This window comes from Aphelocoma coerulescens, chromosome 19 (genome assembly GCF_041296385.1).
Source record: "Aphelocoma coerulescens isolate FSJ_1873_10779 chromosome 19, UR_Acoe_1.0, whole genome shotgun sequence".
NCBI lineage: Eukaryota > Metazoa > Chordata > Aves > Passeriformes > Corvidae > Aphelocoma > Aphelocoma coerulescens.
Genome location: NC_091032.1, coordinates 740,663 through 879,517, shown reverse-complemented (window position 1 = coordinate 879,517; position 138,855 = coordinate 740,663). Strand labels below are relative to the sequence as shown.

General features: G+C 55.7%; 4 protein-coding genes across 9 annotated transcripts in view; 2 read left to right on the top strand and 2 right to left on the bottom strand.

The window, feature by feature from the left end:
* Positions 1 to 25,059: 25,059 nt before the first annotated feature.
* Positions 25,060 to 112,860, bottom strand: TYW1B (tRNA-yW synthesizing protein 1 homolog B). 5 transcript variants are annotated; one of them, XM_069033103.1, is made up of 17 exons: positions 112,813 to 112,860; positions 111,414 to 111,540; positions 111,118 to 111,284; positions 110,366 to 110,506; positions 109,732 to 109,833; positions 108,676 to 108,870; positions 107,043 to 107,324; positions 106,060 to 106,167; positions 94,786 to 94,891; positions 81,958 to 82,010; positions 78,761 to 78,879; positions 70,295 to 70,404; positions 64,533 to 64,710; positions 60,182 to 60,317; positions 41,180 to 41,290; positions 33,920 to 34,087; positions 25,060 to 26,193 (listed from the first exon to the last, which is right to left on the bottom strand). In XM_069033103.1, exons 3-17 carry the CDS (start codon positions 111,250 to 111,252, stop codon positions 25,972 to 25,974), a joined length of 2,166 nt encoding a protein of 721 aa, XP_068889204.1. In that variant the 5' UTR covers positions 111,253 to 111,284; positions 111,414 to 111,540; positions 112,813 to 112,860; the 3' UTR covers positions 25,060 to 25,971. The 5 variants fall into 5 exon arrangements, with proteins under 5 accessions (XP_068889204.1, XP_068889205.1, XP_068889207.1 ...); XM_069033104.1 differs by having other exon boundaries at positions 111,414 to 111,497; positions 112,813 to 112,856; XM_069033106.1 differs by lacking the exon at positions 33,920 to 34,087.
* Positions 112,861 to 112,884: 24 nt separating this feature from the next.
* Positions 112,885 to 117,416, top strand: SBDS (SBDS ribosome maturation factor). The gene is made up of 5 exons (XM_069033109.1): positions 112,885 to 113,056; positions 113,744 to 113,873; positions 115,090 to 115,290; positions 115,852 to 116,016; positions 116,648 to 117,416. The coding sequence occupies exons 1-5, from the start codon at positions 112,929 to 112,931 to the stop codon at positions 116,774 to 116,776; spliced, it is 753 nt and encodes a 250-aa protein (XP_068889210.1). The 5' UTR covers positions 112,885 to 112,928; the 3' UTR covers positions 116,777 to 117,416.
* A 2,077-nt stretch (positions 117,417 to 119,493) lies between these two features.
* LOC138120772 (coiled-coil domain-containing protein 183-like) lies at positions 119,494 to 124,734 on the top strand. Its single transcript, XM_069033745.1, has 14 exons — positions 119,494 to 119,578; positions 119,659 to 119,780; positions 119,910 to 119,981; positions 120,694 to 120,861; positions 120,990 to 121,094; positions 121,262 to 121,369; positions 121,985 to 122,113; positions 122,316 to 122,373; positions 122,456 to 122,556; positions 122,808 to 122,968; positions 123,287 to 123,461; positions 123,566 to 123,685; positions 123,888 to 123,984; positions 124,622 to 124,734. Exons 1-14 carry the CDS (start codon positions 119,494 to 119,496, stop codon positions 124,732 to 124,734), a joined length of 1,614 nt encoding a protein of 537 aa, XP_068889846.1.
* A 4,171-nt stretch (positions 124,735 to 128,905) lies between these two features.
* The window catches only part of SEPTIN4 (septin 4), a 12,678-nt gene continuing 2,728 nt past the window's right edge, over positions 128,906 to 138,855 (bottom strand). The window contains exons 2-12 of one of the 2 annotated variants that reach the window (XM_069033149.1): positions 136,403 to 136,702; positions 136,086 to 136,179; positions 135,885 to 135,971; positions 134,947 to 135,070; positions 134,601 to 134,735; positions 134,405 to 134,522; positions 133,983 to 134,102; positions 133,512 to 133,608; positions 133,228 to 133,390; positions 130,975 to 131,074; positions 128,906 to 130,698 (exon numbers count right to left, since the gene is read on the bottom strand). In XM_069033149.1, coding sequence (XP_068889250.1) covers positions 130,639 to 130,698; positions 130,975 to 131,074; positions 133,228 to 133,390; positions 133,512 to 133,608; positions 133,983 to 134,102; positions 134,405 to 134,522; positions 134,601 to 134,735; positions 134,947 to 135,070; positions 135,885 to 135,971; positions 136,086 to 136,179; positions 136,403 to 136,702 — 1,398 coding nt within the window. In that variant the 3' untranslated portion in view covers positions 128,906 to 130,638. The remainder of the gene's footprint in view (positions 130,699 to 130,974; positions 131,075 to 133,227; positions 133,391 to 133,511; positions 133,609 to 133,982; positions 134,103 to 134,404; positions 134,523 to 134,600; positions 134,736 to 134,946; positions 135,071 to 135,884; positions 135,972 to 136,085; positions 136,180 to 136,402; positions 136,703 to 138,855) is intronic. The other variant, XM_069033150.1, reaches the window with a different exon arrangement.

Sequence of the window (138,855 nt, the reverse complement as noted above, 5' to 3'; positions counted from 1 at the left end):
CCAGCCACCCCCAGCACTGCCAAGGCCACCACTGACCATGTCCCCAGGTGCCACAGCCACGTGGATTTCAAACCCTTCTGGGCATGGGGACTCGCCACTGCCCTGGGCAGCTGTGCCAGGGCTGGACAGCCCTTTCCTTGAGGAAATGTTCTCAGTGTCCAACCTGAGCCTCCCCTGGCACAGGTCAAGGCCGTTTCCTGGACAGCCTCTGCCAGGGCTGCACAACCCTTTCCCCAAGGAAAGTTTTCCTGCCAGGCTGGTGGGGGGTGAGGGAAGGAGCTGGGAGCGCTGGGTGAGGATCTGAAGGCCATAACTCCATGGAAAGCAGCTCCATGATCTGTAGGCTCTGCTGCTCACGGAGCTCTTTGAGTGTTTTTTTCTTGCCTTCAACTGAGTCAGACACAGCTGGAAAATTCCAAAGTGCCTCAAATCCGGGAAACATCCAACTGAAACCCCCCAAGGTTTTGTCCCTGCAGTCTGCTGTGCCCCTGACATGCCCTCCCCGCCCCACACCTGCAGGCCTGGCTGCATTGCAGGGCTCCTCCATCCCAGCAATTCCCACCTGCCAGCCCTGGCCCTTCATCCCTCGAACCAGGCAGGAGGGGAAGGAAGGAGAGCCTCAGCAAAGAGCCCACCCTGCCCTGTTCCCTGTTCCTGAGGGATCCCTGATGCATTTTTCAGGCTCCTGGGGTCACTTTGTTCTGTTTTGCCCTTTCAGGAGGACACAGAGCCCACTATTTAGGATGGAGCGAGCCAGACTTTATTACAAAGCTCAGCAGCCACATCCCCTCGGGTGTGGTTTTAACGCATGGCATCACCAGTTCTCCATCCAGTGTGGCCAGACCAGTCCATGCCCAGCTCCAGGAGCCCTATCCTGGGGCCACCAGTCCTGCTGGGTGGCCCTGGCAGTGCGGGACAGACCCAGCTCTGAGCTGGACCATGGGAACCCTCAGCACGATGGAAGCTCAGTCCCTGAGCCAGGCACTGCCCTCTCCATCTGAGATAAATCACACACCAAGAAGATGTTGCCTTATTTTCTTGGCATGTCCAGGCTTTGCAGCCCACCAAGAGCCAAGGAAAGGGGCTGGTGCCGGGCTCAGGTGTTTGCCCGGGAATGGGATCCTCCCCCAGCACAGGGACCCGGCCCCAGCGCCCCGCCCTGGCTGGGCGAGTGTCCCCAGAGGGGAGGAGAGAGTTTTGCTCCCAGATCATAAGGGAAGGAAAACAGCGATCCGTGGGCACCGGAAACAGCCCAGAAACCCCAAATCCTGGGCTGATCCCAGCGTGGGCAGCAGGAAAGGGACTGGGATTGTGTCCCTATGCCCCTGTGCTCAGGTGAGACCCCACCTGCAGAGCTGCCCCAGCCCTGGCCCAGCACAGGGAGGAGCTGGAGCTGCTGGAGGAGCCCAGAGGAGGCTCCAGGGTGATCCGAGGGATGGAGCAGCTCTGCTGGGAGGAAAGGCTGGGAGAGCTGGGATTGTTCACCTGGAGAGGAGAAGCTTTGGGGTGACCTCAGTGTGGCCTTCCAGGACCTGAAGGAGCCAAAATGGAGATGGAAAGAGACTTTGGAAAGGGCTGGAGGGACAGAACAGGGGGCAGTGATTTCCCAGTGCCAGAGGGCAGGGCTGGATGGGATATTGGGCAGGAATTGTTCCCTGGGAGGGTGGGCAGGCCCTGGCACAGGGTGTCCAGAGCAGCTGTGGCTGCCCCTGGATCCCTGGCAGTGCCCAAGGCCAGGCTGGACACTGGGGCTTGGAGCAGCCTGGGATGGTGGAAGGTGTCCCTGCCATGGCAGGGCTGGCACTGGATGGGCTTTAAGGTCTCTTCCAACCCAAACCATCCATGATTCTGTGATTCCGTAACATCCTGACAAACAGGGTGGGTTTCAATCACATTCCAGCCCCTCCATGCTTCCCTCTGCTGTGATTTTGGGTGGATTTTGGAGTGCTGGGGCCGTGGCAGAGGATGCTGTGCCCTCGGGCTCCTTCCTGCCCCACAAACCCTCGCTGGTGGCGTTTCCAGAGCCGCAGCCCGGCGTGGGTTGGGAGCAGCTCCCGCTCCGCTCCGGTGCCCGCGGCCCCGAGGGCTCGGCGCAGGCACTGAAGCGCTCTTTGAAGCGCGGCTCCCTCGCTCCCCGCAGCGCAAAGCTCCGTTCCGAGCTGCCCGCTGGTGTCCCTGCCCGGGGGCACCCACGGGCCCTGCCCGCCCCTCCGAGCGCAGCTGCGAGGCAGCACTTGAAATGAGAACACCTGCGATGGCCTCCGGTGTTGGCAGCTGGGAATGTCTGTCCTTCTGTCCCCCTGTCCCTCCGTCCCTTTGTCCCTCCGTCCCCTCTGTCCCTCCGTCCCCCCTGTCCCTTCTGTCCCCTCTGTCTCTCTGTCCCTCCATCCCCCGTCCCCTCTGTCCCCTCTGTTCCCCCGTCCCCTCTGTCCCCCTGTCCCTCTGTCCCCCTGTCCCCAGCAGACGCTGCGGGATCGGGTTCCTGCTCCCGGAACGCGCCAGGAGCAGCCCTGGCTCCTTCCCTCGGCTTCCCGTCTCCATGGCGATGCTCTGCGTCATCCTGCGAGCGCAGCGGCGGCAGCCCGGGCCAAAGCGGGCCCGCTTCGGGCTCCCGGGCAGCGGGGCAGGGCCAGGAGCTCTCCCGGCTCTGTGCTGGGGAACGGGATGGGGTGGGGTGGGGTGGGGTGGGATGGGATGGGATGGGATGGGATGGGATGGGATGCGATGGGATGCGATGGGATGCGATGGGATGCGATGGGATGCGATGGGATGCGATGGGAGGGGATGGGATGCGATGGGAGGGGATGGGATGGGGATGGGATGCGATGGGATGCGATGCGATGGGATGCGATGGGAGGGGATGGGATGCGATGGGATGCGATGGGATGCGATGGGAGGGGATGGGATGGGGATGGGATGGGGATGCGATGGGATGCGATGGGATGCGATGGGATGCGATGGGATGCGATGGGGATGGGATGGGGATGGGATGGCCGGGAATGGAGCTGAGCTGCCTGTCTGTGTCCAACCCTCCCTCGGGGAAAGGCTGGGGCGATGGGCAGACCGCACTGCTCCAGGTGCCCTGCAGAGCCCTGTGGAGGGGTTGCAAAGTCACCTCCAGCATCCCCTCCCTGCTCCCCACCCCGGCACAGGGTGAGCCATGCCGAGGAGGGATTTTGTCACCCCTGTCCCCTGCACAGACACCCCATGGGCACAGCTCACCAGAAGTACCAGCTGCAACTGGGGTTTGCTCTTCTACGTGCAAAGAAACCCTCAAATCAAAGGCAACCCCCCCCTCGTGCCCACCTGGAACCCTGAGGAGTGCCCTGAGGTTGGGCTGTGCCCTAAATCCCTCGGGGTGTTTGTGCTGCCCCTTCCCCAGGGCTCTGCCCAGGGCAGGGCTGGGTTCCTCCTGCTCCAGCACCTCCCAGGATGAGCAGAGGCGCATCTCGGCATGGAATGGGATGGGATGATGGTTCCTCACCTTGCCCCTGGCCCGCAGGCAGAGGTGGTGTCCACACCCATCAGCCTTAACGCAGCCCCCAGGGGAGAGGAAATGTCCTGAGGGTCTGCCCAGGAAAAAAAATATTTAAAAATCTGCTAAACCCCCAAATTTGGGAGGAAGAGCTTATCAAGGGGTCTTGGAAGGGAGAGGGGAAAGAAGAGAGATGTGTTGGGTTTATTCAAAGCTGACACTGTGCCCACTGTGGCTGCCCCAGGCTGCTCCGTGCCTTTATCCCTCCCTAAATCACCTCCCCTCAATCACCAGAGGGAATTGTTTGAAGGAATTTTAGATTAAAATTAAAGAATAAGAACTTGTCCCTCCTAAAACCTCATCTTGGGTTAATCCTGTATTTATCCTAATTGAGAATGAATCAAATAATTGAAGGACAAGGACATGAGAGCAACGAATGTCATCATGGAGGGCTTCCCATTAGCCTGTGTGGGATTACATCCATTCAATTCCGTGCCGGAGGACGTGGATTAACCCTTCCTGTGGCCCTCAGCACATCCTGGGAATCCTCTCTGCTGCTGCCCCTCGCTGGCCGTGCCCCTCGCTGGAGGGGCAGCAGGGGGAGAGCAGCCCATGGACCATCCCGTTGGGATGAGAAGGGAACAGCACAGTCCTGGCAGGTCCTGAGGGGAGCAGGGGAGGTGGCAGGACTGGCATAAATGGGAGAGAGAGATGGGAATAAAATGGGACAGGCAGGTGACAGTGTCCCAGTGCCGCCCTTGGCTCGGCCACCGAGCTGCTGGTTGGTCACCCTGCAGCCAGGCAGGATCTCCTCGGGGGTGGAGGGGCAAGACCCTGGAGGAGAAATGCCTTTGGGCACACCTGGAATCCTGGGAAACGCTTTTGGACCCACCTGGACTCGTGGTTTGGGAAGCTGCTGGTCAGAGAGGATCCTCCATGCCAGGTCCACCTGCAGAGCTCCCTGGGAACTCCTGCTCGAGCTGCTGGAGGAGCCCAGAGGAGGCTCCAGGGTGATCCGAGGGATGGAGCAGCTCTGCTGGGAGGAAAGGCTGGGAGAGCTGGGATTGTTCACCTGGAGAGGAGAAGCTTTGGGGTGACTTCACTGTGGCCTTGCAGGACCTGAAGGAGCTGACAGAAAACAAGAAGAGAGAGAGTCCCTGTGAGCCAGGAGGGTGAGCTGGGCAGAGGAGCGCCGAGGAGGGACCCTCCCCATGAAGTCCCTCCAGCCTGGTCCCGGACTTCCAGAGGGATCATCCTTAGCTGGGAGTGCGACCCTGAAAGACCTGGAAGGAGTCCCAGGGCAAAAAGGGTTCTGGAGGGGAGCAGGGTGAGAGGGCTCAGGATCAGCAGGAGCTGGGAAATCCCTGGGATGGGCTTGTTCCTGTGGCCACCCCAGCTGCTCCTTCCCAGCCCCTTCCCAAAGCTCAGCCTGAGCCCAAACCCCCAGCCGGGCTCTCCTGAGCCGCAGCCCCGGGGCTGTGCAGGAGCTTGGGACGCTTTTCCAGAAGGATTCAGAGGCCCCAGCAGCAGCATCCCCAGGGCATGAGCGTGTCTGTCCCTGCAGGAAATCCTCCAGCCGGGAGAGTGCTCAGGAATAATCCCCTGGCCGGCCCCAGCAGCAGAGAGGGGAATTCCTGCTCCACTCCCCTTCCAAAGGATTATCCAGGGAGACATCAGCAGGGCAACCCTCACAAACACCTCCTCCCCAGGAGTGCTTTCCCTCCTGTGGTTGTTCAGTGAGGGACAAAAGGCCGCAGGATTTTGCCACAAATGATAAAAACCAGGAGCAGGAGCAGGTTCCAGCTCCATCACTCCTTTGTAATTCCTGGCAGTTCCAGAGGCAGCCTGGAATTGTGCAGAGCAGGACTGGGGCTGCTGGGAACACAAAGCTGCTCCTGCAGGGTTTATTCGGACTGAAGGAATCCTCAAGTTCAAGGCGAAAGAGTCAGCACCTGCAGCCTGCCCTGGGCCATCCCAGCAGCACAATCCCATCTGGCACCAACCTGCCAGGACCCCCTTCACCCACAGAAAACACATCTCCCAGCTGGAGCTGAGAGTGGGAACTCCTGGGCACTTGTCCTGTTCCAGTTTCCGTCTGTTCTCACTCCAGTCGTGATCACCCCTCTGCTCTGCCCCACCTCCCCTGGGAGTCATGCCCAGAAAGGTGGAGGGCACCAGTTTCTCCAGTTTAGGGGGAAAGAAATGAACTGGTGGCAGCATCACACGTGAGCTCAGCTGTTAAAGAAAAGAAGAACGGACAAAACAAACCTAAAGAAGAAAACTTTGGAAGAAATGAAAGGGAAACAGATCCCGAAGCTGGGGCTGTTCCTGTGAGGGGCACCTGAGAAAAGAGCAGGCACCAAATGAAAATGGATTGAGGGCAACGAGTGCAGAGAAGGACAGTCCCAGCCATGGAATCACAGAACAGCGTGGGTCGGAAGGGACCCCCAGGGATCACCCAGCCCAGCCCCTGGCCCTGCACAGACACCCCAACAACCCCACCCTGGGCATCCCTGGCAGCGCTGTCCAAATGCTCCTGGAGCTCTGGCAGCCTCGGGGCCGTGCCCATTCCCTGGGGAGCCTGGGCAATGCCCAGCACCCTCTGGGGGAAGAGCCTTTCCCTGATCTCCAGCCTGAGCCTGCCCTGGCCCAGCCCCAGCCCTCCCCTTGGTCCCTGTCACAGAGCGGAGCTCAGCACTGGCCAGGCGGCACTCGGGGCCCACGGCAGCCCCAGCCCAGCACCGTCCCAGCAGCTCCAGGGGATGTGGTGCCACAGTTGGAGCAGGAATGCTTCTGCCCAAAAAATGCCTCCTTTTGCTGGAGGCAGCAGCTTCGGTGGGTGAGAGATGGGACAGAAGGGCAGAGGGGGGGAAGGACCTCACAGGCCTGGAGGGGTCTGGCTACCCCAGCCCAGGGCGGCACAGCCTCGGGAGCCGGGGTGGGAGATGGCAGCGAGGAGCTGCTGGCATTGAGCGCTGGCTCTCCATGAGCTGGGCACTGGCACCAGGCCAGGCCCGGGCAATGTCCTGGCTGTGGGACGAGGCCTGGGCTCACACCCCGAGCATGGCCGGCCAGGGATGGAGCCCTGCCACTGCCCCTGGCACGTGCCATCGTGCCCTGCCACTGCCCCTGGCACGTGCCATCGTGCCCTGCCACTGCCCCTGGCATGTGCCATCGTGCAGTGCCCTCTGCTGCATGCTCTGGCCGGGCAGGGGCTCCTCCCTCCCAACCTCCCCCCGCAAACACCATTTCCAAGCCAATTCAACCCTCACTTCAGTTAAATTGAAAAAAAACCCAAACTAATCCAAAGGAATCTTTTTGCACGACCTCAATCCATTTAAGGCGGGATCTTTTCCAGAATGATGGAAGCCATTTATCATTAAAAGAGTATCTGTGTCAGATTACTGCTCCTGTGACTGATGGCATTCCAGGCGCTGATGGAGCATTAGATGTGACATCCCAGATTTCTGTTATTTAAAGGGACAAAGTCAAGTTAAATTTGCCAGTCAGGGGGATGAGACAGGAGCGAATCCGCTTCATTAGAACTGCTCCTGACTCCTGTCAGAGTGTTGTGATTTGTTCAAACACTCGTAATTTCCTTCCCCATTCTGTTAGGACTGGAGAGAGAGACACGGTGTCAAAATCCAGATGGAAATGATGGAGCGCTGCCAGAGACAGCCAGGGTTTCTCAGCCGGGGCTGTCGATCCCTCCAGGAGCAGAGGAATTGGGAGGATTTGTGTCCTGCTGCTCCCCAGGCTCTGCCCCAGCACCCCCAAACCTCCTCAGCACCCACACCTGGCTGAAAAACCTGTCCTGGAAAAGCCTCAGGGGAGCAGGGAAAAACCCACAGTGTTTTCTGCCTCGGCTCCAGAAGCATTCCCTGATTCCCGGAGTCCCAGCACGGAGCTCCCGGGGTGCTGGGGCCTGGCCCAGGCTGCAGCTGGAGTCGGGATATAAAGTGCAATGAGCCAAAGGGAGCAGGAATATTTGATGGGATGGAGGTGGGAAGGAGAGGGAGGGACCAGGCTGCTCAGGGACTGCAGCACTTGATGCTGGGAGGGAAATAATGAACACCTCAGGTGAGAGGGGACCAGAGCCTGGAAAGAAAATGTGCCATGGAGGGTCCAGGGAAACAGCAATAAAGGTGCAAGCAAAGACATTTCCAGGAGGGGTTTAGGAAGCTTCAATTCCCTTTTACGCAGGACTTTAATTTCCATGGGCTGCCAGCGAGCTCTGAGCTACACAGAAGCTGACCTCAGGATATTTAAATACTTCAAACACAGTTCGGGCTCCGAGGATGGGAGGTTTGCTCTCTGAAGTCCCTCAGCATGACCAGCATGTCCCAAAGCCTCTGGCCAGGCTCCTGCAGATCCATCCCAGGAACCTGAGCCACTGCAGGAGTGGGACTGGAGGCAGACTGCAAGCTTTGCCCAAAATGCCATTTCTGCAAGTGGACATGGCTGGGTTGGGCTGCAGAGGCAGCCGGACCAGGAGCCAGGGGCTGCGAGCCCCTGAGCACAGCCCAGCACCGGGCAGGGGCTGCCCTGGGAGGCTGGAAGGGAGGGCAGGAGCTGGGATCCAGAGGGGACTCACAGGGAGCAGGCTGCGGACACGGGCTCCTGGAGCACAGAAAAGGAGCAAAAGCAGGGGCAGGGAGCCCGGGCAGGCCCTGCCCCGTGGATCAGGGACACGGAAGCACAAAGGGAGGATGCAGAATCCAGGCTGCCCAGCGCACAGTGACAGCAGGGAAGGGCTTGGGGAGCACAGGAGGGGCAGGGCTGGGGAAAGCCACTCTGGGGCCCTGACCCACAGGATGGGTGTGCAGGGGGGGATCCAGGCACAGCACTTGGCTCCAGGGCCCAGCTGGTTTCTATCCCGTGGTTAATCAGCTCCCAGGAGAGGCTCCCTGGGCCACTGCCTGATTCCCTGAAAGGAGGAACAGCTGAACCCCTCCAGTGATGGGGCTTTTGCTTTTTCATTCCGTTCCTGCAGCTGAGGAAGCTTCTCCTGATCCATTTGATCTCCTCTTATGCCCCAGCCCAGGACACGGGCAGCGCAGCCTCTACATTCCACTCCAGCTTCCATGTCCATCCATGCAGGCATTTTCTCCTCCCAGGGACCCTCTGGCCCATCCCTGGCAAAGGTCCAGGGTACCCAGGGATGCTCTGTCCAGTGCTGTCCAGCAGGGACAGTCCCCATCACTCTTCTCCTCCAAAGCCAGCTCAGCCGAGAGCCAGCACCCCGGGAACTGCACACCAAATTCCTAATGGGAATCTCCTGGCTCCCTCAGCTGTGTTTCCAACCATCCCCCCTCCAGTGGGACACCCTAAGGGGGTTATTAAACCCCTCCAAAATCCCCTGGAGACCCTCCAGCGTTGCCCTGGGTGTGCTGCCCAGAGGGAACACAGCCCTCAGCCCATCCATGGTCCTGGATTTCCTCAGGAGGCTCCATGCCCCAGGAGCAGCAGCTGTGCAGCACCAGGAAGGGCACAGAGGGCAAAACTAAGCACAGAAGAACCACGTGTGCCTCAGTTCAGGGTCTCCAGGACTTTGGCTGGCTCTGGCTCGGAGCTGGCTCTGTGCAGTTTTCCCCTCGCCCTGGTTCCTGCCAAGGCTTTATTCCCTCATCCCAAAAATCCAGAATGAACAGGGACGCCCTGGAGGACTCAGGCACTTGAACACACCACAAATGTGCTGCTTCATAAATCCTGGGGTGGCTGAGGGCTTGGAAGCTGCAGGAAGGGATGGATGGATGGCTTTTTCCATTCAAAAACACTTTCCCAGCAGCCACAGGCTTTGATGCCTCCTTCATCCTGTCTTTGGGACACCGAAGGGAAGGGAAACAACCAGAATATTCCTTCTCCTGCCATTTCCTCAGCTGGACATGGAGCAAATCCCCTCAACTCTGTGCAGGTGGAGCTTGGTCAGGGAATTCCTGCTGCACCCGGGGTGTGGGGGAGGGCTGGCTGGACACAGGACCCTCCTTCCTCTGCCCCTTGGGGACAGAGCCAGGAGTTCCAGGGCTGGGATGGATAAAGCTCCACCCTGAGCTCACCAGCCAGCATGTCAGCCTCCCAAAACTTCCTCTTTTTGTGCCTCCAGGTGAGGATAGAACATCTCCACTCCATCATTTCCAGCAGAGCAGGGAGGACGTGGCTGCAGTCCCAAACTGTTGCTCTGGGAATGGTGTCGGTGACTCAGCCAGCGCTTCTGGTGTGGAACTGGACAAGAACCAACCCCTCCCGTGCCCCTCTGCCACCTGCAAGGGCAGCTCACTGAAGGATTCATTTTGCTCCCAAATTTTTGCTGCTCTCCTGTTTTAAAATTGGAAACTGCCATGGCCAGAGATGGTTGAAAAAATCCCACAGCCTGAAGGCTCTTCTGAGCACAAATCCCAGAATCACAGAGTCACTGTGCTTAAAAAATCCTCTGAGATCTTCCAGGCCAACCACTGCCAGGGACACCACCACTGCCCCACGTCCCCAGGTGCCACATCCACATCTCCAGGGAGGGGGACTCAGCCCTGCCCTGGGCAGCTGTGCCAGGGCTGGGCAGCCCTTTCAGTGAAGAAATTTCCCCAATATCCACCCTGAGCCTCCCCTGGCCCAGCCTGAGGCTGTTCCCTCTCCTCCTGTCCCTGTTCCCTGGCAGCAGAGCCCGACCCCCCCCGGCTGCCCCCTCCTGTCAGGGACTTGTGCAGAGCCACAAGGTCCCCCCTGAGCCTCCTTTGCTCCAGCCTGAGCCCCTTTCCCAGCTCCCTCAGGAGTTCTCCAGCCCCTTCCCAGCTCTCGTTTGTTTCCACCATGGCAATCCAAAGCTCGTTAGTGCTGACTCAGCACCTTCAGTCAGTGACTATCACACTCTGGGGTCCCTGAACAGCCGGCCCTCAATCCCTTGGCATTTCACCTCTAAAAAAGCCTCAGTGAGGACCCTCAGGCTGATGGCACCTGGTGGCCACGGGGCCCTGCTGAGTTGTTTGGGCTGTGATGGGTTTGGGAGTGACAGACATGGAGAGCTCAAAGGAAAATGTCCAAACTCCCCATCAGATCCAGTCCAGCTCTTACTAGAAATGCAAGGAAAGTAGCCAGGCCCATGCAGGTAGCTCAGGATGATTTATTTGATTACCCCTACAATTATTATCAGAGCTCAGAAGCTCCCGAGGCACAGCAGGACCGTCGGAATAAAACACGGAAGCAGCGTGCGGAGAAGGAATAGAACAGGAGTGAGGTGTGCAAACACACCGTGCACAGGGAAACACTGTGATCCAGGATCTCCAGGGCTGGCAAAATGGGAGCCTTCCTTAGGAAAAGCAAGGAGCAGCTGTTTGGAACCAAGGAGTTTAAAGCAGGCAGCACAAAGCAGCTCTGGGTTCGGGGGGATGCCGAGACTGGGGGATCACAGGGAGGAGAGGTCGCCTTTGATCACCCCTGGGGCTCTGCTGGAGATGGAGCCTGGATGGACAGAGCCAGCGTGGGCTCAGCCCCAGGGCCCAGCCAGCAGTGACCCCCAGCTGCCCCTGCAGCCTCCCCCCAGCCCAGGGCTCCCACAGGGGTCCTTTTGGAAGGGGAGATGCCGGGGCGTCCCCGGGTCAGGAGCAGTGGTGAGAACCTCCTGTCCCACCTGCATTCCCTGCCCTTGGTGCTCTCCAGGCTGGGCTCGGCTCTCTGCAGGGGCCGTGAGGATCCTCCCACATTCCCAGATTTGCCTGGTTCTCCATCTGGGATCCTCTCCCATTGACTCCTCTGGAGCAGCAGCTCAGCCCGGGTCCCTGAACTCATTAATCTCATTAATCTCACCAAACCCATCAAACCCATCTCTGTGGCCTGAGCAGATGCAGGCTGGCAGTGCCAGCCTGGGCAGGGGTGACACCCACACAGAGCAAAGGCCACCACAGGTCACCTCGTCCAGCTTTTCACCTCTCCTGGAGCCTGTGGCCTCTGCAGGGCCCTGAGCTGCTCAGGGCCAGGGATGAGGAGAGGAGAGGAGAGGAGAGGAGAGGAGAGGAGAGGAGAGGAGAGGAGAGGAGAGGAGAGGAGAGGAGAGGAGAGGAGAGGAGAGGAGAGGAGAGGAGAGGAGAGGAGAGGAGAGGAGAGGAGAGGAGAGGAGAGGAGAGGAGAGGAGAGGAGAGGAGAGGAGAGGAGAGGAGAGGAGAGGAGAGGAGAGGAGAGGAGAGGAGAGGAGAGGAGAGGAGAGGAGAGGAGAGGAGAGGAGAGGAGAGGAGAGGAGAGGAGAGGAGAGGAGAGGAGATGGAAAACCAAAGGACATCGTTCCTGCAGCAGAAGGCAGGGGTGGCTCCAGCCCTGAGCCTGTAGAGCAAGGGGCTGAAAGGACAGGAAAGGAAGGACTGGCTAAGACCTCTGGGAGCCCCAGCTGGAGAAAGGCCCAATTTTCCTTCACAGTGAAGGTTTCTCTGAAGAATTCCTGCCATTCCCAGAATCCCTGCACTGCTGAGGATGTGGCACTTCAGAGACGGGACAAGAGCTCCTCGTGCATTTCAAGGATCCTGCAGAGCCCTTTCCTGTTCTTCCAAGGGGTTTGATCCTCTCCTCCCGTTCCCAGGCAGCAGCAATCAGGGGCAGTGAGTCAGGGCTGCACTCCCTGGTTTTACAGCTGCCACCAGCTGCAGGTGCTGGGCACCTGTTCCCAAGGGCACCCAGGATGTGGCTGGCACCCCTCTGCCCCTGCCGTCACTGGTGACATCACGGGGACAATGAGCTGCCACCACAGAGCCCCTGTGAGGAGGTGGGAGGTTCTTCATGGTCCGGTTTTGTCCTTCCCAGCTCCTTGCGCCTCTCCAAGGGGGACTGGGAGGGTCTGGTCCTGTTTCAAGCCGTATTTCTCACAGAGCCCTCCAAATGTCACCTCCCTGAGGATCAGCCAGACACTGTGGGACCGGGGAAGGAGGCGGTGGGTTCAGGCCCTGGACCTCAGGAAGAGCAGGGCACTTGGTTATCCTGAATAGCCCTAACCCTGTCTTGGCTCTCCTCTCCTGGTTATCCCACTTGGGTCTCCCTGGGTTTTAGTCACAGCTTTTCCAGTGCAGGCCCAAACCTGCTGAGCTCACCGCAAAACCCCTCATCCTCCCAGCTGAGCTCAGGCTCAACGTGATGCACCTCTTCCAAAGCAGGGAAGACATTTGGTTTTGCAGAAATGTGCCCTGTGCTGTGCACAGGAGGGTGTGCTTGGGAGGACACAAAGCTGACATCGACAATTCCCTAAATCCATGCTCCAAAATGTGTCTGCCCTGGAGCCCCAGCTGCCCAGGGCAAGGTGGTCACAGCAGCTCCTGTGCTGGCTGGGGGTTCCTCCCTTCTCTGCATCTGCCAGCAGGACTCTTTCTATTTTTTAATCCAAGTCTCCACCAGTGTTTGTCCTCTTTTCCTGGGTTTTGTTGGATTTCAGAACTGTGCCAGTGCGAGGTTATCAGCAAAGCTTCCCTCAGCTCGTGGATGTGGTGCTGAGGGCCAGGTCAGGGTGGGGTTATCACTGCAGCCCTTCCACGCTGCCTGATCCAGCGGGAGGCAGAGAGCGCCGCAAGGTTGGCCCCTGGCCCCGGGGCCCTGGGCTGGGCTTTGCTGGGGCTCAGTTGCTGCTGCAGCGAGCACAGCACAGCCAGGCTGGGCTGGATGAAGGGCTCAGCTCCGTTGGGTTCCCGGGGATCAGGTCATTCCTGGAGCAGCTGGATCACCCAGGAAAAGAGGAGGCTGTGCTGGGAAGGGCTGGGGGCATTTGCCCCTCAGTTCAGGGGGGACGAGAATGGGCACAGCTGAGCCGGGGAGGTCTCGACCCCCAGCCAGGCACCGAAATCAGCCTCAGCATCTCCACCCACAGCAGCAGCCTTGGGAAGGAGGCTCCCAGACAGGTGTTCCATGTGCAGAACAGGCACCAGGAGCTTGGGAAACCTGACCTTCCTGGGTCCGAGGGGGTTCTCACACAGAAATGGAGCCGAGGACAAAGCCAGAAAACGGTTCAAGCAAAGACATGGAAAGGGGGGAACTGCCCGGAGCTGCTGGCACCGCTGGACTGCGGTGGGGAGGGTGAAGGGCAGGGACTGAGCACGACCCGCTCCTGCAGGGACCGCCCCGTGCTCTGAGCAGCTGCGGGGCTCGCTGGCTGCTCCCTGCGCCTTCACCGGGAACTCCATCCCGCAGCTCTCCAAGCCCCTGTCGGGGTGAGGAGGGGGAGCACTAAAGGCTTCACATTTTCAGTCGAGGAGCAGAGCTCTCACTGAAGGGAGGCTCGGGCCGAGCTTGAGCTGCCTCTGGAGCTGGGTAGGGAGGGGGGCTCGGTATCTTTTCAGCTTTTTACCGGCTAGCGCTTGTAGTTCAATGCCTTAGAAAGCCTCGAGCAGCCCAGAGAGGCAGCACGGGCGGTCCAGCACTTTAGTAGCTCTAAAATCGGTACCTGTATCAGCTGCCGAGCAAATACCACCAGCAGAAGCAAAGAGGGAGAAATACAGCTCTCTTGGCTCTGCTACCCTTTCTGCAAAGATCTCTTGTCATCTGCTTCTTTTGAAAGCTTCTAACTGTGGGAAATTGAGCGAGCAGAGAGCTATATTTCTCCCTCTTTGCTTCTGCTGGTGGTATTTGCTTTGCAGCTGATACAGGTACCGATTTTAGAGCTACTAAAGTGCTAGACCGCCCGTGCTACCTCTCTGGGCTGCTCGAGGCTTTCTAAGGCATTGAACTACAAGCGCTAGCCGGTAAAAAGCTGAAAAGATGCCTCCTCATTTGGCGCCCAACGTGGGTTTTCCGTGGTTTATTTGTGCGGAGCAGGCTGTGCCTGCTGCTCTGCACGGGGGGGCTGCGGCTCCAGTCAAGCCGAGCCCTGAACTCAGAGAGCCCCCGGCTGCCCAGAGCGCTCCCCGCACAAAGGCACAGCCGCGCTGAGCCGGCGGCCCCCCTGCCTGAGGAACCGATGAATAATTAACGCCGCCACTTAACCCCACTGAACCCCTCTCGTTGATATTTACGGGGCGGGGCTCGGGGCTGTGGAGAGCCCAGGCAGAGCTGGGGATCCTCCCCTGGTGCCACAAACCTGGACACAGAACGGGAATGAAGTGGTGACCAGCAGCCTGGGCAGTGGGTGGGAGTCCTGCAGGGACCCTGGCAGCGGCTGCCTTGCACCACCCGCGGGAGAGGTGCCCTCGGAAAGGGCTTGGAAAAGCCCAGCAGGGTGGTCAGGAGACGGGAGAGGCAGCCCCAGCTCCTGCAGCTGGTTCCTCACTCACTGTGGAAGCACGGGCCCTTCTCCCAAAGCCTGGGTTTGCTGGACAAGGTTTAACAGCAGCGGAACAAATCCATGGCCAGCAGAACTCCTGGGAACGCTGAGGGCACAGGAATGAATCCAGGCCGAGGGTTTAAAGTCTCGTAGCAAGGCTTTGTTTGGATCCATTCCTGAGCTGAAGCACCCCGGGACAGGACCAGAGCACACGAGGGCAGTGGGGTCCAGCAAGCAGAGCTCAGGGAACTTGGACCATCCTCCAGGGGCACCTGGAACCTCTGGAGCTGGGCTGGATCCGCATGGGAAATGTGTGAGACCCCAGATAACCCGGAGCCACAGCAACACCAGGGTTTATGGGGATGTTTATGGGATCTTGCCCTGTGCAAAGGGAGCTGATGAACATCCTGGAGCTGCCTCTCCTTGCAGCGCACAGCAGATTTACAGCCCGGTCTCGCAGCCCTGCAAGGACACAGCTCCATGTGCTCGGGAAGGACAGGCCCTGCCTCTCCCCCCTCTCCTGCTCCAGCAGCTCCTTCCCTGGCTCTGAGGCCCTTTAACCAAGCCCCAGCCCCGGCTCTTCCTTCACCTTCCCCCAGGCTCAGCTTTTGTTAGCCCAGCTCCCCCAGCCCTCTCTGCAGAGCCCCCAAGTTCCAGATCTCCCCCAACTCCAGACCCCCCCAGTTCCAGAGCCCTCCAACTCCAGAGCCCCCCCAGCTCCAGAACCCCCCCAAGTTCCCTAACCCAGCTCCAGAGCCCCCCTAGTTCCAGACACCCCCAGCTCCGGACCCCCCCAATTCCAGAGCCCCCAGCTCCAGAACCCCCCAGTTCCAGAACCCTCCCAGTTCCCTAACCCAGCTCCAGACCCCCCCAGTTCTCTAACCCTAACCCAGCTCCAGAGCCCCCCAGCTCCAGACCCCCCCCGGTTCCAGACCCCCCCCCAGCGGCACCGCTGGCTCTGAGGGACCTGCCCAGGCTCACCCCAGCCCCCGAGGTCGCCCTCCCCTGCCCGGTTCCCGACCCCCGAGGTCGCCCTCCCCTGCCCGGTTCCTGGCCCCGAGGTCGCCCTCCCCTCCCCGGTTCCTGGCCCCGAGGTCGCCGTCCCCTCCCCGGTTCCTGGCCCCGAGGTCGCCCTCCCCTGCCCGCTTCCCGGCCCCCGCGGCAGCTCCTGCCGGCTCTGCCTCCCAGCGCCCCCGTGCTCTGTCCATCCCCACCCTCCTGGCTCCCTGAGGAGCCCGGCCCGGCCCCTGCTCCCGCACACAAATGCGTTCCCGAACTCCCAGAAATTCAGATCGTTAACAGCCATGAGATTGGACATTTTCAATTTAACGATTTCCAAGTGCCCGAGGGCTCTCATTCCCTTTGTTTTCCCTCTCCCTTCCCACTCCTACAGCCCAGAGGAGCCCATATAAAGCAGATCCACCCCTTGCTGGCCTGGCTGGGGGCACCTGGCCCTGCTGGGCTCCTGCAGCTGTCTCTCCCTCTGGAACACGGAAAACAGCTCCCAGTGACACCGTTCACGTCACCTCCCGCCCTCCACGATGCTCCCCGAGGCCCACTGGAATTTCTGCCACAAGGTTTTTGGTTCGGTTGCACGGATTTATTTTGTTTCCCCCTTGCAAACACGAAGCTGCTCCTGCTAAACGCCGTCCCTGCTTGTCTGGCTCTTCCACTCGTCCCTCCCATCCGCTTCCCCATTTCCACCACCCTTCCTTCCCCCTCCCTGCCGTGCCCAGGCTTGGATCTCATGCATCATTCATCCCGGCCTGGCGCCTTCTTTTAGGGCAGCCTCCTGGGAGCTGCAGATCTCCTTGAATTCCTCTTCTCGCCCTGCCTTGCCCTGGTTTGCACTCACACACACTTTCCCCGGAGTTCTTCTGGCAACGTTGCATCCACGGAAGAGCAGGAGGAAGGAGAGAGCCTCCACACACCTTTCCCCACACCTTGGGAGAGCTCCACGCAATTTTAATGTCCAGAGCCTGGCACTGGGCTAGGCTGGGCTAGGCTGGGCTGGCAGCCACCTCTGGCACTAGCACATGGCCAGTAGGAGGGGACAGGGTGACACTGCGGTGTCCAGCGTGGTGAAACACAAGGTGGAATTGTCTGGGAGCTGCCAGGAATGTTTCCCAGGCTTTGGGAATGCTCAGGGAGGAGCTGTGGTGGCTTCCCAGCAATGCTGGTCCCTCTCCCAGCAGCATCTTTGGGAACAGCTGCCGCAGATCCCATCCCTGCACCTGCCAGCTGGAATTTAACTGGGGCTCAAGCACCCACAGGCCGCTGAGGTGTCCCTGGAGCTGCGCCCACAGTGGTGCCCAGCACTGGGGGGAACAATCTTCCCAGCCTGGATGTTCCTATTGCATTGCTCTGTTGTTTGGTGGCTGCCCCGGGATCCCTGGAAACACCTCAGGCCAGGCTGGATGGGGCTCTGGGATGGTGGAAGGTGTCCCTGCCCATGGCAGGGGCTGGGAGAGTTGAACTTTAGGGTCCCTTCCAACCCCAAATACTCTGTGGCTCTACGCTCACCCGTGACAGCTCGACACACCGAGAACTCCCCCAAATCCCCCCAAAGTGCTTTCTTTGGGATACAAAGGGCAGTCCTGGGAGCACAAACTGGAAGGCAAACACAAACATCAGGAAAAGCTCGGGAAGGGCTTTGCAGCCCCTCAGTGGAGCCTCCCGGATTTCCGTCGGTGACAGAGGCCTGTCGGTGTCCCAGCTCTGTTCCCGACCCTCCGAAAGAGGTGAAAGCTGCTGAGGAATTCCCACCTGTGCCCGGGGCTGCCGGGAGAGCTCCAGCTGGGACTGGGGCTCTGGCTGGGAGGACCAAGGAGGCAGAACCATCCCCAGCTCCTTCCATCAGGAGATGCTCTGGGTGCAATTCCCCACAGTGTGGGACGGACCCACGGCCAGAGCTCCTCCTCTGGGCCAGAAACGCACACAGAGGTTTAGAGGCAGAACACAGCAAACTATTGCTGAGGAGACAGAGCCGCTTTTGGGGTGTTTTGGCCTGAACTGGATGGATTCATCCCAGCAGCAGCTCCTCTGCTGGCTGGGAGCTCAGAGAGCTTTTTGCAAGCACATCCATAGCTCTCGTGCCTTGGAGAGTGGAGAAATAGAAATAGAAATAGAAATAGAAATAGAAATAGAAATAGAAATAGAAATAGAAATAGAAATAGATGCAGCAGGTACACACAGCTGTCCCATGATTTCCCACCTGCCTTTGGCTGGTGGGTGTTTGGCCATTGTCCCCCCAGAGCAGCGGCTGGGGAAGGGCTGGAGCAGGGAAAGCCATCGGTGGAGTGGGATCTGGGCATGGGCAGCTCCATCCAAACCACACCTGGAGACCTCCTGGGCCTGCTGGAACTTCTCCAGGGTGGGGTGAGGCACGGGGGAGATGCCTTGAGAGGCAGCTCAGCCATATCCAGTCGCAAATCCCATGGATCAGGGATGTTTGGGCTCATCCCGAGGCTGCTCTGTGAGTTCCACCCAAGGCCGGAATCCCTGGAGCAGGGGGGGCCCATCCAGCTGTGCCAAAGCACATCCCAGGAGAAAAGCAGGGGGATCAGCCAGAAAGAAGGACACCAGGAGTGCTCCAAGGCTCTGCCCAGGGGCTGATCCCACCTGGAGCTCCCAGGCTGGGTGGGCCCGGGCAGGGATCAGCTCCAATCCCTTACTCAGCGTTCGCAAAGCCCCACTCACTTCGGTGGGGATTTCAGATTAAGCTCTTTAAGCAACAAAGCAAGATCTCTCTTTTAAACCTCTCCTTAATCCCATAATCCTGAGGGAAGGCCTCTCCTCCCCCTGCAGGGGCAGGAGAAGAGGTTTTTGCTGAGGAGGCATAATGACTTCATCCCCACATAATCGGGTGATATTTGCTGATCAGACACAGAAAGCCTTGGGGGAAGTTGGATTTGGGGTAACAACTTGAAGATCTTTAAGAAAAAAACAGATACCCCCAAAACCACCCTAAAACACAGGAAGAGCCAATGGGAGAGGGGGGAACAGGGTCCTGTTCTGGTGGCCTCGAGGTGCAGAGAGCAGAGCGGGTTTGCCTTTGCTGCAGGAGGGACTTGGTGATTCCCGCTGTGGGACAGGGAGCAAAACCTCCCAATCCATGGCTGGCTGTGGTGGGAACCAGGAGCTGGACATTTGGGATGGCCCAGGGCAAAGCTCAGCTCTTACATGGAGCAATCCCCGGATATTTTGGGATGGAAGGCACCTCTAGAGGCCTCCAGCCCAACCTCCTCCCTCCTGGTCAGCAGTGGGGTCACACCTGGTCACTCTGGGGCTGGTCCAGGTCATAAAACCCTGCGGGGACTGAGGCAGCACCGGAGCTGCTCCCACCTCCCACCTTTCCCAGGGAATGCTGTGGGCAGGGAGGGAGGAGCTGCCCCTGCTCTGTGCAGGAGGTTTGGGATCTCCAGGGCCTCCAGGCACAGGGAGAACGGAGACCAAGGAGCACAAAGCCAGCCCAGCCTGGGGGCCTCCCCAATGGGCTTTGAAGGCTTTAGATGGGAGAGAAGAAACATCAGAAGCTCCCAGTGTTACCAAAGCACGAGTGAGGCCAGTCTGCAAAGAGCCTAGAAAATACTGAATGCTTTAATGAAAAATAGTATCAGATCTCTAAACAATGTGAACACTCATTTTCGGTCTCACACTGATTTTTCTGCAAATCTGTCTGAGTGTATTCAGCACTACTCGTAGTTAAAGCGATTTCAGCACAAACACGCAAAGGGAGCAGCCGGTGTGAGCTGGAAACCTGCTCTGGGTTGGAGCAGGTGCCTCCTGCCAGCATTCCCACAGAAGTGCCCCTCCCTGGGTTCAAGTTTGGGATCTCAGTCTGCAGGGCTGTTCAGACAGAGGGAAAACCACTGCTGCCACCGGGAGCTGCTTGTGTCACTCAGGGACACCAAGAGCTGGAAACAGCTCTGCCTGCAGGCGTGCCTGGGGTGCTAAATGAGCACCTTGGGCCAGCCCACACCTGGGGAAGGAGCTGCAGGTGTTGGCAGCAGCACAGAGGCACAGAATCACAGAATCACAGTCACACAGAATCACAGAGTCACAGAGTCACAGAATCACAGAGTCACAGAATCACAGAATCACAGAATCTCCTGAGCTGGAGGGACTCACCGGGATCATTGATCCAGCCCCGGCCCTGCACAGACACCCCAACAACCCCCCCCCCCCAGGCATCCCTGGCAGCGCTGTCCAAATGCTCCTGGAGCTCTGGCAGCCTCGAGGCCGTGCCCATTCCCTGGGGAAGACAACTCTGTGCTAAACTCATCACCCCAACGCTGCCAGCAGCCCATGCTGGTGGCTGAGCAGGGGAGAAGAAGCCCTTGGCTCACAGGGTAAGTGGGGGTCAGTCAGAAAGACAAAAGAGGAGTTGAGGTTTTACCTGCCCAGCCTGAGCCTGGGAAAGAAGGAAATAAAACAGAAGCCCAAGCGAAACCTCCAGGCTCAAAAAAGTCCATCGCCAGTGCTCTGCCTTGCAGCCCCAGAATGGTTGGAGCGGTGATGGGAGGAGCTGCCCCAGCCCAGAGGGGCTGAGAGAGGATGGGAGCCCCCAGCTCCCTGAAACCCAGCGGGCACCCAGATGTGCCCTGGAGGGAAGGGGAAGGGGACCTGAATCCATCTGAGGCCAAAGCCCCCCCGGCTGCCCCCTCCTGTCAGGGACTTGTGCAGAGCCACAAGGTCCCCCCTGAGCCTCCTTTGCTCCAGCCTGAGCCCCTTTCCCAGCTCCCTCAGCCTCTCCTGGGGCTCCAGCCCCTTCCCAGCTCCGTTCCCTGCCCTGGGCATGCTCCAGCCCCCCAGGGACATTCCAGAGTTCAGGGTTCCCATGGCCAGGCTGCACCAAACCCATTTCACTGCAGCACTTCCCAGCCAGGCCCCATTTCTGTAATTCTGTGGGACCGACTTTCCAGAGGGGCTTCAGTGCCACCTCCCCCAGTCCCAGCCCGGGCAGGAGTGGCCAGGCTGAGGCTCAGGAGATGGGAATAACTTGACAGGAGGCTCAGCTTTGCCGGGAAAGGCACCGAGGGCTGCTCGTGCAGCAGCTGATTATCGCTGGCTTGATGCTCTCCTGTTCCCCAGCCAACACGTGTTCAGCACTGAGGTGATTTCACAGCTGAGCTGAGCCCGGCCCCTGGCACAGAGAGGGAGTTTAGCAGTGCTCGAGCTCCCAGATGGTGCCCCAGAGGTGAGGATTATGTTGTTATCAGCATCCCTAAAAATCCCGGTGCTGGGAACAGCACGCAGGGACAGGGAGGGGATGGAGGATTTCTCCCATCAGGATTTCACTGCCTTTTTTATGAGTAATTGCTGCCTTCTGAATTTTTTCAAGAGTTTGTTTGGGGTTTTTTTTACTGGAGTAATTGCTCACATACCTTGTCATTGACTTGGGTCTGTCCTGAAGAGATGGGGATGGTTTTGGTTTAAAAATTTGAATTTGGAAGATGTCCCCAGTCACTGAGCACTGGGGGTCTGGTGCCCCATGCCTGGGTGAGGCATCCACTCATCCCAGCAGCTCCTGAGCAGCTTGAGCCTATCCTGAAATGGGATGGGAGAAGGTGGAAACATATCCTGGAGGTAGAACCCATCCACAAGGAATCCCAGAATGGTTTGGATTGGAAAGGACCTCAAAGCCCATCCAGTGCCACCCCTGCCATGGGCAGGGACACCTCCCACTGTCCCAGGCTGCTCCCAGCCCCAATGTCCAGCCTGGCCTTGGGCACTGCCAGGGATCCAGGGGCAGCCACAGCTGCTCTGGGCACCCTGTGCCAGGGCCTGCCCGCCCTCCCAGGGAACAATTCCTTCCCAATCTCCCATCCAGCCCTGCCCTCTGGCACTGGGAAGCCATTCCCGGTGTCCTGTCCCTCCAGGCCTTGTCCCCAGTCCCTCTCCAGCTCTCCTGGAGCCCCTTTAGGCCCTGCAAGGGGCTCTGAGCTCTCCCTGGAGCCTTCTCCTCTCCAGGTGAGCACCCCCAGCTCTCCCAGCCTGGCTCCAGCCCTGGGAGCAGCTCCAGGGCCCCCTCTGGCCATGGGCACCAGGGATGGGGCTCTGGGAGCCATAAAATCCCCTGCACTGCACGGGCTGGAATCACCCCCGCTCCTGTTGGCTCCGTGGTGCTGCTGCTCCCGGGGTTTCAGGGGTGAAGGTGTGGCCTGGCAGGAGCTGGGCCGGTGCCTGGTGTGGGTCCCCTCCTCCCCAGTGTCACTGCTGGACACGGGACCAGCAGCTCCGGCCACCTCCAGTCCCTGCTCCAACCGCTTCGCTGGGGCAGGGAGGAGACCCAGGAGAGGGGAGACCTGCTGAGCCCCCACCTGCGGGAAAGCTCAGCTCCAGAAGGGCCAGGGCTTCCTTAGAAAGGTTTCCCTGGCATTTATTGCCTCCCCTTCCCCACAGGGAAGGAGCAGGAATGTCCTGGCTGAGCTGGGTCCCTCCCTCTGCCAGCTCCTGTCTCAGTTTGCAGGTGACAAAATGAGGACGGTGCCCTTCCTTCAATTAATTCCCATCTCTTCTTCCTTCCCTCTCAGGGCACAGCAGCAGTTCCAAGACCATAAATGATTTAGGAGCAGAGCCAGATGAAGCCAAGGCTGATGGATGACAATGCTCTGCTTGGGGGAATGTTTTCCTGCTGGAGTTTTTTGGAAACAAATATATTTATCCTCTGTCAAAATTGAAACACAGCCCCCATCCCGGGTGAGTCAGCCCCTGAGTCAGGATCCAGCGGGAGCACAGCTGGGAAGAGCCTGTGGAGCAGCCAGGAGGGATCCAGGCTGTGCCAGGGAAGGGGGAACGGGACCGGGCACAGGAGTCCTCAGGGCTCCTCAAATTCTCCCTGGCTTTATGGGGTTAAAATGAATGTTGCCCATTTTGCCCCTTCCCGAGTCTCCAGGCTGGATGTGGAAGCACCAGGTCCCCTCTGCTGGAAGGGGCAGCCAGGACACGCTTTGGGCAAACCCCCAAACCGGAGCGGGGGCTCTTTGGGGTCCTGGGCAGCACTGGGGCAGGAGTGGGGTGGGGAACCCCCTGCAGCCTGGCATGGGCTGTGATCAGATCAAACCTATGGAAAGCGGGCTGGAATTACAGTTATTGAGTCAAACAGAGCATCACAAGAGCCTGGGCTGACCCTGAGTGGTGCCCCGGAGAGGTTTTCCCCAGCTGGGATCTTTCACCGCCCTTTGCAGGACAGGAACCCCTCACCGAACTGGGGTCACTTTTCCCGGAGTGCATCCCATTCCCTGAAAGCTCCCCCGGGCAATCCCACACCTCAGCCCGCGGGAGCCTCCTGGTTTAGCTGCACCAGGAGCAGTTCCAGGTGAGGCAGGAGGTGCTGCTGTTGGAGAGCAGCAAATCCCTGCTCCCGGAGCACAATCCCGGAGCTCCGGCTGTGCCAGCCAGGTCCCCCATCCAGGGAGTCCCCAGCCAGCCAGAGGGGTGTGCTCTGGGGACCTGCGTTCCCTTGTCCCACTGGAAGCTCTGGCTGTGAGCAGATCCCGGGTGCATTTGGGCACTGGAAGATTCACTCTGAGCCCGAGGCAATTCCAGTGGAATTGCAGGAGCAAATCCTGCCCTGGTTGCTCTCGGAGCAGTTCCAGTGGGCACTGCTGCAGGTGGATGCCCTGGTTCCACCCTGCCTGGCACTCGGGGCTGTGCTTTCCCCCAGGGCAGGCAAAAGCCCCGTTTTAGGACAGGGCAGGTGCCAGTTCCCATGGGAACGCCGTGGCACTGACCCCGTGTCACCCGCACTGTCCCCACCCTGTCCCCGCACTGCCCTCCCTGCCCAGCGCCAGCTGAGAGCAGCGGGGAGGAGCAGGAGAAGGATGGGGGGAGTGTGGGGGCACAGGGAGGATCAGGAGATGGATAGAGGGAGCACAGGGAAGATCAAGAAGGATGGAGGAGACACGGGGAACACCAGGGAGAGGAATAGAGGGAGCACAGGGAGGACCAGGGAGAAGGATGGGGGGAGTGTCAGGACACAGGGAGGATCAGGAGAAGATGGAGGGAACACGGGGAGGATCAGGAGAAGGAGGGCGTGTAGGGGCACAGGGAGGATCAGGAGATGGATAGAGGGAGCACAGGGAAGATCAAGAGGGATGGAGGGGACACAGGGAGGATCAAAAGGATGGAGGGAGCGTGGGGAGGATCAGGAGAAGGAGGGAGGGAACACGGGGAGGATCAGGAGAAGGAGGGAGGGAACACGGGGAGGATCAGGAGAAGGAGGGTGTGTGGGGGCACAGGGAGGGTCAGGGTTGGCCTCTCACAGCCCCAGCGAGTCCTTCCAGCCGAGCCCTGGGGGGCTGTGTGACAGGGACAGCAGGGACTGGGTGTCCTAGGGGGGCAGGAGGAGAAATGGCACCAATGCCAAGCAAATCCATTTTTCTTTAGAGCCCCCCTGGATTCCCAAGGGAAGCGCTGTCAGGGGTTTATGGAGTGCACCCAGAGCTGATTCCCAGGGCAGCTGTGAGGGCAGCAGCCCCAGGATCCCCCAGCATTGGGGCCCCTCTCCGAAAACAGCTCCTGCAGCTGCCAGGGCTCACTGGGGCCAGCAGGGAACTGGGATGGACTGGGGGACTCTGTCAGAGGGGTGGGTGCAGCATGGAGGGGATTTAGGAAAGAGGAAGAGGTGCCAAAGGGCCGGAATCCATCGAGGGGAATGTGGTGGGTCCTGGTGGACACCGAACATGCCAGACCCCAAAATTCCAGCTGATGGTCCAGGGTTAACTGGAGTCTCATGTCCAGGGCAGGGAACGGAGCTGGGAAGGGCCTGGAGCCCCAGGAGCAGCTGAGGGAGCTGGGAAAGGGGCTCAGGCTGGAGCAAAGGAGGCTGAGGGGGGACCTTGTGGCTCTGCACAAGTCCCTGACAGGAGGGGGCAGCCGGGGGGGTCGGGCTCTGCTGCCAGGGAACAGGGACAGGAGGAGAGGGAACGGCCTCAGGCTGGGCCAGGGGAGGCTCAGGGTGGATATTGGGAAGGATTTTTTCATGGAAAGGGTGCTCAGGCCTTGGCAGGGGCTGCCCAGGGAGGTTTGGAGTCTCCATCCCTGGCAGTGCCCAAGGCCAGGCTGGACATTGGGGCTGAGAGCAGCCTGGGACAGTGGGAGGTGTCCCTGCCCATGGCAGGGTTGGCACTGGAGGGGCTTTGAGGTCCCTCCCAACCCAACCCATCCCAGGATTCTGTGATTTTCTGAAAATATGCTCAGGAAAGGCCCCCACCATCCATCAGCCCCGGACACACCAATGCTCTCCCTGCCACTCCACACCTGTTAGCAGAGCTCTTACACAACGTTTGTGTTCTCATCTCCTTCCAGTCAATCTCCACCCTCCCTCCAGCCCTGCACGGCAGCCACGCAGCCCAGGCGCTCGAGGCAAAGCTCCTTTATTTCCCTTCTGCTTTAGAAACTTGGTACAGCCTAAGAAAAGAGGCTGCTTTTAAAAAGAAATGGGATCCCCATCCCAGGAATGCTCCATCCACAGCATCGGGACCACCCTGCCGGACACTGGGCACACCCTGCCGGACACTGGGCACAGCCAGCCAGACACTGGGCACGTCCAGCTGGACACTGGGCACAGCCAGCCAGACACTGGGCACACCCTGCAGGACACTGGGCACAGCCAGGTGCAGCCTGACAGGGTCTGAAGCACTGGAGCTGTTGTTCAGGGCTGCTGGGATGGGATAAAACTGCTCCTAGCCCTTGCTCCCGCTGGAAGATCCTTGGAGTGGTACCAGGAGCCGCAGCTGGTGTCCACAGGGCGCTGTTACACCATTCCCAAGTCTTGGCTTCTTGGGGATGGGGTTTTACAGGAAATGGCAACAGTGTTTAAAATACCTAAGCCTGAGCAGAGGCCCTAAGGCGACGCTCCCAGCAGGGATCAGGTTTTAGATCCGGGTCCTCCCACCTGCCCTGATCCAACCCTATGGGGCTGAAATCCCCTGGCATTTTTCCTTAGGGATGTGGAATGTTTTGCTGCCAGGCTCTCCTTGCACAGGAGCCCGAGGAAGCCTCTGTCCCCAAACATCCCACCCCAAACATTCCCCACTGAGGAGACCCCAGCACCGCGCCCCCGATGCTGCTGCTGAACCAGTTCTGATTTATCTTGAGGTAAGAATGTTATCAGTATTTTCATCCAGGAAGCCCTAAAAACAGGAGGGAAGGGTTAAATCCAGGCTTGACCCCCTTCTCAAAGATCAGGATGATCCAGGGGATGGATCCAGAATCGGTGGCAGCCCGAAGTGGAGTCCTGGGAAGCGCAGGGTGCGGCGAGCCCCAGCCCTCAGCACCCTGAGATGTCCCGTGCCTTGTTCTTCCGCTGGAATCTCACATCCAGGGGGTCGAATCCCCGTTCCCTGGCCCCAAAGAGGGCCCAGGGAGGAGTCCTGGCCGTGTACTCGGCTGCTGAGAAGGTCCTGGAGCCGCCGCTCCGCTCGTGCTCCCTGACCAGCTCCTGGAAACGGCCGTAGTCAATCCAGGTCCTCCACTCGCCATCCACCTGGAACTGGAGCAGAGGAAACAGTGAAGGGGCCAGGGAGCACCAAAGCCAGGTTATGGTGGGAGCAGCCGGGTGGGGATGAAGGGGGATCCCAGCTGGGGCTGTGTTAACTGTGCATCACGGGGAGGTGCAGGGTGCAGCCATCCAGGGCTCCTGTACCACACAGCTTTAACAGGGAAACAAAAGGAATCCAGGTGGATAAACACCCAGAGGCAGCAGGGAACTGATTCTCCACCTCTGCTCTGGCCTTGTGAGACCCCTTCCCCCCACAGAACTGCTTCCAGCTCTGGAACTCTCAGCACTGGAACAACCTCATCCTGTTGGAGCGAGCCCAGAGGAGGCCCCGGAGCTGCTCCCAGGGCTGGAGCCCCTCTGGAGCCAGGCTGGGAGAGCTGGGGGTGCTCACCTGGAGAGGAGAAGGCTCCAGGGAGAGCTCAGAGCCCCTTGCAGGGCCTAAAGGGGCTCCAGGAGAGCTGGAGAGGGACTGGGGACAAGGCATGGAGGGACAGGACACAGGGAATGGCTTCCCAGTGCCAGAGGGCAGGGCTGGATGGGAGATTGGGAAGGAATTGTTCCCTGGGAGGGTGGGCAGGGGCTGGGATGGAATTCCCAGAGCAGCTGGGGCTGCCCCTGGATCCCTGGCAGTGCCCAAGGCCAGGCTGGACATTGGGGCTTGGAGCAGCCTGGGACAGTGGGAGGTGTCCCTGCCCCTGGCAGGGGTGGGATGGGATTTAAGGTCCTTCCAAGCCAAACCCATGCCAGGATCCTGGGATGATCTCCATGAGGGCTGTACTGCTTTGCTGGAGCCTTCAAAGTGCCAGATCCTCCCCCACTTCAGCCCCGCTGTCCAGGAGGGAGGCTCCTAAAATGTATCCAGGCCTTCTGCCCTTGACACTTCCATGGGAATCCCTGGCTTTGGGGAGCTGGGAGAGCCCGGGGGGAAGGTGTGGATTTGGGGCCATGCCCAGGTGCCCCTCGAGGAGGGACCTTGCCAAGGTCACCCCAACCCATGGGACTGCAACTCCAGGGCAGCCCAGCCTGGGACACCGGCCCAGGAGCAGCACCAGAGCCACGTGCCAAGGACTGGGATGGATTTGGGAGACTCTGGAAAGGAGAAGGAGGGCTGTGCTTGGGAACGGGGGAGATGAAGAGGTGTAATGACACAAATCCTCTTTCCACGTGAAGAATGGCTCCCTTTGACAAGCTGGAGCTGCGTTTGTCTCCCAGACCTGCTCTGCTCACTCAGCCCCAGCCTTGGCTGAAGCCTCAGTTAGGATTTATCTCAGCTAAGAGCCTATTATGCGTTTCATCCAAAAAAAGAGAGGGAAAACAGACCGGCTCCTTGGTTATTGTGGATTTTTTTTCCCCCCAAACTTGATGGCTGTGCATTTCAAATGGCACTTGACTTTGTGCCCAAGAGCTAAAAGCTTTTTTGGGTGGAAAATCTGCTGACACCCCTGAAATTCTGCAGTGAGCCGTGGCTGAGGCTCCTCCATCCCTGCCGGAGCCGGGCCAGGAGGGGACACTGCAGAGTGGCAGCACCGGGAGCCAGCCCTGCCATAAATCGAGGTGCCCGGGGCTCGTTTGTCCTGTGCCAGGGTGGGCACCAGGAAAGCAGTGGCAGGGGAGACACCGTGCCCCCGTAAAGGAAAAATCCCGATCCCAAAGGGCATCAGAAAGGGTCCTGGAAAAACGACCCGGGTGGCTCCATCCCAAACTCCTCCGTTGCCCTCTGAGGACAGCCCATCCCCGGGACAGAGCAGCAGCTTTTCCACCTTCCCACGGGCTGCCATCAAACCCAGCACACTTCACAGCCTGCCAGCACCAGCTCTCCAAGACAAACAAATCATTCCCAGAATTATCACCCCCGGTTTCTCACCTCATTAAAGCTCACAATTATTTAAGGCTCCCTTTGTTTGACAGGGAAGTGACTGAACTGGAGCCACTCAGCAAAACAAGGAGAAATATTGTGGAGAAATGGCTCTGAACAGGGTCACACGGCTTGGCAAAACCCTACAAACTTCTCCTTTACAATTATTATCCCAAGCTCAGGCTTTAGGAAGGAATTGAGCTGGTTTTAAGTTGCAGGTGAAGCAAGAGATGGGAATAACGGCCTTAAGACGAAGGAGGGCAGGGATAGGTGGGATATTGGGAAGGAATTGTTCCCTGGGAGGGTGGGCAGGCCCTGGCACAGGGTGCCCAGAGCAGCTGGGGCTGCCCCTGGATCCCTGGCAGTGCCCAAGGCAGGCTGGACATTGGGGCTTGGAGCAGCCTGGGACAGTGGGAGGTGTCCCTGTCCATGGCAGGGGTGGCACTGGGTGGGCTTTGAGGTCCCTTCCCACCCAAACCACTCCCTGACTCTGGTCCCACAAGCAGTGGGACACCAGGTGCACACAGCTGAGCCTCTCCACATCCCAATCCATGGGGCTGAAGGAAAACCAGCCCAGGGACACAGCCCTGGGAATAACCGAGCCTTAAATCCCTCAGCAGCTCCACAGACGGGATCTGGGAACAGCTGCCAGCACCAAAATCCCTGTGAGCTTCAGACGGGAACCAGCAGCAGCCCTGCAGCCCCTGCTCGGGGGCAGGCAGAGGTGTCAGGGCAGAGGGAGCAGCTCCAGAGCCAGCGTGGAATGCCTGGGGATGGGATTCACTGCTCTGCACTCCCCAAGAGTGGCACAACCCAAACTGCCCCGAGCTGAGCCGAGCAGTGCCACAGCCCCCGGCCCCCGTGCTGGCCCCGCTGACCCCGGGCAGTTATTCCAAGGGAAGTTCATGATGGCAGATTTGGGGTTTTTAATCCAGCCCCTCTGCCAGTGGAGCCAGGGCTCCATCCCGGCGGCTCCCATTCCCAGGGATGAACAACGCCGGGTTATTCAGCACAACGGAGAGCAGCTTTTAATCACTGACACAGGCAGCCCTGCAGAGCCACCTTCCTGCTGGCACGGGACAAGGGGAAGGGGGAAAACCCTCGGGAATTCCACCATTCCGTGCTCACACCTGCTCGAAGGAGGCTGCTCGGCTACTGAGACACCTCGTCCACACCTGGGGACACCTTGGCCACACCTGGGATCCACTCCATCCCTGCTCTGCTGCAGATCCCAGGATATTCCACCTCTTTGTGACCTTCTGCCCCAAGTTTGGTGCTCCCTGTGATGCTGTCCCTGGATCCGGGATGCTGGATCACAAGGACAGCTCCCACTCTCCGAAGGACTGAGGCAGGAAGGAGCTAAACGTGATGGACTCTTTGTTCCTGATCTAACCCTTGTCAGGGGATGTGCAGCTGGGACTGAAGTGCTTCCTCTTCCTCCCTAAATATAGCCGGGATGCTCAGCATGGAATGCTCAGCATGGAATGCTCAGCACTGAACCATCCAGTGCCTTTCCCCAAAGGACAGCCCCGGAGCCTCCCAGGCCCATGCCAGCCCCATGCCAGCCCCGCAGTGCCAGCACTGGGCAGGGAAAGGCCAAGTCCCTCCTGGCTGGGGCGGTTTCGTGGCTGATGGAGGGGGCTGGGCCCCTCTGGGAGGTGCTGTGGCACCCCCAGCACTGCAGCTACACAGAACCCCAGAGTGGTTTGGGTGGGAAGGGACCTCAAAGCCCACCCAGTGCCACCCCTGCCATGGGCAGGGACACCTCCCACTGTCCCAGGCTGCTCCAAGCCCCAATGTCCAACCCGGCCTTGGGCACTGCCAGGGATCCAGGGGCAGCCACAGCTGCTCTGGGCACCCTGTGCCAGGGCCTCCCACCCTCCCGGGGAGTTTGGGTATGGGAAATGAACTTATGGAAGGGATGTCCCCAAAAGCCTCTCCCTTTGTGGGTGCCAAGGTCACCCTGCCCTGCTGGAGAACACAGCGCTGTCCCAGGCCACACCAGCAGGGAAAGAATCCAGCTGGTGAGGCAAGGGGGGGCTGGAGCACACAGCTGCACCACGAGGGAACGCCTGGATCCAGGGGTGGACACTGCTTGTGCAAGCCTGCTTTAGGCTGGAGGGAGGCAGGTGTTGGGCCCCTCTCCCCGGGAACAGGTGACAGACAAGAGGAAACAGTCCCAGGTTGTGCCAGGGGAGGGTCAGGTTGGATATCAGGGAAAATTTCCTCACTGAAAGGGAGGTCAGGGCCTGGCACAGCTGCCCAGGGCAGGGGGAGTCCCCACGCCTGGAATTGTCCCAAAGATGTGTGGATGTGGCACTTGGGGACACGGTGGTGCTGCTGGGCTGACTTACGTTGGACTTAATGACCTTGGAGAGCTCTTCTAACCAATCCCAGGATTCTAAGTCAGGCCTAACAGATGAACTAAGGCAGAGAGGGCTGATGGCAGCACCGTGCTGAGCCCACCCTGCTCATGTCACCCTGTGAGCGGAGACCTCCAGGGAGAGCAGGCACTGGAATTCCAGAGCATTCCCTGAGCTGCGCATCCCGAGGTGCCACGGAAATCAGCCCCGGGTCACAGGGAGGAGTGAGGGATGCTGAGACACGGAATGCTCTGTTCTGCCCCAGAGCTGCGGGGTGCCGGTGCCTCAGGCCGGCTGAGGGCAGCAGCAGCAGCAGCAGCAGCACACGGCACAGACTGAACTGGCCACAGATCGGTGCTGTAGAGCCCCAGGGAGCTGGAAAACAACCACCTGCTCCCGGGGGGAAAGGGTTAATGAACAAAATGGGCTGGAAGTGCCGGGAAGTGCTTCGGGACAAGGACAGGGTGGAACACACATGGAAAGCAAATGCAGCCCTGTGGGGCCGAGGGGTTTAGTCCAGAAATGACCAAGATCCTGAATTTCCTGCGGAGGAATCCCCTCTGCACGGCAGCTGCAGCTCCTCCCCGTTCCCAGGAGCTTGCTTGGTCCTCCCGAGGGTGCAGTGACTGTCCCAGCCAGGAACAGCAGCAGCCTCAGGCCTTGCTCTGGAAAAGGTCCCTTGGACTAACTGGTACATGAGACAGCTGCTGCTGTGTCGGTATCTCAGCCCATTAGTTCAAAGTGGGGCCACAAATCCCATTTTTGTGACTGTGGTTTATGGGATTCACTCGAAAGCAAAGAGAATTACTCAAGAATTCAGCACTGTTGCTAAAGAATCGAAGAGGATGGAGCCCAAACACACCAGGCAACTCCCAAAGAGAGATGGAAACCATGGGAAAGCTGGAAGGAGGATGCTGGAAGGGCAGGGAAGAGGAGCTCTCCCACCCTTGGGAGCCCAGCTGAGCTCAGGGAAGGCTGCACTCGGCCCTGGCTGTCCCCACCCATCCCTGGCAGTGTCCCAGGCCAGGCTGGATGGGGCTGGGAGCAGCCTGGGACAGTGGAAGGTGTCCCTGCCCATGGCAGGGGTGGTACTGGGTGGGATTTAAGGGCCCTCACCACCCAGACCCTTCTGGGGTTCTGAGGAGTGACACCCATTGCCCCAAAGCCGTGGAAATCCCAGGAACAAATGGATCCTCAGGGCATGGGGAGCAGGGCACAGGGGTTCCTCTCTGGGGTGATCTTCAGGGCTCTCTGAAGGGAACTGGACATCAAACATTTCACTGTGAGGCTCCAGTTTCTCGGGCTGTCTGAGCTCCCCTGGGATCCAAAGCTCTCAGGGGCTGGAGTGAATCCATCATTCCCTGGGTGCTGAGGGCTCCCACGAGCACCTTGCCTGTACTGCAGGCACTCCCAGAGAGCAGCACCCGCTGCTGGCCAGCAGGGAAAGGGATGTGGGTGTGTGGGGGGAGCCTTGGAGGCTGAAGGGAGGATTTGTAAGGCGCTGAAGGCCCCAAATGCCCCAGTTCCCATCTCAGCACCACCCCGTGACCTCCAGAGAGAGAAAGTAACACCAGACACAAAACCTGCAGTTTGCTCCCCTTAAAATCCCTTTTCTCCCTAAATCCCTGCCCTTAAGAGACTTCGGAGCTCAAGTCCTGAGCTGTCACTCAGCACAAGCGGTGCCAGTCAATGAGTGCCACCCATCCCAGGCAGCAGCTGCAGGATCAGCTGTTCCTGACATTCCCAGACTCTTTCCTACAGGCTGGCATTCAATGGCAGCATTGAATTTATCAGGAGCATTGTCTAAACACCTCCAAACTCGGACCTACAGTGAAGTAAATCACATTTCTTAATGATTTTTGTTTCACTCTTCCTGCAACTCCTTAATATTTTGAAGACCCCTTTGGTTTTGCAATTACTCACTGCAGTTTGATCAGTCCCAGAGCACAGCTCTGCAAATAATAGGCACTGACAGATTTTATTCTCCACTAGAGCCTGAAACTCAAAAATTAAACCATAATGGAAATAAATTTATTTTTTATTGGCTATTTTAGCACTGAGGCCAGATTGTTTCCCACAGACACCCTCTGCTAATGGCTGTGGAAGGAGAAGCAGCTGTTGAATTCCTCCTGGGCAGGTACCAATTTATTCTTCTTGCTAATGGTGTTACTTAAATCCTGCCTCAGGAAGGTCTCTGCAATCTGTTTGTTTGCTTTCCTGGCCCTCACAATGCAAAGGGAGATTTTGCTTTCTCAGGAACAGTTGCCAGTGGCAACAGCCAGGAGTGAGACTGTAAATAAAGCCAATTTAAGGTGAGATCAAACACAACCAGTGCCAGGTGTCCTGGTTTTCTCTGCTCCTTCCCAGCTGCTCCCTTTGCAGATTCTGAAGTCGGTTTAGATGGGATATTTGGGAGAAATCCTTCCCTGGGAGGGTGGGCAGGCCCTGGCAGAGTGCCCAGAGCAGCTGGGGCTGCCCCTGGATCCCTGGCAGTGCCCAAGGCCAGGCTGAACATTGGGGCTTGGAGCAGCCTGGGACAGTGGGAGGTGTCCCTGCCAGTGGAATGGGATGGGCTTTGAGGTCCCTTCCCACGCAAACCATTCCAGGGTTCTACAATTCCATCAGCTGGCACATTATTATCTATTTCTGCTGTCTTTCCATTAATCTTTTCTGAAGCTCAGAAAGCAACTACATTCTCGTTACTTTTCATTTCCTGCATCCTTTAAAATGAATTATTTTTCTGGCATTTCACTTGTATTTCATTTAATTTCCCTTCCAGTACTGAAGGGGAGATGGTGACAAACCCTTCCAGCAGGACCTGTTGCAAGGGGTGACGGATTTCAACAGCAGCAGGGTCAATTCACATTGGATATAAGATAATATCTTTTACTATGAGGGTGGTGAGGCCCTGGCAGAGGTTGCCGAGAGAAGCTGCCACAACAACACAGACCCTGAGGGGCTGGAGCGTGTCCAGGGCAGGGAACGGAGCTGGGAAGGGCCTGGAGCCCCAGGAGTGGCTGAGGGAGCTGGAAAGGGGCTCAGGCTGGAGCAAAGGAGGCTCAGGGGGGACCTTGTGGCTCTGCACAAGTCCCTGACAGGAGGGGGCAGCCGGGGGGGTCGGGCTCTGCTGCCAGGGAACAGGGACAGGAGGAGAGGGAACGGCCTCAGGCTGGGCCAGGGGAGGCTCAGGGTGGGCATCAGCAGGAATTTCTTCACTGAAAGGGCTGCCCAGCCCTGGCACAGCTGCCCAGGGCAGGGGTGAGTCCCCGTCCCTAGAGGGGTTTAACAGCCCTGTGGGGGTGGCACCTGGGAACGTGGGGCAGTGGTGATGGCCCTGGCAGTGCTGGGCTGGGCACGATGACCCCAGAGGGCTTTTCCAACCTGAGCGATTCCGCGGTAACTCTGGAGACCAGGTCTGTTAGAACCACACAAGGCAATTGTGCAACACCTCCCCAGAGCAGCCCCGTGCCGTGCCCGGAGTGCCCCTGGGCAGCCTCACCTTGCTGTGGGCCATCAGGACGCAGTTGGAGTGCTCGTGCTCGCAGGCGATGCCGTAGTCCGGGAGCAGCCGCGCCAGCTCCTGCACGAAGCTCACGACCTCCCCGTGCCAGGGCACGTTGGCCATGGTGAGGCTGCTGGCAGAGCTCTCCCCGCAGTAGGTCACGCCCTGGGGACACACAGAGAGAGACCAGGGCGGTGAGCTCAGCCCTCCCGGGCCCGGGCAGTGCCAGCCACAGCGAGCCCTGCAGCTGCCGGCTCCGTGCCCCCTCGCCCCGGATGCCGTGGCGAGGTCACAGGTTTGGAGATGGCATCAGAAGTGGGTCCCTCCTGCAGTGACACATCCCCAAAGCACCGTGCCAGGTGTCCCCAGCCGTGACACGCAGGCTGGGCTTGACCCTGGAGCTCTGCTTTACCAGGAGTCCAAGGGGGGATGCTCCTGAGTGACCAAGGGACCTTGGAGAGGGTCAGTGGGGTGGGAAACGTGATGAGCCTGGGAGAGTCTCATGGACAACCAACGCCATGTCACTGTGACACTCCCAGAGATCCTGGCCATGTGCCACAGGGGAACAAGCTCTGGACCTCTTCCTTCCAAGCCCAGGCTGGGATTTCTACCCTGGCCAATCCTCTCTGCCCCCCTCTCCGCCTGGTTCCATCCTCTCTGCCCCCCTCTCCGCCTGGTTCCAGCCTCTCTGCCCCCCTCTCCGCCTGGTTCCAGCCTCTCTGCCCCGCTCTCTGCCCAGTTCCATCCTCTCTGCCCCCCTCTCCGCCTGGTTCCAGCCTCTCTGCCCCCCTCTCTGCCCAGTTCCATCCTCTCTGCCCCGCTCTCTGCCCAGTTCCATCCTCTCTGCCCCCCTCTCCGCCTGGTTCCAGCCTCTCTGCCCCCTCTCTGCCTGGCTCCAGGCTCTCTCTCTGCCTGGTTCCAGCCTCTCTGCCCTTGGGCTGAGCTCTTTTATTCTAGTCACAAAATACCATCAAGCACCAGCCTTTACAGCACAGTTTTATGGATGGTTGTGTCTGGCATGCCCGTGGGTTTCCCCCTGTGAAGAACCCTTTTACCTCCTTTAAATGGAATTTGCCTCCAGGTTCACGCCTGCTCCCAGGGCCCTGCTCCCAGCTGCCCCACGCTCCCAATCCCTGGTGCATTTCCCTGGACATGGCATGGGCAGCCACACCTCTGCCAGCGCTTTCAACCCCAGCAAGGCACACACAGTGCTGAGCAGGGCTGCAGGAGCTGCTGTGAACTGGGAACTGTACAGGTTTGGGAAGCAGCTACTTTCTCACCCACAGATTTACGAGGGACTCCCCCCATGAAGCTGCCCAGGCACCGTAACTCAGAGCCAGCCTGGAGAAAGACTGCCAGGGCCCCAGGCAGGGAGTGCTCGCCAGGGATGTACACTCAGTTTTATTTAGCCCAGCTCTGTAAGTCTGAACCCAGAGTTGAAACAGGCTCGTTCTGTGCTAGTCAGTGCTGTATCAGAGCAGCCAGCCACGCAAATCAGGGGTTTGGATCCCCAAAGTGCAGCTGAAGACACACAGCAATATTCTCCCCACACTCATTATCCAGATTATGATTGGAGCAGCATGAAAAATGTATGAGTACAGAGGGGGAAAATTCTTCAGAAGCTCCAGCGTGATTCATGCTCTCAGTACACTACAAAGATATCGTTTACAAGCAAAGAAAGTGCAGAGGCAAATGGAATAAGTGAGTGCTTGGCTGGCTGATTAATTCCCAGCACAAATCAATGGGAATCAGCTTCCAGCACACCGAAGGAAAGCAGCTTTCAACTTCCCCAACTTCTTCAAACTGGAGTTAATTAACAGCTGATAGCACTTAAAACCCATGCGGAGCTGATGAGGGCGGTCACGTTCTGCTTTGCAGTAATACATGAAGACAGTTATTAAGACATCAGGAATTAAAAAGGGAAGGATCCCATTGTTCACCCAGAGCTCTCTCCCCAACCTCCCTGCAGCAGGAACAGCAACGATGCTGCCTCTTAATTACCTGCTTAATAAGGGTGCTTGGAGCAGCCTAATCCACAGAGCTCTGGCCAAGTACCTTGAAATGGAAGCCTTTGAACAGCATCCCAGCTCTTCCTGGCTCTGCCAGGATGGATCCACAGCAGCTGTGCTGGGCACACTCTGGATTTCACAGAATCGTGGAATGGGTTGGGTTGGAAGAGACCTTAAAGCCCATCCAGTGCCACCCCTGCCATGGGCAGGGACACCTCCCACTGTCCCAGGCTGCTCCCAGCCCCAAGGTCCAACCTGGCCTTGGGCACTGCCAGGGATCCAGGGGCAGCCACAGCTGCTCTGGGCATCCTGTGCCAGGGCCTGCCCACCCTCCCAGGGAACAATTCCTTCCCAAAATCCCATCCATCCCTGCCCTCTGGCACTGGGAAGTCATTCCCCGTGTTCTGTCCCTCCAGCCCTTGTCCAAAGTCTCTCCATCTTTCCTGTTAGCTCCTGCAAGGCCACAATGAGGTCACCCCAAAGCTTCTCCTCTCCAGGTGAACAATCCCAGCTCTCCCAGCCTTTCCTGCCAGCAGAGCTGCTCCATCCCTCGGATCACCCTGGAGCCTCCTCTGGGCTCCTCCAGCAGCTCCAGCTCCTCCCTGTGCAGGGCCAGGGCTGATTTTCAGCTGTGATGGAGCTGGGTGAGCACAACTGGACTGAGCAGAGCCTTGTGCCAGGGTGGTTGCTGGTGCTGTTGGAAGCCTGGGAAGCACATTTCTGCCCCCAGGACCTGGCTCCTGCCTGGGGATCCAGCCAGCCAGCAAAGCTTCCAATCCCCAGGGCTGTGAAGGGAACAACTGCAGCTGACAGTGCTTTGTTTCTCCACTCACACTCCAGACTTCCCAATTTAATTACTGAACAAAGCAATTCTCTTCACTCCGAGCCCACAAATTATAAATTTAATTGAGGCTCGTGCAAATTAACAGAGAACAAAGTGTGGGCCAAGCTGCTGAGTGACAGAGACACTGTTTAAAATCTGGGGCAGCCGTGACCCCAGACAAACAGAGAAAGCCTCAGTGCCACGTTGATGGATTGCAGCTCTGCAGTGCAAACGCTCCTGAGCTGAGCAGCAGCACCCCCCAAGTTACAGCCACAAGGCCTCACGCACGTCTGCTCCTGCTGCAGTGGATCCAGGCAGCATTCCACTCCTTGGCTGCTTTTAATAATCACTTCCAAGCTGATTTAACAGAGGCCATCAGTCCTTTGTGTCACTCCAAGCTGCAGGGAGGGCTGGAGGTGGTTGGTTGTGCAGCACAGCCCCAGTATTTCCCAGCAGCTCTCCAGACAGCCCACAGCTGTGGCTGAGGGCCCGGCAGTGCTGCACTGCCTGGAAAGCTGCAGTGAGTCCCTGGCAGGAGCAGGAACTCCTCCTGGGGGAGCTCAGCTCCAGCACAGGACACAGCCCTTCACCCCAGCTCTCCCAAGGAGCCGTGTGGGGATCGAGGGAGGAGCAGCCACTGCTGGATCACCCCCTCTGCTCCCAGAGTCACAACCTTGGAATTATCCTGGCTGGAAAAGTCCTCCTGGACCACCACGTCCAACCTGTGACCAGTCAGCCTGGAGCAAAGGAGGCTCAGGGGGGACCTTGTGGCTCTGCACAAGTCCCTGACAGGAGGGGGCAGCCGGGGGGGTCGGGCTCTGCTGCCAGGGAACAGGGACAGGAGGAGAGGGAACGGCCTCAGGCTGGGCCAGGGGAGGCTCAGGGTGGGCATCAGCAGGAATTTCCCCATGGAAAGGGTGCTCAGGCCTTGGCAGGGGCTGCCCAGGGAGGTTTGGAGTGCCCATCCCTGGAGGGGTTTAACATGTGGCACATGGGGACACTGGCAGTGCTGGGGGGTGGTTGGATTCAGTCTGGCAGGTCCACCCCAACCCAAACAATTCTGTGACTCTGCAACAGCAAGTGAGCAATGCTGGTCTCTCTTCAGGTGTGGAGATCAAACATTGTTGGGGTTTATTCATAGCAGGCACCAGAACAGGAGATTCAGCTTCACCTCTTCATCTAAACCCCAGCTGGGATGGCAGCAGGATCCCCAAGGGGATTTTGACAGGTGGGGCAATCGCCTCTTGCTGCATGCAATTAAAAACTCATTAAGGCACAGCTCATTTTCCTCATTATTTTAAGCAATTAAATAATCTTTACTGTTTAACATGACAGGAGTGAGCAGATTGGGACAGACACTTCCCTCTGGCCCATCCCTGCACACATTTACTTGGGCATTTCCATTCTGCAGTCAAACCTCAGGCACCAGAGCAGGAGCTGCAGCCCCAGGGCAGCACCCTGAGCTCAGCTGGACACCCAGATTATCTATCCACACAAACAAAATCAGCAGGAAAATCAGCAGGAAAAGAGCTTCCAAGTGGCTGAAAACTTCCACAAAGGCTGGGGAAGATTCTGTTCCCAAGTCCTGCCCTCAGACACCGTGGCACGGACAGCCCTGGGACAAAGGGCCAGCCTGGCACGTTTGGATTTCTTCCTTAAATTCTGAGGGATAGGGGAAGCAGGAAGGCTCTGCTCAGGCAGGAGCTCACACTGCTGCTGTGAGCTGAGTGATGAAGCCTGGCTCTGCCCAGAGCAGCTGTGGCTGCCCCTGGATCCCTGGCAGTGCCCAAGGCCAGGCTGGACATTGGGGCTTGGAGCAGCCTGGGACAGTGGGAGGTGTCCCTGCCCATGGCAGGGGTGGCGCTGGATGGGCTTTAAGGTCCCTCTCAACCCATCCTGGGATTCTAGAATCCAGCAAGGACAGACCCCTAAGATCAAGTCCAATCACTGACCCAGCAGTGCTGGGGCCACCATAAGCCATGTCCCCAGGTGCCATGTCCAGTCATCTTTCACACTCCCCCTGGGATGGGGGCTCACCCCTGCCCTGGGCAGCTGTGCCAGGGCCTGGCCTCCCTTTCAGTGAAGAAATTTCCCCAATATCCACCCTGAGCCTGCCCTGGCACAGCCTGAGGCCGTTCCCTCTCCTCCTGTCCCTGTTCCCTGGCAGCAGAGCCCGACCCCCCCGGCTGCCCCCTCCTGTCAGGGACTTGTGCAGAGCCACAAGGTCCCCCCTGAGCCTCCTTTGCTCCAGCCTGAGCCCCTTTCCCAGCTCCCTCAGCCGCTCCTGGGGCTCCAGCCCCTTCCCAGCTCCACTGCCTTCCCTGGACACAAAAATGGTGCACATCACATAAAGCTGTGGCTTTCAGAACCCAAAGAGGGCACCATGGCAGGAAAACGAGTTCTGGCACGTTCCAGACCTTAAGTACCACCATCAGCTCTGTACAAGTGTGACAGTGACACGCCAGCATTAGAACAGATTAAGGCAATAAATCAATTTGATGCATTTTTAATGACTGAGTCTCCCTTTACTATTGGCTTAAGTGGGAGAATGGGGTCCCACAGAGTGTGAGGCACTCATGGAAATGAGAACAAGGATTAAGCCCTTGTGAGAATCTAAATCTCTCTCCATCCACCCCGTGAGCCTCTCTGGAGCAGCACTGGATTAGCTCCCTTCAGTTGAAATGGACGTCATTTATCCCACGTCTTCAAGCAGCAAATCCCCAAGCTCAGCCCCATTGTCAGGCAGAGCTTCTGCAGCATCTCGTTATCACTCTCTGTTGGTTGGCTTTGAGCACCACCTGGGCCTTGGCTGCTCACCCAGCACACTGAGGGTCTGCAGAGAGAATGCTGAGCCCTATCCACACCCCAAACATGCTTCGTTCTCAAAGGAACACAAAAAACTTACTTTTAATCAAAAATACCAAGTCTTTGGGGGAAAACTGCCAGGTCCCCAGTGCTGTGTGACCACCACAGTGTGAGGCTGGACCTCAGTGCCACCATCCCACTGCTGGATTCTGGGAACGTCACCCAGCCCCTCCCTGTCCCAGCTCACACAAACAGGGCTCAGAGATCCACGTAAAGCCCTGTCCCAGCTCACACAAACAGGGCTCAGAGATCCACGTAAAGCCCTGTCCCAGCTCACACAAACAGGGCTCAGAGATCCATGTAAAGCCCTGTCCCAGCTGGAAGAGCACCAGGAGTACATCTGGGACCACTCACCCATTTCCTTGGCAGAGCAAGGCAGGATTTTTGCAGGGCAGAGCTCTGGGAAAGCTCTGTGAGGCAGAGGGAAGAGCAGCCGTGCCTTGCAGGAGGCAGATGTTTGCCCGGATTGTTCCCAGGGGAATCCCTGCTGAAACATCCGCTGACACCCTCCTCATCTCACTAATTAACATTAATGCCCCGGGCAGAGCAGCCTCAGCCCCTCTGCTCCATCCCTGCCCTCTCCTCCCTGGCAGGATCCTGCACAGCCAGTGGGACACCCAGGGAGGTGGAAAACCGAGGGGTTTTCCCCAAACCAAACTCCAAACCCGAGCTGGGATAAAGCTCCCAACTCCAGCAGCACAGCTAGAGAGAAAAACTCTCCGTGCTGATGTATCAAACCTTCGCAGCAAAATCCAGGCTTTTTCTCCATAGCAGCAGTTAAAAAAAAGGTTAGGGAAAAAAAAAAAAGGTTAAAAAAAATAAAAGAAAGTTTAAAAAAAATAAAAGAGAGAAGGAAAAGAGAAAAGAAAAAGAAAAGTCCAGGAGTAACAGAGCTGCACAAACACAGAGCTGAGGAAGCTGTGCTGCTCTGCAGGAGCTGCTGGGTGAAAATGCTCAGAGCACTTTGGAAGGTGCCCTTTTTACCAGTTTGTACCTTTTTTTACATTCTCTATTTACTCAATTGATTAAGGCCATGATAAAGCCCTTCCTGCCCTGCTGTACCTCCCATCTCCTGCTGGCAGCCCTTCAAATCCACCCAAATACAACCGCATCACTGAACCTTTCCCTTTCCCCTGGCAAAATTCGAGACCAGGATGGGAAGAATCCTACCCCAAAGCACCAGCTTGACCTGGAATATTTTGTTTCAACTGTTGGTTGATATGAAGAAGGAATGTCTGCTCATCCTTGTTTTCACAGAAATTCACCAAAAGGCCAGAGAGTGACGATTCTGTTGGGCAGAAACGGAGGCTGGCTGGCACAAAGCTGGGCTGGTGGCACAGGGAAACCTGCCCCAAAGGCACACGTAAGACACTGGAAAACACTACCTGAATGTGAATTAATTATCATTCACTAACATTAAAAGCAAGAGAGAAGTTTCTCGTGCATCACTTTAGAAGGATTTTACTTACTCGGAAAGTTTAGACTAAAGGGAGGGGGGAAATGGGGACAAAGCGATGGAGAATACTGCAGGAAAAAGGAAAACAGCTCCATGCAGCTCACCTTGACCTCAATGAAGTCTGGTTTCCCGAGGGTTATCAGGTCAGCATAAGCTTTGAGTTCATCCACATTCCAAGCTTTCACCAGGGTCAGCCTATAAACGGTGCGTTGTTGCTGGAACAAAGGGAAAATCCCATTGACATCCCACTGTGACACAGGAACAAAGGGAAAATCCCATTGACATCCCATTGTGACTCAGGAACAAAGGAAAAATCCCACTGACACCCCATTGTGACCCAGGAACAAAGGGAAAATCCCACTGACACCCCATTGTGACCCAGGGAACGGGTTCCAGCCTTGCACACAGCTTCAAACAGGAAAAAGAAATGAAATCATTCTTTTATTCCAAGAACTCAGAGACTGAACCAGACCAGACCCAAACCTGTTCCTTCAGGAAATCTGCTCCGCAGCCCCTGGGCTGAGCCACCTCGTGCCACACAAATCCTCCCTCTGCCACACCTCCTGTCCCAGGCACTTTGTTTCCATGGGAGTTTAAACCAGTGGCAGAACAAGCAGGGGATGTCTCTCTCTTGGATTTGCTTCCCCAGGCACAAAATGTCTCCGTTAGTTACAGGTGTTTCAGTGCCTCCAGCTGGACCAGCCAGCACTGGGGACTTCCACAGGAACATGGAATTATTTATGCTGGAAAAGCTCTCAAGGCATCAAGTCCAACTCTGACCCAGCACTGCCAGGGCCACCACTGCCCCATGTCCCCAAGTGCCACATCCACAGGGCTGTTAAACCACTTTACCCCAACCCTGGAGTCTGTTCCTGTGTTTGACAATCTTTCCATGAGAAATTTCCCCAAAATCCACCCTGAGCCTCCCCTGGCCCAGCCTGAGGCCGTTCCCTCTCCTCCTGCCCCTATTCCCTGGGAGCAGAGCCTGATCCCCCCGACTGGCCCCTCCTGTCAGGGAGCTGTGAAGAATATTCCCAGGTCCAACTTCCTGCTGGGAAGGTGGCAGACAGCACTCCCAGAACTTCTCTGCTTGGAGTTACTCTGATTTGCCCTCTAAGGCTGCTCTCCAAAGGAGTCACTGGTGACAAAAGGCCTCTCAACACAAGCACTTGGCCATGGAACAAATCCACTCCTCACTCCTCACATCCGCTTGTTTCCATCCTTCTCCTCCCCTTAATCTTATACTGATGCTTTATTTCACTTATTTTTATTTTTATAATTAAAATTCACTTATAATTTATTTTTATTTATAGAGCAATTTTCCAGCGAATCTGCAGTTTGGATTAACTCCTTTGCTGTCCCTGCACACTGTGGACTGTGAAATGTAAATGCTGATCCCAGTGGGGCAGCAGGAAAGGGACTGGGATTGTGTCCCTGTGCCCCTGTGCTCAGGTGAGACCCCACCTGCAGAGCTGCCCCAGCCCTGGCCCAGCACAGGGAGGAGCTGGAGCTGCTGGAGGAGCCCAGAGGAGGCTCCAGGGTGATCCGAGGGATGGAGCAGCTCTGCTGGGAGGAAAGGCTGGGAGAGCTGGGATTGTTCACCTGGAGAGGAGAAGCTTTGGGGTGACCTCAGTGTGGCCTTCCAGGACCTGAAGGAGCCAACAGGAAAGATGGAGAGAGACTTTGGAAAGGGCTGGAGGGACAGGACCAGGAGGAAGAAACTTCTCACTGTGAGGGTGGGCAGGCCCTGGCACAGGGTGCCCAGAGAAGGAACATTTTAGTCCTTCAGAGCCTCTGACTGCCACGTCAGTGAATTCTGCCCTCTGTATAAAAATCAAGGCATCACTCACCTACCAGACATCTTTGTGTGTTCCACAGGGGGCAAAGCCATTTCTACACCAATTTGTTACGGAAACATTCCAGGTTATTTACTAAGAAATAACCAGAGGACAAAGAAACAAACACCCGGAGCATCTTCTCCCACACGTGACAGCACTAAACCGGCTGACCTCTACCCGTGGCATTTAAGCAGATACTTAAAGAACAAGAAATTCTTGTGATTTGAATGGATTGGCAAAAGAAAGGTCAAGAGACAAGCAGGAAATCAACTGTTAATTACTGAAGAGAGAACAAGAGAGGAGAAAAAGAAGCAGCGTTTGCACATAACAGGGGAAGAAGCAAGCGGAGGGGAAAGATCTAAGGAGGAAAATCTGCAGTGCACACACCCCGGCAGTCCTGTGGAATGATCAGACACCAGTTAATGACAGCTGGCTCCCAAAGGGCAGCTCCCAGTGGGGAACAAGTGCAGCAGCCTCAAGGCACCAGTAAATACCAGTCTGTATTTAACGTAACTGGTCCTGCTCCACAGCAGCCCCAGCAAGGGCAGCGCATCCTCGCAGGCAGGGAAGTGGGGCTTTCTCCCATTTAAATCTCATTTTTAGTACTCTCCAATTCACATCCCAGCTCATTTAGAAGTTTAAGGTCAAGGACTTCATAAAACTAAATGTGCTATGAGTGAATTTAAAGGGCCTCTCCCCCCGGGGCAGCACTGACAATGAATAACTGCGGCCTCTGTGTGTCCATCACACCTGAACCATCCCAAAAGCTGCATGAACTCATGGCTGGGCAGGGAAAGCAGGGGAGGAACTGAAACTCTGCCAAAGGCAGACAGCAAACAGGTAGAAAAGTGAGAAATTAATCTGGAGAAGCCTCTTTCCAGAGGGCAACATCTCTGCAGTGTTGTTGAGCAGAGAAACGCGGCTAGAAGGCACAGATCAAAATGAGTAATGGCCCAAAACGTTATCTGGGAGCAATCCTTGCAGACTGCCAGCAGTACAAACAGCCAGCCTGTTTTATTCATGGATTATTTGTATTTGTTGTACAATAGGGCCCCAGGAGATCCTCTCACAAGCACAGCAAAACAAGAAATAAAGAGCTTAAGCCGTGAGAATTTAACGATCTAAAGCATCAGGATATAAAAGCAGCCTGGGATGCTCCCCACTCTGTGTTTCCAGGAAAAGCAGCTGTTACTCCACTCCAGTCACCAGGAGAACATGGAGGAAGAGGAGCTGGTGTGAAACAACCCTCCAGATGGGTGGCAGTGAAGGGTGTGGGTCTGGTTTATCTCCTTGTGCACAGACCCGGCCTGGCAGGGAGCAGCAGCCCCGGGGGTCCCAAAAACGCAGGTCCAGCTCAGCCTCCTGTTCCCAAAACTCCTGAGGGCAAAGGAGGGCAGAACAAGCCTGGGGAACCCCAGTCTTTTCCCTTTGGGCAGCTCCTGCTAAAATCCTTCCCAGCTACCCCAGGAAGCACTGCAGCCCTTCAGTGTCAGGACAGGGCACCAGGGAAACACAGACTGACCAGGCTTGGGGGAGGATGCTGAGGACAAAGAATCCTTTCCCTGGGCGGGTCTGAGATCCTGGTCTCAGCACACCCGGGAATGGTCCCAGCCCCGAGGCTGCCAGAGCTCCAGGAGCGTTGGGACAGCGCTGCCAGGGATGCCCAGGGTGGGGTTGTTGGGGTGTCTGTGCAGGGCCAGGGGCTGGGCTGGGTGATCCCTGGGTCCCTTCCAGCTCAGGACATTCTGTGATTCCATGAAAAAGACCAAACCTGTCTCAGGGTGTCTCATGCCCCAGTCCCACACCAGCAGCGCTCACAGCTCAGAGTCAGGATTAGGGTCACCCAGGCACAGACACGGCTCCTTCCCTCCGAAGGAGTCCCCAGGCTGCTGCAGCCCTGCCCCCTCCAGCAGCTCCAGGCACTGGGAAGCTCCCTGGGCCAGCCTGGAGAGCAATGGGCTAGCCTCCCCCTGAGCCCAGAGCCTGTGCCCACGGCAGGGACATTGTCCCTGCAAACCACCCTCACATCCTCCTAGGCCTGTCACACGTCCCAAGGGACCTGTGCTGGCTTTGCTGCTGGCCCAGCCTCAAAGGCACAGCTCTGGCCCAGGCTCAGCCCAGGACACCCTAACAGAGGACTCGGTGTCACTTTGACAAAGTGCTCCCTTCCCACTCCAATAACCATGAGGGATTGGGGCTGCTTCTTTTTATCATTTCTTTTTAATTCCCTCCTCCTTGACATTCATCTTTTCCCAAATCAAACGTAATTATTCTTCATGAAACAGCCCAGGTCTAACCCCAGGAGGAAGAGGGAAGGAGGAACACATCACCTGCAAAGAGCAGGATGCTGGAGGGACACGGCCTTGGCTGGGGCAGGGGAGCAGCTCCCTTCTCCAGGAGGGGCAGGGGAGCCTCTCCAAGACCCTCACCTTGGATCCTGTCACTTGAACTCGCTCTTTCGTTCAGGCAGAGTGACAATGTCCCCTGTTTGGAAGTAACTAGAATTACACGTGGGTTTTTGTTTCAGCCGCTGGCTCAGGCTCAGATACCCCGAACGCTTACAGGCATTTCCTAGGCACAGCTGAAATTATTTTATTGCCATTTCATCCACAGACTCCTCCACAGAAATCCCGACTTTTGCAGCTAATGAATCTCAACATTCTCAACAGCTGGATGCAAGCAGCACTCTCGGGGGAGGAAATGATGGTGCAAACTCCAAAGAGAACCTGCCCTTTGTTTCACACAACTTCACACCCCTCTGCCAGCGCCGGCTGAGGAGCAGGAACCACTTCAAAGGCACCTCCTTTCATCAGGACTTTCTTCCTCTCTTCAAGGAAAGGCTCCACTTGCAAACTCCCTTCATGACACGTTCTCAGAGCTTCTCAGCTGCCAAGGACCGCTCTGATCGTGCTCCGAACCACCCAAAAACGGGCGCTGAGAGCAGCCCGAGCCCGGCGGGAGCAGCCCCGGAGCTGCCCGGGCTGAGCTCGGTCCCCTGCCCCGCTTATGCAGCGGCTTCTTGAGCGAGCCAGCGCTGAATAAAGATATCAAAGCAGTTTTCACACTTGGAAATGACTTGTCACAGGGATGCGCATCGGGAAAAAAAGCCCCTGCAGCCAAAATCTCTTCCCCGCAGTCGATAAGGAGCTGCTTAATGCAGAAACCTCACCAGGGAGGAAAGATCCAAAACACAGCCTAAGGAAATCTCAGATCCCAACACCCCTCAGATCCCACAGCTTTCCAAAGCCTTCCAGTTCAGCCCAGGGAGGAAGGAGGGCTGGAGACCACCCCTGCCTCTCCCAAATCCAGCTCTGCTGAGCTCCCAGGCTCCCAGATCACAGAATCCCAGAATGGTTTGGGCTGGGGGGATGTTAAAGTGCATCTCATTCCACTCCCTGCCATGGCAGGGACACCTCCCACTGTCCCAGGCTGCTCCCAGCCCCAAGGTCCAGCCTGGCCTTGGGCACTGCCAGGGATCCAGGGGCAGCCCCAGCTGCTCTGGGCACCCTGTGCCAGGGCCTGCCCACCCTCCCAGGGAACAATTCCTTCCCAATATCCCATCCAGCCCTGCCCTCTGGCACTGGGAAGCCATTCCCTGTGTCCTGTCCCTCCATGCCTTGTCCCCAGTCCCTCTCCAGCTCTCCTGGAGCCCCTTTAGGCCCTGCAAGGGGCTCTGAGCTCTCCCTGGAGCCTTCTCCTCTCCAGGTGAGCACCCCCAGCTCTCCCAGCCTGGCTCCAGAGCAGAGGTGCCCCAGCCCTTGGAGCAGCTCCGTGGCCTCCTCTGGACTGTCTGTAGGACCCATCACATTCTAGAGCATCATCAGGGAGGGCTCAGTGTCCTTGAAGGATGCAGATGGATCCATTCTTCTTCAGGAGCCTCCCCTCCCCACGCGAGCTCCTCTCTGCACCGGGCCCATCCATCATCAGAGGTGCCACCCTCCTGTGACAGTCACTGCAGGCCCGGGGAGGGCTCAGCTGAGCACACTGGCACAGCACAGGAGGGATTTTTCCCCTCCCAGCTGAACTCAGCGCAGAGCACAGAAGTTTTCAGCCTCCCTTCTTGAGGCTCATGATCCTTAAACAAGCCCTGAATAGGCTCTGCTGCGTAGGAACCCACTGGAAACACGGAACGTTGTTCCAGCAGCTGCTATTAATACCCGGGTGAGAGCGAGTGCAGCCTTTGTCTCCAGTGCTAAAAAGGTGCTCATTAGCATAGGCTAATTAACGCATTAACTCTGCTGTGAAAGCCCAGTAAAGCTCGGAGCAGGGGTTTCAGTGCTGGAGGAGCAAGTGCTCAACCCCAGGCTCCACCTGAGGCTCAGCTCCAGAGCCCTGGGCTTCACCCAGCATCTCCCAGCTGTCCCCACGTCATCCCCAGGATGGGGACAAAGCCACCATCACCCTCCCGTTGGACCCTGCCCAACATTTAACCCCATATCAAGGATCTTCTTTGCCTCCTGTCTGGGTGTGGGGAAAAGCAAAACCAAATCGCTCATTCTCAAGTACTTGGGGATGTGGATTTTCCACGAGGCTGGAGTTTCTCAAGGTTCAAAACACGGAGATGGATCCCTGGGCCCTGTGTTTTCCTGCCTGCAGTGACCCAAAAGTTACTGTGAACTCTGAGCTTAACTGGAATTGAGGCATTTCTAAGTCTGAGAGTCAGCCTGGAGTTTTCAGTCACACTACACATCCAAAAGTGAGGATTTCTTTGGATTTGGATAAGCCAAGTTTATTACTGTGTAAGACCATCAGAAAATAATTTGTAACTGTTAGGTGGGTATAACAAAAATGTCAAATATGGGTATCTAAAGCAGGGTTCAGAAATGACCCAAGATTTGTGTTTTCAGCTATGCCTAAGCACAAAAATATCTCCTGAAGTGCTCAGTTTTTCTCAGCTGAGATTTAAAAAGTTCCCTCAAAGCTGATGGAGTGGGTGGCACCTCTGCCCCTGGCTGGGAGGTGGAAAGAAATGGTCTTTAAGGTCCTTCCAACCCAACCCATTCCATGATTCCATGATTTGAGTGCTAATGCCAAAAAAACTGGGATGTTCCTAAAAAATAACCCCAAACTTATTAAAAAAACAAACATAAACCCCACACCAAAACACAAACCTGGCACTACTTTTCCATGCAAAAGCCATTCCGGGTCCTTGTGAGGGAATCAGGCAAAAAACTAATTAGGGAATCGAGGAAAATACAGTTACAAGGTGATGTCCACACGATGAGGGGCTGGTCCTGCATCTTGTCTTGAACCTGGAGCCCAAGGCAGTCCCTTTAAAGCAGTTTCTAATTCTTTCAGTTTTCATATAAATGTATAAGAACCAAAATTGTCTCTCTGAAGTATAATTATTGTGAGAAGCCAAGCCTGATCTTCATATGAAATTCCTTGTTCTTCCAAGGCCTTGAAGATAAGATGAAAACTGTCCTGAATAATAATTAGGAAAACAGCAAAGTTGGACTTCTGGTCTGCATCAGGTTTTTTATCACTCAACACCAGTGCCCTGCTGTCCCACCAAACCCTCTGGAGTGCCCAGCTCTGAAATCCTGCCTGGAGAGAACAAGAAAATCCTGCAGTGAGATGAACACATCAGCACTAATTCCCAAGCTGGAATTTCACACCAGAAAAGCCTCTCAGCCTCTGCACAGCCCTGCTGATGTGTGAAGCACAGGAATGAGGGATCAGGCCTGGAAACTAAGGAGAACAAAACACCAAATTTCTCTCCCCTCCACACTCACTCTTCCTGTACTTGCTTGTAATCTGCTTTATTGCTTCACACTTCAGCAGAAATTAATCAGATTATTGAAAAATCTCTAGAAATAAAACAAAGTACAGCAACAGCTTTGTTTTGAGAGCTGAAACTGTTGTTCTTAAGTAAATCCAGAACCGTGGCTGCTCCTTATCCATTTTCCATGGACTCGGTTTTAACACACCCATGGAAATCAGCACCAACAACATTCCCGTGATTATTTCTTTCTTTTCCACATTTCCAGTGCAGTTTCAAGGAATCATGTAAAATTTACACCCAGGGAAAAAGAAGCCCAATGCACAGGGACTTAAAATAGAACAGCACGAAAACAGATCCTATCAAATCAGCAGCAAAACCCACTTCAAGCTCGCCGTTAGCCAGGCTGCTGACGGTTCTTTTCGCGGGCAAGAGAGGATGTTTAACCCCAAACAGGCAGGAGAAGCACCAGCAGGAGCCTGGGGTGCTGCCCCGCAGCCCTGCACCCCAGGGACGGCAGGGCCAGGCTGCAGCCGGGCCGGGGAGCGGAACACAAACCCCTCCCAGCAGCAGGAAAGCTCCAGCGAGCTCCTGCCCAAGTGCCCGTGACCTCCAGGCGACGGAGAGCAGCAGCTGGCAGGGAACGCTGCTGTGAGGCTCCCGGGACGGGCGGCACCGGCACCTCCTCGGCTCGGCCGCCGTCCCTGGGTGGGAGCAGCAGCGGCTGCGGCAGCAGGGACCCGCCGGGCTCATCCCGAGGGACAGGGCCCTGTCCTGCTCCAGCTGCTGCTCTGCCTCCTGGCAGGAGCTCAGCCAGCCCTGGCTCTGGCCCCGGCCCATCCTCCCTTCCCTCGGAGCTGCCGGCTCCGGAGCATCCCGGCTCCTTCCCTCTGACCACGGGAACGGTTCCTCCTCTGCTGCCCCTGGACAGGCCCCGCCTGCAAGGGATGGGGACACGGAGCAGGGGTTAGGGGGAAAAGCCCTCCAAGGCCCAGGGCTCCAGCCCCTTCCCCAGCTCCGTTCCCTTCCCTGGACACGCTCCAGCCCCTTCTTTGGAACTCCCCTCCCTGTCTGTAGTTTATTCTTCAGTATTTTCCTGCTCCTGCCTTCCCTGCACTGCCGGGGTCTGACTGTACCCTGAGGTGACAGGTTTGTCACTGTGAGGTGACAGCTTTGCCATGGTGCCCCTCCAAGACCACCAAGGCCTCCCCCATCGTGGCCAAGCAGCCATGCCTGAGCCATCAGGTCCTGGAGCACCAGGATGTGACTGTGGAGCTGTGTCCGGGACATTTTGGGGAATGTGAGAGGAGAGGAGGCTGTGGGAAGTCCCAGATTTTGCCTTCAGCTCTTCCCCCTCTGAAGCCTCTTCCTTCCCACACCCGACCAGACATGAGCATGAACAGATGTGAGGATGTGGCACCTGGGGACACGGGCAGTGGTGGCCTTGGCACTGCTGAGGGAAGGGCTGGACTCGACCTTGGAGGCTTTTCCAGCCTCAGTGATTCTGTGGCAAGAAGAAGTTGGCCTCGGACAACAACACATCGGTATGTGAACACACAGACTGGGGAATGTCAAGAAAAAGCCAGAGAGTGGCATTTGCATGAGCTGAAAGGAAATGAGGGAGAAAAGCAGCTCGAAAAGAGCAGCTCAAACCCAGCCCCAGCTCAGCCAAAGGCTGAACATCCCCAGAGTCCCTCCGGACCCCGGGCCGGAGCCCAGCCTGCCCCACGGCACCGCCAGCTGCTCTGGAGTTTTCAGCCATCCCAGTTATTCACACACCCAGCCAAAGGCTTGGATGCTTCCTCACAGGTCTCTGTAGCTGGAAATCTCAGCCAGGAAAACAACTTCCCACTGAGATCCCCCGGGGCTCTGAAAGACTGTTCCTCAAAATCCCTGCTTTGCTCAGCAATGGAGGATATAGGAAAGGAGAATAAACTGCATTTTAAACAACCCTGTAATACTGAAGGATTGAGGGAGTAACTGCAGGATGAGCCTGGAGGAGGGAAAGTTTTGGAGTGACCTCCCATCACCTGAAGGATTCCACAGGAAGGATGGAGAGGGACTTTGGACAAGGACCTGGAGTGCCAGGACAGGGGGAAAGGCTTCCCACTGCCAGAGGGCAGGGATGGATGGGACACTGGGAAGGAACTGTTCCTGTGAGGGTGGCACAGACAGGAGCCCAGCCAAGGCCTGGGAAGGGGTGACTGTATTAACGGGAATGAAGTGACACTCGTTATCCTGGGAAATAACAAACCAGCAATGCAACTTCCAGTGATGAAAGCAGAGATTAAGCTGCCATAAAAACATAATTACCTCGTTAGAAAACACTCTTACAGGCTGTGAAGCAAATGATTTATATTTTTCTTCTGGGTTTTGTCCAAATCATCTAAAAATAGATCTGAAAGCCCCACCAGGACTGCTGAAAATCCTGCCCAGTTCACTTCACAAGGAGCAATGTAAACAAGGAGTCTGACATAAATTTCTCTTATTGATTAAGCAATCCTTGCAAGCCCAGTGCTCTTGTAAAGCCTTAATTCAAGAGTTGGGCTCTAAAAGAACAAACATTACAGGCTTTAAAGTGCCCGTTCAGTTAAATACGTGAGCTTGGGCTGCGGCTGTGAGAACTCCTGCAGGTGCTGGAGCAGAGCAGGGGAATGAAAAAAAATCCCAGCCAAGGATTTACTCAATTCCTGAGTGTGTGTGGATTCCCAGTGCAAGGTGTACTCCACCTGAGGAGCCTGCCCAGGGGACACCTGAAATCCCAACACCTCCGATTAAAGCCCTCCTTTAGAGAATGTGTCCATGAAATGCCTCCAGATGCTGCTACTTCCACAGCCAGCTGGACCCAGAGAGCCCAGGCAGACCCAGAGTCCCCAGGATTGCTAAGCAAATCCCAGCCCTGAGCCAGAAGGACATAAAAGCAATGATGCACACACACACTTGTACAGCTCTGTAAGCAGTTGTTTTCTAGTATTTGTATTTACTATGGATCATCAGCTCTGTTCCAGGGCTCATCACCTCCAAACGCTCCAGACCTGCTGGGTTTACACTAAGCTGGCTTTAGCACTAAGCACTTACAGAGATCGTTTGCACTGCATCTCATTTGGTTCTTGCACCAAACAGATTTTGTCCCTCCTGTCCTGTCCCTCTCCCTCCTTTTAAAAGCCCCCTTTAGGCTCTGCAAGGGGCTCTGAGCTCTCCCTGGAGCTTTCTCCTCTCCAGGTGAGCACCCCCAGCTCTCCCAGCCTGGCTCCAGCCCTTGGAGCATCTCCATGGCCTCCCCTGGAGCTGCTCCAACAGGTCCCCATCTTCCCTGGTGAATTCTATGAATTAGCACATTATAATCAGAATTATATGAATTTCTGGGAATTCAATGAAAGGTGCCCCAGCAGCTTTGCAGCTTCAGAGGTGACTGAATTCCTGTGCTGGAGTTCCTGCATTTCTCCCACTGCAAATCCAACAGCAGCTTCATCCAAGGAGAACACACAGGGCTTGGCTGCCAAATGCACAACCTGCAAGTCAACAACCTCCAGAGGGGTCACTGGAGCAGCCATGGAAACCAGGGATGGGCCACGTGGTCTGGGAGGTCACAGCCAGCACTTCCAGCCAGCAGCACGTGGCCAGAGCCACCAACACCCAGCTCCCAGCCCCAGCTCCCCATGGACTGGTGAGGGTGGGCAGGAACAGGGCCAAGGCACCCACAGCCCCATGGAACAAGGGAAGCAGCACTCCTTGGCAAGAGCCTGTTTATTGCCCAAAGTCACCCTGACAGAGGAAGTTTGGGGCCTCTGTGACCCAAAGTAGCTGAACTGGGAGCTGAGGGAGAAGATCAGCAAGGAGCACTGAGGGCACAGCCGGTCCCTGAGCTCTGCTGCACATTCCTGCTGCAGGATCCTGCCCTAAGGGCCCAACCCAGCTATGTCAGGGCCAGTCCCCTTGGAGCCCAGCACATGGGTCTCACCCTGGGGCAGGAGAACCTCCCCAAGCCCACCCCACCCCACCAGAGACATGACACTGAACAGCCCTGGGCACCCCATCCATGTGTCCAAGTGTCCAGGTGTCCCTGTGTCCATATGTCCAGGTGTCCCTGTGTCCCTGTCCATATGTTCAGGTGTCCAGGTGTCCCTGTGTCCATATGTCCAGGTGTCCCTGTGCCAGTGCATGCCAGGACCCAGCATTCCAGCCTTGCCCCCCTGCCCACAGCCCACCATAACCACCCTTCAGGAAAGGATTTCACCCCGCCCCAAAGCAACATCTTCCTGATTTGCCTTTCCCAAAGGCAGGAGTACGTTCCCACCATCCCCGCGTCCCAGAACGTCCCTTTCCCTGCTGGCAGTGCCTGTGTCCCCATCCCACACGAGCAAACACATCCCTCCTGCAGGTGCTGTCTCAGCTCGTCTTTCCTGAAATGTCAAATGCAAGGATCCAGATGAACGGATCTGACGGACCCTGCGAATGCTCCTCACCCGACTCCTCGTGTGAGAGCTGCCAGTAATGGGTCAGTGAGGAGAGAAATCCGGAGTTAATGCACTCAGCAACTGGAATATTGTGCACTGCCCTGCACAGCCCCTTTTGTGCCACTCGGCCCTGTCAGCTCAGCTTTATGGGCTGAAATAAAACCTTGGTTTAAAGCAAAGTGCAGCCCCAGGTTTCCTTTGTTGCCACAAGCAGAATTTTAGGGTTGTTCTTTCCTTCTGGAGAGTTCCCATAAAAGCACACACAGGCTCTGCCTCCTCAGGGTGCCTGTACATGGAAACGGCTCCAGTTCACAACCAGAGACTGACAATGTGACCAAATGTCCCCAAGGCCACGGAGGCTGCTGGGGCAGCTGGGAGTTCTGGCTCGCTGAGCCAGGCCCAGGAAAGGGAACAGCCCTTGGCTGGTGGTCGGGTAACAAATAACCTGGCAGGGGGAACAGAGACTGGTTTGAACCAAGCTCCCTAAAAGCCAGAGCTGGCATCTCTCAGGCAGCTTCTAGAAGAGCTCAAGGCAAAGGAGAGATTCTGTTTAACAGAAGCTAAGAACTGCAAATGCTCCCTGAACGTTCAGCAGCAGCAAAGCCAGGCACGCTGGACAATGCCTGCTGGCTGAGGAGGGAAGGGATGGGTGCAGCTGGGAGGGCAGGAAGAGAAGGGCCCTGTTACTCCCATGTCCCAAGCCATGGGAAGGGGCAGGGGTGCCCTGTCCCAACCCCGAGGTGGCACTGGGCACCCTCTGCAGCCACAGCCAGCAGCAAACAGCCCAAGGCAGGAGTGAGAGCAGGGGCTGCAGCTGGGATCATGGGCTGAGAGAACAGGGATTGCACCCTCTCCCTGTGCCTCGGGCTTGCTGGGTGCCCTCAGACCCTTCCCCTCCCTTTCTGCAGCCTCACTCCCTGCCTTCCCAAGACACACAGGACAGCAGCAGCTGGGATTACACATCCCTCTGCTTGGAGCTGTGCTATGAACATTTCCCCCTTTCCTTGCCTGCAAGCAAAGCAGGAGGGACTGGCACAGACAGAGAAATGAGGTTTCATTCCCTCAGCAGCCAAGCGTCTTGCTGGAGCCTGGTTTGGATTGCTGTGAGGACACTGAAAGGACAGGATGGATTTCAGAGACAATAACTCCATATTAACATCATACCTGTGTCATACTCCTCAGGCTGCATTGCCAAAGGCTTCCACCACGAGTCTCATTAGCAATCCCATTAAAACAAGCACACAGACGGTGAGAGCATTTACTGTGCAGAAGAGTCAAATTCTTCTAAATTTATAGTGGCAAAATTGATTACTGATTCTAACATCTGCTACAGATTTTACATTTAAATTCTCCTTAAAAAATCCCTCAGCTCAGAATCCTCAGGCATGGCTCCCCTCCCCCAGGAGCCACATAAATCATCTCCCTGCAAATCAAATGTGTCTCTTCATAAAAACAATTGTTCCTGTCATATATTACATAATAATCAGCACTAAAACCTGCTGAGGATGTAATTCAATGTATTTATGCTGTTTGTAATCACACAAAGACAAGGGTACCTTGGAAGACAGGGTAATGTTGGGAAAAACAAAGAGACTCAGGTAAATAGCAGCAGATGCAAGGCTGGGAATGTTTAAATATCAAACCGGTCTCTTCATCACCCAGGAATGTAACAGGAACTACCTGTGAGCAGTGTGAAAACACAGAGCTGGAGACAGCAATGGGAGATGTTGCTCTACCCCGTGTCTTCCCCTGGATAAACCATTCCTAGCAGCTGCCAGCAAGGAATATCCAGCCATGGAACCCAGGCACTGCCAGGGTGTGATATCCTAGCACAGGCAGAGGGAACTATTCCCCTTCTGATCTTTTTTTAATAAAGGAAAAAACCCCAGGCATCTGCTCCACCTCTCCCAGCGAGCCCTGACCTCGGTTCTCCAGGAATTCCTAATCCCCTTGAGGCAGAAAAAGAGTGAGGGCAAGGTTAGATCCCAGATCTGCAGCACATGTGGTGTGTGGTGCCCAAAGGCACAGTCTGAGCTCCTGGCAGTGCCAGTGAGCTGCTTCCTTTGCTTTGTGACCCTGCTGCAAGGACAGCAAGGACAAGGTTCTGCTCCATCACCAGTTCCCGCAGTGCCACACCATCCCACCAGCCTGCAGGGCTCATTCCTGCTCTGTGCACGGCTCCAGTCTGTTGGAGGGAACGTTGGCACCTGGCCCCTGCAGGTCCCAGCAGCTCAGCACTGCCAGCCTGGCTGTGGCAGCACAGCAAATCCTGCCAGGCCAGCCCCTGATGGGACAGGAGTCATCATGAGGGAGTCAAGGAGGTACAGACAGAGGAGGTGACACCACGCCAGGGCTGGAAGATGTTCCTCAAAGCCCCAGTGACAGCAGGGACCTTCAGCCCAGAGCTCACCGAGCCCATGGACACCCATGGACCAGCAGCCACTTGCTCAAGAGCTGTTTTACTCTCCCCAGGTAAGAGCATTCCCAGAGGGTCAGGGAGAGATCCTGCCCCTCTGCCCAGCCCCAGAGGCACCTCTGGAGCTGTGTCCAGCTCTGGCTCCTCAGCACAGCAGGGACAGGGAGCTCCTGGAGCAGGGCCAGCGCCGGCTGTGAGGATGAGGAGAGCCTGGAGCATCTCCGTGCCCAGGACAGGCTGAGGGAGCTGGGGCTGCTCAGGCTCGAGAGGAGCCCCAGCTGAGAGGGGCCCTCAGCCCTGGGTGTCCCTGGCTGCAGGGAGGGCTCAGGGCAGGGCCCAGGCTCTGCTCCGGGGCCCGGCAGTGGCACCAGAGCCACGGGCAGGGCCTGAGCCCAGCAATTGCCCTGCACAGGAGGCAGAACTGCTGCCCTGGGCAGGGCCCAGCCCTGAACAGGCTGCCCAGGGAGGGGCTGGAGTCTCCCTCAGCGGGGATTTTGCAGAGCCCTCTGGGCACAATCCTGTGCCCTGTGCTCTGGGATGGCCCTGCCTGAGCAGGGAGGTGGCACCAGGGACCCTCTGGGGTCCCCTCCAGCCTGGCCCAGCCTGGGATTCTGTGAAGGCAAAAAGCCCCCTCAGAGCTGCAGCCAAGGGATGTGAACCATGAATAGGACACGAGCTGCTCCGTCCCATCACCATCTTTTCTCCAGCTGTTCCCAGAGTTTGGGTAGAAATCCACAAGCACTTTGTCACCTGGGTCACTGCATCCCCATCCATTTCTCAGCAGCTCAGCAGGAGATTCCCATTTGCCCCAGCCAATATTCCTATTGCTTGGGAAAACACTTGGTGATTTATGAACAATGACCAGGACAAGTTTCCAGAGTTCCTCAGCCTGCAGAACATGGTCCAGTCACCCTGAGGGAACAGAGCCCAAACCAAACACCAGCGGATCCCACATCTGACTGGGGGGGAATGACAGCTCACAGATCATGGGTTGTTTTCCTGCTCAGCACATCTGGTTAAAGGTATTTTGGAAAAAAAGCATCAACTTGATTCTAAAACCTCCAGGGATGGAAAATCTCCCCCTTCCCTCCTGAGCTGGACCCTCATCACTAGTTTGGAACCCATTCCTCATTCAGATATGGATTAGGAAGCAGCAATGGCTGGAAGAAACATCTTTCAGCAGAGATTTCTCATCCTGATGATGAGATAAGGATTCACACCCTCAGTGCCTGCTCCAAGCACTTGTCTATCAAGCCAAGTCACCTCTCAATCACTCTCACAAACTCAAGGCTGTCAGAGGATGAGGCTCCAAAACTCAAACGTGGTGTTTGGGAAGGGAACAGTCTGAATTTCACGTGTTGATGTTTTTCTTTTCCCTCTCCATTTAATTTCAGGGGTAGAGGACTCAGGACAAGAACAAAGGGAGCCTTTGGAGTCCACCTGCTGTTTAATATAAGCTCCTCTCTCAAGAAGTGCTTCTCAGCACAGAAAATTTAACATGAAGATGATTTCAATGAGAACAGCTCTAGGAAGGATCAAACTTGCTCCAAGTAGCAGTGGACAAAGGGGGGGGGTCATGTTGTTTGCTGCAGAGAGAAATAGCACAAAAGCTTTTTATCTTTTATTCCTGGGCTTCCTTTGAAAATGGATGTAGCAACTAATCCCCAACATGCTGGATGAGGCTGTCAGATCATCCTGGGAAAAATTTGTTTTAAATTCACCCCTTTACTGAGGCTCAAGAACTTTGTGCAGAAGTTCAGTTAAAAGCATGAAATCCATTATCAACATGACTGGGCCAAGGCCGGGCTTGATGGGGCCAGGAGCAACCTGGGCTGGTGGAAGGGGCCCCTGGAGGTTGGAATGGGGTGAGTTTAAGGGCCCTTCCCACCCAAACCATTCCAGGATTCTGAGGTTCTATAACCACCTCACTGAGGCAAGAGGTTTGAAGGCCATCTTTGCCTGGGCTCTCCCATATTTAACAAGACCTGGGCTTTGGCTGGAGGAAAGGAAACAGCCAAGACAAATATCCCCTCTCCTTTCTCACTTAAATCCATCTCCTTTCCTCTTCTTCTCTCCCACTTCTCAATCTAGATTACCAAACCAGAGGATTACTTTGCCACCACCCACCCCTGCAGCCCCAGTCAGGGAGGAGGTAGAGAGCAGGACGAGCACCTCCCAAACCTCACAAGGGTGGGCACAGCAGGTACAACTCGTGTTCCTATAAACTCCCTTTGCCCACTTTCATTTTCCACTGTGCCCAGCCCAAAGCTGCCCATGGCTGCTCAGCAGTGACTCAGATGAGCTGCAGAGCCAGCTCCTCTCGGCCTGGAAGGACTGAATCAGTCTGGAAGGTTTGTCAGGCACTGCGAAAATCTGGGACTTGTGTTTGTTTCTGGATAAATTAACATCACCTTCCCAAGACAACGCAGCAGCATTCCCACCCAGCCTGGAAGAGGGCTGGTATCTCCCAGGAGCTCACAGCTGCTTTAGCTGCCACCACCTCCCGTATTCCACAGTCCCACAGAACAGCTCCTGGGAGCTCTGGGCCAGGCAGCTCGGAGGGGAGCAGGGAGAGGTGCTGCTGCCCAGGAGCACTCTGAGGTTCTGGCTACCAGAACACTGTGTTTGATCAGTGCAGGGAGTGTCCCCTGTGCTGGCACCGCTGAGGTCACACCTCCAATCCGGGGTCAGTCCTGGGCCCCTCGGGACAACACAGACCCTGAGGGGCTGGAGCGGGTCCAGGGCAGGGAATGGAGCTGGGAAGGGGCTGGAGCCCCAGGAGCGGCTGAGGGAGCTGGGAAAGGGGCTCAGGCTGGAGCAAAGGAGGCTCAGGGGGGACCTTGTGGCTCTGCACAAGTCCCTGACAGGAGGGGGCAGCCGGGGGGGTCGGGCTCTGCTCCCAGGGAACAGGGACAAAGGGAAATGGCCTCAAGCTGTGCCAGGGGAGATTCTGATTGGATATCGGGGAAATTTCCCCATGGAAAGGGTGCTCAGGCCTTGGCAGGGGCTACCCAGGGAGGTTTGGAGTCCCCATCCCTTGGAGGTGCCCAAAGAAGGCCTGGACATGGCACTGAGTACCCTGGGCTGGGGACAAGGTGGGCATCGGGTACAGGGTGGACTCCATGGGCTGGAAGGACTTTCCATTGAGGACCTCAATGATTTTGGGATTAAGAGGAAAAACCAACAAACAGCAGCTTCCCCAAGAGTTCCTGATGTCCCCTGTGTGATGCTGCCTCGTGCAGCTGAGCAGGGCTGGTAGAGCAGGGTTTCACCAACTGGAACAACCATTAATTGGCTCTTGTGTTATCAGTGTTTCAAGGACCCTTCAAAGTGGAGTTGCTTGGAGGAGAAAATGCACCTGCTAGTGGAGCTGCTTTCTCCTCTCCTCTTCACCTTGACCAGGGTATTTTTAGCCGTACGGACAGACTTGCCAATACTTTCACCTTCAACTGTTTGCAAGGAAACTTCTGACAACCCCCAGTAACGAACACCCAGGGTCAAGAGAGGCAGCAGGAAAGGAATGATGGGCAAAAGCAACTTCCCAAAAGGCTTTTTCAGAATTTTGTGCCTTCAGTATTTTAGCTCCCCTTCTTCCCACAGATTCCCCTGCTCACAGAGAATTTAGTTTGCACTCGATTTCAGTACCCTCAGAGTTTGGCCTGAGGTTCTGCAAAAGAGCAGCTGTACCTCCACACACAAAGCACCTGATCACGCTGCCCGCTGCCTTTGCAGCAGCAAGTGCCACTCAATGCCTCTGAGTCTCACAGATCTACTCATCTAAGTTCCCTTGGCAGAGAATGGTCCAACACTGTCATCCGAGAAGGCAGAAAAACTCATTATTCCAACAAAACCTCATTATTCAAAGGCAACAGTGTCTCTTGGCTGTTCATCCCAGCAGGTAACGTGTCAGCATCTGCCAGATCAGTAAACACAGCCCTGGCTTCCATCAGAGCAGGAACAAGAGAGGCAGACATGCTTGTGAGGCACTGTTCTTACTCACTCACGTGCTGCTGGGCCCAGGAGTGCTTCATTAATTACTGCACAGCTCCCCTGTCACACAGAGCCTGAGCTGCCACCGCCCCAGGGCCCCCAGGACTCAGCTGAGTCCAACACAGTGCAAAGGCCCCCCGTGCTGTGAGCTCAGATCCCCTGGGCTGGGTCAATCTTCCAGAAAAAAGCAGATTTCTCTGGAGCAGGAGAGTGGCAGGGCTACCAAACTCCAGCTTTAATGTCCTTTATGACCGTTTCAAGGGAGCCTCTGAGAGCCAGAGCAAAGGGACACAGGGGATTTACAACTCTTCCCTGGACTTCCAGCTTTCCTTCAGCAGCCTGTTTTCAGCGTAACCCCTTTGTTAGGAAATCTTCTCTTATTTGATCATCTCTTCATCTCACAGCACTTTATGTTCACAGCATTTGCTGTCCCATCTGACGCATCCTGCTCTGGAAAACTGCTCAAACCTGCTGCACTTCCCACACCTGAAGGCCCAAACCATGGGAACACACTCCCAACATGCCCAGAACCCACTCCATGGTTCATCTAAAAGCCTCTCAAGTCTTCTGCTTCTGCAGAAAGTAGGAGCAGGTAAGGTGAGAAGGAAGAGGAAAGGTGTGGTGAGTCAGCAAAGTGCAGAAGAAGAAAAAAGCCATTTAAAAGTCCATTCTTCAGTGCGTACCTTTTCAGCCAAGGCCTTTAAGCTGTCCAGAAACCTCTGCCAGAAGTCCTTGAAGAGGGGTCTGTCAATCCTCCTCAGGCTCTCCTTGGTGCTGGCATCCACGCTGACATAGAGCTGGGTCACAGGCTCCAGCCTCCTGCAAAGGGAAAAGGGAATTGCTGCTTTCAGGAATCTGCTGCTTGACCTTGTGTTCTCCCACAACAGCAGCACCAGGAGCTGGACAGGATTCACAGGGAAAACCACCAGAGCCCAGAGGTTCATGTCTGCCAAGTGACCACCATCAACAGCAAGGTGTTACAGCCTCAACAAACACCCCCCAGGGCTGAGAACTCACACACAGCCCTTGGCTGACAATTCCATGGTCATTCCTCACGCACCAGGACACATTTCACTCCAGTGGAGCTGTCACACATCGGGAAAGGCTTCCCAAAGGACGGGGTTCAGGTGAGGCATGGAGAGGTTCTGCAATCCACAGAGCTCTGCCCTTTCTCCACCATCTATTTGGCCCATGGGAAAACATTCAACAGAAATGGACAATGGGAGGAATTTCTTCATGGAAAGGGTGCTCAGGCCTTGGCAGGGGCTGACCAGGGAGGTTTGGCGTGCCCATCTCTGGAGGTGCCCAAGGAAGGGCTGGAGGTGGCACTCAGAGCTCTGGGCTGGGGACAAGGTGGGCATCAGGCACAGCTGGGACTGGACGATCCTGGAGGGCTTTTCCTACCTCAGGGATTCTGTGACTCTAAATTCAGCCCTAATTCAACCAGTTCCTACTGCTGGACCTGCTGAACTCCCCTGGCCTGCAGCTGGATCATCAATGACATTTTTGAAGGGATCTCAAAGCTGTTTAGAAAATAAACACACACACAAACCAGCACCGTGTTCTCCTTCCACTGCTAAGGCTCTTATTCCCCAGAAATCCTGGAGCAGAGCCTTTCTGGTCACATGTGCTGCTCACAGCACCTGGAGCCCAACACTGGGAACTTCTGAAGGGATTGAACCTCCTGTGCTGTGGGAAGAGCCCGGGTGGAGTCTGATCCCTTCCATAAATGCCAGGGGAATGAAGGAGAAGCAGCAACACCACAGTCCATCAGCAGAAGGATCAAAGGGATTAGGAACAACCTAGAAAGGAGCTCCCTTAGAATCCCAGGATCACTGAGGCTGGAAAAAGCCCTTCAAGGTTGCCAAGCCCAGCCTGTGCCCAATCCCCACCTTTTCACCAGCCCAGGGCACTGAGTGCCACGTCCAGGCCTTCCTTGGGCACCTCCAGGGGTGGGGACAAACTTCCAGGATGGAGACAAACCCTTGCCCCTGCCAGAAGTGACAGAGGCAGTGAGGGTCACACAGCCACCCCTCGTGGGGGCTGCAGCATGAACAACCACATCCCAATTTACCACAGAGCCCTCAACATTTGGGGACAGCATTTTGGGAGTGTTTTGTGGGAAGGCTGTAATGAGCAGGCACCAGTCCCAGCTTCATTTGGTTCTCTAGAGAAGATGAGAAGAAATCAGAAGCTATTGTTCAGCTGCCAAACAGTGCCACCTAAAAATACACTGACCCCTGCCCACCCCAAAGGTGACAGAGGGATGAGAACTGGCCAGAATGAGACTGAGCAGAGCTTTGTGTCCAGAAAAATCCACTTAATGTGGACGCTCAGCCAACCATCTGAGCACGTTCTCTCTGTGTGTATTTAGACAGCAAAATGAAATAACCCAGAACAAACGGAACATTTCAGGTTAAAATCTCAGTTTTGTAAACAAGTTTGTCTGGACTGGCAGCCCAAAGCCACAGACTCCAAAATGACCAAATGTTCTGGGCCTAAGTGGATTGAAGTGCTCAGTTTCAAGGAATACTGAGCCAAACTCTTTCTTTACTCAGTGCTGTCTTTGCTTAATTAAAAGGGGTCCCAGTGAAGATGGAGCAGGTGCTTGTCAAAAGAAGGGCTGAGAAAAATCATCTCTTCTCAAGCCTAAGGACAAGCAGGAGCCAGACTCACTGTCAGCATGGGGGAAATGAAGGAATTAGAATTGGTCCCAGGCAGGGATTTCAGCCCCACATTGCTCCAAATGGGAATGGTCCACAGGGCTCTGCACAGCTGGGAATCGAGCCAGGAGGAGCTGGGCACGTTCTGCCAAGGGGGAACAAGGAGAAGGGGCAGCCATGGGTGCAGTGAGAACAAGGACACAGACTGGTGCTCCTGGGACACAGCTCCAGTGCAGAACTAACAGCAAATCCAGCTGGATGGTACAAGGATGGATTTGGGGTGTGAATTTCCGAGCTAGCTCAGACACCTCAGGTGAAATGCAGGACACCAAATCCATGGCATTTACACATGGACTTGGGCAGAAATCCTGAGCTGAAATCTTCAGCTGAGCCGTGCCACTCAATGAATAAATTGATTTCAGGCCACCAGCCCTGAGGTGGCTTCACCAGGCAGGACAGAGCCCACAAGGGACAGGAACAGCAATATCAGAAATGAGCATTTGCTTATGGGCATTAATAATCTGCTCATTATCGTTATTATTATTGATCATAAGTGCAAACCCACACACGAGGGTTGGTCACAGCCACGGATCAGAGACAGGAGCCAGGTAAGGGTTCAATAGGAGCTCCCCTGGTGTAAAACCTCACTCAGTTCCTTGTGAGCCTGGGGCAGGTGAAGCTGCAGCCCAAAGAGAGGAGGAGGAGGAGAGGAAGGCACAGGGGGCACCCACTGGAGCCCCGTCCTGAATCCAGCACCACTCCAGGCCACGCTGCCCTCTCCCTGAATGGGCTGGACTGGGTTGGGTTGGGAGGGACCTTAAAGCCCATCCTGCCATGGGCAGGGACACCTCCCACTGTCCCAGGCTGCTCCAAGCCCCAATGTCCAGCCTGGCCTTGGACACTGCCAGGGATCCAGGGGCAGCCACAGCTGCTCTGGGCACCCTGTGCCAGGGCCTGCCCACCCTCCCAGGGAACAATTCCTTCCCAATATCCCATCCAGCCCTGCCCTCTGGCACTGGGAAGCCATTCCCTGTGTCCTGTCCCTCCAGCCCTTGTCCCATGTCCCTCTCAGCTCTCTTGCACCAGAGGTCACCCTGCCTATTTCGGGACAAACTTTTGGACTACAGCTCCTCTGCTGACAGCACAGAAGTGAGCTGGGTGCCTACTTCAGTTCCCATATTAAGCAGATCATCTGCTTTGATGAGCCAAAGATCAGCTGCAATTTTTAAGACAGCAAGACTAGCATTTTATCCCCTTCTTTTTTGTTTCTTTTTAAAAAGATTCAGCAGATCCGAAAAGTGCAGCTTCAAAATAGAGTGTGTGCTCTCTTTTTAAACTGCTATATTTAGGAAAGAGCAATTTCTATCTATCAGGCACATAATACATGACTTAAAGTAACTTGATTACACAATTATTCAATCTTTTGGAATGCCTTTGTGGTGTATAATTACTCACTCCCAAATTGCCTGCGCTCCCCCCTCAGTGCCGGATTCAGACCACGAGAAGGAGTGCAAAGGAAGCTCTCCCGGGAGCATTGGCACAGGAGGGAGCTGGAATGGGCTGGGTGACACAGCAAGGCCACCCTGCACACAGCTCCCACGGCTCCAGGGCTGGACTTGCTGCTGTTCTGAGCTGCTGGGACTCTGAGGAGCCTCCAGCCTCCCTGGAGCTGCATTTCCCCACGTGCTGCCCTTCCTTGCTACACTTTGGTAACAGCAGCCTGATGCTCCAAAACATCAGAAAAAGGGATTCTTTACCTTTGTAAAGACTCTGAAAGAGTTCATTAAACTGTTTGGAAGATTTCACTCAAGTCCCTCTGAGGGAGGTTGAACGGAGCCCGCTTTGCTGATGAACATGTGCTTGTCACCTCTCCTCGTCCTGCTGGAGGTGCTGGGCCAGACAGAGCTTTGGGCTGAGCCTTCACAGCTGCTGCTCCAGAGTCAGAACAAACATCAGCCCCACAAGGCAATGCCTGAGCTCAGTGCCCTGCTCTGGCTGACAGAGGGACTCCAGTTATCCCTGCCCCGGGCACAAAGCACAGCTCACCCACTGCTCCCCTCCTGCCACACCTTCACAGGTGCCACGTTCCATCCTCTCCACTTCCAGAAGTCATCATGGTTTGGTTAGCAGGTACAGAAAAGAAAATCAAACTGAGGGAAAGGGATGAGAAAGAGCATGGGGAGACTGAGGTTAAAATCAAACAGACCCTGAGGGGGCTTCTTCATCACTGGTGCTTTTGCAGAGCTGAGTCCGAGGGGCCACTAAAGGGGATAAGGACACAGGTCAGCACTCCAATGTTCCAGATTAGGACACAGGGCAGCACTCCAGTGTTTCAGCAGGAAGTTTAGCAGGGATTTCCTGCAGCTCTTACCTGATCTCCTCGGGGAACTGAGCGTTGGTGACCAGGAAGGTGGAGATGCCGTGCTGGTGCAGCAGCCTCACGAAGCGGTTGATCTGTGGGTACATGATGGGCTCCCCCACCAGGGACAGGGCACAGTGCTTCACCGTCAGGGCCTCCTCCAGGCGAGCTGCCTTCACTCCTGACACGCCTGGAAGGGGAGAACAGCCTTAAATCAACAGCGGATGGGCCCTGAGCAACCTGCTCTGGGGGAAGGTGGCCCTGCCCAAGGCAGGGGTTGGCACAAGAGGAGTTTTAAGGTCCCTTCCAACCCAAACCCTTCTGTGGCTCTGTAACAAATCCCCCTCCCAAATATCTGTATCCATAACACACCTGGCACAGGGAGGGCTGAGAAGAGCAGCTGGAGCCCTCCCAAAGCACAGGGGACACCAGGCCACAGGCAGGACCCAGGAGCAGCTCCACAGCACCCAGAGAGCAGCAGCACCCAGAGCCTGGGGCTGGGAGTGCCCTGGGCACTGCTGAGAGCAATTTGCTGGTAACACCTGAGCCAAGCTTAAACACTTGAGCCAAGCTTTCCACTGCTGAGACCTCGGGGATGCTGGTGAATGCTGAGACACAAACACGCAGGGCAGCTCAACGCCACTTCAAGCAGGTGTTAGAGAAGAAGCCCAGGTCATTGCTGCTGCTGGTCCCTGTGGGCCTCCAGGAGGAGCAGCCCCCAGAGCAGCCAGCACAACTCCCCAGGCACAGCAAGGGACCAAACCCAGACTGCAAACACAGAGCATGCAGCTCCACAGAGGATGTGTTACACAGAAAACCCAGCACACGGCACAGTCCTGAGCAGCCAGAGACCTTCCAGAAGGAGAACACGAGGAGCTCAAACGTAGCATCCACGTGCAAACAGCACCTGAGTCCCATTCCTGATGCCCACGGGGGAGCTGGATGCTCCTCCAGCCCAGCCACACCTGACCAGGTGCTCAGGACCCCAGATGAAATCAGCTGCCTCCAAACAAGCTTTTGTTCCAAATCTGTCACTTCACATTTCCCTGATGTGCCTTGATGTACTTGAATCTTACCTGCGGCTTTAGATTGGGGGTTGGTCTGTTTTAAAGATAAAAAACAAAGCCTGGAGTGGGAATCCAGGTCCTCAGCTCCCCTCTCGTTGCTTTGACGCTGCAGTACAGAAAATTACAGCTCTGCTGCAAAGCCCAGATAAAAGAGGTGTTTGTGGATATTGCTCCAGCCTCACGTAGCAAAGCTGGTTTGGAATCAGAGCAGGGCTCCGTGCATTTTGAGGCAGCCAGGCTCAGTCCTGAGGAAGTGACAGGACTAATGGTTATTCCATAAAAACCTGACAGCACTAAATGAGAGCTTTATTGGAGAAGAAAGCGGCATCTCAAGCACACGCTGGGATTAAAGGACTAACTTTCATATTCCTAAAACTACTGCAAGTCAGTTTTGGAATTAATTAATTTCTCTCTCTCAGCATCTTGCATCTGGACTCTCATAATTACCCTGCCAGCTCTATAAGCAGACAGAACAAAATCCCAACATCCCCTAAAGTTTGAGCAGAACTTTCCCAAAACAGTTTACACCAAACCTGGCACCTCCACCCGGACAAGGGAGTGGTTTTGTGCCCAACCATTTGAGCACGTGAATCAGCAGCCAGGCAGGGATAAACTGCCCAGGATGAGTGTATTCCAGGAGGGCATGAACTCTCCTGAACCCCCTGCTCCTGAAATCAGCTCCCAGCAGAGCACACAGCCAAGCCCCTGTGGTCATATCCCTGGAAAAGCTGATTCCAGCTGCTCTCCCACTGCTCAGTTAACGTGGGAAAGGACAGCACCACCTGGCACAGCACCCTGGAGAGGCTGGGGGCTGACTCTGGTACCCCTTGCAAGGAGCTGAGCAGCACCACAAGAGCCTGGGGCACTGGGGGATGAGGGCCCTGCTCTGTCCGTGGTTATCCATGGGCACTCCGAGGATTTCCTGGGACAGGTCATGCATTTCCATTTGGTTTCTTCCCTGTATTATCAGACTCCCACTCTCCCACTCCTGAGTTATGTTTCCATCCTGGGTGTGCCCTTTGCAAGGGCACAGAGATTTACAAGTCGCTCCCCAGAAAAATGTATCCATCAAATGAACTTCCCACCCTCGCTCCCTATCAGTGAGGAGTCTCTCCATCATTTACTCCAAGAGAGAATTATGGGGCTTTAATGGCTGTGCTCTCCACATCCAGCACAAACTGTGGCAACACTGCAGCAGCAGATGATTCATCATCACCCAGAGGCACCCAGAGTGTAGAGGGCTGTCCTGCAGGGTATCCTAAAGGATAAAGGGACACAAGAATTCTGTTCCTTCGAAGGAGATCTCCTTTGCACTGCAATGAATAAAGCACTGGCTGAGCTCAGCAGTGTCTCTGGCCCTTGCAGTGGGTGTGTGGATGCACCTGCCTGCAAAGCTCTGGGACTGGCACTGCAAAGAGCAGCACCAATTTGTTCAAATGGCTCAGGGGGGCATCTGAGCACCACCCCCAGACACTCCAGCCCTGAGGGCTCCCTGGCTAAGACACTTCCCATGTTTTCATTCCCCAGAAGCCCAAACAGTCTGTTTTACCTCAGGGGCCAGGGTCCAAACACCTCAGCCCTGCTGGGACCCCTCTGGAGTCCCTGTGGGTGCCCAGCCAGTGCTGCAGCATCACAGACACATTAATGTTGGGAAAGACCCTGGGATGGAGTCCAACCACTCCCCCAGCACTGCCAGGGCCACCACCATTGCCCCAAGTCCCCAGGTGCCACATCCACAGGGCTGTTAAACCCCTCCAGGGATGGGGACTCCACCCCTGCCCTGGGCAGATGTGCCAGGGCTGGGCAGCCCTTTCAGTGAAGAAATTCCTGCTGCTGCTGCCCACCCTGAGCCCCCCCTGGCCCAGCCTGAGGCCGTTCCCTCTCCTCCTGTCCCTGTTCCCTGGCAGCAGAGCCCGACCCCCCCGGCTGCCCCCTCCTGTCAGAGACTTGTGCAGAGCCACAAGGTCCCCCCTCAGCCTCCTTTGCTCCAGCCTGAGCCCCTTTCCCAGCTCCCTCAGCTGCTCCTGGGGCTCCAGCCCCTTCCCAGCTCCATTCCCTGCCCTGGACATGCTCCAGCCTCTCAGAGTCTTTCTTGTTGGTGCCCAGGACTGGCGGTGCCCCAGCAGTGCCAGCACAGGGACAGAGCCCAGCCACAACCTGTCCTTCATTCCCCACAGTGACCTGGGTGCCCTCACTGCTCAACCAGGTGGTTTCTGGGGTTTTGCTGGCTTTTTTCTCTAAAACTCAATGCCAATAAACCCCCCTGCTCTCTGTGCAGAGCTGCTGGAGGAGCCAGTCCTGTTCCTGCCCAAGGCAGCTCCAGCCCTGGCACTGCCCACTGGGGACTCTGCTCCTGCCAGAGCCGAACATTTCCCTGTCCCTGGCTCGCTCACAGAGCTCCTGCTCAATTTGGCTTTCACTGCTTCCACCCTAACAGTATTTCCCCACACACCTCAGGGTAGAACGACATAAAACTCACTAAACGGAACAGGAGCTCCTGGGCTTTTCTTACCGATTTTTCTTCTCCTTAATAAACCTTCGACTCACAGCACTCAGGACAGGAATGTTGCCATCTATCACTCTGCAGAAGTAAACCAGCTTTGCTTTTCCCAATCTGCTGCCAGTTCTGGTCCAGAGCTTTTCTTTTTCCTCCTTTCACAGTTCCAGGTCAAGGGTAACTGTGCTCAGGATGCACAGGCACGTTTTGAGCAATATTTATGAATTTGGAAAACAAGCTCCAAAAAGAGAGAACTGGGATGTCCTGACAGGCCCCCTGACACTTCAGCAGTATTTCAGATGCTGAAAAGTCTATCCATAATCGTTCCCTCTCCTAAACCCATTTGGGGAAGACAGCAGGGTAAGGGAAGGAGAAGGTTCTTCCTTGGTCCAGGGTGATAATGGCTTTACTTGGGAGACTTGAAAGCCTCCAGGGCTGGAGGGTCCCTCCTCTCCAGGCCCCACCCTGACTGAACAAGCTCACTTTGATGTGTAACGTGTCCCTCCCAAACAGAAACCAAGTCTGTGTCCCTTGTTCTGGGGACAGGGACAATCCCAGCACAGACTCAGCTGGGGTTGTGGATCTCCTGCAGAACCTCCCAGTGCTCAGAACCACAGAATCATTAACGCTGGGAAAAACATCCACGATCATCCAGTCCAAACACTCCCCAGCACTGCCAAGGCCACCACTGACCCCTGTCCCCAGGTGCCACATCCACACGAATTCTGAACATTTCCAGGGATGGGAACTCCACCCCTGCCCTGGGCAGCTGTGCCAGGGCTGGGCAGCCCTTTCAGTGAAGAAATTTCCCTAATATCCACCCTGAGCCTCCCCTGGCCCAGCCTGAGGCCGTTCCCTCTCCTCCTGTCCCTGTTCCCTGGCAGCAGAGCCCGACCCCCCCGCTGCCCCCTCCTGTCAGGGACTTGTGCAGAGCCACAAGGTCCCCCCTGAGCCTCCTTTGCTCCAGCCTGAGCCCCTTTCCCAGCTCCCTCAGCTGTTCCTGGGGCTCCAGCCCCTTCCATGCATCCATTGGCTCAACACTGGTGTTTCTCCAGGTCCCCCTGAGGCAAAGCCCTGCCCTGAGTGCACCTGTCCCCTCCCCAAACTCCCCTGCCAAGCTGCTGAGGGTGTTTCAGCCCCAGCACCCCTGGGGCAGCTGATGTTTGACACGGTGCCAACGAAACCCCAGCAGTGAGGCTTCCCTGGAGCTGCTGCTCCAAACCAGCCACGTGAGGACAACGAAGCCCATGGGGCCCTACCCTGAGCTGTTTTTCCACCCATGATCCAACTGCAGACACTGAGACAGAGCAGCTCCGCTCTGCTGACAGAAGGGTTTTGTGCCTGACACACCCTGGGTCCATCGGATTCTCCTTGAGCACAGCCAGCCTGAACAATCGGGTTCCCAAAATTACAGCCAAGGCCAGGGCTCATCTCACACGTTTTTATGGCTGTTGCATTCCATTCCTGCTGCTCACAGGCAGCTGGGAAGAGCAGAATCCTGGAGCTGTCCTGCCAAGCTGGCCAGCCCCGCCAGCACGCACAGCTGACCTTGGCAGAGTAGCCAGATCATCACACTTGGGCAGTAAAACCCCCCAGCCTTCCCCATAGTACAGACACAGAATATCAAACTGCAGGAATTTCTGTGGGAAGCAAAGGGCAGTGCTTTGCAGAGGTGCTGTGGAACTGCAGCTTCAGTCACAACCACAGGTACTGAATAATTCCTGAAAATCAAAACCCGCTGGTTGCTGCTGTTTCATTGTTAATGAGACAAACACAGCCCAGAAGTTCCAGGGCTCACACAAAGCTGGGTATTGAGGCTGGCAGAGTATTTCCTGCCAGGTAAGAGGCTGATTGCTTTTGCTTCCTACCTGCCCTCCCTCTTCCAGAGGAGCCAGGCTCCCCCATCACCCAGGCTGGCTTTAACCACTGTGGAAGGCTCTGCACACCGAGGGAAAGGATTTCACAACTACCAGGATGCACCAGAGGCAAGTCCACTCCACTCCCTCCAGGCAGCAGCACACACTCAGGGGCTCAGACTCATTTCAGCAGACATTAAATGTGCCACAGAAGCTTCTTCACCCCCATCTTTCTGACACCCCGAATCTCAGGCCTCCTTCCCAAAGGACCAGAACATTCTCACCTGTGTTTGGAAGATGCCACTGCTGGTTATGCTCTAAAAGCACCAGGGGTGGGGACAGAGCAGAAGTTACCTTTGAACTGCTTGATCATGTTCTGGTGGTTCTCAATGGCCTCCTGCAGGATCACCTCAGGCTGGTCCATCTTCCAGCGCCACTCGGTGCCCACGGGGTTTGTGTGGTGCCTGAGGGAAGAGGGGGCAGTCACTCACTGTCACTTGTAACCCACATGGAGAAGTCACCTGCCACCTGCAGACTTGGCATCAGCAATATTCAAAGCAACAAGAAATTCCCAGCAACCTCCTGCTGCTGCCCCAACCTCTGGCTGTCACCTCTGAACACCACTCTCACACCCCTCTCCCTCCAGGCTCTGGTCTCCCAGAAGGAAGAATGGACCTTGTGGATAATATTAAACTTTATATGCCTATTTTGAAGCAGGGGTGAAAGGTTTCCAATATATATTATATATTCCTATATATATATATATATATTTGGAATATATATATATTCCAAAATAATGCCTGCAAAAACCTCTACGAAGAAAGGGAGACTGGTTCTGCCTCCTCTCTGCCCACAGCTCTGCAGAAGGAAGATCCCAGGCCATTTTTAGTTCAGTTTCAAAGGTACCAAGCACCACCTGAGGACAGGATTTGTTTCCACCCCGATCTTTGTGTGGTGCTCTGGTACCAGGACAGAGGAGGGCAGGCTCCTCCAAGCTCCCTGAAGAGAGCAGGAAGCCTGTGCTGTACCAGGGATGCATCCCGATGGATCTGGGTCATCTCCCAGATTTTAATCCCCTGAGCCAAGCAGATTGCAGGGGAAAATCACAGAACTGAGGAACAGCTGGGTCCCACTGGGTTGGGAAGCCATCCTTGCCTGGAAAGGATCACTGTCCCCATCTCTGTTTTCTTGGAAACCAGCAAAAGTCAGTCCAGGTAAATCCACACAGGCACCTGGAAGATCCACAGAGTTCCTCCCCATTTCTTACTTTATTAGCATGAGAGGATCATCCAGCCCTTCAATATCATCCGAGGGAAGTCAATGAAATTCTGTTTTCACCTCCTCATTCTCTCTCCACCTTTTCCTGCTTCATCCCAAAATATGCTCCAGAAGTCCCTCCACTTTTCCCTACCACTCCCACAGCACAGTTCATTACGAGCAGCACACTGGGCGGGGTCCTTCACAAAAGCTCTCGGATTAACTCAGCTCTGGACAGGAGAACAACACCAAGCAAATACACACTCCTGACACTCAGCTTTCCAGCCAGGTGAGCTCTGCTTCCTGCAGCCCCCTCCATCACCCCTGACACCAGCCCTGGGGACAACTGGGAGGTTACAGCTGCACTCAGCCTTCCAGCTACAGGGGATCAGGACAAGACTCCCAGAATGTAACTGAGGGAGAAAGGACAGGGAAGCACCTTCCCAGCATGAAGGGGCTGGTCCAGTCCTTACCAGGGACAAGCAAAAGGCTCCCACTGACCTCTGTACAAGGGGGAACGGATTCAAACCAAAAGAGAGGAGGTTTGGGATGGATATCAGGGAAAAAATTCCTCCCTGTGAGGGTGGGCAGGCCCTGGCACAGGGTGCCCAGAGCAGCTGTGGCTGCCCCTGGATCCCTGGCAGTGCCCAAGGCCAGGCTGGAGCAGCCTGGGATAGGGGAAGGGGTTGATCTTGATGACCTCTAAGGTCCCTTCCAACCCAAACCAGTCTGGGATTCTGGGATTCTTCAAGTGAGAAACACCTGCAGCTGCACCCTCTGACAGTGCTAAAACACAAACTCCAAACCCAGGCTCAGTAAAATCAGCCTTTTCACCCAAACATTTCTTCATCCACTTCAAGAGCAAAGGTTCAAACACTGCTCTCAAACTTTACCACCTCAAGGATCCTTTAAGCCAAAGCAGCTTTTTGAATTTCCCCTTTATTTCCGCATCTGGCAACACGGAAAGTTTTCTGAATGTCAGCTATAAAAGGCATTTATAAAACTCTTACATGTTTAACTGCAAAACTTGTACCTTGTATATTTAATAGGGCTAGCTGGCAGGAAATCAATAGGCTCTGGGTGCACCCTGGACAGCGATTAGTGTCCAACAGGCCCTGCATTCTTAACACATCCAACTCTTTAATAAACACACCAGGTCAAGTCTACAGAGCTGCTTATCTGGCAAAAAGGAGGTTCTCTGCTAAGAGGAGGACAAAGGAGCAATGTCTTGGGCTCAGGAGATTGGTCCCCAGCCCCCAGCACAGACAGAATTCCAGTGTCACCTTCCCATCCCCTCCCATCACCCACCTCACCGGCTACGCCAGTCTTGAGCAGGAATTTGTGTCGGGGATTCATTCCTTCCTTCCTTGCCAAAATAACCCAAGTAAAATGAAACCTTGCCCAAATCCCCTCAGGGCAGAAAACCTTGGTCCTAGCAGGGATTCCAGGTGTGAAACAGGTTTGGTTTGCTCCTTCAGAGACACCTCAGTGCCACAGCCCCACGGACTGCACGGAACACGATGGGAAGTTCCTGCTGGCTCCCCTGGAACCTCCCCAGCCTGCCTCCCATCCCGCTTCCCCTGCAGTCTCAGCACACCTCCGATCCCAGGACTATGGGACAGCATTCCCTGAGTCCCTGGCAGCCCCTGGGAGCCCTGTGAAGGTGCAGCTCCCCAGGGGCTGTGTTCTGCCTCCCCAGTTGCTTGGGGACTATTTTAATAAATCAGCTTTTGCTTCATCCATTCTGCAGATGGTTATTAAGGAGCTCTGAGGGCAATGCAGCTCAGGGATAAAATATCATTTACTGCAGTGATCGACTGCCCCAGGGTGATGCCTGGTGGGGAACAGGAAGGTGAGGAAGTGCTGGTGACAGTGACATGAGAGGACAGAGCACATCATTCCCAGGGAGGGCAGGAGCAGAATAAAAATCAGAAGAATTCAAGAAGCAGGCTCAGTGAACCCTGAGAGCCAGCAGGGGAGATCCCAGAGGAGAAGAGCTGAAGGGAAAAGAAGTTCAGGAGAACTGGCAGTTTTGGAAGCCCTATTAAGGCAGAAGTGCAAACTGCAGCAATAAAAAGCAAAGACAGAACAACAAAATCAATCTGCTCCTCTGCAGCCTCGTGAGCCTCCAGCTGCAAACAAAGGCAGGAGCACAGAAACTCAGGGCCATCAGCAGAAGGGGGAAGGCAAAACATCAGACATGACCAGGAAAGGACACACGGAAGAGATCCCAAGGACCTTCCCTGGAATGAGGGGAGGAGGGAGACCGCAAAAAAGGCTTGGCCAACGCACAAGCCAAGCATGTTTGATGTTCCTGCTGGTACAGTCTGAAGCTGGCTGTACCTTCCCTTCTGCACCTCCTGAGAGCCACAGGAGGAGCCCAGACTGGGCTGGGAAGAGACCAGGACTGAGATGCTGAATCTGAACGAAATGTTTTCCCTAGGATGGGTAAAGTCTCCCTAGAGCAGGCTGGATAAATGGGCTGACAGGATCAGAGGGTGCCAGGGGTGGCTTAGACTGGACATTAAGTGGAGTTTCTTCATGGAAAGGGTGGTCACAGGGCAGTGGTGGAGAGGTTTAGAAGCCCTGTGGATGTGGCACTTGAGGACACAGTCTGGTGGCCTTGGCAGTGCTGGGGGAACAACTGCACTCAAGGATCTTAGAGGGCTTTTCCAACCAGAAGAATTCTGTGATTTTCTTCCCACTGAAACCTTAAAGATGGAGATGCCCCACGCTGAAAATCCCAGCTCTGAGATGCTCCCTTTTTTAAGAGCAGAGTCTCCTGAATGGTAGGTGATGCTCAATGTCCTGTGCTTGTGTCCACCCATCCCACCCCATCCCACCCCTGCTCAGCACAGCTTCCCAGACTATTCCAAAACTCACCTGGATGCCAAAATGTGCAAGTTCACTTTCTAAGCCCCCAGTCACTGCCCCGCATCAGTGACTGCTGGACCTGGCACCAACCCTGCAGGGACAACCAAGGCCCAGAGAGGACATTTCACAGCCCATAATCTGTTTATATGCACCATAAATTGCCATAAATTTGGGAGCTGACTGTAACAAGTACCAGAACCTTCAAGAAGTCCAAGTCCAGGAGAACACAAAGTGCTATAAAATGAAAATTAGAGATTTCAATCCCACACATGAACATTTTCTGCTAGAAATGCCTCAGATGACAGAGCTGACAAAGCAGCACATAAAGGCACCAAGGCTTTTTTTACCAGTCATGGGCACATTCTCTGTTGTCCCTCACCCCATTTGTTTGGTTATTTCAAGAGCTCCTGGCAGACAGACAGGCCCAAAACTCAACAAACCAGTGAAGAACCCAGTGAGGGATGAACCTTGGTCACAACAGATCCCTTCAGGGAACAAACCCATCACCAAACTGAAACCCTGGGAGGGAAGAGCAGCAGCTGAGCAGAACCAGGACTGGTGGCTGGACATGCACAGAGACTCTCTGAGCTTCCAGGATCAGCTTCCAGGTGTTACAAACCTTCACTGGCCACTCCTTTGATATCAATACCCCCCATTTCCCTCAAGAATTTACCCCCTGGAATCAAGTTAGTTACTGAGGAGAAGCTTTTGTTTTCATCTGTTTTCAGTTTCTTCTTAATTTTTTAAAGACCTTAAGCACTTCTCCTGTGAGAGATTATTAATTTTTAATCTCTGTATTTTGCAGGGCTTACTGTGATGCCTGGCTTTTGGCCACCCACAGATTTAGTGTCTGAACACAACTTCAGCTGCTGTCTACAAGCAAAACCTGAAACCTCCAAGCACAGGTACAAACATTAAAGTTACAGCAGAAGAAATACGAGCCAATTTCTTCACAGGATATTTCACTCTGTCTGGTTTGCCTCCTCCTCAGATGCAAAAGTAATAAACCCTATTAATTTAAATCTTATTTAGCTGTTCCATCTCTCCACAGTAATTGATTGGGCTTTGGACACTGAGCCAAAAACCCTCATCAAATCAGGCCTGCCTGGTGCCTGTACTGCGGGGAGGTGTCACAGAGCTCCGAACCCACACTTGCTCTAATTGATTAAAAGATTTGGTCACTTGCACATTTCCATTTAGGCAATTAAGCTAAAGAGACACAGCCCCAGTGAGAGCAGCTGGGAGCAGGGATAGAGAGTGAGACTCCCTTGGAGGGCAGGATTATGACTGGGGACGCTGCAGGAATTGAGGTGTGGGGTGTCCCCCTCAATGCTGTTGATGGAACAGCCTCGGTGCTGCCTGGGGGGGACGCCAAACAATCCACCTTGGAGAATCACAGAATATCCTGAGCTGGAAGGGACCACAGGGATCATCCAGCGCAGCCCCTGGCCCTGCACAGACACCCCAACAACCCCACTCTGGGCATCCCTGGCAGCGCTGTCCCAACGCTCCTGGAGCTCTGGCAGCCTCAGGGCTGTGCCCATTCCCTGGGGAGCCTGGGCAGTGCCTTTCCCTGAGGTCCAACCTGACACAGCTCCAGCTGTTCCCATCTCCCAGGTGGCTTTTTCTGTCCCCACAAAAAGCTGCCACGCAATCCTGCATCCCCAACCTCTCTGAAGGGGACAGGCAGGGAGCCAGTGAGGAGGCCCTGGCAGCTGAGACAGGTCCCAGGGACAAGGGGGCGAAGGAAAGCATCCAGTGCAGAGTGAAAGCACATCTCTGACAACAACCCCTAATTTTCTGAGGGTGTTTGGATACTGGCTCCACCCATGAGCTCAGTGGAAGGTGTCCTGCCCACAGCAGGGGTTGGAACTGATGGCCTCTAAGGCCCCAGCCCAAACCCCTCTGTGATTCCATCATTACTGGTTTGGGGCCAAAATGTGTGAGCCAGGACCAGCCAACTCCAGTGACATCCAATTCCCAGGGAAAGCAGCTGAACTGCAGCATTTCTTGCCAAAGTGAGCAAGAGAAAATAAACAGGCTCCTTGGCCTTTCCTTCAGGGATCCGGGGGGAGCTCAGTGCTTGTGCACTTGGAAACACTGGCGGAGTCTACAAATGTCAAAATCCTGAAAGAAGAGATCAAGAAGAAAGAATCCCAGCAACCTTATCTGCAAGGCAGCGTGCAGAGCTGCACGAGGAGCCCAGCACAAAACCTGTGTGAAAAACATTCTGCCAGCAGCAGATCAGTGCTTCACGTGTCTGCAGCGCACAGATGGCACCTGCTGCTTGGGAGCTGCCTTGTTTATCCTGCCCAGCCACCAGGGCCTGCAGCTCCTCTTCAGTCTCACATGCTGAACAACCTGCAAGGTGTGGGGGGCTTAAAACAGAGGCCTGACTGCAGGGTTTGGGAGCTGGGCTGGCACAGGATCAGCAGGGATTGGGTGTGGGAAGGAGGGAGGGAAGATCCCCCTCACAGCCACACAAAAGCTGCAGCAGCCCAGGCACAGGAGCTGGAAAAGTCACCAAAAAGAAACCTTTTTAAGTCAAGCTTAAGGTCCTGGGATGAGCCTCAAACTAGGCCTTACATCTTCCAACTTAAACTTTCCAGCTTCCAGGGGAGGCCTGAAGACAGCCAGCTGCATTCCACATGGGAGAGTTCAACACCTGCCACCCCCCTTCCCACAGGAGGGAAATGAATGACTCAATACTGAAACTCTGAGCACAGTGCCCTAGGAAGCTGTTTCCTTGCACTCAGGTTGCAGCCATCAGGAAAATCAGCATTGTAGCACTCGTTCTCATCAGGCAGAGCCCTCTGAAGTGACAGGTGACAGCGACAGGATGACGAGTTAGAGACACACGGAATGGTGCCAGCTTCTCTGGGTCTCTGCACTAATGGACTGATTTATCAATTATTGATAAATCTGTACTATCTCATTTATCAGTTTCTGCACTCTCCAGTTCACACTTGCTGGACTTCCCTGATGCAGCCTATTCCACATCCAGGCTGCCAGAAAACCCTAAGTGATGGCATCTGGAAGAGAAACTGGGAAATGCTCTGTGGAGCAGAGCTGGGAACACAGCCCCTCATCCTGACCATGCTCCTGTTTGCTGTTTAGGATGTGGCCTGTGTGTGGGGACAGAGGGACACAGGGCCACGTCCCTCCCAGCACAGTCCCATTGCAGGACTCAAAACACCCCCACACGGAAACAGAGACGAGCAGAAGGTTTTCCTTCCCAGGCACTGCCTGCTCTGAAGCAAAGCAGAAGCTGCACATGAAATGTGCCATTTGCTGCCTCCTTCCCAGCCAGGATCTGAGGAAAGCCCACCCAGAGCACCAGTGGTCACTTTGGAAAAGACTCCCAAATGCAAACCCCACAGGATGCCCAGTGTCCAGTGCTCACATTTAACTTGGGACACAGCTTTCAAGGACCCTCAAAGTTCAGGCAGCCCTTTAAATGCTCCCATGAAATACCTGCGTTATTAAAATCCGAGGACTGTGAAAGACAGAAAGAGGCACTCAGAGGAATCTGGCTGGTTTTGCATGGAAATGTTATCACAGAATCCCAGAATGGTTTGGGTGGGAAGGGCCCATCACACTCCACCCCCCTGCCATGGCAGGGACACCTTCCACTGTCCCAGGCTGCTCAGGGATTACTCACTGGGATGCTGGACACGCAGGCTGGGGGATGGAATGGGTGTTGTTGGCAGCCTGGGGTAAGGCACAAGTCCCAGAGGAAGTACAGCTCAAATGGGACAATTTAGCAGGGTGGAAAACAAAAGAGCTCAAAGCACAACCTCCCTGTCCTCCCACTCCAGGCACTCTCACGTCACTGCTGGCATTTCTGCTGAGCCTCAGCCTCTCTTCCCAATCCCACCCTGCACTCCCCCAGCCTGGCACACACCTCCCTTGGAAGCCCAGGCAGGAGTGAGTGAGGAGTGCTGGAGCTGCTCAAACCAGCACAGCTCCTTTCCTTCAAAGATTAACCCCAAAGTCAGTCCTCTGAGAAAAGGGGATACTCTCCTAACCAAAATGGGGAGTCATTGAGTTGAGGACAGGTTGTCCAGCCTGGAGCAAAGGAGGCTCAGGGGGGACCTTGTGGCTCTGCACAAGTCCCTGACAGGAGGGGGCAGCCGGGGGGTCGGGCTCTGCTGCCAGGGAACAGGGACAGGAGGAGAGGGAACGGCCTCAGGCTGGGCCAGGGGAGGCTCAGGGTGGACAGCAGCAGGAATTTCCCCATGGAAAGGGTGCTCAGGCTTTGGCAGGGGCTGCCCAGGGAGGTTTGGAGTGCCCATCCCTGGAGGTGCCCATGGAAGGCCTGGATGTGGCCCTCAGTGCTCTGGGCTGGGGACAAGGTGGGGATCAGGCACAGGGTGGATTCAATGATCCTGGAGGACTTTCCCAATCTCAGTGATGCTGGGATTTATCAGCTGCTGGTTTAGGAAGGCAACAGTTACTGAGTCACCACTTTTCACTTGTTCAGAGCAATGGAATTGGTGGGGGTGAAGGTACTTTAAATATGGAAAATGGTCCCGTTTCCAGAGACGCTGCCACTGCTCAGCACCTCGGGGGGGTTCACACAACACCGCCCGGCCCACGCTCTCCAGAGCACAGCTGGAGCTGGCTCAGGGACAGCTGCCGTGTCCCACAGAGCCCCCACCCCGGAGCCACAGCCCACGGGTGCCTTACCTCCAGCAGAAGACACACTTGTTGGCACAGGCCAGGCTGGGGGTGGCCTCCATGCAGCGGTGGCTCTCGATGCCATAGAAGGTGTGCTTGTAGCAGCCCCCGCGGCCCCGCAGCATCGACTGAGGGAGGGAAACACACACCAGGAGAGTTAGAAACCCATCTGGGACCAGACTGAGGGCAGGGAAACACACACACACACACCCCAGGAGAGTTAGAAACCCATCTGGGACCAGACTGAGGGCAGGGAAACACACACACACCCCAGGAGAGTTTTAAACTCCCCATCAGGAGCCCAACTGAGGGCACAGCTGTTGACCTGCTCCCTGCAGCCACCCATGACTTCAGTTCCAAGCCCAGCAAAGCCCCGAGCAGGGCTGAGGGACACCAGTGCCACCTGCCCCGAGAAATCCCTGGCTCACAATAAAATGTGGCTCTTTACATGATCCTGGCAGCCAAAGTGCATTCAGGAGGTCAGACTCAGCACTGTGTTAGAGGAGCAAGAACTTTAAGCTACTCAATCCCTTCCTGGCAGACCCCAGCACAAGGATGTGCTCTCCTGGAGCTTTTTGGACCCAGCCCATGCAAAGCAGGTGAAGCCTCTTGAGCTGCAGGAGGCATTCCTGGAAAAGCTCACTCAGGAGTAACAAGGATCCGTTTCCAGGCTGTCCTACTGCACATTCCATTCTTTTCATTTATCTGGCAGAGTATTTCTTGCAGCACTAAATTAAATAAATGCTCTGACCTTATAAACCCTCATTCACAGCCGGCAGTGGCTCCAGCAGGATGCTGCACTTCCCCTCCCAGCACAGCCACAGCAGCTTTCCCAACAGGATTCAACTCCTATTTATCATGCAGGCTGCTTGCAGGAAAGGCTGTCTTTCATTAGCTCAGTTAAATAATAATAAATGAGAAAGAAACTTTACTACTCTCAAGAGAAAATCTGAAATATTACATGGCAGCTTTTAATCTGCCTTCCTCTTCCTGGAGAGTCCTGGTGATCCAACAGAAAGGAGCAGCAGGGACAAATCTACAGGTAATCCCTAACTGGTTGTACAGGTGAAAGATGAAATGACATGGAAAATGCTGTTTATTCTACTCATTCTTCAAATGACAGAGACTCCAGGAGATTCACAAATTCAGGAGAGCAAGTTATATTTGGCCTTTCCTAAGGCAAATAAACAGACTCTTCCTAAAATATTTCTGCTTTTTTCTGGAATTTGACAGAACCCAATCTTTTCCATCTGAGATATCCCTGTGAAACTCTACTTAATACCGATGCTGCCAGCCCTGCTCCTGCTTTCCACAGACACAAATCTCCACAAAGGCTCCTGAAGACTCTCACACACTGGCGTGAACCTGAGGCAAAGCCACTGCCTGGAACCAATCTCAGCTCAATTTATTGGAAGACTTTACATTCAATTCCTGCTTAAGCTAAAAATAGTGTGGGCCCATCTAAGCACACAGAGCTGCTATTTACTTTGTGAAATGGCCTTACAGAGCTGCATTAAAGTCTGGCTCTTTCATAAAAACAGGTTCTCTGGCTTTCTCAGTCACAACATTGAAGTTTGGCAAGTTTTCCTTTAAACATTTTGTGATCATGTCTGACACTAAAAATGCTAGCAGAGAGAAATGGTTGTAAGAGTGACCAGCAGAGCAGCAGTGGGATCAGTGCATCCCCACAAGCACTCCTGACAGCCCAGGGTGGGCTCTTGATGCTGTTCAAGAGAAAAAGGCTCTTGATGGAACAGTTCATTGTCACCAGGCACTGCAATGAAAACTCTCTGCAGCCCACCCTGGGGACAGCATCCTAAGGGCTCTTTCAAAAATAAACAAAGTTAATCATGCAGCAAAGGAGAGCTCAGAGAGCAAGGACTGATCACTGCCACAGCACAGGAGGTAGAGATGTGCTGCTGGCATGTTAACGAGGTGCTCGTTCCAGAGGTTCTCATCCAGGGATGCTCAGGAGTGCAGGATGCTGCATCATGGTGGGTGAAGGGGCTGGAGCCCCAGGAACAGCTGAGGGAGCTGGGAAAGGGGCTCAGCCTGGAGCAAAGGAGGCTCAGGGGGGACCTTGTGGCTCTGCACAAGTCCCTGACAGGAGGGGGCAGCCGGGGGGGGTCGGGCTCTGCTGCCAGGGAACAGGGACAGGAGGAGAGGGAACGGCCTCAGGCTGGGCCAGGGGAGGCTCAGGGTGGGCAGCAGCAGCAGGAATTTCTTCACTGAAAGGGCTGCCCAGGGCAGGGGTGGAGTCCCCATCCCTGGAGGGGTTTAACAGCCCTGTGGATGTGGCACCTGGGGACATGGGGCAGTGGTGGTGGCCCTGGCAGTGCTGGGGAATGGTTGAACTCAGTGATCTCAGAGGGCTTTTCCATCCTTAATAATTCTCTGATCATTGCTCCCCAAATGTACAACATTAGAGATCAACTCTCAGCTTGTGAGCTCCAAGGGACCTGCCCAGGACAGCTGAAACCACACCCACCCTGGAGAGGCTGCACTTTGTTCTCCAGGGCTCTGTGCCTCTGCTGGGAATGTTTTTAAGTCTGGAAACTGCTCGAAAAGCTACTGAGTTCCAGAGCCTCCAGGAGACAAGCACAGGGCTGGGAGGAGGCTGTGTCACATGGGTGTGCTCACACACACAGGTACTGCACACTCTCACAGAGCAGCCACATCATCAACAGTTACATCATTAACAGTTACATCATTAACAGCAGCTACATCATCAACAGTTACATCATTAACAACATCTCACCCTGGAGATCTGATCTGGTAAATGCTGAGAAGCAGGGGAGCTCTGACTGTCACTGTCCCAAGCCAGCCCCAGGACAGGGGGTTCAGGCAGCCTCGTGTGCCTGCTCAGGTGTGACAGAGGCTGTGTTATCCCTGCTCCACAGCCTCACACTGGGGATACAACCTTCCCACTTTTCCCTGCCTGGATTTCAGTAAGCAGGAGAGAGTTTAGCAGAGTAACAGGAAAAACCAGAAAAGGATGTTCCCAGCCTTTGCCACCGTTGCATTCTCACTCTTTGCAGAGGGATTTTAACAGCTGGAAATGCAAGATTACAGCTTGGAAGATGGAATCTGGGTTTGTGCAAATAATAGCACATTTTTACATGACATTTCACCAAGAAATTGGAGTACCTGAGTAAGTCTCTAGCTTTGTTTTTATTTATGAAATGAGAAAAGGAAACAGAGCATACCTTTGTCCATCGGCAGAGCTTCACCCCAGAATGGCTCCCAATGAGTTTATAACCTGAAAACAAAGCAAAAATCATCAAACAATTGAGTTTAGCCTGCAAGAAGTGATCCACTAAACATACCAGTTGGTACCTAAAATGATTAACACCATGGGCTCAATGCTGCTCTTCCCCACTGGCTCCAAGGTGACACCACCAACAATGGCAGTGCCACCACAGGGACTTCAGCCAGCTGGAAATGCTTTCTTTTCGTGGGACATTTATCGATGCTGCTGAGTCTGGTTTGAATCAGGGTGCCCAGGATACTCCTGCATGGACAGGATGGCAGAGCCTGTCCAACCCAGGCTGAGGGACAGCTCCCAGACCCCAAGGAGCAGGACAGGGAACTGGAAGCATCTCCCTGGCCCCAAGCCATGACCCCAGAACAGCCTCCTACCCCAGAACCCAGGATCCCTGTCCAGCCTGGAGGACAGGAGCTGATTCCCAGCGCAGCTGGGAGGGCACAGGAGGGGAACACAAGCAGGGCTCAGCCTGAACCCCACCTGGGCTTCACCAGCTCCACCCCACTGCTTCTGGGGCAGCCACGGTGAGGGAGCTGCTCCTCCACGCCCAGATGAAGGCTGAGCTCAGATCACCTCCCTGTTCCCAGCCAAGATCAACACAATTCCATTCCAATGGGTCCAGGAGGATTAATTGCACAACATTCTTTAAGCACTAAGTGCTATTATTACCCAACCTGCTCGAGTGGGGTTATATTCATTCCTCCTTGATAAAAGTGCTTAGAGGCCAATATGTCTGAAGGATTAAAAGTCCCTCTAAATCAGCATAAAAATAAGAGGGATTTGAGATGCCTCACTGTGTCCCTCACAGTGGGGTTCGTATGTCACTGGCCTGGCTGTCCCCACACTCAGCACATCCCAGCTGCCTACTGCAGGCTGCTGCTCTTATTAATGCTTTCAAGTGAAGGAAAAATACCACATTTCAGCTATCAAGTCTTCTTCCTGCCAACCAGCACAAACTTAACAGGAGAAAAGCCTTCAGCTCAGCAAACTGGCCTTCAGCTCCTCCACGGAGCAGCAGCAGCACTGCCCTGCCCTGCTCGTTTGTCCCTGAGCAGCTCTGGCACAGCACGGTCCCAGCAAGAGCAACTGCATCCCAAAGTCCCCACAGCTGCAAGGACACCGAGCGAGCCAGCCAGGAACTACAGCAGCAGCAGATGCCACACCAGCTGCAAAGGCAGAAATTCAACTGTGTGCACACAGACAGGGCTAACAGGGAATCAGACAGTGCCCTGCTCCTGCCACTCACACCCAGCAGGGACCTGCCCAGGCTCTCTGCCCACTCCACCTGATGTGTTTGATCCATCTCCTCATGCTGAAATGTACAGGCAGAGTGACCTCTGCTGCAGGGAGGCTGGAGAGGGACTTTGGACAAGGGATGGAGGGACAGGACACAGGGAATGGCTTCCCACTGCCAGAGGGCAGGGATGGATGGGATACTGGGAAGGAATTGTTCCCTGGGAGGGTGGGCAGGCCCTGGCACAGGGTGCCCAGAGCAGCTGGGGCTGCCCCTGGATCCCTGGCAGTGCCCAAGGTCAGGCTGGACAGGGCTTGGAACAGCCTGGGACAGTAGAAGGTGTCTCTGCCCTGTCCCTTTAAGGTCCCTTGCAGCCCAAACCATTCTGGGATTCTGTGACAGCCCTTCTAAGACAGTCCCCAGAGCCACATGCAGCCTTGGGGACACCTGTACCTCCGACTGGCTGACACCCAGCAGATCCTGGGGCAGTTCCAGAGGCACAGCCACACGCACACAGCTGGACATGGCAGGAACCCAACATCTCCCTGCCATGGCTCTGTCCTGCCTTCCTGCAGCTCTCCTTTGCAAACAGCTTGTCCAGCAAGGTCTAATCTCAGCTGAGACCTCCCTGCCCTGCTAAATGTGTGTCCTTAGAGGATTTGTGGCTGAGAGCTGAAAAGGTGCTGCATTCCTCCTCCTCTAACACAGCTGTCCAAGGCACACTCTGCTGCTGTCACACAGCACAGCCCAAGCCTTATTCTTCCCATTTCTCCAAATCCAGCAGCAGCATTCATATAAGATTATTCTCTCCCAGATCACTTGTCAGCAGCAGTAGCACGGCTGCTTTCAAATGGGTTTTGGAGAAAAATTACATAGGAAAGAGGACATGCCCACCCAGATCTGCTACTGAGCTGTCTGAGGGAAGAGAGCAAGCAGCTAAACTGAGCAAGGTGACAGGCTCCAGAGCTCCAGCGCTCCAGCATTTTCTCTTAAGTTCCTTAAATCAACTTCCACCATGTGGAGCACCCACAGCTTCCTTCAAAGGCCAAGAAAACTGCACATGTTCAACATCAGAACAGTCTTACAAACTCCAGCCAGCTCCGGGGATGGGAAGGGGGTTACTCATCCCTGTGACTGCCAGCAGTCCCTGCTGTGGTGACAGGAGGGACCAGCAGAGATGTGCAGAACTCCTGAAGCCACAGAACTGGGGTCCTTCACCGTGTGGGGACCTGGGAGAAGGTGTGGCCACCCAGCACTGCGTGCTGGCCATGCCATGCTTTTGACGCTTGGGAATGAGAGAAAATGACAGAGACCAAAGCTGGACACATTTTCCACCCCAGCTGCAGGTGAGCAGAGACTCTACAGCACTGCACAGCCTTCCTTCAGCACTGGCTGCACTGCTGGGAACGAGGCAGCAGAGCAGTTTGGGCTAAAAGAAAGCACAAAAGGTTAAGCAACAAATTGGGAGTGTCCCAGAATCGCAGAACTGTTCTGGCTGGAAAATCCCTCTGAGATCATCGAGCCCAACCACTCCCCAGTACTGCCCCACATCCCCAGGTGCCACATCCACAGGGCTGTTAAACCCCTCCAGGGACGGGGACTCAGCCCTGCCCTGGGCAGCTGTGCCAGGGCTGGGCAGCCCTTTCAGTGAAGAAATTCCTGCTGCTGATGCCCACCCTGAGCCTCCCCTGGCCCAGCCTGAGGCTGTTCCCTCTCCTCCTGTCCCTGTTCCCTGGCAGCAGAGCCCGACCCCCCCGGCTGCCCCCTCCTGTCAGGGACTTGTGCAGAGCCACAAGGTCCCCCCTGAGCCTCCTTTGCTCCAGCCTGAGCCCCTTTCCCAGCTCCCTCAGCCTCTCCTGGGGCTCCAGCCCCTTCCCAGCTCCGTTCCCTGCCCTGGACACGCTCCAGCCCCTCAGGGTCCCTCTGTAGTGAGGGCCCAAATGTGACCCCAAGATTGGGGTGTGACCTCAGCAGTGCCAGCACAGGGGGACAGGCATGTCCTTACTGCAAAGTTCCAAACTAAACGTGAAAAACTGTGATCAAAGCCAGCCTGGGGGTCTCCAGCCCTGTTCCCACACTGTAGCTCCTGCTGAGCCTCCCTTCTGGAAGCTCAGGCCAGCTCCACTCTTCCATCAGCTTTGCCACAACGTCCCTGTGGCTCTGCCAAGGCCAATGGTGCTTGAATCCAATCCTCCTGATGGCCCCAGGTCTGGGGCTGTGGATGCCAGGACTCCACATTCCCTCCTTTGCTCTGAAGGGCTGGGACTCGTGAGCAATAACTCTAAGTGGGTATTTGGATCCAGTGTTTGGATGGACCTGCTGCTCCCCATCCCTGTGTACCTTCAGACACTGAAGCTGAACAAACCAATCTATTTGTTATTTCCACAGTCTAATATGCAAAGGATTCCTTCAATTATAAGCAGGCTCACAGTAATCAGCTCAGCTTCTGACAAAAGGACAAGAACATCTCATCTGAAGGCTGGGTATGAGTTGATCCTGCACTAGATGATAAATTTTAGATGACCTAGAAGCTTGCCAAACTTCACTGAAATTAAGTGTCACTTTTATGGACGTGAATTAAGCTTTTAAACAACCTTTGGGGTGAAAGGAGTGTTATCAGGCAGCAACACCAGGCTGGGAAACATGTGGTGATTGCTCACCCTGACAGGCCAACTGGAGTTTAATAGAGCACAGAGGGATTGGAACTGGAGAGACGGCCAAAGTCAGCTCCTGATTGCTCCAGAGGCTGGGGCAAGACTGTGCTCAGCTCTTTGGAACCACATTGCAGCATTTCCACTCCAGCCTGGAAATAAGAGTTTAAAAATCCTTTCTCTGAAACTCTAAGAATTCACAGAGGGACCCAGCTGAGCTCTCAGCACAGAGCCAGGAGACTGTAACACTGTCTGTATTCCCAGGGCACATTCCAGGACATCCAGTTGCTCTGGGCATGGTTTGCCAGTTTACCAGCGCCACATCCAGTCTTTCCAGGCTCCTGGATGGGGATGAATTATGTCCACAACTGAGCAATTCTGTTATTTCTGAGAGCAGAGCAGATCAGCTGAATTTCTACAAGCACAACTGTCCCTATCAGGAGCTGTCACGCCACCTGCACACTCTGAACAGCTCCTCTCAGAGCCGTGCTGAGCAGCCTTCAAGGATTGCTGACTATCCCCAGGTGGTAAAATGTCCAGAACAAATCCCACAGACACTGAACCCCTGAGGCTGGAAAAGCCCTCCAAGGCCATCGAGTCCACCCTGTGCCCGATGCCCACCTCGTCCCCAGCCCAGGGTGCTCAGTGCCACCTCCAGGGATGGGGACTCCAAACCTCCCTGGGCAGCCCCTGCCAAGGCCTGAGCACCCTTTCCATGGGGAAATTCCTGCTGATGCCCACCCTGAGCCTCCCCTGGCCCAGCCTGAGGCCATTCCCTCTCCTCCTGTCCCTGTTCCCTGGCAGCAGAGCCCGACCCCCCCGGCTGCCCCCTCCTGTCAGGGACTTGTGCAGAGCCACAAGGTCCCCCCTGAGCCTCCTTTGCTCCAGCCTGAGCCCCTTTCCCAGCTCCCTCAGCCGCTCCTGGGGCTCCAGCCCCTTCCCAGCTCCGTTCCCTGCCCTGGACACGCTCCAGCCCCTCAGGGTCTGTGTTGTCCTGAGGGGCCCAGGACTGGACACAGGACTGGAGGTGCCCCAGCAGCGGCAGCACAGGGGACAGGCACTGCCTGGATGACACCTCCCAGTTCAGATCTCTGCACCACCAAAAGTTTGCTTTGACCCAAAACTTTGAAATCCCAAAGCAAAAGATTCCGTTCTGGAAGAATGAAGGAGATCAGTGGTTGACAAAGCTCCAAAACTCACAAGGAGCAGACCCAGCCATCCTTCTCCAGGAGTGCAGGCACTGGGAGCTTGGGAAGGCCTCTCCAAGGCCACATTGTGCCTCAGGAACTCTGCTGGCCTCTGCAGGGCTGCTCTGAGGGGAGCACAGCACAGCTGGCACCACTGTGCCGGGCTATCCAGCACTCTCCTGGAATAGAAGCCTCTGTGATTATCTGCTAGAGCTGCAGCTCAGGGCAGTCTCACACTAGCAGAAGGTTTACAGGGAAAATATTCCCCATTTCCTGCGGTTCTGAAGGACTGCAGTTTAACAGGGCCAGAGTTGGAGGTGGTGACACAGCAGGATCCATCCCCACAACCTTTAAGGGACCATTTTCCACATTGGAACACAACTGCTGTGCTTGAGCCACCACCCGAAAGAGTACTTGAAAACCAATAATAATAATAACAATAATAATACACCAAGAAATGCCATTGGTGTTCAGATTATATCAGCGTTTTATACAAATCTAGAAAGAATGGGACTCTGGGAAGTGGAATTTTTTAGATTGCCCAAGCACAAGAGAAACCTCCAGGTTCATTCCTAAAACTGCTCAACCTTAAGAAATTCCTGCCAAGTCCACCAAGACCTATTTTAGATTCTCTCCTTGTTTGAAGAAAGACTTTTAAAAAGTACAAAGGGCTCGTGACTGGAGAAGGATTTCTCCCATGAGCCCAAAGCAGGAGTGGGGACAGGAGCAGGGATTGCAGACTGTCCCTTGTTAGCACCAACCCCGTTCCCCTCCCAAAGGGATGGGAAGTTTGGCCTCTCAGCTGCCTCAGATCCATCTCACTGGACACAAAATTAGTTATCTTGAACACTTTTAAGACACAGTAAAAGCCTCCTGGGGTCAGTGAAAGGGATCCAGCTGCTGCACAGGCAACCCAGAGCCAGCCTAGATCCAGGAAAATGCGACTGGCAAACTTCAGGGGTGGGAATGCCAGGAGCTACAACAAATTCCAGCCTCAACAGCTGATCATAAGAGACCTAAAGGATTCTCAAAGCCTGGCTTTTCCAGATGTCTCTTTTAGTCCAAGAGCACCCTTCCCTCAGAAGCACAGGAATATAAAACCTCCCATCTCCAAAGGCTATGATGCCTTTGACAGAACAGCCTCGGAGACCCCTGATACTCTCACCTGCATCAACCCCAGACAAAAAGCAGCAGCAGCAGAGCCTCCTGTATCTGTCCCCTTTGTCCAAAAGCACCCCCAGGCCAGAGCATTCCCTTGCTTGCCACGGGTGTGTCCCACTGGTGACCTCCAGCAGCATCAGCCAAGTGTGGCTGAGGGAAGGGGGGCCGTGGGCGTTGTCAGCGTGGCAGCTTACCCCAAAACATCCATCCCCCAAATGCCTGCAGGTTCCTGACACCTCCTCTGACCCAAGGAGAGCTGGAGGAAGGGTGTTCATCCCTCAGCCCCAGCTCCTTCACCAACTCCTACACTAGCTTTGCCATCCCAAGGGGAAAACAGCCCCTCCCCCTCTCCCAAAAAGGGACCATGGAATGGTTCGGGTTGGAAGGGACCTCAGAGGTCAACCTGTCCCACTCAGTTGGAGTGACCACTGCCAGAGGGCAGGGATGGATGGGATACTGGGAAGGAATTGTTCCTTCCCTGGGAGGGTGGGCAGGCCCTGGCACAGGGTGCCCAGAGCAGCTGTGGCTGCCCCTGGATCCCTGGCAGTGCCCAAGGCCGGGTTGGACATTGGGGCTGGGAGCAGCCTGGGACAGTGGAAGGTGTCCCTGCCCATGGCAGGGATGGCACTGGATGGGCTTTAAGGTCTCTCCCAATCCAAACCAGTCTGGGATTCTGGGATTCTTTGTTCACAGGAAAATTCAAGAAATCTACGAGAACTTGGCCTAAGAGTTGTACTCAGGGTCAACTCTGGCTGAAGGCTGGAAGGGAAGGTACCACCTGCACAAGGCTCCTCCTCAAGCACCCAGAACAAACCCAAAAGGTACCAGTCAGAACTACAGACTGCTAGGAGCTGCATCTCTTTTCTGTTTTGTTTTCCTGAGACACTTTTCAGTCATTCAGGGCACATTCCCTTCTCCACATTTCCATTTGTCCCAACTGTCCCTTTGTGTGGGGCAAGTGTCACGTTACAGAGAAAGGAAAGCAAATTTTATCCTTGCCTGAACATATCCTGTACTTTGTTCCAGCTTAGACTTAATTTCAAAGCCCAATACTCTCTCAAGCCCTGCCAAAATCTAAAACAAACAAAAAAAAAAGGGTGCACTTCAAATATAGATGTGTTTATTTTCCTCCATTTCACATGGGGTAATTCTACCAGCTCTGGTAACAGGTGAGAGAAGAATCAGCCCCCCAAACCTGATTCTCCCCATCTCCTCTGCTCCTGATCAGGTGCTTCAGCTGTGCCAGCAAATCTGAATTGCAGTCAGCTCTCCACCAGCTCCTGGCAGCTCTCACACAAAGGGACTTGAGCATCTTCTGCTGCCTGGACTCCTTCCCTTCACCTGGCTGTTTGCCTTTTATTTACAGGCATTTCCTAAGGAACTGATCAAGTCTAGGAGCCTTCTCTGTGCCTGGGTTGGGTCACTGGATTTATGCTCACCCAGAGTAATTTGTTAGTTAGCAAAGGAATTTTTAATCTCCCCACGGCCGGTGTTTGATTTCTGTGGCACATTCCGGGGACTGCACCAGCGTCACCAGCCCCTGAGCCACCTGTGGGCCGCTAGTGCCACCTGGAGTTGAACAGCTCCTCCCAAAGCCTGCCAGATCCCAAACCCTGGAGCACAGAGCCCATCAAGCGCCCAGCCAGCAGCACCAGGTCTGTGCAATGGCTTGGGATCCCATTTCCACATGCTGGACACTCCCAAGGCTCAGCACAGAGAGCCAGGCTGAGCTGGGCACAAGAGCTGCAGGCACTGGGAACCTCAGCCCAAGAAGGGCCAGCAACAGCCACCAAATGCTTTTAGAAACCTCAGCTGCAGGTTGGTGAGCACCTGAAAAGTCCAGCCTCCAGTATTTTCTGCAATCAGCCTCTTGCCTGCTCTTCCCCGCTGAAAACCACAGGCCAAAGCACAGCTTTAGCTGCAGCACTAAGTCAGAGCACAAGAGTTTAAGCGGCTGCTGCAGCAGCCCAGACTATTTCAGATAAGAGCTGTCTCTTAATGCACCACTTGTCTTTGGAGACACATAAAATAGAGGTGTCCTGGCCACCCTGGGGCTAAATTGTAGCCTTCCTTAACCAGGAAGGACAGAACCAACTGGACTGCAGCAAAACTGGCCTTGAGGGACAGAATAATTTATCCAGTGTCAGTGGGGTCATCATTAACCCATTGCCACTGTGCTGCCAGGCAGGGAGAGCAGGGATTTGTTTGGTCCTGTTGCAGCACAAGAGAGCAGAGAGCATGGCAGAAACACAGTGTGAGCAGCTTCAGAAATCACAGAATCATGGATGGTCTGGTCTGAAGGGACCTAAAGCCCATCCAGTGCCAGCCCTGCCATGGCAGGGACACCTCCCACTGTCCCAGCCTGCTCCAAGCCCCAATGTCCAGCCTGGCCTTGGGCACTGCCAGGGATCCAGGGGCAGCCACAGCTGCTCTGGGCACCCTGTGCCAGGGCCTGCCCACCCTCCCAGGGGACAATTCCTTCCCAATATCCCATCCAGCCCTGCCCTCTGGCACTGGGAAGCCATTCCCCCTTGGAGCCTCCTCAGCCAACACTCAGCTCTCAGGGCTTTGGGTTCACTGCTCCTGTTCCATCCCTGCCCCGTGGAGGGAAGCGCATCAGAGCCCACCTGGGGCTGCTGAACAACCCCTGTGAAGGGGCAGGGCTGATGGAGATGGCTGGAACAGACACATCACGTCTGAGCTCTGAACAGCTCAGGCAGGGAGGGCAGTGATCAATCCCTCTCCCAGCTGCCAGCATCCAGCAGAATGTTTGGCTTCAGTCTGACCATCAGCATCAATAAAACATTTGGCAAACCCAGGAGCAGCCGTGACTAACAATGGCACCAACCCCAGCAGAGCACAAAGTCATGGTCAGCCACTGAGTCATGGAACAGCCTGACTGGAAGGGACCCCCAGGGATCACCCAGTGCAGTCCCTGGCCCTGCACAGACACCCCAACAATCCCACCCTGGGCACCCCTGGGAGCTCCTGGAGCTCTGGCAGCCTCGGGCCGTGCCCATTCCCTGGGGAGCCTGGGCAGTGCCCAGCACCCTCGGGGGGAAGAACCTTTCCCTAATACCCAACCTGACCCTCCCTGACACGCAGAAGGGTGTTTTGGTTTCTTTGTTTGTTTTACAGAAAAAGAAAGCCCCAGTGTGTTTTTCTACTTCCATCTTTCCTATTGATACGGCAGCTTGGGACTCCCTCTAAAGCTCACCAAGGATGTAAATGCACTTCCTGAGAAATCAGGAACACTGGAAAGGCTCACGAGTCCTTCACGCTGTACCAAATCCTCCTGGCACCCAGGCCAAGCAAAAACAACTTTCAGCCCAGAAAGGATTTGTGCCAACAATCTACGAGCAACCCCGAAAAGCAACGTGAAATTGGGCTGTGTTCACTGAGCACCACAGGAAATGTGAACATGGAAAGTTCGCTCCTATTTTCAGTTTATTTCATTCATTTCAGGCTGCCTGAACACACAAACGACTGAAGCACCAACAGCAGTGCTGCAAAGCCACCACACAACACTGCCAGCCTCTCCCCCGGGCACTGGGTACTCACCAAAGCCTCAGGGCTGGGTTGGTGGTTTAGGCAGGGCTGGGCACTGATGGAATTGGAATAGTGTTGTCTCTGGCTTCGACTTTCAAAGGCAGCTATTGCTGAGTACCTATTATCAAGGTAGCTGCAAGCAGGCAGCTCCAAGGGCTCACACCTCTGCAATCCAAGGGGGAGGCTAAATTTAGCCAAAATTCAATGCCAGGGCTAAAATAGAAACCTTTGCTTAAGCACTATTCCCTTTATCTCCAGGAAGGTAAACTGCTTTGAAGGTGAATCCACAGTGAGCACCACAATGGTCTGAGGAGATGCTGCTCCAAGGGAAACCTCTGTTATGCAACTGCAGGATCAAAGAACAGCTCTCTCCTGAACCACTAATACTCATTTTCCTTCTCTTGGGCTAATTATGCCCTCAGGGATACTCTTGAAAAGACACTGAGCCTCCACCCAGAGCAACCAGTTGGTGCAAAATAAATGAGACAATCTTTTGACTATACTGCACTCGTTATTTTAGGGAGAATGATGCTGAGGGAAGAAGGGAATTGTTTTGTGGCTACAAAAATAAAAGCTTTCCTGGAGTGTTATTTACAGGAAAAAATGTTGTATGACATAAAAAAAAATAATGTAGCATCTCTTTTTCACAGCTGAGTGACCACTGAAGATCTTGGTGAGCAGCAGAGGAGGGAGAGCTGGGAGAGGCAGCTGGGCTGTAAGGACACAACAGTTTAGAATCTGCCAAAGTGCAGAGTTACGTGAGCAGATCCTACCAGTGGCTGCAGCACCGGCACTACCCTGAGCACTGCAGGAAGGGAGAAACGCAGACCCACTTATCTGGGTAATGAACTCCTGTCCCTAGAGTACCACGAGGCAATCAGAGCTCTCTGGGGAGCCTTTTTTGTGTCAAAAAAATTACAGCAGGAAGGTGACCTTCCCTCCAGCACTGCTTTCATTTTCAAATGGCCACTTTGTACAAAAGCACAGTTCCACTGCCACCCCAAACCCAAACCAGCAGGGAGTGGTGAGACTGAGCTGGGGGAAATGCTCCAGCCACCACACCGAGCACAGGGCCAGCACAGAGCCCTGCCCCACTCCCCTGCTTCATTCAGTAGCTCAGAATTCATTCATTTTAGTAACTAAAAACAAAAGGCTGCCACCTTAAACCCAAAACTAAGTAAAATAGAAATAAAATACACTCAAATACATGACAAACAAAACCAAAGTAGCTGCCACCATACCACAGCCTGCAGGACTGAGGGATTGATCCCAGGCCTGCCCTGCTCCCAGCCAGCAGCAGCTCCCTGAGGGACACGAGGAGAAGGCGAAGTCTCAGCCACTCCTGGCTGAGCCTTTTTTGGGTCATTCCTTCCAACCACAACGTTCAAGAATGGCTCTTTGCCTCCCAGCAGTGCCAAGGCTGATGGAGAGCCAGTGACCAAAGCTGTCAGCCACTGGTGGGCAGAACACCGCAGGCACCAGCAGAGAGAGCTCAGGCCCCGGGAGCAGCAGTGCTGCGGGGCTGGACTCACCCAGGACAGGCCAGGGCTCCAGAGCTCAGCTCTCAGTGACACAGGGGCGTTCTCAGCAGCTTCAGGAGAGATGCCCAGGGTGGTGGGGGAGTGCCCATCCCTGGAAGTGCTGAATAAATGTGAGGATGTGGCACCTGAGGTCATGGTTTAGTGTTGAACATGGGGGTGGTGTCGGGTTGATGGCTGAACTTGATGACCTTAAAGACCTTTCCAACCTTAACAATTCCACTATAACCCTGATTTAGCAAGCAAGCCAAGCACACTCCATCCTTAGAGAGGAAAGAAATCAGACTAAACTCCCTTTAGTCTCCATGTGAACAGCAATAGGAAGCTCCCATCAGCCTTCTCCTGGCTCTGCCACTCCCAGCTGAGGCTCCTGAACTGCAGGGCTCAGTCTGGCTCTCCTCATGCTGGTCCTTTGCTTTAAAAGAAGACATTAAATCCACTCCAACTGCTCTCATTGGAGAGCTGCTGATGTCAACATCCAGTGGATGGTTAAAATTAGTTTGAATTACTTCCTCTTCTGGAAACAGAGTTTCAGCAACAAATCAGAGTTTGAAACAGATAAAAGCAAGGGACTGAGATGCAAAACAAATGCAAAGCTGATCTTTAAATATTCTCTGAAAAACCTACACTGTGGGAGCTTGGGAGTGTGGGACCATCAGCATCTCTCTCGAGCTGCCCCAGCAGATACATCAAACCCTGGGAGCTCCAGGCACTGCATGAGGAGCTGCCCAGGAGCCAGCAGAGTGTCCTGGGGACCAGGAGGGCCACTGGGATCCTGGGGGCATCAGGAAGAGCATTCCCAGCAGGTCAGGGAGTGATCCTGCCCCACTGCTGAGCCCAGTGAGGAACCTCTGCAGTGCTGTGTCCAGCTCTGAGCTCCACAGCTCAAGAAAGACCAGGAGCTACTGGACAGGGTCCAGTGGAGGCCACAAGGATGATGTGGGGTCTGGAGCATCTCCCTGGTGGGGAGAGACTGCGGGAGCTGGGCCTGGTCAGTCTGGATAAGGGAAGGCTGAGAGGGATCCCATCAATCCATAAACTATCCCCGGGGGTGTCAGAGGACGGTGCCAGGCTCTGGTCAGTGGTGCCCAGGGACAGGACGAGGAGCAATGGCCATGAACTGAACCACAACAAATTCCACCTCCACACGAGGAAGAACCTCTTCCCACAGAGTGGCAGAGCTCTGGAACAGCTGCCCAGAGCAGGCCGGAGTCTCCCTCTACGGCCACATCCCAAACCCACCTGGACACACCCCTGTGCCACCTGCCTTGGCGCTGTTCTCCTGAGGGCCCATCCAGCCCCAGCCACTCCATGTGTCCTGTCTGTGCTTCAGGCCTGCCAGGAGGGCCCAGGGCAGCCCATCGCACACACAGAGCTCCTGCCACTGCTCTGCTCAAATCCAGCACCAAGGCTCTGAGCTGTGCCCAGCTGCTCCGGGCAGAGCCTCACCTTGCTTTGTGAGTGCCTCCCTCAGGGCCGGGGTGATCATCTCTCTCCTCTCAGCCTCCTCCTTCCTCCCCGTTCCAGCAGCTCCTTCCTCCAGCTCCCGCTCTCTCTGTTTGAAGACAGGGAATTACAGCCAGTTAGCAGCAGGCATCACTCCAAACACGGGCACAGCCACACCTGCTGGACTGCACTGGGGCGAGTGCCCACACTGCAATTCCTGCCTCTGAGTAAGACTGCATTTCATCCCTCTTCCCATCAGCAACTTAGGACAGTAAACTGGAAAAGAAAAGCCCTACAGCACACGAGATTTGTCCCACTGACACAACAATAAAATGCCCAAGGATATTTTAATGATCAGGGTATAAAAACTCATCCAAGAGTGACTCCAGGTTTTCAGCCCAAGTGTTTCACGAGTGCACAATAACCTCACAATGACCAAACCAGGGTGTGTGCCTGGGGTGGCACTGCTTGAGTGAGCTCAGGGGAGAGCCCCCAGCAGCCCACAGAGCTCTGCATGAGGCCCCTGAGGCAGCAGCCACCTGCATCACCAAAATTCAACCACACCACAGACCTGCAGGAAAAGGCTGCAGCCCCTCCCCACAGCCAGCTCCAGCAGCAGCCCATGCAAGTCTGGCTTCCAGCTGCTTTCCACACACAGCTAAGCCCCGGGCAGGAGTGTCAGATACCGGGATAAAGTCGTAAGCACGAGCAGCAAACCCTGGCACGTAACAAGCGGTGACTCCCCTGCTGTGCAAGTGTCACTGCTGAGACTTTATGGGTGTTTATTGTTTCATGTCTGCACAAAGAAGCATCAAAGTGGAAATAATTACTTGGGTATTTCGTGCAACTTGTAATCTGTCAGTCCTTTATGGCTTTTATTGAAGGAGTTATGGATAAACAACAAACAAAAACCAGCAGAGGACATTTTGTCTTGACAGTCTATTTCACATCCAAGCCTCTTTTGTGCCAAAGCCATGGAAAAGATAATGGAAATGCTTCCAGTTTGAGTCTCCCCACCAACTGTCAGCATCACTAAGGAAACCAGTGCTCCTGACTTGCCAAACTGCTCATCACAAACGGGGAGAGGAATCTGGCTGCTCCTGCATGCAAACAGACTGCTTCTGCACCTGAGCAACACTTCAGAGAATGAAAGGTGCCTCCAAAGAAAAATGAATTTCAATATTAAAACCCACACACATAGAGGTTCAAGGGCAAAACAGAGCTCCTAATAAACATCTGAGAAGGAAATAGGAGAGTGAAACATTTAGGGTCACATTATTACTGTCCCTACTCATTTTGGATAAAATTGTGCTCACAGTCTCAGGGATGTTGTTCAGAAATGTATTTTTCAACAAGCAGTACCACAACATGGTCCCTTCTGAAGGAGAAAGCTGTATCCATCCTGTACTTCCTTCCACTCAGCTTCCTGAGCTTCTAGGCAGGACTTCATTGATTTCTGTAACACATCAAAACTCCCCTGGAAGCCTACATCTAATAATTAATTGCCATTTAGTGGGTTTTAAAGCTCATTTCTTGAGCCTTGATCTTAATTTATCAGCAAGACTCTTCAACAGTAAAATATTAATATTGCTGGGAAAGCTTCATGCATAAGGAAGGAAGGAGATAATAGATGAAGTCTTCATCTTTCAAGTGTTAAATAAAGAGTTGGCTCTGCCACAAGCCATCACTTAACCCAGAACCAGGCCTTAGCACAGACTGAGACCTGGGCCAGAGGATGGCGGCCCTGCCCATGGCAGGGGAGTGGAACTGGAGGAGCTTTAGGGTCCCTTCCCACCCAAATCACTCCCTGATCCTGTGATTTGTAGCCCCTCAAAGTCCTAAGCAGCATTTCAGCGTGGACACCTCCTGGCCTGTGCTCTACCAGCTCAGGCCAGGTCAATCCTCCCAGAAGAACTAAATCTCCATTATGGAGGACATCCTAATATTAAAAATGCAGCCTTTGATCTAATTCCAAATGAGACACCCCATCCAAGAGAGCCTTCAAACACAGACAAGTCCTTCTGCATGGAGAGTATTTGCCTTTCTACCTCCTCGCCACTGCAGCACCTGAAGAAGCACCTAAATGAAACAACATCCCAATTCCATCCTGGCAGGGCACAAATACAGTTCAATGATCATTTTCTCCTCACTGAGAGGATCATCATTTTCCCTGCCCACATCCTGATGTGAGAGCCTTAAACAAAACACTGCTTTGTTTCTCCCTGCCCTGCAATCCCCAACCTGTTCACTTCGGCAGGGGATTGGCTTCACACACTCCTGGTGGGAAATGGCATTCACTGCACAGGGATTTTTACTTATTTGCTTAATAAACCTTTCAAATCTGTTATTTAGGGTTGGTGAGGAGAGAACAAAGTTAACTTTGCACAGAGCAAACATCTCCAGTTGTGGTGATTTAGCAGAAAGCCCTGCAGTAAATCCAAGCCAAATCACTGTCTTTCCATAGCAAATCAAGCAAGCAGTGACAAGAGCCAGCTTTTCAGGGCCTTGAAATACTTCACTGCCAAAAACTGGAGCTGCAGCTCACAAAGGAGTGAGCCCAGAGATGAGGAAAACCTCTGGATACACCCCAATTCCTTGGAAGGTTCAGCACAGCTCCACTGCAGGCTGGAGGGGTTTGGTTCTGAAAAAAGGCAGCTGAACCTCAGGTTTGATCCCCTGCTCTGCAGCTGAAGGAATCCCTTCCCTTTCTCTCTCACACAGGCAGAACAACAAGCAGAGGCAGTACATTCCCAAGGCAAGGAAAATACAACTTCCATGGACCAAGAGCCCCTGACACAAGTGAGGGCCTCAGCATTCCCTGCCCCAGGACAAATCCCAGTGTCAGTGTTTCAAAGGGCTTCCTCCAAACCTGCCTTCCAAACTCAGCCACAGCCACCCCAAAGGTCACCACCAGGATGTGCCACTGCCACTTGTTCTCCTCTCCAAAGTGCTCTCTCCAGGATGTCCAGGTGCCCGATACCTCCCTGTGTTTCCCACCTAATCCATCAAACACTCTTCAAACTGATCGTGCAGGGGGAGAAAAATAAAAAAGGCACCAGAACTCCACACAAAGGCTGGGAGAGCTGGGGCTGTGCAGCCTGGGAAAGAGGAGGTTCTGTGGAGACCTCACAGCACCTTCCAGGGTCTGGAGGGACCAGGGAAGGCAGAGAGGAACCCTGCCTCAGGAACTGGAGGGACAGGACAAGAAATAACAGGTTCAAACTGACAGAGGGGAAATTAAGGTTGGATATTAAGGAGAAATCCTTCCCTGTGAGGGTGGGGAGGCCCTGGCACAGGGTGCCCAGAGAAGCTGTGGCTGCATCCCTGGAAGTGCCCAAGGCCAGGCTGGATGGAGCTTGGAGCAGCCTGGGACAGGGGAAGGTGTCCTTGCCCACAGAACAAGATGAGCTTTAAGGTCCCTTCGAACACAAACCATTCTATGATTCCCTAAATTAACTTAATTTAGCACTTTTAGCCTCATGGCTCTATTTACCAATGTGCCATGGCAGGGGAAAAAAGCTCCCCCAAAAGCTTTTACTGTCAGAAAAAAATTTACACCCAATTATGACTCAACTTCTTCCGTGATTAACCTCCCAGTGGTCAGAGAAAGGGAACCCCTGGCCTTGCCAAGATTTACAGCCTCATCCATCTACAGGCTCCAGGATCTTTTCCCAAATAAAAGGCACAAGCACTAAGCAAACAGGAACACACCAGGGCTGGAGCCAGCACTAACAGCACAGCCCTGAGGGCAACGCTGGCCAGGCTGTCAGGAAAAGCTTCCTGGCAGCAAGAAGGATTAGCAACACTTCCCCAGGGGTTGGGGAATGAACTGTTGAAGTTCATGAAATACATGAATGGAGAGTTAAAGGTCACGGAGCAGAGCTCTGGAAGCAATGCTCCAGGGGCAGCAGGACAGCCAGCAGTGCTGACAGCTCCTCCCCTTGCTCAGCTCCTCTGGCAGGGGCACCACTGGCAGGAACCCGTGGGGATTTGGGAAGTTGATGGGACACCAGGCTGCCCACAGGAATGGCACTCCTTTCCTGACAGAACAACCTTCCTGTCAGGCTAAAACACATGGAGAAGAAGGGGACAGGGAGCCCACTCCACAATGACACCCCTGAACACAAGCAGAGGAGCAGAGGGTGCATGTGGGGACTGTCCTGCTGCAGTAACAGAGCTGTGGCTGTCACAATTCAGCTGTGACAGACAGAGACAGAGCTGCAATTTGCTCAGCCCATGGATGAACACCCTGTCAATCCCACAGCACCCCGGCCCTCACTGCTGTCAGTCACCAGCAGAGACAGGCTGGAGCTCCTGCAGCAGAGAGGAGAACTGGGAGCTCAGAGTGAGCGAGCTGTGAACCTGCAAACAGCCCAACAGACAGAGAATCTTATTAGAAACAGCTGCCAGAGTCTACATAATCACAGGCTACACACCCACCCCAGCAGTGCCCAGTGAAGCACAACGAGCTGAGAGCAGCACAGCTGAGATGGGAACGGGCAATGCAGTACCTGGCCATGACTGAAACATCAGCTGGCTGGGGCAGAAGGAAAAATTGGGGCAGGTGCTCCTAAAAAGTCGCCCTAAAGTCACAGAATCCTGGAATGGATTGAATTGGGAGGGACCTTAAAGCCCACCCAGTGCTACCCCTGCCAGGGCAGGGACACCTCCCACTGTCCCAGGCTGCTCCAAGCCCCAATGTCCAGCCTGGCCTTGGGCACTGCCAGGGATCCAGGAGCAGCCACAGCTGCTCTGGGCACCCTGTGCCAGGGCCTGCCCACCCTCCCAAGGAACAATTCCTTCCCAAAATCCCATCCAGCCCTGCCCTCTGGCACTGGGAAGCCATTCCCTGTGTCCTGTCCCTCCAGCCCTCTCCATCTTCCTTGTAGACTCCCCTCAAAATGGGGAAAGTCCCTGAGAAGTTGTGACTGATACCAAAAAAACCCCCAACTTCAGAAACGGGACTTTTCTCTCCTGAAGGAGAAACCCCTGTGAGTTTAAATAAGGAGGTGGAAGCCCATCTCCCTCCCTATGCTGTAGGATAACAGAAGGTCTCTGCTGTTACCCTGAGGCAGCAGCTCCCAGCTCCCACCTAAACAAAGGAAAACACACCTGCAGCTCCATCCTCACAGGGGGAATTTTCCATTTCCTTTTGTCTGAAAAGCCAGTGCTGAGATTTTTGGACATTTACAGCAGCATTTTGAATCCCAAAGTCCTGCAGACAAGCAGTGACAGGAGCTTCTGCTGCCATCTGAGTGAATCAGCCTGAAAGGGCACCGGGCATCTTCTGAGAAATGCAGAGGGAAACATGATCCCACCAACGTCATCTTCTGGGAGGTTCAACATCAGCCCAAGTCCTTGAGGACAAAAACCTCCCAGGTCACAACTTTCCAATCCATCTGCAGGGCTGCAGAGGGGGTGCAGAGTGCTGTGCTGAGCTGCAGCAGCTGCTCTGCTGTAGGGCAGCTTTTACAAGGTGCTGCTGAAGCACAGCTCCAACTCACACACTGCTGAGGGGCCCTGCCAGGGTTTGTCTGATTTGGGAGACCTCCTTGGACAAGGCAGGAAGATTGATTTTCAAAGGAGCCAAAGGAGTCAAAACTAACACTGTGTCTGTGTCCACCCAGAAGTGGCTGCTTATACTTGAAAACTGAGCCATATTTTCACATTTCTTTCTTCTGTGCTTCAAAAATCCCAACTGAAGCCAAGTTAACACAGTTTAACAAGTTTCCCAAATGTCCCAGTTCAAACCAGTAAGATTTTCCATTCAGTCTCTTCCACTCTCTCACACAGAGCAGGCAGCACACATCCTTCCACACTCTTGCCATCCTTTGCAAATTCTTTTTAAAATGGCTCTGTAAAGACTTCTCCACTCCATTTCTTTGTTTTCCTTGGAGTTCAGGACCAAATAACATTTCATTTCAACAGCAATTTTTCAAGTGCTCAAAATCACAGAATCCTGGAATGGTTTGGGCTGGCAAGGACCTTAAAGCCCACCCAGTGCTACCCCTGCCATGGGCAGGGACACCTTCCACTGTCCCAGGCTGCTCCCAGCCCCAATGTCCAGCCTGGCCTTGGGCACGGCCAGGGATCCAGGGGCAGCCACAGCTGCTCTGGGCACCCTGTGCCAGGGCCTGCCCACCCTCCCAGGGAACAATTCCTTCCCAATATCCCATCCAGCCCTGCCCTCTGGCACTGGGAAGCCATTCCCTGTGTCTTGTCCCTCCATGCCTTGTCCCCAGTCCCTCTCCAGCTCTCCTGGAGCCCCTTTAGGCCCTGCAAGGGGCTCTGAGCTCTCCCTGGAGCCTTCTCCTCTCCAGGTGAGCACCCCCAGCTCTCCCAGCCTGACTCCAGAGCAGAGGGGCTCTGCTGCATTCATTTGTAGAATTTGGGGAATTCTGCCCAACTCTGTCATTAGACAGGCAGGAAACTTTAAAAATGCACAGAAAAAAAAAAAACCAAACCACCTGAGAAATGGAACAGAAAGCTGGTGAGAAATGGTGAGCAGGAGGGCTGGGCTGCTGCAGGGTCAGTCCTGACCATCTCCACCAAAGGATGTGGTCAGGAAAACGCTGCAAATAAACACTCAGAGCTCTCAAATCCTTTACCAAGGAAGCCACTGCCACACCACATGTCAGAGACTGAATGTCCAGCCAAAGGTTACATTAAAATTATTTTTGGGTTTTTTTTTCCTCTTTTATCACTCACAAGCCTTACTCAGAAAAAGCCTCAAGATCTCTCGTAATTTTATTTAGCAATTGTAATCCTTTCCATTAGCCAGGGTTTGGAGAAAAAATATTTGAACCCAGGAAAGGAGAAGGGTGAAGGGTCCCTGTGGCAAATCCTGCTGTTAATGATAGAAGTAGTCCCCAAGAAGTTAAATTATTTTTCTTAAAGCTCATTTTAAAACGTAGGCACACATTGAATTCTGAGCCAGAGTAGCACAGGTTGGAATCCAGCCCAGAAACAGCTGCTGCAGGTAAGGGCATGTTTTTCATGAAGGAATCCTTCACCCATTAAAAGCTGAAGTTTTTGGGGCTGTCCACGTCAGTTTTAACTGACAGTTATGTACACAAATTTTATTCCATTTGGTTAAAATATCAGTGACTATTCTCTCCTTCCAACAGTTTCTACCTGTAGCACAAAGCTGCACATGACCCTTGGTCTGTAAGGCTTAGGCCTGAAATACCTCATTGCCCACTGCCCCACTCCAACCCAACTCAGTTTCCTTAAGAAGCACCCCAGGGTGCAAGGTTTGGGCTTCCACAGCAGCCCCAGACTCCAAGGGTTCCCAGGAAATGTTGGAAAGGGTGGGATTTACAAATGGCTAACACAGGGTGACTTTCCAGGGATTTACAAATGGCTAACACAGGGTGACTTTCCAGGGATTTACAGTGGCAAAGGGGACAGGAAAGCTCCCGTGCAGCAGATGGATACAGAGGGACATAAACTCACTGAACACACTCTGGGGTAGGCTTTGGTTCCTTGGTGTGTTCCAATCATGCCCCTCTCTCTTTACATTGCAAATGAGCCTGTCAGCATCCTCCCACTGCTTGTTTTAGGAAACGTGAGCACTAATCTCAAAGTTGTGTCAACAAAATATGCTCATTTGATTGCTTGCAAACCCATCAAAATAGGGAATCAGGATATTATTATTGCTGTTACTCATGCCTGAAGTTTATAAATATGAAGGTTAATAAAGTGATTCCGTTCCCTGGGAATGGGTGTAGATGGATCTGTCCTCTCAGCTGATCTCCCAGCTGGGAGAGATAACCCCCACCAAGAACCACTTGTCATTAATGGCACCTTGCAGGCCTCAAACACCATCAGAGTCCACTTTCCCTGATAAATCCACATCGGGGAGGAACTCTGGAGGAGAGGCAAAGTGTGCCACAACTGCAAAACTCCAAAGTCTACCTAGTGCTTAAATACACTAAAAGCCATCAGCACATACAATGGGATTTGGTAAACTCGTGCAAATTGCTGTTGTATCAGGCACCAGGTAATAAATTTGAATATACTACCACTATATACCCAACCTTGTGTCAATTTGGGCTCAGTGTGCAGAAGGCACCATCACCACGAATTGTGTAACTCCACACCCAGCAGCCCTTTAAAAATCCATCTCTTCTCTAACTCAGAGTCTGTAATAGCTGTAACTCCACCAGGTAGAGAGATTCTGGCATTCCCCTGGAACTCCTGAATCCATCTGCCTGGTCCAAATGATGCAAAAATCCAGTACCTGCTTCAAGCCCTTTGACAATACTTTACAAAGTGCACTGAACCTGCAGAACACGGGGGAGAAAGCTGTAAAAAAAAGCTCAGCCTTGATTTCCATCAATGCAAACAACAAAAGACAGATGCAAAATTAAATTAAGACCACCTGCAGAGATGTGAGCAAGCATTTCTTAGATCACCTCACCTCCACAGCCTCACTCTGCCATCCCAGAAAAGGCAGGACAGTAAGGAATTCTGACTCTCTGTGCCTGCACAGCTGTCTTACCTGCTAGTGAATTGCACAAGAGGCAATTCATGCAGAAGAGATGAAAGCTGGACCCAAAACCATTCCAAATTAACTATAATGCACAAGGCAGAACTTGCTGTTCTACACCCCATAGGCAGAGGGGTGAACACCCAACACTGACACCCACAGAACTGCTGCTGGAAAGTGTCAGGCACATTCCAAACCCAAGGAACTCTGAGCAGGAAGAACTGTCTGTGATATAACCCTGAAGATACACAAGTTTCTCTCAGACTTGCTCACCTGTCTGTGACCAGTTCAGATCCCAAAGCCCAGAGCACTTGGCTGTGTGGGCAAGGATCCCTGCAGGACAACAGGTCACCTCAGGGTGAAACAACAGTGTCACACTCATTTTACACAGTGCAGCATTCCATGAGAGGCAAAATGGCTAAAATGGCCAAAGGGAGAACGACTCACCTGGCACAGGAAACCTCTCAGTGCACAGACTCGGAGCCTAGAAAGGGGATGGGACTTCAACAGGGGTGCACTTATGCACACTCAGAATGAGCTCTCAGGCCCACACCAACACCTGCCCTCTCAGGATTTAATCCTTTGCAGGAGGGCAGCATTCAGCTCTCACAGCAGAACAACTCTGCCAGCTCCTGCAGGAAAAGGCTCAAACCTGCAGGTTCCAGCTCCAGGTGAGGGTCTGTGCTCAGACAGCAGCTGCCCCTCTGATCAGGGGTGGCACTTGGGTCACAGCCACAGGAATCTGATCTGCATAGAGACACAGTCACTGCAGAACAAAGCACATCCCAACATCCAGGCCTCTCCCTGCTCCAGCAGAGCAACAGGGAGGCTGAGGAGAAAGCAGTTTGGATCTTGCCCCAGCCAAAGGCACAGACAGCAGAGAACTTTCCCTGTCTGTCTGTAACCCACACCACGCTGACCTCAGCACCGACTTCTTCCAGTGAATGGCAGGAAGTATTTTATTGCTGTGCTCGCTTTGTGTTTGTAAAGTGGATATGGTGTGCGGTTTTCCTGGATTACACTGCTCCTCGATCATGGCGTTGCTGTATTCTGCCGGTCAGTGAAAGCCCGATGCCCAGTTCTTCACAAAGCTTTGGCAGGGCCCGAGCACCGCCCCGGAGCAGCGGCCGCAGCACACACGGTTCCCTTTCGGCCGCTGACCTCTAGTGGCGAGCGCAGGAGAGAGGAGACAGGAACGACGTGTTCCGTGAGGAACTGAGGTCCCTTCTCCCTCCGAAGGGAAGGCACAAGGCTCCCCCACCACCCTTCCTCACGAGCTGCAGCCACAGGCCCCTACCGGCTCCGGGACAGAGCCCTCTGTCCACCGCAGCCGGTCTTGCCCCATCGCCGGGGCTCCTCTCCTCACAGAGCTGGTTGCAAACAGCAGCAAGTGCTTGATTTACCTCCTTCCCCTCCCCAAGTTGAGGAACAGAGATCCCCGGGCTCCCCTTGTAAGCTCCTGCCCTCCGAGCACACATCCTCCTGTGAGCCTGGCCTCAGGTGGCCCAGCAGTGCCACCTCAGCTCAGACCACTGAGGACACTGTTACATTTCCATAGGGTCATAGAGCAGCTGGCATCGGCAGGGACCTCAGAGATCATCTCATTCCACACCCCTGCAAGGGGCAGGGACACCTCCCACTGTCCCAGGCTGCTCCAAGCCCCAATGTCCAGCCTGGCCTTAGACACTGCCAGGGATGCAGGGGCAGCCACAGCTGCTCTGGGCACCCTGTGCCAGGGCCTGCCCACCCTCCCAGGGAAGGATTTCTTCCATATCTCAATCTGAACCAATACTTAAACCTAGTAACCAATCTGTAAAAAGCTCCAGCTGACTCTGGCAGCAACTTCTCCCTTCTCTGCTATGCTCCAGAAACTCATGGCCGAGGCAACTAATAGGGCCCCATTTTGGGAAAGAGCTGCGAGAAGCCCACAGTGCAGAGGCACCCATGGGAAGGGCGGTGTAATTACAGAGAAGTCAGTCTGGTGAGAAGGGCTTGGACAGCAGCTTAAGGCTGCACAAAGAATGACCGCTCTGCAAAGGTCACTGAGGGAAGAGGGTCAGCAGATGGGCTGAGAGCACATCACAGACCACCCCCTCCCCACCCTGACCAACAACTGCTCGGCCAGCAAAGAGTGGGGAGCGCAGCAAGGCCCTGCAGCTACTCCCTGTCCCTGCTCCTTTGTGTGTGCAAACCAGAGGTGAGTGTGACACATCCCAGCTGCAGGAAAGGGACACCACCAGCACCACTGAGAACAGAGCCAGCAACAGCCTGGGACGGAGCGGGAACTGGGGCTGTGGGGCAGGCCCTGTGTCTGAAGCACAGCACCTCACCCCAGGGCAGCAGTGAGCAAGGCAAGTGAGCTCTGGCAGCTGGGTGCTCCTGCAGCACCTGTAGCTTTGTCCCCTGTCCTGACACACCTGCACTTCAGTGACATCCCACAGGCAGTACAGGAGCAGGACCTGTGTTTAGGCACTGGGCTGGGAATCTCGGTGGCAGAGATTTACAGCCAGATCCAGTGTTAGCTCTGCAAACAAATCTTCCCTCAGACTGGAAATCACAGATTACCACGGCAGCATTTGCTTGGTGAGCAAGTCAGAGTCAGTCTGTGACTACACCCAACACACCTCCAAAACTGTTCTTTTTTGGGACAGCTTCTTCCATAGCTCATATTTTACTCTCCCTCTAACTAAACCCTACAGATCCAAATCCAGCCAGTAACACTTTAATCAATCCACCTGCTCAGTGACCAAGACCTGACCATTCCACACCCCCTCCAACAGCAGTACCTTTGCTTTCTTCATGTGGCCCATGATATTGCCAAGATCTTCAACATCGACGACAGAATCTGTGCCTCCAGCTTCCTCCTCACTACTGGTTTCAAACAATTCCTCTGCCTGTGGGACAGAGCAGAGGAAAAAAGTTAAGAATTTATCTGGCTGTTAAACATACGACCTTCATCTAAGCTAACCAGTGAAATCAGCTCTCCTCATCTGAAAACAAGGAATAGCCTACCAAAACCTGTAGGATGGCTATGGAACCCTGAACCCCTTTAAACCCTCCAAGTGCCTTGCTGACAGCAAGATTTATTCCTCCTGCCTCTGCAGCAGCCAGCACTCCCAAACCCAGCCAGAAGAACCACTTACTTTCCTACAAAACTCAACCCAGCAATAACTTCCAACCCACAGTAAATGGCTCGAGGGAGGATTAAAGTGCCATAGCAGCTCTGGGTCTTGCACTGGAGAGCAATAGAGAGGATTTCTTAGTCCAAATCTGCAGTCAATAAACACTCCAGAAGAGAGAAATGATTACAGGCAGACACACACAAAGGACAGCCAGGGCTTGCTCTGCTAACACTCCCCAGCTGCCTTTGGAAAACCTTGGGATGCAGGCAGAGCAGCTGAGCTTCACCAGGGTGAAGTGAAGCAGGTTAATGACTCTCAGGGAACTACACGGCCCCCTTGGCCTTGAGACAAGGCAAAGGCTCTGCTGAGAACCCAGACTGGCTCCCTGGAGCATCTGTCACCTCCCCCCAGCCAGGAGCAGGACTCCCTCATCACACAAATGCCATGGAGCCTGGGTCCATCACTAATCCTTTGTTCCTTCTTTTGGATGGCTCATTCTACTTGTTATTGCCATGGGCTCTCACCCTCTTCTCCCCTGCTCCAGAACATGTATCAGGCTCCCACAGCAGCCCACTGAACTGCAGGAGGAAGGGGAGAAGTCAAACAGTGCTCCAAATAAAACAAGACCTCATGGATTTTGGCTGTACCTCAGTATTCTCATGTTCCGAAGTCCCATGTTCATGATCTGAGCTTTCCTTGCTCTGCTTCCCTGAAGATTTGCACTTCCCCTTCTTGCACTTCCCACTGCAGGGCTTTTTCTCCCCTTTGCAGAGCGCCTGGAGCCGAGTGAGGAATTTGGCTTTCCAGGCCTCAAAGTCAGCCTCGATGCTGCCGTGCTTGCTCTGGGCCACATTGCAGTCCCCTTCAGCTCGAGTCATGATCCTGCTGGCACTGAGCATCCACAGCCACCTGTCCATCCTCCTTCCAACCTAGGGCAGCAGGAAGGGTTGGAAAGGAAATTAAACCAAGGCCAGGTTCAAGCAGAAAACCAGAAAAGTAAGAATCAGCCCTGGCATTAGAGCCAGTGAGCTGCATGGCACTGGAGGGGAGGGAACCAGGGATTCCCTCACAGGTGCTGGCTCAGCACAGACACAGGGCAGCCTGAACACCACCACACCCCTGAGACTCCGTTGGAAAATCCCTCTGCCATCCCTGTGCGAAGGGATGGGCTCTGGGAACAGACTGCTCCGTGTGGTGCCTGCTGGTCAGAATGGTCACATGTGCAACACAGCCCCAGCTCCAACACAGCCTGCTGACAAGGGATGGCATTGTTCTGTGTGAGATGAGGCCAATGACCAGGCAGAGACACTGTCACAGCTCCCATCAGGGAATAAAGCTAAAACCCACATCAGAAAAAGGAGTCAGGTTTAAAAGGCAGCAAGAGCTGACAGTGCTGTGCCCTCAGGTGATTGCAGAAAGCTTTCAAAGCTGGGAAATGAACTCAGTAAGGATTTACCAAATGTGTTACCACACCTTCCAGTGGCTGTGGGACTCATTCCCATCTAAAACCCAACTGCTTCAAAGCTGAAGTGCCCGGGTGGCCAAGGCCAATGGCACTGGCTTGTACCAGCAATGGTGTGGCAGCAGGACCAGGGCAGGGACTGTCCCTCTGCACTGGGCACTGCTGAGGCACCTCAGTCCTGGGGACAGTTTTGGACCCCTCACTCCAAGAAAGACATTGAGAGGCTGGAGCGTATCCAGGGCAGGGAACGGAGCTGGGAAGGGGCTGGAGCCCCAGGAGAGGCTGAGGGAGCTGGGAAAGGGGCTCAGGCTGGAGCAAAGGAGGCTCAGGGGGGACCTTGTGGCTCTGCACAAGTCCCTGACAGGAGGGGACAGCCGGCAGGGTCAGGCTCTGCTGCCAGGGAACAGGGACAGGAGGAGAGGGAACAGCCTCAGGCTGGGCCAGGGGAGGCTCAGGGTGGGCATCAGCAGGAATTTCCCCATGGAAAGGGTGCTCAGGCCTTGGCAGGGGCTGCCCAGGGAGGTTTGGAGTCCCCCCCCCTGGAGGTGCCCAAGGAAGGGCTGGAGGTGGCACTGAGTGCTCTGGGCTGGGGACAAGGTGGGCATCGGGCACAGGGTGGAGTCAATGATCTTGGAGGTTTTTCCCAAGCTCAGTGGCTCTGGAATTCTGCCCATGCCCTAAAGCCAGTCCCTCACTCAGTCAGCACAAGAGCTGCAATTCCCACACAGAACACCAGCATCACTCAGATTTGAAGCATTTCATGCAGCTGAGGCTCTCAGAGGAGCAGAAGGCACACAGGGAGCTCGGGGGACACTCACCATGTTGTAGTGATCCACGTAGGCCGAGTTTCCCAGCCCAAACACGGCGTATCTCAGGCCCTGCAGGAAGCTCTTCCCAACACGGAAATCATTGGCTGCCTCTTCCAGCCACTTGCAGAACCAGGCTGCGCTCTCTGGGGGCTGCCCCTCGGTGTAGGTGGCCACCAGGAACACACAGATGTTCCTGCTGCTTGTCTGGTCACACACAGAGGACAGAAGAGAAAAAAAACCACTGCATTTTCCAGAACTTTCTTTTCAAGCAAAGAGTTACAACACCCAGGCAGCTGGGAGAAGTCAAAAAACAAGGCTGTCTCCTCTTGGGGTGGGACAGTGCAGCTGACAATCCCAAGGGTGCTGAACAACAGCGCCTTAAATTAACAGAAAGAGGTCAAGCTGAACAGGGCAGAGCAGTGGCAGAGCAGAACTGGACACCCAGCCCAACCAGCAGCTTCCTGACCTGACTCCTTCAGCAAGAAAGTGCCCCATGGATAAATACTTCAAACTCCTCAACCTCACATTTACAGGCTTGTTAGGGGCAGTATCAAATGCTGACAATTCATACTGAAACCCTACGGAATTTCCAGCACACAGTTCCCACCAGAACCTTTTGTTAGGGTTGATTAAAACTCTCAAGAGCAACTATCAATATTCATAGAAGGAAAACCCACCAAGGACTACTCCACATAAATAGAGCCCACAAGGAGATTCTAACTTAAAAGCCTCTGAAGGCTACAGAAGCATCCCCACCTTCCTGTTCTAGTTCTGAACCCTGCCCAGGTGTACCTGGTGCAGCCACTCTCACCCAGCTCACCCCTGAGTTACAGAACTGGCTCACACAGAGTCACTGTCACAGCAAAATGTCCTACTGGTGCTTGGAAATTTAAAAAATTTAGGTATTTCTGCTGAGGGCCAAAAATGCATATGTAACAGGGAAGCAATTTTCAACACAGAGCTTTGGGGATTTCCAGGATTACAGGACAGAAATACAGGAGGGAAACAGCCTTGACAACCCCGGGAAAAACTTGTACTTCTTACTGATGGTTATGCCATACCCACCTCCTCTGATAAACCATCTTCTGGATCGTAGTCTCCCATGTTAATGACTTCCACAGGCAAATTAAAGGAAGTAACAGCTTCAGCCAGAGCTTTGGCAAATCTCTGAACAAAGAAACATAGGAAGTCATCAATTACTTCAACCCACACAAGCCCTGCTGTGCTCAGCCACAAGACTTCTCCCAGCCCAGGAAGAATAATGACACAGGAGACCTGGACACTGGCACTGCAATTCCTCACATTCAAACAAAAATGGAGTACACTGGCTGAGAGTTACAACATTATAATGACTGATCACAGTTACACACACAAATTACATTTCTCCTTGAGAAAGCACCAAAGCCAGCACTTCTCTCTATGAAGACCTGCTAGAAAATTTAAATTATATTGCAAGAGTAAACTTCTAGCTTTATATTCAATCTCTACTGCATGCCTTGCTTAAAGGGAGGAGAAAAACTGTTATTTTTATTTAATTTTCACTTGTCTTGCACGTTGGGCAATGATTGTAACAAGCTAATGAATGTGCTAATGAACCCCCAGATCTGCAGCCAGGGCAATGTTCTAAGGCAAGCAACGTTCTCGGATCCCAACAGCATTTCAAAGCAATTCCACAGATGTGCAATAAAAGTACAGATACCTTTGCTGTGCCAGTCTGAGAGCCATAGAAAATCTTCACTCCAGCAACATGGACCTCCTGTGCCTGAGGAAGGGCACATCCATTCCCCAGTTTGTCTGCTGTTCCCTCAGAGGAAGCAGGATTCCCATGGGATTTCTCACCCTATGAAACAAGAGCTCTGTCACATGCAGTCCCTTTTCCAAGGGATTTCAAACCAAGAGCATTTAAAATTCAAATCCTGGAGCCACTCTCAGCAACAGTCAAGGCATTTTGGTTCCTCTCACACCCAAACACACCAGGACCTGTTTTCCTGACCTAGCCCAGGAGACACATACTTGTTTGGGAGATACCAGGATGCAGCTGAACCTCCCAACTCCTGCAGCAGATCTTCACCCTGCACAAGGAGGTTTTCAAGTCCTGAATGGCCTAATCCCCTCCATCCTAAAACCAGCCCAACCCTGTCAGTAGCATCATGAAAATGGGAAGGTGCAAACACAGGGCACAAGCAGAGGGGCTTATCTGGAGTGACAGAGCAACCCAGGGGGACACATTCTCCCAGTGTGAGGAGTGTCCTGCTGAGCTCTGCCCCAACGTCAGAGCAATAGGGCATTTAGTGACCCACAGACACAAACAATCCAGGCTGAGGAGCATAACCAGATAACTAAACTGCACTTGGGATTTGCAGCACCCTCGGTGCCTTTACCCAGTAACTACTCACTTCCACCCAGGTTTTTGGGGTCTTCTCAGAGAAAAGCGCTGACAGGCTCAGTTACCTTCCTTTTGGTTCTGGTGGTGGTGAACTGAACAACAATCCAAAGGCTGATCCCAAAAGCAACAGCAGAATAGATGTAAAATCTGTGCAGCCATATGGACACCAGGCAAGTATGGAAGTAGCTCCACGTATCCATTGAGACATCTAAATCTGGAACGTCGCAGATTCCTACAGTGTGAATACACAAAATAATCACACAGTACCCATAGCCTCACGTCATCAGCTATTGCCCAGGCTTTGCAGAAAACAGCTTTTGGCTAAAGACAACACATTAAAATTGAATCAAGAAGCCTTCACCTGCTCAGGTGTGTCAGCTGAGCTCCACACTAACATTCCATACCGTCAGAGGGAAACTCTGGGTTTTTCCTTGATAGGGCAGCTCTGTTACAAGGAAAATCAGAAAATACTTGTGCTGTCCAAGTGCCTGAAAGGAAAAAGTCCTTGTGAAACATCCACTGGATCATACTGGCCTCTATCTTTACTCAAATCCAACAAATGCAGCTCTCTGTCCAAGGGGGAAATCACCTGCACAGAACTTTCTGCTGAACACAACCCCTGCTTAGATGTCACACTGATTACAAACAGAGTTTCAAGGGCAGACTGAAACATGGATTCAATTGGAAACACTTTCACAGAATTCCATGATGCAAGTGAAGTTTGATTTGGAGCAACTGAGAAGTTTCAGGTTGGTTCAGAACATTCAGGGCACAGAATGCCAGGGTACAGCCAGGAGTGCACCTGCACCTGCACCTGTCTGGGAATATCTATTTCATATGGAATATTCAGGCACTCCAAAAAGGCTGGTTTGTGATACTTATCGACTGAGGAACACAGCTGACACCCTTCTACTGTCATCTGCAGCTTGGATCTTGTTTTTGCAGATATCAGTCGAAAGCACAGAATTCAAGTATTTCCAGGAGGATGGAAACTCGTGCTGGCTGTTACTCAGGTTACCAGATCAAAGGCTTAAGGGGATGCCCTTCACCCCTCCAGCAGCAACACTAAGACTCACAAAAGAGAAGAGCCAAGAGCACCTGCCCAGTGTTCCCAGTTTTGCCCACACCGGTTATAGGGATTCCCTTCACCTCTACACAATTTCCTCAAATGCGGTAGATGCTATATATATTCAAGAGAATTTTAGCTCCAAAACACACACACTCACTTTTATCCCCGTACACAACTGCACACCCTCCCTTGTGGTTATCACCCCCACAAACACACCCCCCCCCCACCCTCGTGGTTCTTCCTCCTCTCACGGTTAATGCCCCTCTCTCCCCCAAAGACCCCTCACGGTTATTACCGCCCTTCCCCCACCTCTCACGGTTATTATCCCACCACCCTCACAATTATTAAACACTCCGTTCCTCCCTCCGAGTTACTACACCCCAATACCACTCATGGTTAATAAATACTCCCCTGGTCGTTACCCTCATCTCCCTCCACAGCACCCTCTCACAGTTAAAGCCCCACACACACACGGTTATTATACCCTCCCTTCACGGTTATTAGCCCATACACACAGTTATTATCCCACAAACGCGGTTATTGTACCCCCCTCACGGCTATTACCCCCACGCACACAGTTACTACAGCTCTTACCCCACAGACACGGTTATTCTGTTCCCCCCAGCCCGGTTCTCTCTCTCACCCACAGCCATCCCCCCGGCCCCGGCCAGCTCCCCCGCCCGGCACTGACCGCGCTGGCGCCCGGCGCTCCCCTCACGCCGCCATGCGCCGCTCCCGCCCCTTCCGCCCGCCGCGGAGCGGCCGCCGTTCACTGCCGGGCCGGGGGCGGAGCGGGCGGCCGCCGCCATGTCCATCTTCACCCCCACCAACCAGATCCGCCTCACCAACGTGGCCGTGGTGCGGGCACGGCGCGCCGGGAAGCGCTTCGAGATCGCCTGTTACCGCAACAAGGTCATGGGCTGGCGCAGCGGAGCGTGAGTGCCCGGGGAGCCGGCGGGGAGGCGGCTCGGCCCGGCGTGGGGCCCGCGGAAGGGCCCGTGTGGAGATCCGCGTGTGAGGGGGCCGTACCCAGGGACCCCGTGTGGGGACAGGGAAGGGCCGGTGTGGTGTGCGGGGTCGGCACTGACCGTGCGGGACTCGGCGGTGGGGCCGGGGATGGTGCGCGGTGCCCGGATCTGGCCGTGGGAGGAGGCGCGGGGCCGAGAACGGCAGCACCCGGCCCGTGCCTGCGCAGGGCCACCTCGGCGGTGGAAGGTTCCAGCTGTGCTGATTCAGCCCGGGCAGCGGGAGCTGTTTCTCCTCGCTGAACACAACAGTGCTCCTGGCATTGCTGCTTTGCTGGAGAGGGGCATGGGACAAGGGGCAGGACAAGGAGCGGTGGTTTCAAACTGACAGAGGACGGGGATAGATGGGATATTGGGAAGGAATTGTTCCTTCCCTGGGAGGGTGGGCAGGCCCTGGCACAGGGTGCCCAGAGCAGCTGTGGCTGCCCCTGGATCCCTGGCAGTGCCCAAGGCCGGGTTGGACATTGGGGCTTGGAGCAGCCTGGGACAGTGGAAGGTGTCCCTGCCCATAGCACGGGGGTGGAATGGGATGGGCTTTAAGGGCCCTTCCCACCCAAACCATTATTCTAAGTTTTCTACACTTGTCTCAATCTCTAGGGAGAAAGATCTCGACGAGGTCCTGCAGACACACACAGTGTTTGTCAATGTCTCCAAAGGCCAGGTGGCAAAGAAGGAAGATCTGGTTCAAGCATTTGGGACAGATGACCAAACAGAAATCTGTAAGATGGTAGGTTTCACACACTTTGCTTTGTAAAAGATGTGAGAAGATTTAGTTAGGTTGCTTTGTAGTGAAGGATGTTTGTAGGATGCTGCTATAGGTGAAAGGGTTGTTTTTTAAGAAATGGGTAAAAAGGAGCAGTAGCTCTGTTTTATAGTTTTAAATATGTGACTGAAAAGAATTCTGCCTAACACACAACTTGCATGTACTGATGTCTCTGGACACAGCAAGTTCCTCACGTAAGGTAAGTTTTTAAGGATGCAGAGAAAGGAAGGGGACAGTTGATTACTTTGGAGACCTCACTTAAGTGTTAATAACAGATCTAATTTCTTAGTCCTTATTGGTGGGATATGAACTGTGGACTTGTGGGTGATGAGATTTCAGTAAATCTCTTGAGTCAGCAGTATCCTGGCAGCCAGGAAGGACATCCCTGTCCTGGGGGCACCAGGCCCAGCATCACCAGCTGGGCCAGGGAGGGGATTGTCCTGCTCTGCTCTGGGCTGGGGCGGCCTCACCTCCAGTGCTGGGGCAGTTTTGGGTGCCTCAATATAAGAAAGACCTAGAGCTGTCAGAGTCCAAAGAAAGCTATGAAGAAGGCAAAGGGCCTGGAGGGGCCACGCGAGGAGCAGCTGAGGTCACTTGGTCTGTTCAGCCTGAGGAGACTGAGGTCAGACTTCATCAGGGGCTGCAGCTCCTCCCAAGAGATGGCTCCAATCTCTGCTCCCTGTGACAGGGACAGGATCCAGGGGACTGGAGCTGGGTCAGGGAGGCTCAGGCTGGAGATCAGGGAAAGGCTCTTCCCCCCAAGGGTGCTGGGCACTGCCCAGGCTCCCCAGGGAATGGGCACGGCCCCGAGGCTGCCAGAGCTCCAGGAGCGTTGGGACAGCGCTGCCAGGGATGCCCAGGGTGGGGCTGTTGGGGTGTCTGTGCAGGGCCAGGAGCTGGGCTGGATGATCCCTGGGGTTCCTTTCCAGCTCAGGATATTCTGTGATTCTGTGAAATCTGTGCTTCTCTTGCTGCAATTTAGTGTTTCTGTGGTGAGCTTTTTTGTTTGAAGTCTTTCCAGTGCTGTCTGTTGTAATGATTCACATTATTAATTTGGTTATTGTTTGCTGCACTTCATGTCTAACCAAACCTTTCAAGCAGGTATCAAATTTAACAAAGTTACTGGACTTTTCACTCTTCAAACCCATGATGTTCATTAAGCGATTTCTTTATTGTACAGATTTTATCCAAAGGGGAGCTGCAGGTGTCGGACAAGGAACGGCACACGCAGCTGGAGCAGATGTTCAGAGACATCGCCACCATCGTGGCTGACAAGTGCGTGAACCCCGAGACAAAGCGGCCCTACACAGTGATCCTCATCGAAAGGGCCATGAAGGACATCCACTACTCTGTCAAACCCACCAAGAGCACGAAGCAGCAGGTGAGTTTCCTGCAGGATCAGCTCCTGCTCCCAGGTGGTGTCACCCGGGGGAATTGCTCAGGTCCCAGTCACAGAGGGATCAGCAAAGCCCTGGGATCTGAGACCCACAGAGGGATTACTCAGCCATCTGGCAGCTGAGTGCTGGAGAGAAACAGCTCCTGAAACTCGGGCAATTTGTTTGCTAAGAATTCAGGGAAGGGAGAAAGAATTTAAAAAATCCAACAGTGATACACCTAGAACGGAAATAAAAGGTTTATTACTTATGCTAATTGAGGTGGTATACCAGGTTTGCATCTGAGCCACGTGGGTTTGTGACGTTTTGCAGTATAACTATTCAACGTTATTTCAGACAGTTTTTAAGTGTTCAAAGTGATCACAAACAACAAGAACTCTGTCTTTTCTTGTTAATCTGTCAAAAGAGCATGATAGCAGCCTCCCTGCAACAGAGTGGCAGTGACCAGCACTGAGAGATGGCTCTGAAGCTGGGGAAAAGGTTCGGGATTTGGATCTGGGTGCTGGTTTTTGAGCAGGTGTGTAAGTGCTCTTTTTCTTGTCCAACAGGCCCTGGAAGTGATCAGGCAGCTGAAGGAGACCATGCAGATTGAACGTGCTCACATGAGGCTGAGATTTATCCTGCCAGCAAAGGAGGGCAAGAAGCTGAAAGAGAAACTCAAGCCACTGATTAAAGTTATTGAGAGTGAAGACTTCCAGGAACAGCTGGAAATTGTAAGCAGAAAGCAGTCCCTGGGTTTCAGCTTTGGTTTGAGCTACACCTGTGTGTTTTACTAGGAGATGAATTCATAGATAGAAGTTGTTAAGATAAACTGCAGGTTTACCAGAGATCCTGAATCAGAGCTGCAGTTAGAATTTTTTAATTTCAAACAGTTCTAGTGATGTGAGCTGGAAGCAGCCTTTGGAATCCAGAGCCTGCTGCTCCAAGGTGTGGAGTGCACAGTGCAATTCCTCTTAGCAGTGATGATCCTGCAACACTGATAAGTTTCTCTCATATGTGAAATGTTACTGTTATTAATTTGGTGGCTTGGGTCTGGATTTTGAGAGTGGTTAATTATTTTTCTTTAAAAATCAGTGTGTGGTAAAGCAAAAATTGGTATTAAAATCTTCATGAGAACAGATTAGAATCCAGCAATCCCAGCTGGCAAAAGCCATGTCCAGCATGGGGAACTGGAACTGTAGAGCTTCTCTGGAAGGGTTACTGCCACATAGTGCCTGTCAGCTCTGCCAAGTCCTTCTCATAACTAACCAGGGTTGTTTTAACAACAGTGGATGTTAGGCCTTGGGTAGGGGCTGGTGAAATTCGAGCATTCTTGGCTGACTGATGAAATGTGGAACGTTCCAGGTGTGCCTTATTGACCCAGGCTGCTTCAGGGAGATCGACGAGCTGATCCGCAGTGAGACAAAAGGGAAAGGATCCCTGGAAGTGCTCAGTCTGAAGGATGTGGAGGAAGGGGATGAAAAGCTTGAATAACAAAACCTTCCTGCAGCAGATCTGCTTCGACAACCTCGCCACAGTGACTGGTGTAGCCACTCTTCTGTTAGGCCTTCATGGTTTTTTCCAATCTCTTGCTGCCAAATATTTTCTGACACTAATCCTTTGGGATTTTTCCGTGCAGTGTGGGTTGGGTTTTTTTATCATTTTACACTTGCTTGGTTTACAGATGTCTTTGCCTGTAAGAAGATTTTGTGTCAGAGTTGCACTAATAAGGACTGAGTTAGGGTGTGGTAGGAGGTTACTCTGGCTGTGCTTTAGTTTCAGGGTTGCTGTTGAAGAGTGTTTGAGTGATTTGGTGCCAATTGTTTGTACCTTTAGGTTGTCAGTGTTGAGTGGGAGGTTGCACTGGTCTCTGAGGAGTGGCTTTGTGTGTGAGGAGAGGGACCTTAAGAGAGCTGCATTTTCACTTCTGAACAGATGCAAAGTGTGGATCGTGTCTGAAAATCAGTCTCTTGGCAGCATGAAAACTGACTTATGCTTCCATAATTGGCTGCTTGATAATTAAAGTACTTCAAAGGACCATTTATAAGGAATTCCTTCACTGGCTATAACAGCACTTGCTGACTTAGAGATGATGTTCTCCAAATAACTTATTTGTAGAATATATTTAGCTACATTAATAAAAGCAAATGATCATCTATTTATATATTACAGATACAGAAAGAAATAAGATACTTATTTTTGTTAATAGTAGAGGAGATATCCCTGACTGTGGCAATGTTTTTGTAGGCTGAGGGAGTAGCCTGTGCTTGGGAGCTGCTGCTTTCACGTGATAAAATGAATCTCAAACAGGCAGTGGTGGCCTCTGGCCATGGAGCCAGACAGGCTTTTGTTGGACAGTAATGCCCAGCAGGAATTGTTTGTGTGTGCCCCTTCGCTTTTTAGTGCACCAGAACAATTCTGGCAGCTGTTCTTTATCCTCTGTCCTTTTTTTTTCTGCTCTCTAATCCATGCACAGAATTTCCAGCCAGCTCCTGAGGCATGGGATATAGTTCTTGCTAATTCTGTTAAATCTTGCTGCAGCTGTGTTAAACAAATGATTTGAAGTTGAACCGGGGTATTTCAAAGAAAAGGGGAAGAGAGGACAACAACGGGGGAAGGAGATACTAAAAATACAAAGCACCAGGCAAAGCAGATCTGGTTCAGTGACTAAAAACTAAATCAGCAGGAGTTTGAGGAGCCTTTAATCTGACATTCCTATTTCCATGCAGATAGCAGGCAGCAGGTGAGGAGCTGTGGGCCAGCCGGGGATGAGATCTGTCCCAGGTGAGCGCGGTGCTCTTTGGTTGCTGTTGCCTTCCAGAGACTCCCCCCTCATGTGACAGTTAAACAGAGCTGGGTTTGTACTTCTGACCTTTCCTCTGTGCCTTTAACTCACTGTGAATTTTCTGGAATTTCATCAGGGAGTGTAGCAATCAACTGGAGGAGGGGAGGTTTGGCATGTGAGGTGGCTGCAGGGCTGGATCCTCAGTCCAAGGCTGCCCCTTGGGAGTGGATTTCTGCAGCAGCCAATTTGTGTGCACTTGTGCAAGGCCAGGATCAATTCCTTCAGCAGTGTTTTGGGAGGATCCGCCTCTCTAGAGCCTGAGTTTTGCTGAGGGCAGGTGAAACTGAGATTCTTGAGCCACTGGCCATTTAAAAATGCTTTTGTTTGTTCCCGCGGGTTGAAATGCTGCCTAGGAAATGCAGGGGTGTAATGAGTGGAGCTGCCATGCGGACACAGCTCAGCGTGGAGAGCTCTGTGTGCACGGGCACCACCCTGGGCTGCTGCCTCCACATGCTCCTCTCTCCAGGCATGCCTTGGGAAGCACTGAGGATGATCATGCAGGTATTTAGCTTGTCACTGGCAATTAGTGCTAACATGCAATTCATCAATATGCAGATGAGACGCTGAGCAAGAGCCTCAGAGGATGCTGTGTCACTAATACCTGATTTCACAATTCTTGAATTTCTTGGTTTGCTGTGTTTAACACCTTAAGCACAACGGGATGGCAGCAGGTTAAAGATCTGGAGTTACAGAACCTTAAGCTAAGCTGATTGATGAGCTTGGTGCTAGGAAGGCAATTTCTTTGTAAAGGCTTTTCTGCAAATCCAAACATTAAAGATTTTCTCTGGTAGAGGAAGCTTGGGTTTATTTATGGACAAATAAATGTACATGCTGGCATTTCTTGTCATGTTTGTAGTTCAGCAAGAATGAGCATCAGAATAAAGCTCAGGATTGGTAACTGGTTTGTGTTTGCCCATTCCAACGAGAGTGTAACTCCCTGCACAACCACTTCCTGGCTAATTAACTGGAATTTCCAAATAGGTGGGCATTTAAATAAGCTGGCAGCTTCCAGGAGAGCACTGCTGCTGTGTTTGGGTGCACATGCACATGTGTTTTCCCTGAGATTGTCCTCCTGTTCCTGGTGGGGCTCAGAATGGTCCCTGACAGCTGCCACTGCCACAGCGATGGAAGACAAAACTGGAATGCTTCCCTGCCCCCCTCCAAGAGCTCATTAATCAGTTATTAATGAAGCTGTTCCCTGCAGAAGCGTTGAGGAGGGGGCTGGGCGGTGGCTGAGCAGGAGCCGTGTGGCAGTTGGCAGTGCCACGGTGACAGTTCCGCCTGGAACCCTCTGGTCCCAACACCTCTGCGGGGCAGCAGGGCCTCGGCGTCTGTCCCGCAGGGGGCTGCCAACAGTGGCCGAGGGATGGAGGCCCCCGGCAGCACGCAGGGCCCCAAGGCCGACCTGAGCCAGCGCAGCCAGGAGCTGCGTGTCCTTGTGGCCCTGCAAGGTGCGGCCTCGGGCTGCTCGGGGCAGGGGGCTCACGGCCCCCTCGTCCCGCGGTGCCATGGGCTCCCTGATGTCCCCCAGAGCAAGGCGGCAAGATTTTCACTCAGTCCTGTGAGGAGAAGCTCCGGCAGAACAGGGAGCTGCTCCCCAGCCTGCAGGCGACCTTGCAGGAGGATTTCAGTATCCTGGATTTTGTCCTGAAGGTACCAGCAGATCCCTCCTGCTGCATCCCTGCCTGGTGCTCCCCGAGGAGCTGGGAGCACGGGCCAGCAAAAGGATGTGTCATTGCCAGGCTGACAGTGACCCTTTCCTTGTCCCTCCCCTGCCCACAGTACAACAAACTCCCCATTAAGGATGCTTTTGGAGAGGGCCAGGAGCTCGTTCCAGCCACTCAGAGCGTGGAGGTAACGGCAGGGGCTGGGGGCAAGGGCTGCTCACAGGGGGCTGGGGCTCTGGGGACACTGGGAAGAACAGTGCATGGCAGAGGGGCATGGTGCCAGCACCAGGACAGCCCCATGGGGCTGCTGTGGAGAGACACAGGGTGTTCACGTCTGGTCCTGTGGGTCCCTTTCCACCATGGGACCCATCCATGCAGACTCTTTGTCCCAGCAGGCCTCCTGGCTGTGCCACCCTGTGTGTCCCTGGCACTGCCCAGGTTCCTGCAGGGTCCAGTTGCATCCCTGGCAGAGAGAGGCTGTCCCTGCCCTTCACTGCCTGTCCCAAGGTTGTGCCCTGCTTATAAACCCGTGAAGACTGAGGAGCTGTCCCCACAGAGCTGCCTTTGCCCAGGGGCCTCTTGCAGGGACAGAGCAGTGCCACTGCTCTCTGACAACATCCCCATCTGGGCCCTGATCGATTTATTGATCCCCAGTCCTGGTCTGTGTTATGCAGAGTCCCTAAGCCCAGCCCAGCCCTGCCATCAGCAGTTGCCCACCTCTGCCTCACCCCAGCCAGCCCCCAGAGCAAAGCTCTCCCAGATCCCATCCTGTCAAACCAGTGACAACATCCTGGAGCAGTTGCCCCAGTGTCCCCAGCTCTACCCTGGGGGGAGTTTTCTGGGCAGCACCCCCTTCTCCTGCAGCATCCAGCCTGGGAAATGCTCTCATGCCCATCCAGGCAGTCCAAAAGAAGATGGAGGCCAAAATCCATGACCAGGTGAAGGTGTGTGACATGCTGCTGCACCAGCTGAAGCAGTGGAGCCAAGCCAGGGACGAGCGCCAGAGGCACCTGCAGGAGCTGCAGGATGCCGAGACGGATCCCAAGTGGCAAGAGCCACAGCTGCAGGTACCCAGGAGCCCTTCCTGGGGTGCCAACACCCACAGGGGGCTTTAATCCATCCCCTGCACCCCCAGCTGGGCACTGGGCATGGCACACGGAGTCACTTCCTGTCTTTCCCCCCGTGTCTGCCCCAGACCATTCGCCAGCTGGGCAATGACATCGAGAAGATGGTCATGAAAATTCACAGTGGACAGATCGTGACCAACCTGTACCTGAAGCTGCAGGAAAACCTGAGGAGGGTGAGCTCCTCCTCACTATGCCATTGTCTCACCTGCTCCCCCTGCAAAGGCACGAGGTGCCCGAGGGGCTGTGTCCCAGGGGACACCCTGCTGGTCCCCTCCGTGCCCTGTCACAGCTTGGGGACCCCGGGGCTCGGAGGGTGACCTGTGGTGGCTCCTGTGTGCAGGAGCTGGTGTACCTGCCTCAGTACCTGGACCTCCTGTGTGGGATGACTGTGATGTACCACGATGAGCTCACGGCCCAGAGCAACCTCAAAGCCAACGATGTCCTCAGGGTGAGATAACTGGGGCCTTTCCCACCCTCCAGCGCCCACAGACAGCACCACGTACCTGGGCCTGAGAGCCTTCAGCAAGGAGCAAAGACAGAGCTGAGCACCCAGAGGCCTCCGTAGGTCCTCCCAGGTCTCCCTCTTGTCCCCTGAGGCTGGCAACAGCCCGTCTGAAGCACCAGCCATGGCAAAGGCACCGTGTCCCATACCCAGCTGGCCTTGCCAAGCTTCCTTCACAGCCTGTTTGCATGGAGTGGGGGACATTTCCAACACTGGCCATCCCATAGCTTATCCAGTAGCTCAAATCATAGATTCATGGAATGGTTTGGGTTAGCAGGGACCTCAAAGCCCATCCCATCCCACCCCCGTGCTATGGGCAGGGACACCTCCCACTGTCCCAGGCTACTCCAAGCCCCAATGTCCAACCTGGCCTTGGGCACTGCCAGGGATCCAGGGGCAGCCCCAGCTGCTCTGGGCACCCTGTGCCAGGGCCTGCCCACCCTCCCAGGGAAGGATTTCTTCCATATCTCAATCTGAACCAATACTTAAACCTAGTAACCAATCTGTAAAAAGCTCCAGCTGACTTTGGCAGCAACTTCTCCCTTCTCTGTTATGCTCCAGAAACTCATGGCCGAGGCAGGACCCCAGGTCCGTGTGGAGAAGCAGCTCAGGGACCAGTCCCTGGCTGAGCAGAGGATGCAAATCGAGAGCCTCTGGCAACAGGAGGAGAGCGAGAGGCAGCAGAGGCGGGTGAGCTGGGGGTGTGGGGCAGGCAGGGCGGGGGGTGTGGGGCAGGCAGGGCAGGGAGTGTGGGGCAGGCAGGGCGGGGGGTGTGGGGCAGGCAGGGCAGGGGGCAGGTGAGCTGGGAGTGTGGGGCAGGCAGGGCAGGGGGTGTGGGGCAGGGGACAGCCTGCAGCGCTGAGCCCCGGGGTGACAGTGACTGTCCTTGCAGCAAGCCGTGTCCATGCTCTCCACAGAGCACGAGCTGAGCTCCTCAGAAACGGTGGTGGGTGAGTGCTTGGCAGGGGGCAGGGCGGGGGGACGTGGGCACGGCCATGGACATCCTGCCCCACTCCTTCCCTGCCACCCCAGGCGCTGAGGCAGAGGCCGCCCTGGCTCAGAGGGAGCGCGAGGCCTTTGTGACTGACAAGATGGAGAAGGCGAAGAGTGCCCTGCAATGCTCCTGCCTCTGGGTAATGGCAAAACCAGCCCTGGTGAAACCTGGGGCGCTGGGGAGCTGCGGCCCCTCTGCTCCCCCCATTTTACTGTGGGGTTGTCTGCTCTCGTCTCCCTGGAGCCCCTCAAAGCCCCTCTTTGCAGGCAGGCATGGAGCTGCCCCTCTGCATGACCGGACGCTGCAGAGCTCTGTGGTGCTGTAGCCTCCCCGAGGCCCTGCTCTCAGCAGGAGCACCCCGGGCTCAGTCCTTGTGTCTCCCCTGGCCAGGACATCCCCAGCAGCATCCAGGCCCAGAAGAAGTCCCTGGGGAACCTGCAGCAGCACATTGATGAGTGCAGGGAGAGGAAGAAGGTGCTGAAGAAGACGCTGCAGGAGCTGGAGCTGAAGCAGGCTAAACTGAAGTTCAACCAGCCCGTCAGCACCATCAGGTGCTGCTGGCCTTGCATAGTTGTGCCAACCAGGCCACCACCCTTGGGGGGACATGTCCCAGCAGGCACCCTGACCTCTGTCCCACTGCAGCCACCCGCCCCTCCTGTGCTGGGAGGGTCTCTGAGCTCCCAGCTCTGGTGCTGGCAGAGCACCCAAAGCTCCCCCTGGGGTCCCAGAGCTCCCCTTCTCCTTGCCTGGCACGGGAAGTGCTGCCATCAGCATGAAGCTGGGCTGCAGCTGGGGGTGGGGGGAACCTGAACAGCGTTTGGAGCAGCTTTGGGGTGTCCCTGCACCTCTGTACAGCTGTGTGATGTGAGTGCTGCTGGCTCCAGGCTGCGGGAGGAGGAGCTCAGGGAGAACCTGAAGCAGGAAGAGGCCCGGCTGGAGCAGATACGAGCCCAGATGTTGAGGAACCAGAAGCGCCTGATCGAGTTTGAGAACATCATTGACAACCTGTTCCTCCACCTGCAGGGCATCTTCATCCCTGGCCAGGTACCACAGGAGCACGGCCAGGCAGGCAGGGCAGCGTGGGGACACCCGGCACAGCCACCACCAGGGGCTCGCTGTCCCCACCACGGTGGCTCTTTCTCCCCCAGGATGAGTCTGTTGCGGTGGTGGGGCTGGAGGAGAAGCTGCAGCACTGTGAGCAGAAGATGCAGTTCCTGAAGGAGAGGGTGGCAGCCCGGCCCAAGGACAGCACTGACGAACGCAGCGAGGTACAGGGGCTCCGGCCCTCTGTGCCCTTGGGGGCACACGCAGGGCCCTCACAGATGGCCACCCAAGCCATCCATCCTCAGCAAGGCTGCAGGGAAGGGCCATGGAGCAGCTCAGCCCCAGAGGGCCCTGGGCACCCAAGGGGTACCCAAGGTTGTAACACCCACCTGCCCTCCAGCACTTAAGCCAGGGTGCCTTTCACAGACTTTTGCCAAGGTCAGGAACCTCCTGGAGAAAAGAACTGCAGGTGAAGCACAGAACTTGAAGATTTCCTTCGAGCATGAAGACACCATGGAAGATGGTAGGAGAGCATGGTGGAGACATGTCCCACAGTGACTGCTCCAGCCCCTGCCCCCTGGGAATTTTGGGAGTCTTTGTCTGTCTCCCACTGGCCCAGCATACACCAACCCACAAACTGCCTCCAGGTCCTGAGGCTGACCTTGGCTGTTTCCAAGGCTTTGAGCGTGGGAGGTGGCTTTAGGCGGGGATGTGGGAGAACGAAGGCAGGTGGTGGGGTGATGGGCACCAAGCCACTGCAGGAACAAGGAGAGACGCTGTGGGGCAAGAGGGGAGACCCTCATCTTCAAAATCACCTGGTTGTGAAGAATAATCGGTGCTTGGCTCTGCCTGTGGACACTCCTGGAGGAGGCAAAGAGCTGTTGGCAGCTCACCAGCTTTCTTTAGCAAAGCAGGAGCTGTGCCCACCACACTGTAGCTCCAGACCTTTACAGGAAGCCCCAGCAGCACTGGAAATGGGCCACAGTGATGGCACCACCAGGTCCTGCACGTCGCCCTGGGATGCTGGGGTGGAAAAGTCCAGGAGGACTCTTGAGGATCCCACAAGCCCTACAAACTGTGCCAGCTCTCCCAGGGACATGGGCACAGCAGAGGCGGCCCCCAGCCCCTCCCCAGTCCCTCCTGTCCACTCTCCCCTCCAGACACCTTGGATTTTGAGGATGAAGACCATGACTACATCCCCAGCCGTGAGGACATCAAGAAGCAGGGGCTGCAGCTGATCAGAATGAACACCAGACGTCGCAAGAAGAAGTAGTGGCTTCTCCACCTGAGCTTTGAGGGCCCCAGGCCACCCATTGAACACTTTTCTCAGCAGGTTTAATAAAGCAGATCTTCTTCATTCCTCCCAGTTCTGTGGCAAGGCTGGAATGGGTGGTCCTAGGTCACTTCTGTCACTCAGAACACGTTGGGGTCCATCCTGAGGGGTTCTGAGCTGGGTTTGGAGGTGGGATGGGCTGAGTTGGGGACAGCTCCCAGCTGCAGCAAAGCTGGGGCCGGGCTGGCTTTCTCCCCCTTGGTGCTGTGGGGCCAACACCTTCCCGGGACCTCTGATGCCCCAGGGGCTGGAGCCTGTCCGAGCCAGCGATGGGGAAATGTGGGGAAGGGCCGAGTCCTGTGGGGACCCCAGGGTCCTCGTGTCCGTGCATGGGAGTGCAAAGGCAGAGCCCACCTTGGAGAGAGAGACCCAGACCTGAGCTGAGCCCCCTCCCTGGTCCTGCGACTCCTGCCCTGAGCTTGGAGCAAGCCCCAGGTGTCACCTGTGGGCTGCAGGAGGCTCTGGAGGTCAGGAGTGTCGCGGTGTGAGCCTGCTGCTCCAGGGGGGGATCCCCAGCGCTGCTGAGGGGCACAGCCCCCCAGCCCTGGAGGCCCCCTTGTCCTCTCTCCTCTCGTGCTGCAAATAGATGGTGCTGTTTCTCCAGGAACCGCCGGCACCGAGGGGCCGCGCCCGTGCTCCTGGACAGACAGCCGGGACAGGAGCGCCTCGTGCCCTGCCGCAGGGGATGTCAGCATCGGAGCAGCCCTTCCCTGCCCGCTCTGCTCGCTCCCTGTGCTTCGCGCTGACATCATCAATGACATCATCACCGAGGGAGGAACGGCTGCTGCTCCCGAGCCTCCCGGCACTGTTCCTGGTGGGCATCATGGAATGGGCATCATCTTCACAAAGCACAGCACAGCTTGAGGTTTTTCAGAGAAGCTCCAGAAATAACATCACGTGTCAGTGAAGGCATCTCATGGAGCTTCCCAGAATCCACAGCCACAGGTGGGCTCTTCTGCAAGTAAAGACCAGGCTGTAACTGCATATCCATCTGTTCCTGCCGTGTTCTCATGTGCCCACCACAGCCTCACCCCCCTCCCAGGGAGCAATTCCTTCCCAATCTCCCATCCAGCCCTGCCCTCTGGCACTGGGAAGCCATTCCCTGTGTCCTGTCCCTCCATGCCTTGTTCCCAGTCCCTCTCCAGCTCTCCTGGAGCCCCTTTAGGCCCTGCAAGGGGCTCTGAGCTCTCCCTGGAGCCTTCTCCTCTCCAGGTGAACACCCCCAGCTCTCTCAGCCTGAGAAATGTGTCAAGCTCTTGGTCTGGTCTTTCCACACTGGCTGTGGGAAACAGGGAAGCCACAAAAGGTGTGGAAGAGCCAGAGCCGGATGGAGGCTCCAGCCTGTGGCCCATTTTCTGGCTTGAAGGTAGTTCAGGGATGTTTGAGCTGCCTTTACAGAGCAGCAGCAACGGGGTTGCACTTCCCTGAGCTCCTCCTGCTGCGAGCAGGGGATCCAAGGACTACCTGCTCCATCAGGAGCATCCACTGGATGTGTTCAGACACCACAGCCCAAACCCTCATCACAGCTGCCAGGAGAGGGGAAGGGCTGCCAGCCCCAGCCAGCAGCACCTGGGTACGCAGGCAGTGCTGGGTGCAATCAGAGTGACTGCTCCTGGCTCCCCTGGATCTGAGAGAGATGGGAATGGGTGCAATCAGAGTGACTGCTCCTGGCTCCCCTGGATCTGAGAGAGATGGGAATGGGTGCAATCAGAGTGACTGCTCCTGGCTCCCCTGGATCTGAGAGAGATGGGAATGGGTGCAATCAGAGTGACTGCTCCTGGCTCCCCCGGATCTGAGAGAGATGGCGACGGGAATGGATGTGACAAGTGGAGAAGAGGTAAAAGAGAGGGGGGGAAAGAACCAGAGGCAGTGCCTTGGTTTCTGGATTTGAAAATATGGGAAAAGGTGGGGCTGCAGGGGCTCTCCCATAGGGGAAAATACCATTAATTATATAAGGAACAAATGGATAAATAGGGAAGGGAAGGGGAAAAGGGAAATGGAAAGGAAGGGGAAAGGGAAACAACAGGACCGATGCCACCTGAGGTCTCATTAGGCGTCAGGTGTAGGTGGCACAGCCCAGGGAAGGAGATGAGATTTCCTTTTCTGCCCTAAGAAACCTTTATTCTCTTCCTCCGAGCTCGGCTGGAGCTCCAGCATGGATTGCTGCAACCAGCACCAGCACTGGTGAGGAACCAAAAATAGGACATTGGGGAATTGCATGGAAGCATTTGCCATGTGGAAATATCAATCTCTGCCTTGGGAAGGCTGGGTTGGAGTGGGTTTGGAGCTTTTTATTTTTAAAGGTGTGATGAGAATCACATGGAATGGAGTGCAGGGAAGGGTGGGCACAGCTGGGGCTGTCACTGGAGCATCAGTGCTGGGTTTTATCCTCTGGGAAAAGGGGAACCGGGTAGATCAGCCAGTGTGGGGCCAAAAGCAGAGCTCTGCTGGCTGCTCTGGGGAAGGAGAGGCAGCCAGGGGATCCTTCTTGGAGCTGCAACACTGGGAGGTGGGAGGTTTGTGTATCCCAGCCTTTGGAGTGAGAGCTGCTTCCAGCCAAGGAAGCACAAACATTTCCCATTCCCATGTGAATGATGAGAGGGTTCATGGGGGATGGGCCTGGTGAAGAGCAGGAATTGGCATCACAGCCACAGGGGGGGCTCAGAACCCTGGGCCATGCAAGGTGGGGCTGAGGGAGTGCTGGTAAAAGGATGGACAGACCCCGAGGAGCTGGGGTCCCTGCTCTGATCCTCAGCAAGGGGAAAAGGGGCTGCAGGGGAGCAGTGCCTGGGGTTGGCAGCTCCCACAAGGCAGCTTTTCTCCACAGAAGAGGCCGTGGACCACCTCAGACCCTGCTGGTGGCCTCCTCTGGACCTGCTCTACCAGCTCTATGTCCCTGCTGGGATCAGCTGGAGGCAGCTCCAGAGGGGTCTCAGGAGAGGGGAGCAGAGGGCGAACATCCCCTCCCTCCCCTGCTGCCCACCCTGCTGGGATGAGCCCAGGAGACACTTGGCCCATGGCCAGGTCATGTTCCATTTGTCACCCACCAGAATCCCCCAGTCCTCCTCCACAGGGTGCTCTCCATCCACCCATCCACCCATCCATCCCTCCCTCCATCCATCCCTCCCTCTATCCATCCATCCATCCATCCATCCATCCCTCCATCCCTCCATCCATCCATCCATCCCTCCATCCATCCATCCATCCATCCATCCATCCATCCATCCATCCATCCATCCCTCCCTCTCCTGTCAGTGCTGGCCCTGGGGATGGCCCTGCCCCAGGTCCCTGGTCCTGTACTCAGCCGGGCTGGATCAGCCCCAGGGCTCTGTGGGGAGGACGGGGGTCCGAGGGGGGGCAGGGGTGGGATATTGGGGTGCAGGACAGAGGGATGCAGGGAGGGATAACGGGATGCAGGTGGATGATGCCCACGGGGTGCAGGTGGATGATGCCCACGGGGTACAGGTGGATGATGCCCACGGGGTACAGGTGGATGATGCCCGCTGGGAGGCAGCTGGAGATGCCGCCCATCCATCCCAGTGCTGCTCTGCCCACCCCTCCTGCTCCTCCACCCCGGCAGCTCCTGGGGGAGCCAAACTGGGGTGATGGGGCACAGGGACGGGTGGTGTCTCCTGGCAGGGCTCCCCCACTGAGGGGGGGCACAGGGGTGCCCAGGGGCAGCCTGTGGAGGGCAATTCCATCCCCTGGCTCAGGCTCTGTCCTCCCAACTCCCCTCCCAGCCCCACACCAGCAGCACCCACGACCCCAAGGCACGTGAGAGGGGCACACCTGCTCCTTGTGCCCCCTCACCCCAGAGCTGGATCCCAAATGGCTCTCCCACTGCACCCTGAGCTGGGTGTCCCCGTGCGTGCAGCACAAACCCCCCAGTATCCATTTTGAGCCTTTTCCAGGGGAACAGGAACTGGGATCAAGAGGCCATAGGGAGGGCCACCACCAGCCTCAGAACAAGGGTGCCCAGGGATGGGGGATGCCCAGGGGTGGGGGATGCCCAAGGGTGGGGGATGCCCAGGGATGGGGGATGCCCAGGGATGGGGGATGACCAGGTGCCCCCATTTGGTGGAAGCCCCACAGGGTTGCAGACAAGCCGGGTCAGCCGTATTTATTGAGAACGGTTGTGGAGGGATAAAAATATTTCCACTACTCTATAAGAATTTATAAACCTATACTCTCTGATCCGTTAATAAACGCCTCTAGGACCGTCATGCCAGGGGAGGAGCTTCTGTAAGAAAATAGCGAGATTAAAAAAAGGAAAGCGCTAAATATTCCCTGCGGGGCCCTGCCCAGGGGAGCCCTGCCCACGGGGGCCACGGGACCCGCGGCTGGCACGGGGACACGGGGGATACACCCGGGTGCTGCCCTGGCACCCTGCAGCCCCCCGAGCCCCGGCCAGGCACAGCCCCCGCCAGCCATGCCCCACCCGGGGGACCCCGGCTCGGGTGCCCTGATGGGGGCAGGACACATCCCCACGGCAGCGAGCTCCCAGCGATCCCACTGCTCCCAGTGATCCCACTGCTCCCGGTCCTGCCTGCATCCTCACCACCCCTGTGGTACCCAGGAGGGGTTTGGATCCATCTCCCCAGGGATGCTGCGAGAGGCGGCCAGGGCTCACCCCGGGGACGCACAGCGGGGCTTTGCTGGCAAGCAGCACAGCTGGGGACATCCTTGGGGACACAGGGACACTACACAGAGCCCTGCAGCAGGGTGACATGGCTGGGGACATCCTTGGGGACACAGGGACACTACACAGAGCCCTGCAGCAGGGTGACATGGCTGCGGACATCCCTGGGAACACAGGGATGCAACACAGCTCTGTGGGAAAGCAACACAGATGGGGACAGTCCGGGGGGACAAGCTGCAGTGCTCTGTAGGGCAGCAACACCAAGAGGGACATGGTGGGGAACATGGGGACATCGCGGGGAACACGGGGACACACAGCAGTGCTTCGCTGGGAAGCAACACGGATGGGGATAGCCTTGGAGAATACACAGGGCTGCTGTGCCAGGAAGCAGCAGGGACAGGGACATCCTGGGCACACAGGGACACCACAGACAAGCAAGTGGCAGCAGGGGCCAAAATTCCAGCCAGGGTCGGTGCTGTTGCCATGGGGTGAGAGGTGCCACGGGCACCGGACATTCGTTATTGCTTTACAGGGCCAACATCACAGGGGGCTGGGGGTGCCCAGCCTCTGATTTGAGGTCCAAGGGATTTTCCCTGGGGACACTGATTCCCCAGTGCTCCCTGTGCCACAGCCCTGCTGCCACTCGGTGGGGACAGGGTGAGGACACAGGGCTGGACGGTGGCTGCCTCCATCCCCTCTGTCCCCTGTGGTCCCCAGGAGCTGCTGTCCCACCATGCCAGCCAAGGCCAGGGGGAACAGCCCTGTCCCCCCCAGAGGGGCAGCTGGGGCCTTTCCTCTTCCCTTAGGCCAGGGCCAAGCTGAGCATAAAGGCTGTAAGCAGGGAGCCCAGGATGACATGGGGACAAGGGACACACTGTGGGGACCAGGCTGGCCGGGGCCCTCCCCAGAGCTGTGGGGAAACAGGGGAAGCCAAAGCTTGGGGGACCAAGCTGTCCCCAGCGAGTGGGGGGGACGGGACAGGGGTCCCGGGCTGAGTGCCCTGTCCATCGCTGTCCCCTCGTGTCCCCCGGTGTCCCCGCGGGCCCTGGGCGGTTGCATAAGGCGATGCCGCAGCAGCTTAAGGTGGTGGGTGGGTGTCGGTACCGAGTCTGGCAGCGGGGCCGGGCGGGTGGAGCGTGATGTAAACATTTCTGATCGGGGCCAGGAGGAGGAGGAGGAGGAGGAGGAGGAGGAGGAGGGACAGGCTAGTGTGAGTCCTTCATCTGCTTCTGGATCTTCTGCAGCATCTCCTGCATCCGCCGCAGCTGGAAGGGAGCAGAGTCGGGATCGTGGGTGGTGCCAAGCCCCAGCCACGCAGCGCCCACGCAAGTGGGGCTCGGGCTGAGCATCCCAGACAAACTGGGATCACCGGGAGCTGGGGAGGTGCTGGGGGGAGCCCTTGGATACACCTCCAGCCCCTGCTCGGTGGAGCAGCAGCCGCCGGGATGCTGCAGGAGGAGCAGCTCCCGACGGCTGTGCCATGGGCGGGGTGGAGGGAGCAGGGAAGGGGCATTGGAGGGCTCAGCCAGCCCCACACTCACCTCCTCATCCTTCTCCCGGATGAGCTTCTCCGTCTCCACATCCGGCACCGGGGGGATCACGGGGATGGGGAAGTCTGTCCCGCTCTCCCGGGTCAGCTTGCTGTGGCAGAGAGAGGAGGTGAGGGTGCTGCCCCAGCCCCCCGGGACACTGCCCAACCCCCGCAGCTGCCCAGCAGCACCCCCTGCACAGCCCCTGAGCCCCGTGGCCACCACTAGAGCAGCCTTTTCCAGGCAAGCGGGATGTGAGCTGCTCCAGGCACCCCCCAAACCTCAGCACCGTCAACCGAGGGGGGACCCAGGGACTTCCTCCGCATCCTCCCATTCTGGGGAGGGACAATCCCACTGGGGTCGGGCTCTCCTGGGCCGGTACTTTCCCTGCTGCTTTAAAACACCAAAACCTCGGCATCTTCCCCTCTCTCTCTCCTGGCCTCAGGATGGGCTCTACAGGCACCCCACTGCCCTGCCAGCCGCAGAGTTGCTCCATACCCTTTTTCTGAGCCTCAGCTCCCGTTCAAGCCCATTCCAGCAGCCCATTCCGGCTGGAAAGAGCCGCGAGCATCCCCCCGAGGCCACGCCACCGCGCAGGACCAGGGCCAGCCCAATCGATGGCTTCTCCCATGCCCACGGCTCGGGGAGGGACCAGCTCTGCCACCCGTCCCTGTGGATGCCACGTGCCACCCCAGCGGGTGACAGCAAGGCCGGGACACCAACAGCGGCTGGCAGGGTCACGCGTGCTGCCTCGTGCCGCGGCCAGCGCGGCCCTCCGGGCAAGGGGCTGATGGACACGGATGCGGCACGGGCAGGACGGGCCAGCCCTGCCCCGCGGGGTCCCGCTGCGCCGGGGCTGGGCTGGGGCTGGGCCGGGGCCAGGGATGGGGTTTGGCCGCCTTGGGAGCCTCTTGGGAAGGCGCTGCCGTTGTCTCGGCTCTCGCCGTGGGGAGCACGGGGAGCTGCTGCCAGCCCGGGCAGCCACACGAGGTTGGAGCCGGGCACCAGCAGTGGGGTGAGCAGCAAAGGCTGTCGGCACCCCAAAACCGCACCCCCGGGAGGGCAGCACACGCCCCTTGGGCAGCCCTGGAGGGCTCCGTGCCACCGAACAGTGACACATCCCCCAGCCCGGGGGCAGCCGAGGTGACACCGCCAGCACGCAGCGTCCTTTAGCACCCCAGGGGCAGCTGGTGTGGGACACGAGTGGGTGGCCACAGGGCCAGAGTGGGTGGCCGCAGGGCCGGCTCGCCCCGAGGGAAGCTGCCTGGCCCTTGCGCGGGCACAGAAGGACCAAGACAGCGTTGGGTACCAACAAGCACTTTATAGAGGGGCCGGGGGCGGCGGGGGAGGGGGCGGCGCCCAGCGCGGCCCGGGCGGTCCCGGCTCAGTCGGCAGAGCAGTCCCCGCAGCACAGCCTCAGCACGGAGGGATGGCTCCTGCCCCGGGGTACACAGGGAGAGACGCTTACAGGTGCCTATAGAGGTGCCTATAGAGGTGCCTACAGCCACTGCCAGCCCCCCACACCACGGCTGCAGCCCCCCGGGACCCGCAGAGCCTCCACTCGCTCCCACACTGCTCCAACCCCCCCGGCTGGAGGGTGCCACCAAGGACCCTGCTTGGGGGGGCTCCCTAAGCACCTCGGGGTGGCTAAAGGGGGTGTGGGGTGCCCGGAATTCGGCTGATCCGGGAGCAGAGCCCCAGCACCGGCTTTTGTTTGGCTCCTGCTCTGGCGCCGGAGCCTGCAGGGATGCAAAGGCCCCTTCTTGTTGGAGCATCCCCCGAGACACACCCAACCCCGAGGGGACACAGGGTCCCCCTTACTGCCAGAGCACATCCCTGGCCCCCAGCCCCAGCCCTGCGGGCACATGGGGTCCCCCTCAGTGCTGGAACACGCCCCTCAAACCAGCCCCAGCTCTGGGGAGATGCAGGGTCTCCCTCACTACCAGAGCATCCCCCCAGCCACCCTGGGGTCACAGAGTGCCCCTCACCGCTGGAGCATCCCCGCTAAGACAGACCCAGCCTTGGGGGATGCAGGGTCCCCTCACTGCCGGGGCACCCCCTCGGCATTCCCAGCCCAAGGGCACAGGAAGGGCCCCCCACCACACTGGGGCCCCCCTGCACGGCACCGGGGCTGCCCCGCACGGACCCACACACAGCCCCGACCCGCCGACACCTCCACTGCGGCGGGTGGGGTCACCCCAAAGGGAGAAGCCCCCACCCCGCCCCGGCCCCGGCCCCGGCCCCGGCCCCGGCCCCGGCCCGTACTTGCGGTTGCGCTCCTTCACCACCATGCGGGTCATGCTCTGGATGCACTGCGTGCGGTAGTTCTCGTAGTGCGTCTCCCGCGTCACGTCCTTGAGGTCCTGCATGTGCGTCCTCACCAGCATCGTCCGCAGCTTCACAAAGTCGCAGTGGGCCGGGTTCTCCACTGTGGGGTCAGGGGGTCAGGGGGCCACGGCCAGCGCCCCACGTATCCCCAAGGCCGGGGTGGGACGGGGCGCCCCGCGTGTGCCCAGGGCCGGGAGCCACCGGGGACAGCCCAGCGTTACCTTCCACGATGCCCCAGGGGTAGAGGCGCCCGCGGACGCGCCGGCCCTTGGCCTCCACCACCGTGTTGCTGCCGATGACGGCGAAGGGGATGCTCTCCTGCAAGGGCATGGGGGGTCAGCAGGGCCCTTCCATGACCCCCACCTGCCAGGACCCACATCCCTCCACGTGCCCTCCTCGGCTGTGTCCAGCACCCATTTGCCAGGATACCCCAAAGCCCCGGCTGTGGAGAGCCCCCGTGGGACAGCAGAGGTCGTGGCAGGGGTTTCTCCACCCGAGCCCCACCCCACTAAGCTGCAGGTGGCACCCGTGGGATCTTGGTGATGTGTCTGGGTAGTGAGGTATGTGACAGCCCCTCCACACTGGAGACCTTGTGTGGCCCCGAAGAGTCCTGCAGGTACCCCAGGGTGACGGGTCCTCCCGGCCATGGGGCTCTGCCCCTCCCGTGATGGGGCTGGAGGAGCCAGACCCACCTTCAGTGCCTGGTCCTGCAGCTTGAACTCCTCATCCTCGTCCGAGTCACACTCAGGGAATTGGTAGATGCGGATGCCGTAGTGGTCAATCTCCTCCCGGATCTGGAGGCAAAAAGCCCTCTGAGGGCAGGGCCCTGGCCTTGGGAGGGGTGTGGGAGGCACCACACAGGGCCAATGTCCCCCCCAAAGCCTGTTCCCCCCAAACCAGATGTTATGGACACCCCCCAATCCTTCCAAGCCCCAGCTGAGCCCTGGACAGATGTGTCCTTGGTGGCCATGGGGGCAACATGGTCCTCCACAGGGCTGCAAGCCTGAAAAGTGCTCCAGGCCAAACTCCAGGCAGGAGATGGATGGAGAGCCCAGGGCACCCCCATGCCCAGGGACCAGCTGGGACAGCTCCAAGCTGGCCCAGCTGCCCTCACCTTGTTCTTCATGCGCTCCACCTCAGCGGGCGTCAGGGTGTCAGCCTTGGCCAGCACAGGCACGATGTTCACGCGCTGGTGCAGGGCTCTCATGAACTCCACGTCCAGGGGCCGGAGCCTGCAGGGGGAGCCTGGTGAGCCCCGTCCCGCCGAGCCCCTGCCCACCCCCCCGCAGCGCAGGCAGGGCTGCCCGTACCCGTGGCCAAAGGGCGAGATGAAGTAGATGCAGCAGTGCACTCGGTTGTCCTGGATGTTTTTCCGGTTGAGGCCACTTTCGTCACGGAAATACTGCTCGAACTGCTGGTCGATGTAGTCAGCCACCGGCTTCCAGCTGCAGGGACAGCAAGGTGACACCGAGTCCTCTGTGGGATCCCCTGCTCCCTGTGGACCCCCAGCTCAACACCTCCCATGGCTCAGCACCTAAGCCTGGTGAGCCATGGGCATCCCACCCACCCCGGGGAGACCCCCACCCCATGGCACTCACCATCCCACCCACCCCGGGGTGTCCACCCTGGGGACAGTCCCCACCCCGTGGCACTCACCACTCGGTGTTGTTGACGGCGTCCCCGAAGCCCGGCGTATCCACGATGGTCAGGCGCAGCTTGACCCCCTTCTCCTCAATGTCCACCACGTGCTTGGTGATCTCCACCGTCTGCGTGATGCGCTCTGTGGGGGGCACACGTGTCACCGGGGGGACATCAGAGAGAGTGGAGGTGACGTGGGGACATGCTGCGACCCCCGGATGTCATCCTCACCCTGGGGGCTGGGGTCATCCAGCTGGATCAGCCCTGACAGGCACCGTGCTCCAGCCCAGGAGAGGATGCTCCCCATCGTGGTCCCCACGTCCCCATGGATGTGCACCCATCCCTTGGTGGCTGTGCAACTGCCACCCCAGGACCCCAGCTCGGGCAGCACGGGGCTCTGGCCTTGCTGCAGGAGCATTTCAGGCTCCTTGTACCCTGACATGTGACCCCACAGCTCCACACTGCAATGCCCCTTCACCCCAGGACCATCCGTGTCCCTGCATCCCCAGGGATGCTCCTGCTCCATTGTGTGTTTTGGCTTTCACTCCAAGCAACGGAAACAAATCAAACAAACCCCTCAAACTCCTGGGGATTTGGGCAAGTTTGGGCCATTTTAATTCAAAAACTGGCTGCAGCTGAACTGGCACAGTGCCCCAGGCCCTGACTGTCCCCAGCCTCCCAGAAATGCTGCGGCCCCAGCCAATGCCCAACGAGCCAGGGCTTGTTTTCCTAGTGGGAATAAAGTCCCCGTGGGGGGTCCCCATCCTGTGCAGGGGGGTCCCCACTGCCTCGGAGCAGCCCCCCGTGCAACTGGGCAGCTGGCAACGCACCACACCTGGCTTCAGAGGAGCCTGGCTGGGCTGGGAGAGGGGCTGCAGCCCCAGGAGCACCCCTGGGCTCTGCCACTGCCCAGCTCACCCAGGACACCCCTCTGGGCTGTGACTGTCCCCGCTGACCTTCGGCATTGAGCAGCTTGCGGTCCCGGTACATGTCTGTCAGGAAGAGGCTGTTCACCAGGGTGGACTTGCCCAGCCCGGATTCTCCTGGGAAAGCAGGACAAAGATGAGGGGGGCAGCCAGTGTCCACCACCCCTGTCCAGGGTGTTCGGGATCCAGAGTGGGGTCAGCACCCCCGGGCCGGGATCAGGCCCCTGGTACCTGCCACCATGAGGGTGAAGTCGAAGCCCTTCTTCACAGACTTGCGGTGCACCTGGTTGGGCAGCGTGGCAAAGCCCACGTACTCCTTGTCATCCTGCAGAGGGCACAGGGGACGTGGGACACGGGACACCGCCAGCCCACCTCCTACCCTGGAAAGCCCCTCCTTCCCCCCACCCGCAGAGGGATTCCCAGGGCTGGAGTTCCAGGGGGTGAGGCCATGCCTGCCCAAAACCTTTGTGCTCACAGGATGGGAACATCCTCCATCCCGCAGCCCCTCGTCCCACGTGCGTCCCCCTCCCCACGGACACGTCCTGCACCTCGGAGGAGTCGTAGGGGTCCAGCTGCCCCCAGGGGCTCCGTGGGCGGTTGGGGCTGGGGGGCGGGGGCGCGGCAATGTGCTGCTGGAAATCCGAGGGCCGAGAGCGGGAGAAGAGCCTGGCGTCCCTCTCGTCGCTGGCTTCGTCGGGGGGGACCCTGCCCACGCTGCCCAGGGGGTGGCCGGGCTCCCGCCGGATCTCTGGGGTCTCCACCTTCCTGGAGCTGTCAGCTGGTGGGCAATCCCGCAGGAACTGGGTCAGCTCAGCCTCGTCCGAGTCCTCCTTCAGGAAACGCTTTATCTGGGGACCACGGGAGGAGGTGACACTGGTGGTGGCAGTGCCAGCCCGAGATGGCACCACCCACCTCAGCCTCACAAGCCCCCAAGCCGCAACAGCCGGACACATGCAGCCTCAAGGTGGCAGGGATGGGAGGAGAGAGGGGGCACGGCCACACCAGGGGACCAGCCACCACCCTGGGGACAGCCACGGGGACAGCCGTGGGGATGGCAGTGGGGACAGCCGTGCTCCCGTGCACCCCGGGCGCTTACGGCTTGCGGCACGGGGACGGCAGCCAGCTCCTGGCACTCCGGGGGACAGGGGTGGGCACCTTCCCCCTGGGCACCCCGCCGCTCCTCGGGGTCTTCTGGGGCAGCCAGGACCCCCCCGCGCCCCATGGCCTGCCAGGAGGACAGGGAGGGGGCCGGGAGGAGGCAGAGACACCAAGAAGAGGTGAAGAGCAGTGGGGAGGGTGACCCGAGCTGGGCCGCAGCCCGGGGGAGGCAGATGGTGGGCAGGGGCGCCCGTGCCCCCGCCTGCTGCCCGTTCACAGGGGGCCAGCACGGGCGATGGCACAAGGGACCCCCGTCCCTGCAGTGCCAGGAGGCCGCCCGGGTGGGGGACCCGGCCCAGGGACTGACCAGGACCCCGACACCTCCTTCACCTGGCTCTGCCCGTCCCGGAGCGGGGACTGGGGGAGACAGGCACAGCTGCCCCCGAGCTGCTGCCCCGTGGGGTGGCGGGGCTGGGACGAGGGCCGGGGACGCCAGGATTGGGATGGCTCCACATCCTGTTTACAAGCGCTGGAGGGAGGAGACGCGTTCCCAAGGGCACGTCCGGCAGCGGCTCCCGTGGGGCCAAGCCCTGCTGCCAGCAGGCACCAATGTCCCCAAGATCCCACGGCAACTGCCAGGCGACCCCAGCCCCACGGGCAGTGAGACCCCAAACGAGAGGCACGCAGGGGCCGGGGGAGCCCGTGACCCTGCAGGCTCCCAGCCGGGGGTCAGTGCCCCCCCCAGACCGGGGGGGCCTCGAGGCGAGAGCCCTCCGTGGGGACACGTGTCCTCCCCCACGCCGTGTCCCCGCTCGCTGGCGAGGCGGGCAGCGGTGCCGGCGGCAAGGCGAGATGCGCGGAATTAGCGGGCTGGAAACAAGGTCACGGCGCTGCCGGGGCTGAGCGCTCGCACGCCGGGCCCCGCTCCCGCTGCCCCCCGCTCCCGCTGCCCCGCTGCCCCCACGGCCACCGCACGGGGACTGCGGTGCCAGGCTGGGGGGCAGCAGGTGGCCCCATGGCGGGGGCTGCGGGACCCCCGCTCTCCCCTGTCCCGCAGCGGCTCCCGAGTGGTCGGTGGGTCTGTGTGACCGCAGCATCCTCTTCCTCACCGCCCGTGACCTGGGGGGGCTCAGCGGCAGCCCCCAGCACAGCACAGCCCGGCCGGGGACACTCGGGGATGGGAGATGATGGCACCAGCAGCGGCGAGCGCTTCCAGCCCTGCTGCCGCTCACTCCATCCCTCGGGGCTCCAGCCCTCTGGGGCTCACCCTCGTCCCCCAGCGAAGCCGATGACCTCGGCAGTGCCGCGGCACCGAGGTTTGCGCCGCGTCCTTGCGGGTCCTGCAGCAAGTGCGGCCCCCGGCAGGGCTGTCCCAGGGACAGAGCACCGGCTGTGGCACCTTCCCGCAGCACCGGGCTGGTCCGTGCCCCCCACCCGCCCTGCCCCCTCTCTCGCCCCACTGGGGACGGGTGCTGCCCCCGTACCTCTTGCCCAGGCTGCAGCTCGGGGCAGGTGGCCATGGCCCAGCCGGTGTCGCCCGTGGCCAGGAGAAGATGCCGAGTGGCACCGGCTGCGTCGAGGGCTGGGGAGCAGCATTAGCATAACTCCACCCTGGGCAGGCTCCGCGCCCCGCGGCACCCAGGAGCCAGGCATGGCCCCGGCGAGGGGCACGGCATGGGAGAGGGACCCCCGGGGCACAGCCAAACCCAGCTCCTGCCTGACTGCGGAGAGTTCAAGGACCAGCCAAAGGAGGTCCTGGGGGGCTGCAGGACCACCACCAGCAGCACCAGCAGCACCCCTGGGCTGAACACACAGATTGGCTGCAGCCCAGGAGGACACTGAGTCCTTGGAAACACCTCTGTCCTGGGACAAAAACCTGCTCCATCCCGGGACAAAAAACTCC

Bases quoted from the DNA above. Each gene is read 5' to 3' on its own strand.
- TYW1B (XM_069033103.1), bottom strand. From the start codon at position 111,252: ATGGATACGTGGAGCTACTTCCATACTTGCCTGGTGTCCATATGGCTG. The intron at 107,325-108,675 runs GTGAGTGTCCCC...CTGCTGCCCTAG, and splicing joins ACGTGGATCACTACAACATG to GTTGGAAGGAGGATGGACAG. The intron at 78,880-81,957 runs GTATGCTCTGTT...TCCCTCCCTCAG, and splicing joins AGCTCTGCCGATGGACAAAG to TCGATGCTGCGGGGCCGCGG.
- SBDS (XM_069033109.1), top strand. From the start codon at position 112,929: ATGTCCATCTTCACCCCCACCAACCAGATCCGCCTCACCAACGTGGCC. The intron at 113,057-113,743 runs GTGAGTGCCCGG...CTCAATCTCTAG, and splicing joins ATGGGCTGGCGCAGCGGAGC to GGAGAAAGATCTCGACGAGG. The intron at 115,291-115,851 runs GTGAGTTTCCTG...CTTGTCCAACAG, and splicing joins CCAAGAGCACGAAGCAGCAG to GCCCTGGAAGTGATCAGGCA.
- LOC138120772 (XM_069033745.1), top strand. From the start codon at position 119,494: ATGGAGGCCCCCGGCAGCACGCAGGGCCCCAAGGCCGACCTGAGCCAG. The intron at 122,114-122,315 runs GTGAGCTGGGGG...CTGTCCTTGCAG, and splicing joins GCGAGAGGCAGCAGAGGCGG to CAAGCCGTGTCCATGCTCTC. The intron at 123,686-123,887 runs GTACAGGGGCTC...TGCCTTTCACAG, and splicing joins GCACTGACGAACGCAGCGAG to ACTTTTGCCAAGGTCAGGAA.